Below are 144,179 nucleotides of genomic sequence, written 5' to 3'. Positions count from 1 at the left end.
AGTCCTTGCCCATGCCTATGTCCTGAATGGTATTACCTAGGTTTTCTTCTAGGGTTTGTATGGTTTTAGGTCTTAACATTTAAGTCTTTAATCCATCTTGAATTAATTTTTGCATAAGGTGTAAGGAAGTGATCCAGTTTCAGCTTTCTACATATGGCTAGCCAGTTTTCCCAGCACCATTTATTAAATAGGGAATCCTTTCCCCATTTCTTGTTTTTCTCAGGTTTGTCAAAGATCAAATGGTTGTAGATGTGTGGTATTATTTCTGAGGCCTCTGTTCTGTTCCATTGGTCTATATATCTGTTTTGGTACCAGTACCATGCTGTTTTGGTTACTGTAGGCTTGTAGTATAGTTTGAAGTCAGGTAGTGTGATGCCTCCAGCTTTGCTCTTTTTGCTTAGAGTTGTCTTGGCAATGCGGGCTCTTTTTTGTTTCTATATGAACTTTAAAGAAGTTTTTTCCAATTCTGTGAAGAAAGTCATTGGTAGCTTGATGGGGATGGCATTGAATCTATAAATTACCTTGGGCAGTATGGCCATTTTCATGATATTGATTCTTCCTATCCATGAGCATGGAATGTTCTTCCATTTGCTTGTGTGCTCTTTTATTTCATTGAGCAGTAGTTTGTGGTTCTCCTTGAAGAGGTCCTTCACATCCCTTGTAAGTTGGATTCCTAGGTATTTTATTCTCTTTGAAGCAATTGTGAATGGGAGTTCACTCATGATTTGGCTCTCTGTTTGTCTGTTATTGGTGTATAGGAATGCTTGTGATTTTTGCACATTGATTTTGTATCCTGAGACTTTGCTGAAGTTGCTTATCAGCTTAAGGAGATTTTGGGCTGAGACAATGGGGTTTACTAAATATACAAACATGTCATCTGCAAACAGGGACAATTTGACTTCCTCTTTTCCTAATTGAATACCCTTTATTTCCTTCTCCTGTATGAGTGCCTCGTCCAGAACTTCCAACACTATGTTGAATAGAAGTGGTGAGACAGGGCATCCCTGTCTTGTGCCAGTTTTCAAAGGGAATGCTGCCAGTTTTTGCCCATTCAGCATGATATTGGCTGTGGTTTTGTCATAAATAGCTCTTATTATTTTGAGATATGTCCCATCAATACCTAGTTTATCGAGAGTTTTTAGCATGAAGGGCTGTTGAATTTTGTCGAAGGCCTTTTCTGCATATATTGAGATAATCATGTGGTTTTTGTCTTTGATTCTATTTATATGATGGATTACATTTACCGATTTGCATGTGTTGAACCAGCCTTGCATCCCAAGGATGAAGCCAACTTGATCATGGTGGATAAGCTTTTTGATTTGCTGCTGGATTTGGTTTGCCAGTGTTTTATTGAGGATTTTCACATCGATGTTCATCAGGGATATTGGTCTAAAATTTCCTTTTTTTTGTTGTCTCTGCCAGGCTTTGGTATCAGGATGATGTTGGCCTCATAAAATGAGTTAGGGAGGATTCCTTCTTTTTCTATTGATTGGAATAGTTTCAGAAGGAATGGTACCAGCTCCTCTTTGTACCTCTGGTAGAATTCAGCTGTGAATCCATCTGTTCCTGGACTTTTCTTGGTTGGTAGGCTATTAATTATTGCCTCAATTTCAGATCCTGTTAATGGTCTATTCAGGGATTCAGTTTCTTCCTTGTTTAGTCTTGGGAGGATGTACATATCCAGGAATTTGTCCATTTCTTCCAGATTTTCTAGTTTATTTACGTAGAAGTGTTTATAGTGTTCTCTGATGGTAGTTTGTATTTCTGTGGGATCAGTGGTGATATCCCCTTTATCATTTTTTATTGCATCTATTTGATTCTTCTCTCTTTTCTTCTTTATTAGTCTTGCTAGCAGTCTATCAATTTTGTTGATCTTTTCAAAAAACCAGCTCCTGGATTCATTGATTTTTTGAAGGATTTTTTATGTCTCTATCTCCTTCAGTTGTTCTCTGATCTTAGTTATTTCTTGCCTTCCTTTAGCTTTTGAGTGTGTTTGCTCTTGTTCCTTTAGTTCTTTTAATTGTGATGTTAGGGTGTCAATTTCAGATCTCTCCTGCTTTCTCTTGTGGACATTTCGTGCTATAAATTTCTCTCTACACACTGCTTTAAATGTGTCCCAGAGATTCTGGTATGTTGTATCTTTGTTCTCATCGGTTTCAAAGAACATCTTTATTTCTGCCTTCCTTTCGTTATTTATGCAGTAGTCATTCAGGAGCAGGTTGTTCAGTTTCCATGTAGTTGAGCAGTTTTGAGTGAGTTTCTTTTTTTTTTTTTTTTTTTTTTTTTTGAGACGGAGTCTCGCTGTTGCCCAGGCTGGAGTGCAGTGGCCGGATCTCAGCTCACTGCAGCTCCACCTCCTGGGTTTACGCCATTCTCCTGCCTCAGCCTCCCGAGTAGCTGGGACTACAGGCGCCCGCCACCTCGCCCGGCTAAGTTTTTGTATTTTTTAGTAGAGACAGGGTTTCACCGTGTCAGCCAGGATGGTCTCGATCTCCTGACCTCGTGATCTGCCCGTCTCGGCCTTTCTTAATCCTGAGTTCTAGTTTGAATGCACTGTGGTCTGAGACACAGTTTGTTATAAGTTCTGTTCTTTTACATTTGCTGAGGAGTACTTTACTTCCAACTATGTGGTCAATTTTGGAATAAGTGCAATGTGGTGCTGAGAAGAATGTATATTCTGTTGATTTGGGGTGGAGAGCTCTGTAGATGTCTATTAGGTCCACGTGGTGCAGAGCTGAGTTCAAGTCCTGGATATCCTTGTTAACTTTCTGTCTTGTTGATCTGTCTAATGTTGACAGTCGGGTGTTGAAGTCTCCCATTATTATTGTGTGAGAGTCTAAGTCTCTTTGTAGGTCTCTAAGGACTTGCTTTATGAGTCTGGGTGCTCCTGTATTGGGTGCATATATATTTAGGATAGTTAGCTCTTCTTGTTGAATTAATTCCTTTACCATTATGTAATGGCCTTCTTTGTCTCTTTTGATCTTTGTTGGTTTAAAGTCTGTTTTATCAGAGACTAGGATTGCAACCCCTGCTTTCTTTTGTTTTCCATTTGCTTGGTAGATCTTTCTCCATACTTTATTTTGAGCCTATGTATGTCTCTGCATGTGAAATGGGTCTCCTGAATACAGCACACTGATGGGTCTTGACTATCCAATTTGCCATTCTGTGTCTTTTAATTGGGGCATTTAGCCTGTTTACATTGAAGGTTAATATTGTTATGTGTGAATTTGATCCTGTCATTATGATGTTAGCTGGTTACTTTGCTTGTCAGTTGACACAGTTTCTTCCTAGCATCGATGGTCTTTACAATTTGGCATGTTTTTGCAATGGCTGGTACCGGTTGTTCCTTTCCATGTTTAGTGCTTCCTTCAGGAGCTCTTGTAAAGCAGGCCTGGTGGTGACAAAATCTCTCAGCATTTGCTTGTCTGTAAAGGATTTTATTTGTCCTTCACTTATGAATCTTAGTTTGGCTGGATATGAAATTCTGGGTTGAAAATTCTTTTCTTTAAGAATGTTGAATATTGCCCCCACTCTCTTCTGGCTTGTAGAGTTTCTGCCGAGAGATCCGCTGTTAGTCTGATGGTCTTCCCTTTGTGGGTAACTAGACCTTTGACTCTGGCTGCCCTTAACATTTTTCCCTTCATTTCAACCTTGGTGAATCTCACAATTATGTGTCTTGGGGTTGCTCTTCTCGAGGAGTATCTTTGTGGCATTCTCTGTATTTCCTGAATTTGAATGTTGGCCTGCCTTGCTAGGTTGCGGAAGTTCTCCTGGATGATATCATGCAGAGTGTTTTCCATCTTGGTTCCATTGTCCCCATCACTTTCAGGTACACCAATCAAATGTAGATTTGGTCTTTTCACATAGTCCCATATTTCTTGGAGTATTTGTTCATTTCTTTTTACTCTTTTTTCTCTAAACTTCTCTTCTTGCTTCATTTCATTCATTTGATCTTCAGTCACTGATACCCTTTCTTCAACTTGATAGAATCGACTACTGAAACTTGTGCATGATTCACGTAGTTCTCATGCCATTGTTTTCAGCTCCATCAGGTCACTTAAGGTCTTCTCTACGCTGTTTATTCTAGTTAGCCATTTGTCTGGTCGTTTTTCTAGGTTTCTAGCTTCTTTGAGATGCGTTCTAACATCCTCCTTTAGCTTGGAGAAGTTTGTTGTTACCGATCTTCTGAAACCTACTTCTGTAAACTTGTCAAAGTCATTCTCTGTCCAGCTTTGTTCTGTTGCTGGCGAGGAGCTGTGATCCTTTGGAGGAGAAGAGGTGTTCTGATTTTTAGAATTTTCAGTTTTTCTACTCTGGTTTCTCCCCATCTTTGTAGGTTTTATCTACCTGGTCTTTGATGATGGTGACCTACAGATGGGGTTTTGGTGTGGATGTCCTTTTTGTTGATGTTGATGCTATTCCTTTCTGTTTGTTAGTTTTCCTTCTAACATTCAGGACCCTCAGCTGTAGATCTGTTGGAGTTTGCTGGAGGTCCACTCTAGACTCTTTTGCCTGGGTATCACCAGCCGAAGTGCAGAACAGCAAATATTGTAGAACAGCAAATGTTGCTGCCTGATCCTTTCTCTGGAAGCTTCGTCTCAGAGGGGCACCTGACTGTATGAGGTGTCAGTCAGCCCCTACTGGGAGGTGTCTCCCAGTTAGGCTACTCAGGGGTCAGGGACCCACTTGAGAACGGAATCTGTCCGTTCTCAGATCTCAAACTCTGTGCTGGGATAACCACTACTCTCTTCAAAGCTGTCATACAGGACGTTTAAGTCTGCAGAAGTTTCTGCTGCCTTTTGTTCAGCTATGCCCTGCCCCCAGAGGTGGAGTCTACAGAGGCAGTCAGGCCTCCTTGAGCTGCAGTGGGCTCTGCCCAGTTCGAGCTTCCTGGCTGCTTTGTTTACCTAGTCAAGCCTCAGCAATGGCAGACACCCCTCCTCCAGCCTCACTGCCACCTTGCAGGGCAATCTCGGACTGCTGCGCTAGCACAGAGCAAGGCTCTGTGGGTGTGGGACCTGTGGAGCCAGGCATGGGATATAATTTCCTGGTGTGCCGTTTGCTAAGACTGTTGGAAAAGTGCCATTTTGTTTTTTGTTTTCCTTTTTCTGCTCTTCATTTCTCTGTTTCCTTTTTTCTGGCTTCCAGTGAGTTACTTGAAATTTTTTTTTTTTTTTTGAGACGAAGTCTCGCTCTATCGCCCAGGCTGGAATGCAGTGGCCAGATCTCAGCTCGCTGCAAGCTCCACCTCCCGGGTTCACGCCATTCTCCTGCCTCAGCCTCCCGAGTAGCTAGGACTACAGGTGCCCGCCACCTCGCCCAGCTAGCTTTTTGTATTTTTTTTTAGTAGAGACGGGGTTTCACCATGTTAGCCAGGATGGTCTCAATCTCCTGACCTTGTGATCCGCCCATCTCGGCCTCCCAAAGTGCTGGAATTACAGGCTTGAGCCACCGCGCCTGGCCTGAAAAGTTTTTAGAATTGCATTCTGATTCATCTGTAATAATTTTTAATATATCTCTTTGTATACCATTTTAGTAGTTGCTTTAAGTATTACTTTATATACATAAACAATTTATCATAAAGTCTACTGGTGTTAACCTTTTACCAGTTCAAGTCAAATATAGAAACCTTACCTCCCTTTACTTCCCTTTACCTCCTTCTGTTTATAATTGTCTCAAATATTTCCTTCGCATACATTTAAAATCATATCAGGAAGTGTTATAATTTTTGCATCAATCATCAAACATAATTTAGAAGACTTGATCATTAAATTTTATTTTATTCATCTATGTTTTGCCTATGGAAAGGCTCCAGAACTGGAAGCACTGGTACCTTGAAAAGGAGGAGCATGGCACAGACATGGGCTCCTGAAAACAGGAGCATGAGTTGAAAGTTAAGTTTGTCTAATTAGCAATCAGACACTTAGATTTCCACCCCCACCTTGTGCAGCTTGCCACTATTTCTCATATTATGGGTGTCTGAGGGACAACAGACATAGCTGAAGAAAAGGTGAGACATCTAAGGAAAGCAAGGGTATTATGTAAGAATCTGCACACCAGCAATAACATTCCAGTCACCTCTCTCCCTATGCTCTACTCTGCTCCTGGTTTTTGGCAAACAAGATACTATTCCCAGGCTGAAAACAGAAAGATTCCTTTGATTGCTAACTTAAGCCTAAAACAAAAGGCCTAAATATACTGGCCTCTAGGCATTTTATCTTTGAAAATACTTATAATCTTAGGGTGAATCATACCCAGTCAATATGCACAACCATGCACACACAGAGCTTCCAAACAGCATTGTAGTGACCAACTCTGAAATATGAATGGACAGCCAAGAATCAGCTGGCATTTAAGAACATTTTCTGACGTGAAAGAGGAAAATCAAGGCAAATAACAAGAAAAAAAATTTTGCAAGAATCAGGGACAATGCAGTAAGGGGAAGAGAAGTTAAGAGAGAGAGATTGAGAGAGAGAGAGAGATTGTGATTGCATTCATGAAGAGCAAAACACCAGAAAAGAAAAACATTCAAGAAAGAGCTCCTGAAAATTAAAAAAAAATAATGATAACAAAAATAAAAGATTCAATAACAGGTGGGAGGTAATTTTGAGATGTCTCTTAAAAGAAAATAAAAACCACACACTGAGAAAAAGCATGAAGAGTAGGAGAGACAAAAAAATAAGAGAACCAAATTAGGAGTTTGAACATCCATTAATAAGAGTTCCACAAAGCTGAAGCAGATAAAGTAACAAGGAAGACATTATTTGTATTAGTTCATTATCACACTGTTATAAAGAACTACCTGAGATGACTGTAATTTATGAAGAAAAAAAGATTTAATTGACTGACAGTTCCGCATGGCTTGGGAGGCCTCAGGCAACTTACAATCATGGCAGAAGGCAAAAGGGTAGCAAGCATATATTACCACAGTGAAGCAGGAGAGAGAGAGAGCAAAGAGGGAAGTGGCACACTTTTAAGCCATTAAATCTTATGAGAACTTACTCACTATCACAAGAAGAGCAAACGGGAAATCTGGCCCCATGATCCAATCACCTTGCACCAGGCCCCTACCCTGACATGTGGGGATTACAATTTGACATGAGATTTGTGTGGGAACACAGAGCTAAATCGTATCATTCTGCTTCTGGCCCTCCCAAATCTTATGTCCTCACAACATAATCATGCCTCATCAACAATCCCCCAAAGTCTTAACTCATTCTGGTACTTACCCAAAAGTCCAAGTCCAAAGTCTCTTCTGAGACAAGGCAAGTCCCTTCTGCCTATGAGCCTGTAAAATCAAAACCAAGTTATTTACTTACAACGTATAATTGGGGTACAGGCATTGGGTAGATGTCCCCATTCTGAAAGGGAGAGATTGGCCAAAACAGAGGGGCTGCAGACCCCACCCTAGTCTGAAACCTAACAGGGCAGCCATTAAATCTTAAAGCTCCAAAATCTTCTTTGACTCCATGTCTCTCATCCAGGGCATACTGATGCAAAGGGTGGGCTCCCACAGCCTTGGGCAGCTCTGCCCTGTGGCTTTGGAGGGAACAGCCCCTGTTGCTGCTCTCATGTGCTGGCAATAAGCGCCTGCACCTTTACCAGGTGCACGAGGCAAGTTGTCAGTGAATCTACCATTCTGGGGTCTGGAGGATGATGGCCCTCTTCTCATAGCTCCACTAAGCAGTGGCCCAGTGGGGACTCTGTGTAGGGGCTTCAATTCCACATTTCCCCTCTGCACTGCTCTAACAGAGGCTCTCCATGAGGGTTCTGCCCCTGCAGCAGACTTCTGCCTGGAAATCCAGGCATTTCCATACATCCTCTGAAATCTAGGCAGAGGCTGGTAAGCCTCAACTCTTTACCCCTACACACTTTCAGGCCCAACACCACATGAAAGCCTCTAAGGCTTGGGGCTTGTACCCGCTGAACCAATGGCCTGAGCTGTACCTTGGCTCCTTTAAGCCATGGCTTGAGCTGGAGCTACTGTGATGCAGGGCACCAAGCCCCAAGGCTGCACAGAGCAGCAGTGGGGCCCTAGGCCCAGCCCACTAAACTATTTTTCCCTCCTAGCCCTCTGGGCCTATGATGGGAGGGGCTGCTGCAAGGATCTCTGACATGCCCTGGAGACTTTTTCCTCACTGTCTCAGCTACTAACATTCAGCTCGTTATTACTTATGCAAGTTTCGGAAGCTGGCTTGAATTTCTCCCCCAGAAAATGGGTTTTCCTTTTCTACCACATGGCCAGTCTGCAAATTTTTCAAACTTTTATGCTCTGCTTCCCTTTTAAACGTAAGTTCCAATTTCAGATCATCTCTTTCTTCATGTGTATGAGTGTACACTTTTAGAAAAAGCCAGGTCACTTCTTGAACATTTTTCTGCTTAGAAATTTCTTCCACCAGATACCTTAAATCATCTCTCTCAAGTAAAAAGCTCCACACATCTCTAGAGCAGGGGGAAAATGCCACCAGCATCTTTGCTAAAGCATACCAAGAGTGACCTTTACTCCAGTTCTCAAAAAGTTCTTCATCTCCATCTGAGACCACCTCAGCCTGGATTCATTGTTCCTATCACTATCGGCATTTTGGTCACAACTATTCAACAAGTCTCTAGGGAGTTCCAAACTTTCTCTTATCTTCTTATCTTCTTCTGAGCCCTCCAAACTCTTCCAACTTCTTTCCATTACCCAGTTCCAAAATCACTTCCACATTTTCAGGTATCTTTATACGAATGCCCCACTTCTCTTGGTACCAACTTTCTGTATTTGTTCATTATCGCACTGCTATAAGGAACTACTTGAGACTGGGTAATTTATAAAGAAAAAAGATTTAATTGACTCACAGTTCTGCATGGCTGGGGAGGCCTTATTAAACTTACAATCATGGGGGAAGGTGAAGGGGAAGCAAGCATGTCTTACCACAGAGAAGCAGGAGAGAGAGAGAGCAAAGCGGGAGGTACCACATTTTTAAACCATCAGATCTTGTGAGAACTCACTATCATGAGAATAGCAAGGGGAGAAATCTGCCCCCATGATCCATTGCCTCTCACCAGGTCCCTCCCCTGACCCCTCACACATGGGGATTACAATTGGACATGAGTTTTGGGTGGGTACACAGAGCCAGACCATATCATTATTAAATAACAAATAGTGTGGAATTCAAACTGGAACTGGAGGACAAAGGATCCAAGAGTGCTGACTTTGAGGGAAAAAATGAAACTGATAGATTTTTTTATTTTAATTTTTAAAATTTTTGTGAGTACATAGTAGGTATATACTTATGGGGTATGTGAGATTTTTTGATACAGGTATGCAATATGAAATAAATACATCATGGGGAAAAAGGTATCCATTCCCTAACTCATTTATCCTTTAGGTTATAAACGATCCAATTACACTCTTTAAATTATTTTAAAATGTACAATTATTATTGACTATAGTCACCCTATTGTGCTATCAAATAGTAGGTCTTATTTATTCTTTCCCATTCACAATCTCCATCTCCCCACTATTCCCCCACTATTTTTTCTAGCGTCTGGTAACCATCCTTTTACTATCTATATCCATGAGTTAGTTCTGTTTTGATGTTTAGATTCTTCAAATAAGTGAGAGCATGAGATGTTTGTCTTTCTGTGCCTGGTTTATTTCACTTAACGTAATGATTTCTAGTTCCATCTGTGTTGTGACAAATGACTGGATCTCATTCTTTTTTATGGCTGAATAGTACCTCACTGTGTATATGTAACACATGTTTTTTAACCATTCATCTGTTGATGGACACTTAGGTCGATTCCAAATCTTAGCTATTGTGAATAGTGCTGCAACAAACACAGGAGTGCAGATAACTCTTTGATATACTGATTTCCTTTCTTTTGGGTATATATCCAGCAGTGGGATTGCTGGATCATACGGTAGCCCAATTTTTAGTTTTTTCTTTTTTTTTTTTAATTTTTGAGGAACCTCAAAACTGTTCTCCATAGTGGTTGTACTAATTTACATTCCCATCAACAGTGTACAAGGATTCCCACTACTCCACAGTGTCATCAGCATTTTTTATCACTTGTCTCTTGGATATAAGCTATTTTAACTGGACTGAGATGGCTGAGATGATGTAGTTTTGATTTGGGTTTCTCTGATGGTCAGTGATACTGAGCACCTTTTCTTATGCTTGTTTGCCATTTGTATGTCTTCTATTGAGAAATGCCTACTCAAATATTTTGCCCATTTTTATTTCTTTTTCTTTTTTATTTATTTATTTATTTTTATTATTATACTTTAAGTTCTAGGGTACATGTACATAACGTGCAGGTTTGTTACATATGTATACTTGTGCCATGTTGCTGTGCTGCACCTATCAATTCGTCAGCACCCATCAACTCATCATTTACATCAGGTATAACTCCCAGTGCAATCCCTCCCCCCTCCCTCCTCCCCATAATAGGCCCCGATGTGTGATGTTCCCCTTCCCGAGTCCAAGTGACCTCATTGTTCAGTTCCCACCTATGAGTGAGAACATGCGGTGTTTGGTTTTCTATTCTTGCGATAGTTTGCTGAGAATGATGGTTTCCAGCTGCATCCATGTCCCTACAAAGGACACAAACTCATCCTTTTTTATGGCTGCATAGTATTCCATGGTGTATATGAGCCACATTTTCTTAATCCAGTCTGTCACTGATGGACATTTGGGTTGATTCCAAGTCTTTGCTATTGTGAATAGTGCCGCAATAAACATAATATGTGCATGTGTCTTTATAGCAGCATGATTTATAATCCTTTAGGTATATACCCAGTAATGGGATGGCTGGGTCATATGGTACTTCTAGCTCTAGATCCTTGAGGAATCGCCATACTGTTTTCCATAATGGTTGAACTAGTTTACAATCCCACCAACAGTGTAAAAGTGTTCCTATTTCTCCACATCCTCTTCAGCACTTGTTGTTTCCTGACTTTTTAATGATTGCCATTCTAATTGGTGTGAGATGGTATCTCATTGTGGTTTTGATTTGCATTTCTCTGATGGCCAGTGATGATGAGCATTTTTTCATGTGTGTGTAGGCTGTATGCATGTCTTCTTTGGAGAAATGTCTGTTCATATCCTTTGCCCACTTTTTGATGGGGTTGTTTGTTTTTTTCTTGTAAATTTGTTTGAGTTCTTTGTAGGTTCTGGATATTAGCCCTTTGTCAGATGAGTAGATTGCAAAAATTTTCTCCCATTCTGTAGGTTGCCTGTTCACTCTGATGGTAGTTGCTTTGGCTGTGCAGAAGCTCTTTAGTTTAATTAGATCCCATTTGTCGATTTTGGCTTTTGTTGCCGTTGCTGTAGGTGTTTTAGACATGAAGTCCTTGCCCATGCCTATGTCCTGAATGGTATTACCTAGGTTTTCTTCTAGGGTTTTTATGGTTTTAGGTCTAACATTTAAGTCTCTAATCCATCTTGAATTAATTTTCGTATAAGGAGTAAGGAAAGGATCCAGTTTCAGCTTTCTACTTATGGCTAGCCAATTTTCCCAGCACCATTTATTAAATAGGGAATCCTTTCTCCATTTCTTGTTTTTGTCAAGTTTGTCAAAGATCAGATGGCTGTAGATGTGTGGTATTATTTCTGAGGACTCTGTTCTGTTCCATTGGTCTATATCTCTGTTTTGGTACCAGTACCATGCTGTTTTGGTTACTGTAGGCTTGTAGTATAGTTTGAAGTCAGGTAGCGTGATGCCTCCAGCTTTGTTCTTTTGACTTAGGATTGTCTTGGCAATACGGGCTCTTTTTTGGTTCCATATGAACTTTAAAGCAGTTTTTTTCCAATTCTGTGAAGAAACTCATTGGTAGCTTGATAGGGGTGGCATTGAATCTATAAATTACCTTGGGTAGTATGGCCATTTTCACGATATTGATTCTTCCTATCCATGAGCATGGTATGTTCTTCCATTTGTTTGTGTCCTCTTTTATTTTGTTGAGCAGTGGTTTGTAGTTCTCCTTGAAGAGGTCCTTTACATCCCTTGCAAGTTGGATTCCTAGGTATTTTATTCTCTTTGAAGCAATTGTGAATGGAAGTTCATTCATGATTTGGCTCTCTGTCTATTACTATTTGGCTCTCTGTTTGTCATAAGAATGCTTGTGATTTTTGCACATTAATTTTGTATCCTGAGACTTTGCTGAAGTTGCTTATCAGCTTAAGGAGATTTTGGGCTGAGACGATGGGGTTTTCTAAATATACAATCATGTCATCTGCAAACAGGGACAATTTGACTTCTTCTTTTCCTAACTGAATACCCTTTATTTCTTTCTCTTGCCTGATTGCCCTAGCCAGAACTTCCAACACTATGTTGATTAGGAGTGGTGAGAGAGGGCATCTCTTGCCCATTTTTTATTGGATTATTAGACTCTTTCCTAGAGTTGTTTGAGCTCCTTATATATTCTGATTATTAATCCCTTGTAAGATGAGTGGTTTGCAAATATTTCCTCCCATTCTGTCGGTTGTCTTTTCACTTTGTTTGACTGTATCCTTTGCTGTGCAGTAGCTTTTTAACTTGATGTGACCCCATTTGTCCATTTTTGCTTTGGTTGCCTATGCTTATGTGTTATTATTCAAGAAAGATGTGCCCAGACAAATGTACTAGAGAGTTTTCCCAGGGTTTTCTTGTAGTAATTTCATAGTTTGAGGTCTTAAAGTCTTTAATCCATTTTGATTTGATTCTTGTATATGGTGACAGACAAGGGTCTAGTTTCATTCTTCTGCATGTGGATATTCAATTTTACCAGCACCATTTATTGATGAGACTGTCTTTTCCCCAGTGTGTGTTCTTGGCACCTTTGTGAAAAATGAGTTCACTGTGGATATGTGGATTTTTTTCTGGGATGCTATTCTGTTCCATTTCTGTATGTGTCTGTTTCTATACCTGAACCAGGCTTTTTTGATTACTATAGCTCTGTAGATCATTTGAAGTCAGGTAATGGGATTCCTCCAGTTTTGTCCCTTTTGCTTAGGACAGTTTTGGCTATTCTGGGTCTTTTGTGGTTCCATATCAATTTTAGGATTGCTTTTTCTATTTCTGTAGAAATAGAAATAGAAAATGTTATTGGTATTTTGATAGGGATTGTACTGAATATGTAGATTTCTTTGGGTAGTACAGACATTTTAGCAATACTGATTCTTCCAGTCCAGGAGCATTAAATCGTTTTCCAATTTTGTGTCCTTTTCTGTTTCTTTCATCAATGTTTTGTAGTTTTTGTTATAGATATCTTTCACTTCTTTGTTTAAGTTAATTCCTAGGTATTTAATTTTATGTGTGGCTATTGTATTTTTTTTATTAATTTCTTTTTCACATTGTTCCCTGTTGGCATTTAGAAATGCTACTGATCTTTGTATGTTGCTTTTGTATCTTACAAATTTACTGAATTTATTTAACAGTTTTAATAGTTTTCCTGTGGAATCTTTAGATTTTTCCAAATATTTCATATCATCAGCAAACAAGGATAAGTTGACTTCTTCATTTTCAATTTGGATGCACTTTATAGCTTTCTCTTGTCTGATTGCCCTAGCTAGAACTTCCAGTAGTATGTTGAATAACAGTGGTGACAGTGAATATCCTTGTCATTAGAGTAAAAGGCTTTCAATTTTTTTTTTTTTCCCATTCAGCATGATACAGGCTGTGGGTCTGACACATATGGCTTTTATTATGTTATGAAGTATGTTTCTTCTACACCTAGTTTTTTAAAGGTTTTTACCAGGAAGGAATATTGAATTTTCTCAAAGGCTTTTTCAGCATCAATTGAGATAATCATATGGTTTTCGTCCTTCATTCTGTTAATATGATGTATCACACTGACTGATTTGCATAGTTGAACCATCCTGGCATCCCAGGGATAAATCCCACTTGGTCATGATAATGATCTTTCTAATGTATTGTTAAATTTGGTTTGCTAGTATTTTGTTGAGGATTTTTGCATCAACATTCGTCAGAGATATTGGCCTGTAGTAGTTTTCTTTTTTGACAGTCTTTTTCTGGTTTTGGAATCAGGATAATACTGGCCTCATACAATGAATTTGAAAGTATTCCCTTCTCTATTTTTCAAAATAGTTTCTTTTCTTTTCTTCTTTTATTTTTTCTTTTTCTTTTTTTTCTTTTCTTTTCTTTCTTTTTTTCTTTTTTTTTTTTTTTAACAGAGCCTCACTCTGTTACCTCAGGCTGGAGTACAGTGGCACAATCTCAGCTCACTGCAACCTCCACCTCCCAGGTTCAAGTGATTCTCATGCCTCAGCCTCCTGAGTAGCTGGGATTACAGGTGTGTGCCACTACACCCAGCTACTTTTTTGTGTGTGATTTTTTTTTTTTTAAGTAGGGTATGGTTTATATACTTTTTGCTGGGCCACAGTGGATTTGTACCAAGTCAAGTGTATTCCTTAACCCAGTCTTCCCTAGGGCCACTGTTGTGTGTGATTTTTAATAGATACAGGATTTTACCATGTTGGCCAGGCTCATCTCGAATTCCTGACCTCAGGTGATCCACCTGCCTCAGCCTTCCAAAGTGTTGGGATTACCGGTATAAGCCACAGCACCCAGTCTCGGAATAGTTTGAGTAGGATTGGTATTAATTCTTCTCTAAATGTTTGGTAGAATTTAGCAGTGAAGCCATCAGTTCCTGGGCTTTTCTTTAGTGGGAGACTTTTTATTTTTTTATCACAGCTTCAATCTCCTTACTTCTTGTTGGTCTGTTCAGGTTTTGGATTTCTTCCCAGTTCAGTATTGGTAGATTGTATGTTTCTAGGAATTTATCAATGTCTTCTAGATTTTCCAATTTATCAGCATATAGTAGCCACTAATGATCCTTTGATTTTCTGCAGTATCAGTTGTAATGTCTCCTTTTTCATTTCTGATTTTATTTATTTGGATCTTCTCTTTTTTTTTCTTAGTCTGGTTAAAGGTTTGCCTTTTTTTTTTTTTTTAACTTTTTGAAAAACCAACTTTTGGTGTCATTGATCTTTTTTATTTATTTTTTTTAATTGAGTTTCATTTATTTCTGCTCTGATCTTTATTCTTTTTCTACTAATTTTGGGTTTGGTTTGCTCTTGCTTTTCTAGTTCTTTAAGATGCATGATTAGATTGTTCAGTTGAAGCTTTCTTCTTCTTTTTTTTTTATAAAGACACGCATAGCTATAAAATTCCTTCTTAGTATTGCTTTTGCTGTATCCCATAGGTTTTACTATGTTGTGTGTCCATTATCATTCTTTCAAGAAGAAACTGATAGATTAGCTATGTGTCCAACTTTTATATTAAGAGGATGTTTAGAGAGCTAATAAATGTTTAGAAATAAGTTATCAATAAGAACATAGCAAGGCAAGTAAGCAAAATAAAATTAGATGATTTTCAGGAGGAGAAAGTTGTATAAGAAAGAAGATGCAGTTATACTACACTATATTGCTTTGCTATCGAAGCAATATAGTGTACTACATTGCTATATTTATGCTGGCATATTAATATAACATTCAATATATATTTGACTCAAATGTGACATGATTTGAGAAAAATGCAGTAAGAGAAATTAGAAGAGTGTATGGGACTGGGTAAGGGGTTAGTATAAATATCCATTTTCCATGGTAGAATGTCATGTCAATAGATAATGTCTGAAATAGGAAAGGCAAGAAATAGCAGTACAAGTGTGTTATTCAAAACATAGAGTTTAAAACCAGAAAAATTAGCTAAAAGAGTTGAAAGTGAATGCCTGTGGGGAATGTGAATCACAGCATGGGGAGGGGTAGAAAAGAGGCCTGTGAACTTCCTCACGAGCTTTGTAGTACTATTTTACTTTAACTATATGATGTGTTATTTTGGGTAAAATTAATTTGAAAATAACAATGCACTCAAAAAATAGGAGCAATACAAAATGGTACTTACCCAAAATTAACTCTCTCCCTCTTCTCCTAAGTCTAAGGTGACACATTCTCTTTAGTTGTAAACATTCTAGTGTATATTCTTCCCAAGATTTTTCTCTGCACACAAAAATATACATCTAAGAAAAACAGCAGCTGGCCGGGCGCGGTGCCTCAAGCCTGTAATCCCAGCACTTTGGGAGGCCCCAGATGCAGATCAATGAGGTCAGGAGATCGAGATCCTGGCTGGGCCAGTGAAACCCTCGCCTCTACTAAAAAAAATACAAAACTCGCCGGGCGAGGTGGCTGGCGCCTGTAGTCCCAGCTACCGGGAGGCTGAGGCAGGAGAGCCATGGAACCTGGGAGGCGAGCTTGCAGTGAGCTGAGATCCCAAGCACCGCGACTCCAGCCTGGCGACAGGAGCTGCAGACCCGCCTCCAAAAAAAAAAAAAAAAAAAAAAAAAAAAAAAAAAAAGAAGAAAAGAAAAGAAAAACAGCAGCTTAGGGGTAAGTAGTTATGATGGTTAATTCTGTCTGTCACCTTAGCTAGGTCACGATACCCAGAAATTTGGTTCAAACAGTATTCTAGATGTTTCAGTAAGGGTATTTTTTGGATAGAATTAACATTTAAATCAGTAGACTTTGAGTAAAGAAGATTGCCCTACCTAACATAGATAAACCTCATCCAATCAGTTGAAGGCCTCAAGAGAAAGCAGTTCCCCAGTGAAGAGGGAATTCTGCCTCCAGGCTGTCTTAGAACTCAGATAGTAACTCTTCTCTGAGTCTCCAGTCTGCCAGTAGACTCTGCAGATTTTGGACTTGCCAGCCGTATCATGTAAGTCAATATCTTAAAATAAATCTCTCTTAATGTACACACACACACACACACACACACACACCCTATTGGTTCTGTTTCTCTGGAGAACTCTAATACAGTAGTGTTTAAGGACATACGGAGAAGGGACTTGAAGGCTGGGAGGAATGAGTCTGAAACAAGAAATCTGGGATATTCTCTAAAGTCTTTCAAGAATGGAACGATCTACTAGTTAGATATTTTCCGTGATTGGAGTACAGAAAATTTGCATAGTAAGGCTCATAATATGAGGCACATTTGTGGAAATATTTGAATTTTAATAGTAATTTGAGAGATGACATACTGGTAGCTATGTTACACTAGTGCAGCTGTAATTCTTTCAGTCGAGCCAAAGATTTAAAAAAAATGAGAAGCTGAAATAATAGAAATATTTCAAGTCAGACAAACTTGCTTTCAAACCCCTGAGGACAGAGTTGGTTTCAAAGCCCTACTCTGTCTTGAGTTTGCTGTGTTGTCTTGAACCAGTTATTTCCGTAATCTTGTGTTGCCATATTTATAAAAATTGGGGCCAGGTGCGGTGGCTCATGCCTGTAATCCCAACACTTTGGGAGACCGAGGCAGGCAGTTTGAGACCAACATGACCAACATGACGAAACCCCATCTCTACTAAAAATACAAAAATTAGTAGGGCATGGTGGTGCGTGCCTGTAATCCCAGCTACTAAGGAGGCTAAGGCAGGAGACTGGCTTGAACCAGGGAGGCAGATGTTGCAGTGAGCCAAGATCGCACCATTGCATTCCAGCTTGGGTGACAGATCGAGACTACATCGCAAAAAAAAAAAAAAAGGTATAATTGTACCTCTCTCATATGGTTATGGAGGTAATTAAAGAAGAGGATGTATATGAATGTAAAACCCACATTAAGGAGGGCAAGAAGTCGTGAAAAAGTAATGAATATTAGTTGCTTCCAAGGAGCAGTTTAAAGGACACCAAGTCCTAAGTGACTTCCTGACAGGGAGAGCTTAATATCCCTCTCATGGTCGCAGAGGAGAGGTGGGGGGAAAAGGAGAGAGAAGAAGGAAAAGGGCAGAGAAAGAACACTGACCACCCGAAAATAATGCACTGTCATTTTGAAAGAAAATGTAGATGGAGTGTTCAAGTTAGTGAGGCAGAGACCTCAGGAACAAAAGGGGATTATACTTACTTGTTACATTTGTCACTTGTCATTGTATGTGCAATGAGGTTAAATTTTTATTAAGATTTTAATAGCCAGCAGCAGAATTTCTGTTAGGAAAAAAACTGTCTTTATTTGAAAATAACTTGATTGGTTACTCCTTCCCAACTTGGAGCAGAGCCTGGATGTCAGCAGTAAACAAGACATCAGAGAAAGGGGAAGCTGTCAGATGAAAGGAGGAATTTCTTGTGCGTTTGTTTGCTTTTTCTCCCTCTGGATAAAAGAAGCAAAAATGAGTAATGGTCAGAGAAAAGGAGGGAAGGAGAGAAGCCAGCAAGGTAGAAAAAAAGCCTGGAAGGAGGGACGTGACTCATCAGTGAACCCTCAGATAGTAGAGTAGCTAACAAATGCAATGCCTCATACATTGGAGTTTTGTTAGATGTCACTGCTAAGATGCTAAGATGGGCTCTCATTTGTGCATAGGTACTTTTATTCTCAGGGGCATATATTTTAAAGACCCCAGAACAGAAGGTGTTGTCCCATAAAGTCGCAAGGAACCTACCAGTTTTCAATGAATTCGCTTTTTCAATCTGATTTCTTTTTTTTTTTTTTCATTATTATACTTTAAGTTCTGGGATACATGTGCAGAACATGCAGGTTTGTTATATAAATATACACGTGCCATGGTGGTTTGCTGCAACCATCAACCCATCATCTACATTAGGTATTTCTCCTAATGCTCTCCCTGCCCTGGCCCCCTACCACGCAACAGGCCCCAGTGTGTGATGTTCCCCTCCCTGTGCCCACATGTTTTCATTGTTCAGCTCCCACTTATGAGTGAGAACATGCAGTGTTTGGTTTTCTGTTCCTGTGTTAGTTTGCTGAGAATGATGGTTTCCAGCTTCAACCATGTCCCTGCAAAGGGCGTAAACTCATTCTTTTTATGGCTGCATAGTATTCCATGGTGTATATGTGCCACATTTACTTTATCCAGTCTAACATTGATGGGCATTTGTTTCGTTTCCAAGTCTTTGCTATTGAAAATAGTGCTGCAACAAACATACATGTGCATGTGTCTTTATAGTAGAATGCTTTACAATCCTTTGGGTATATACCCAGTAATGGGATTACTGGGTTAAATGGTATTTCTGGTTCCAGATCCTTGAGGAATTGCCACACTCTCTTCCACAATGGTTGAATTAATTTACACTCCCACCGACAGTGTAAAAGCGTTCCTGTTTCTCCACATCCTCTCCAGCATCTACTGTTTGCTGACTTTGTAATGATCGCCATTCTAACTGGCATGAGATGGTATCTCATTCTGGTTTTGATTTGCATTTCTCAAATGACCAGTGATCATGAGCTTTTTTTTCATGTTTGTTGGCCGCATAAATGTCTTCCTTTGAGAAGTGTCTGTTCATATCCTTTGTCCACTTTTTGATGGGTTTTTTTTTCTTGTAAATTTGTTTAAGTTCCTTGTAGATTCTGGATACTAGCCATTTTTCACATTGCAAAAATTTTCTCCCATTCTATAGGTTGCCTGTTCACTCTGATGATAGTTTCTGTTGCTGTGCAGAAGCTCTTTAATTTAATAAGATCCCATTTGTCAATTTGGGTTTTTGTTGCCATTGCTTTTGGTGTTTTACTCATGAAGTCTTTGTCCATGCCTATGTCCTGAATGGTATTGCCTAGGTTTTCTTCTAGGGTTTTTATGGTTTTAGGTCTTACATTTAAATCTTTAGTTCATCTTGAGTTAGTTTTTGTATAAGGTGTAAGGAAGGGGTCCAGTTTCAGTTTTCTGCATATGGCTAGCCAGTTTTCCCAGCACCATTTATTAAATAGGGAATCTTTTCCCCATTGCTTTTGTCAGGTTTGTCAAAAAACAGATGGTTGTAGATGTGTGGTGTTATTCCTGAGGCCTCTGTTCTGTTCCATTGGTCTATATATCTATTTTGGTACCAGTACCATGCTGTTTTAGTTAATGTAGCCTTGTAGCATAATTTGAAGTCAGGTAGAGTGATGCTTCCAGCTTTGTTCTTTTTGCTTAGAATTGTCTTGGCTATACGGGCTCTTTTTTGGTTCCATATGAACTTTAAAGTAGTTTTTTCCAATTCTGTGAAGAAAAGTCAGTGGTAGCTTGGTGGGAATAGCATGAATTTATAAATTCCTTTTGGCAGTATGGCCATTTTCATGATATTGATTCTTCCTAACTATGAGCATGGAATGTTTTTCCATTTGTTTATGTCCTCTCTTATTTCCTTGGGCAGTGGTTTGTAGTTCTCCTGGAAGAAGTCCTTCACATCCCTTGTAAGTTGGATTCCTAGGTATTTTATTCTCTTTGTAGCAACTGTAAATGGGAGTTCACTCATGATTTGGTTCTCTGTTTGTCTATTATAGGTGTGTAGGAATTATTATGATTTTTGCACATTGATTTTGTATCCTGAGAGTTTGCTAAAGTTGCTTACCAGCTTAAGGAGTTTTGGTGCTGAGACGATGGGGTTTTCTAAATACACAATCATGTCATCTGCAAACAGAGATAATTTGACTTCCTCCTTTCCTATTAGAATACCCTTTATTTCCTTCTCTTGCCTGATTGTCCTGCCCAGAACTCCCCATACTATGCTGAACAGGAGTGGTGAGAGAAGGCATCCTTATCTTGTGCTGGTTTTCAAAGGCAATGCTTCCAGCTCTTGCCAATTCAGTAAGATATTGGCTGTGGATTTGTGAAAAGTAGCTCATTATTTTGAGATATGTTCCATCAATACCTAGTTTACTGAGAGTTTTTAGTATGAAAGGCTGTTGAATTTTGTCGAAGGCCTTTTCTTCATCTATTGAGACAATTGTGTGTTTTTTTTTTTTTTCCTCGGTTCTGTTTATGTGATGGATTACATTTATCACCAGCCTGGCATCCCAGGGATGAAGCTGACTTGATCGTGGTGGATAAGCTTTTTAACGTGCTGCTGGATTCGGTTTGCCATTGTTTTATTGAGGATTTTCGCATCAATGTTCATCAGAGATATTGGCCTGAAATTCTCTCTTTTTTGTGTGTCTCTGCCAGGTTTTGGTATCAGGATGATGCTTGCCTTATAAAATAAGTTAGGGAGGAGAGCCTCTTTTTCTATTGGTTGGAATCGTTTCAGAAGGAATGGTACCAGCTTCTCTTTGTACCTCTGGTAGAATTTGGCTGTGAATCCATTTCATCCTGGGCTTTTTTTTTAGTTGACAGGCTATTAATTACTGCCTCAATTTCAGAACTTGTTATTGGTCTATTCAGGGATTTGACTTCTTCTGGTGTAGTCTTGGGAGGGTGCATGTGTCCAGGAATTTATCTATTTCTTCTAGATTTTCTAGTTTATTTGCATAGAGGTGTTTATAGTATTCTCTGATGGTGGTTTGTATTTCTGTGGGATAAGTGGTGATAACCCCTTTATCATTTTTTATTGTGTCTATTTGATTCTTCTCTCTTTTCTTATTTATTAGTCTAGTGAATGGTCTATCTATTTTGTTAATCTTTTCAAAAAGCCAGCTCCTGGATTCACAGATTTTTTGAAGGATTTTTCGTGTCTCTGTTGCCTTCAGTTCTGCTCTGATCTCAGTTATTTCTTTGCTTCTGCCAGCTTTAGAATTTGTTTGCTCTTGCTTCTCTAGTTCTTTTACTTGTGATATTAGGGTGTCAATTTTAGATCTTTCCTGCTTTCTCTTGTGGGAATTTAGTACTATAAATTTCCCTCTAAACACTGCTTTTGCTGTGTCCCAGAGATTCTTGTACATTGTGTCTTTTTTCTCATTGGTTTGAAAGAATTTATTTATCTCTGCCTTAGTTTTGTTATTTACCCAATAGCCATTCAGGAGAAGGTTTTTTAGTTCCCACGTAGTTGTGTGGTTTTGAGTGAGTTTCTTAACCCTAAGTTCTAATTTGATTGCACTGTCTGAGAGACTGTTATAATTTCCATTCTTTTTTATTTGCTGAGGAGTGTTTTACTTCCAATTATGTGGTCAATTTTATAATAAATGTGATGTGGTGCTGAGAAGAATGTATATTCTGTGGATTTGGGGTGGACAGTTCTGTAGACGTCTATTAGGTGCACTTGGTCAAGAGATGAGTTCAAGTTCTGAATATCCTTGTTAATTTTCAGTCTCATCAATCTGTCTAATATTGACAGTGGGGTGTTGAAGTCTCCCACTATTATTATGTGGGAGTCTAAGTCTCTTTATAGGTCTCTAAGAACTTGCTTTATGAATCTGGGTGCTCCTGTATTGGGTGCATATATATTTAGGATAGTTAGCTATTTTTGTTGCATTGATCCCTTTACCATTGTGTAATACCCTTCTTTGTCTTTTTAAATCTTTGTTGGTTAGAAGTCGGTTTCATCACAAACTAGGATTGCTTTTTTTTGGTTTGTTTTCCATTTGCTTGGTAAATCTTCCTCCACCCCTTTATTTTTAGCCTGTGAGTGCCTTTGTATGTAAGATGGGCCTCCTGAATACAACACACTGATGGGTCTTTACTCTTTATCCAATTTGCCAGTCTGTGCCTTTTAATTGGGGCATTTAAGCCAATTACATTTAAGGTTAATATTGTTATGTGTGAATTTGATCCTGTCATTATAATGTTAGCTGGTTATTTTGCTCGTTAGTTGATTCAGTTTCTTCATAGTGTCAATGATCTTTCCATTTTGGTTTGTTTTTGCAATGGCTGGTACCGGTTTTTCCTTTCCATGTTTAGTGCTTCCTTCAGGAGCTCTTGTAAGGCAGGCCTGGTGGTGACAAAATCCCTCAGCAGTTGCTTGTCTGTAAAGGATTTTATTTCTCCTTCACTTGTGAAGCTTAGTTTGGCTGGATATGAAATTCTGGGTTGAAACTTCTTTTCTTTAAGAATGTTGAATATTGGCCCCCACTCTCTTCTGGCTTGTAGGGTTTCTGCAGAGAGATCTGCTGTTAGTCTGATGGTCTTCCCTTTGTGGGTAACTAGACCTTTCTCTCTGGCGGCCATTAACATTTTTTTCCTTCTTTCAACTTTGGTGATCTGACAATGATGTGTCTTGGAGATGCTCTTCTCAAGGAGTATCTTTGTCGTATTCTCTGTATTTCCTGAATCTGAATGTTGGCCTGTCTTGCCAGGTTGAAGAAGTTTTCCTGGATAATATCCTGAAGTGTGTTTTCCACCTTGGTTCCATTCTCTCCATGACTTTCAAGTACACCAATCAACCGTAGGTTTGGTCTTTTCACATAGTCGCATATGTCTTGGAGGCTTTGTTCCTTCCTTTTCATTCTTTTTTTCTCTAATCTTGTCTTCACACTTTATTTCATTTAGTTGGTCATCAATCTCTGATATCCTTTTTTCTGCTTGTTTGATTTGGCTATTGATAATTGTGTATGTTTCACAAAGTTCTTGTGCTGTGTTTTTCAGCTACATTGGGTCATTTGTGTTCTTCTCTAAACTGGTTATTCTAGTTAGCAATTCCTCTAACCTTTTATCAAGGTTCTTAACTTCCTTGCGTTGGGTTAGAACATGCTCCTTTAGCTCGGAGGAGTTTGCTATAACCCATCTTCTGAAGCCTACTTCTGTCAATTCATCAAACCCATTCTCCATCCAGTTTTGTTCCTTTGCTTGTGAGGAGTTGTGATCCTTTGGAAGAGAAGAGGCATTCTGGTTTTTGGAATTTTCAGTCTTTTTGCACTGGTTTTTCCTCATCTTCTTGGATTTATTTACCTTTGGTCTTTGCTGTTGGTGACCTTCAGATGAAGTTTTGTGTTGTTATCCTTTTTGTTGAAGTTGATGCTATTGCTTTCTGTTTGTTAGTTTTCCTTCTAACAGTCAGGCCCCTCTTCTGCAGGTGTGCTGGAGTTCACTGGAGGTCCACTCCAGACCCTGTTTGCCTGGGTATCAGCAGCAGAGGCTGCAGAACAGCAAAGATTGCTGCCCACTCCTTCCTCTGGAAGCTACGTCCCAGAGGGGCACCCACCAGATGCCAGCCAGAGTTCTCCTGTATAAGGTGTCTGTTGATCTCTGCTGGGAGGTGTCTCCCAGTCAGGAGGCACAGTGATCACGGACCCACTTGAGGAGGCAGTCTGTCCCTTACCACAGCTCGAGCACTGTGCTGGGAGATCTGCTGCTCCCTTCAGAGTTGGCAGGCAAAAATGTTTAAGTATCCTGAAGCTGTGCCCACAGCCCCACTTCCCCCAGGTGCTCTGTCCCAGGGAGATGGGAGTTTTTTCTATAAGACCCTGACTGAGGCTTCTGCCTTTCTTTCAGAGATGCCCTGCCCAGAGAGGAGAAATCTAGAGAGGCAGCCTGGCTACAGCAGCTTTGTGGCATTGCAGTGGGCTCCACCAAGTCCAAACTTCCAGGGGACGTTGTTTACATTGTGAGGGGAAAACCACCTACTCGAGCCTCATTAATGGCAGATGTCCTTCCCTCCACCAAGCTTGAATGTCCCAGGTCTACTTCAGACTGCTGTGCTGCCAGTGAGAATTTCAAGACAGTAGATCTTACCGTGTTGGCCTCCGTGGGGGTGGGATCCGCTGAGCACGACCACTTGGCTCCCTGGCTTCAGCCCCCTTTCCAAGGGAGTGAACAGTTCTCTCTTGCTGGCATTCTAGGTGCCACTTGGATATGAAAAAAAAAAAAAAAAAATCATGCAGCTAGCTTGGTGTCTGCCCAAACAGTCCCCCAGTTTTGTGCTTGAAACCCAGGGCCCTGGTGATATAGGTACCTGAGGGAATCTCCTGGTCTGTGGGTTGTGAAGACATGAGAAAAGCATAGTGTCTGGGCCAGAATGCACCGTTCCTCATGGCACAGTCCCTCATGGCTTCGCTTGGCTAGGGGAGGGAGTTCCCTACACCTTGTGCTTCCTGGGTGAGGTGACACCCCACCCTGCTTCTGCTTGCCATCTGTGGGCTGCACCCACTGTCTAACCAGTCCCAATGAGATGAAGTGGGTACTTCAGTTGGAAATACAGAAATCACCCACCTTTTGCGTTGGTCTCGCTGGGAGCTACAGACCGGAGCTGTTCCTATTCTGCCATCTTGCCCAGGAATCCAATCTGATTTCTTACTCCTTCTCAACACACATATTTTCCTAAAACTATATTTAAGCACATAATTTACCAAATGCACTTTTTCATATCACCCATGTTATTACCACTGTCTTCTTCCATCTTCTGTTCCCCGATTCCTATAAAGGTTCAGCTCAATGGCCCCTTCTTCCAGGAAGCCTTCTTGATTATTCCAGCTTAGAGCTATCTCCTCGCCACCCTAATGTCTTTAGGATATATATATATATATATAAAACTAATTTGATTTCTCATTCCTATCTTTTCATATGTATATATGTTAGGGAAGGTGCTTGTAAGTTTAGTAAAAGTAACTGAAAACATCATTGAGTTCCATTGCTTAATGTTATAGAGAAAAATGACAAGGAAGCTGCCTGAGCTTTTCCACTTTTCGGCTATGTTTTAAGCAGAATTATATCTAATAATAAAATCTGGTTAATTCCCATTTCTTTGAGTTTTTAATAATTTTGTGGCACAATGCTTTGGCTAATGCTTGAAAATGGATCTTCATCATAAGCCCGGGCTACAAAACATTTAATTTGGGGTGCATAGGACTCAGGCTCTACTAGTGTGTAGAGCACACCCATTGTGCTTATTTATCAAATGCTCAGTGAATTATCTCTTTACAGAAACTCCCGATTAGCACTAAGCATAGTTTCCTAGGCACAACGTATTTTTGACTGAGGGTTTTTAATCAACATCGAATCCCTTTACACACATGGAATCAATCAAATTATTTTGTTGATCTTTCTATAAATGTAAAAATGGAATTTTGGAGCCATAAAGCTGTCTCCACAAACACTTTTTGTACTTTTTCTTGGTTACTTTTTGTTTCATATCACTTAAGAATTCAGAGTGACCATGGCATGCTGTGCTCTGTATGGGACAAATTTTTGCTTCATTTCATTGATTGAGCATTGTATTTGGGTAGCACTAAACAGCAATATTATAGTGCACTACTTGGGAGAAACATTTTTTTTGGCTAACTCCATGAAAAATCACTGAAAATTACAACTACAGAAATTTACAAAAAGAAAAAGAATAAAGCTATGAAAATGGAACACCAGTGTTTTATGGCATATGAAATGCCCTCTCACACAAAGCACGTAAATGTTTAACCAGCAAGAGGCATCCTTTTAGAAGGCTGTGACTATAGCAGGTATGCTATAGTGGTTGTTACCAAATAAAAAGCAGTGGTTGTTACCAAATAAAAATGATGACTTTCTTTTTTTGTGTGCCCCATCTCAGGATGTGGAGAAGAAAAATGAACAACAGATGTCTGTAGAGAAACTATTTCTATGGACCTGTTCTTGTCTGTTACTCTGGGAAAAATACCTCTACTGTTGAAAAGCACTGTATGGCCACGATCCACATCTTGACCAGTTGTTTCAACCATTTGTATGCATAAAAATTATATTGGACATTTAGTAAAATGCACATTCCTGGGTCACTTTGCAATAATTTCTTTTAGAGATTTGGAGCAGAGCCCAGGTGCCTGGATATTAACTATCACTAAAATGATGTGTTCTTGGACCACACTTTAAGAAACACTGCTTTGGCTCTTGTACAACATAGACTCTACATTGTCTAGGATAGGAAATAGAAGTAATGATGAGTTGCCCCCAATACTGTTTAGGACCTGAACCAATCTGTATTCTATGGCAGTTTATCATGTCTGAAGCAACATGCTGAACTGGTGTAGGAAGGATTTCTTTTTCTTTTTCTGTGTTTTTTTTTTTTTTTTTGCTTTGTTTTTTTGTTTTTGAGATAGAGTCTCATTCTGTCGCCCAGGCTGGAGTGCAGTGGCACTATCTCAGCTCACTGCAACCTCCGTCTCCTGGGTTTAAGTGATTCTCCTGCCTCACCCTCCCGAGTATCTGGGACTACAGGTGCGTGCTACCACGCCCAGCTAATTTTTTGTATTTTAGTGGATACGGGGTTTCATCGTGTTAGCCAGAATGGTCTCGATCTCCTGACCTCATGATCCACCTGCCTTGGCCTCCCAAAGTGCTGGGATTACAGGCGTGAGGCGCCACGGCCAGCCAGGAAGGATTTCAAATGCAAAAATTTCCAGGAACGAAGGTTCAATATAAGAACAGCTTACAAACAGCAGTTGGTTCGGTACAGGAATGTTTGATATTTAGTTTCAAGGTCTATGGCCAATTTTATAACTATTAAAACAGCAAAACACTGCAGCACTATATTTTCAGTGATTCAATTGTGTGCCCAAGCAAGTTTCTCTTTAATTAAATGTGCAGCATTTGAAGCAAATTGAGAAAGTATGACTAGGCAGGTTGTTGCAGACATTGAGTCTTTACAAAAACTATTACTTTCTTTTTTTGGCATAGTTCTATTCATTTGACAGGTTTGTGTTATAGAATTGGGACACAATTCTAGTAGCGTCCTTACCAAGATAGTGTGGCTTATGTTTCTCTTCACCATGATGTTGTAACAAAAGGCCACTGGCTTTGCAGTTAAAAGGTCCTGAACTTGAATCCTGGTCTCTTTAGCTTTGTAAACTTGGACAAATCACTTAGTCTTATTATGTCTCCCTCACTGGAATTTTCAGAGAATCATGAAATCACACATGGCAATGACCAGGTACAGTAACAGTGAGTTCTCTCCTTTTTCTGCTCTTACTGTTTTCCTTAGTGATAATTCCTTTCTTGATTGATATAGCAAGTTACCTGAACTAAAAGACGTAGGGTCATTTTTAAAAATCCACCTCCTTCTTCATATTTCTTATCCAATTAGTTACCAAGTATATCAACTTTGCTCCTAAAACGCTGACTGACTGCTATCTGCTCTATGAGGCCTCTAACCGTGATGTGTCCTTTAACTAGAACGTCCATCCTCTATTCCTCTACAGGGAAGGCAGCGATGTTTCATGCTCTGAGTGTCACAAAGCCTTTGATTATTCAGTGCAGCAGAGTCTTCCCCAGGGTAACAAGCAAGCTGAATGACAGTGCCACAGTCGAGACTATGCCCCGGTGCACCTTGGTTATTCCCTGTGGTTGTGTTCCTTCATCTGGATCACTGCTGTAGGAGTTACAGAGCGACCTTTTAATAAGAGCTCCCAGTAGAGTCCTAAAGAGTTACCATCTTTAATGTATATAATCAATACTTACCCCTTCCCTCTTATGCTGCTCCTAAGGCCACCTGTGCAAAAGGAAAAAATAAAAAATAAAAGCCCACTGTCAGCTTACTCCTCGGGTAAGATAAACAAATCACTCCTTTTACAGACACTATGAGCTATAAGCCACATTGTTTCAACTTGACTGAAAGGAGTTTTGTATGAATTTGTTTTAATTAAGGGAATCAAGATACAAAAAAATAGCTATGTTAATCAGAAATGTGGATGCTTGGAAAAAAGGAATCAAGAGATATTTTCAGAGAAAAAAATTTCTCTAAAAGTAGAAAAAAAGAATGATGTATGTAAGAATGAATAATATCTCAAAAGATTTATCTTAAAGTGTAACTATCCTACCTTTTTACCTTGGTTCTTCCAAATCATTTCTGAAAGCTAAACAACAGAGACTACACATTAGAAAACCAGTAAACGTTTACTAAATGATTTTCAGAAATTAATGTATCTGTTGTACATGTTGAAGCTAAATAGATATTAAAGAGTACAGTTATACAAAATATAATCATCCAAAAAGGAGTGATGTCAATTATTGACAGCACAGTTATAAAACCAGCAGGGGCAAAGTTAGATCTAGTAGGAAAAGAAAACTAGCCTGCTTGAGGCCCTGGGACAGGTTCATTGTATATGGCCCAGGAAATCTGCCCTCCGAAAGGATAAACACATTTAGGACTTCCTGGAGAGTAACAGATTTATTGAAACATTTGCTGAATACAAGGCAGTTTGATGAGGTTATGACAAGAGTGCATTTTAGGATTCAAGGAGAGTCATGTTCCTTCTGCAACTTCATGACAATGAGGCATATGACAATTTACTTGACTACTCTAATCTCCCATTTTTTGTGGGTTTTTAAAAAAAGTTTACATATGGTTGGAAATATTTATGCCACTTCTGCTTCCACTAAATAAATAAGCTAGCTTATTTATTAAATAATAAATAAATAAATAAGCTAGCTATGACAAAGTGGAATCGTTTCAGTTAATCAAGAGATTAAAGCAAGAGAAAGAACTGGATTGGTCAGATTGTCTAGGAAATAGGGTTTCTTTTCTGAAAACGAAGACTTGAAGGAGCTGTTTGATACTTTGTTTTTTTTTTACAATCATTATCTCATTCAATCCTTATAGCAACTCTACAAAATAGTACTATTGACATTTGCATCTTACAGATGAAAAATTTAGACCAGAGAGTTAAGCAATGTTCCCAAGGTTAAACAGCTGGTGTGGGTCCGAGAGCCCAAAGCTCTGCCATGCTACATGCCCAGTCTTGTTATCAAGTTTCCTCTCAGCAAATTCTGTTTGCTTCTCATGAACTAGAAACAAACAAACAAACAAACAAACAACTACCAAAAATCTTGTTAAAAGCTTGAAGGCAACTACCAAATCATTCATCCTCTCTACAGAGGATGAAATTAAAGATTTAATTAATACAATTAAGTGGATTATACTGTAAAAAAAAATAAGGATAAAGGAATCAAATGATTAGATGAAAATGACAGGGATGGCCAGTGTTCTTGAGGTCTAAAACAAAGTTTTCCTATTAATGAAAAAAGGAATTCAAACTGTACAGATGGCCCAAGATAATGTGAATCCAAGACCTGGTTTACATATCTTTTAATTTTAAACTTGTAAAAGTCTTCGTGTATTTTATATCTATAACCTCAAAGAAATAGCAACAATACTAAATGTAGAAACAATTTGATGCAAAACATTGCCTCTGTATATTTCTTGATGTCACATTTTAAGATATGAGTTCACACTTTTGTAGTCAAAAGTCCTCTTCCTCTCTCCCACAGGAAATTATGCCAGGGAGTGGGAGACACCTGGCTGGCCAGGCAGAGGATCCAGAAGGGAAGGAGGGAGGACACAGAGGGAGAGGGAAAGAAAATTCTTAGGCTGGGCTGAGTTGAGAACAGTCAGAAACAACCCACAAAATGACTTCAGAAGCGGTGGAAACAGTGTGCTTAGGTAAACCTTTAGGTGATAGGCTCTGGAGAATTTTAGTTTACCAGAAGAAATAGACCTGAAAGCCCCAAGTCCCTGGACACAGAAGTAGGAAAATCTCTCTCAAATATGCTTTGTTAGCATCATTTGTTACAGGCATAAAAATGTATGTCATCAAGTTAGACAATGAATATAGAAAAATGACAACCCTGTCTCCAAGGAGCCTATTTGTAGCATAGGATGAGATAAATACAATATTTCAGCAGTCCCTAGCTATGGAGGGTCTGCTGGGTTTACAGGGAGTGGAAGCAGAAAAGTATGGACATGGAGGAGAAGGTTGACTCTGCAAGCATCTGACAGCTCCCTTCTCCTTGGTGAAGGCAGCTTCATGTGAAGTGAGGCACCCCAGGTCCAGGGGAGGTGGGAGCTCCACCTGCTGCAGCAGCCATGGCCTATGGGTTCTCAGGGCTACTCTGGAGGTTAATCAGAGAATGTCAAAGCAACCACATTTTAACAGAAGGAATATGGCAGTTGGGAAGTTTCCAAGCAATCAGTCCTCCTTTATTTGAACTAGAGGAAGAAATTTTGGGGACTGAGGCACAAAATAACTACTAATACACATTCTGACTGGCTCCCAAGACTGATGGTCTAAGGAAATAATATCTGTTACATATGAGTATAGATAAGTCTTTAATACCAAATAACTACTAACTATTTATTGAGCTACTACAAAGTAAGACAATATGTAGGACCCTGGAGATGCAATGAAGAGTAAGAAGCTTCAGTCCTTGAGCTCATGTGCTTCAGAAGCCCAGGCAGGGAAGACAATCAGATAGTCACACAAATGAGGAAGTACCCTAATGACCGACTGAAGTCATTTCTATTAAGGAAAAAGCCTGGTTATAACATATAACAAAGGACATTGGTTAAGCAATGTTCCCAAGGTTAAACAGCTGTGAACTAGGTGGGTTGATGAAGTTGAGGAGCTTTCTCATTTTAAAATCTTTCATAGTGTTACAATAGTGTGTAACTAAACTATCAACATTGAAAGTTATCCAAGAAATAATCCATCCAATGTAGTAGATAACCTAGAGATTTTTACATTATGGAACGAAAAAAAATATGCTTTGGATAGATTTGTTCAGAATAGCATTGCTATTTAGACCAGCCTCTAACAAGCAGTATTTGGTAAAATCTTATTATTGTAGTTTTCAAATAGTACATGTTGTTATGTTATGAAACCAAGGTTGCTTAGCTATTTCCAATTGTAGTGACCAGTTGTGGCATGGAATACTTTATTAGTTCTCTCACAAATCTCCAATGGGGAAAGCTAATATTGTTAATTTCATGACCACTGAGAGAAATTTTACAAATTGCAAAACACTACAGCTCAAAAAGAATAACTGTGTATTAATGAAAGAAGTAAAACTGATTTTAAAAATGAAAAAAATATAATTTCCACATTGAACATGCTTTAATCTTTGAGAAAAGTTAAAATTTGATAATACTTAAAGAGATTATCAAATACTGCTATAAAAATGTCAAGGAACTATAAGCATATTTTCTCATAATAAAACATTCAAAGACACTGAAGAAAATAAAACTGATTAAAATAAAAAGGGGAGGGGGACACCCAAGATGGCCGAATAGAAACAGCTCCAGCCTCCAGCTCCCAGTGTGAGCCACAAAAAAGACGGGTGATTTCTGCATTTTCAATTGAGGAACCGGGTTCATCTCACTGGGGTGTGCCGGACACTTGGTGCTGGTCAGTAGGTGCAGCCCAACCAGCGAGAGCTGAAGCAGGGCGAGGCGTCATCTCACCTGGGAAGTGCAAGGGGGAAGGGAATTCCTATTCCTAGCCAAGGGAAACTGAGACACACAACACCTGGAAAAATCGGGTAACTCCCACGCTAATACTGCACTTTACCAAGGGTCTTAGCAAACGGCACACCAGGAGATTATATCCCATGCCTAGCCCAGAGGGTCTCACGCCCACGGAGCCTCCCTCATTGCTAGCACAGCAGTCTGAGATCTAACTGCAAGGTGGCAGTGAGGTTGGGGGAGGGGCGCCCACCATTGCTGAGGATTAAGTAGGTAAACAAAGCTGCAGGGAAGCTCAAACTGGGTGGAGCCCACCGCAACTCAAGGAGGCCTGCCTGCCTCTGTAGACTCCACCTTTGGGGACAGGGCATAGATAAACAAAAAGCAGCAGAAACCTATGCAGATGTCAATGTCCCTGTCTGACCGCTTTGAAGAGAGCAGTGGTTCTCCCAGCATGGAGGTTGAGATCTGAGAATGGACAGACTGCCTGCTCAAGTGGGTCCCTGACCCCTTAGTAGCCTAACTGGGAGACATCCCCCACTAGATGCATACTGACACCTCACACCTCACACGGCTGGGTACACCTCTGAGGCAAAGCTTCCAGAGCAAGAATCAGACAGCAACACTTGCTGTTCAGCAATATTCTATCTTCTGCAGCCTCTGCTGCTGATACCCAGGCAAACAGGGTCTGGCATGGACCTCAAGCAAACTCCAACAGACCTGTAGCTGAGGGTCCTGACTGTTAGAAGGAAAACTAACAAACAGAAAGGACACCCACACCAAAATCCCATCAGTACGTCACCATCATCAAAGACCAAAGGCAGATAAAACCACAAAGATGGGGAAAAAGCAGCGCAGAAAAGCTGAAAATTCAAAAACTCAGAGTGCATCTCCCCCTCCAAAGGAACACAACTCATCGCCAGCAACGGAACAAAGCTGGACAGAGAATGACTTTGACGAGCTGAAAGAAGAAGGCTTCAGTCGATCAAACTTCTCAGGGCTAAAGGAAGAACTATGTACCCAGCACAAAGAAACTAAAAACCTTGAAAAAAGAATGGAAGAATGGATAACTAGAATAACCAATGCAAAGAAGTTCATAAACGAACTGATAGAGATGAAAACAATGACACGAGAACTACGTGACAAATGCACAAGCTTAAGTAACCAACTCGATCAACTGGAAGAAAGAGTATCAGTGAGTGAAGATCAAATGAATGAAATGAAGTGAGAAGAGAAGTGTAGAGAAAAAAGAGTAAAAAGAAATGAACAAAGCCTCCAAGAAATATGGGATTATGTGAAAAGACCAAATCTACATCTGATTGGTGTGCCTAAAAGTGATGGGGAGAATGGAATCAAGTAGGAAAACCCTCTGCAGGATATTATCCAGAAGAACTTCCCCAACCTAGCAAGGCAGGCCAACATTCAAATTCAGGAAATATAGAGAACACCACAAAGATACTCCTCCAGAAGAGCAACTCCAAGACACAAAATTGTCAGATTCACCAAGGTTGAAATGAAGGAAAAAATGTTAAGAGCAGCCAGAGTCAAAGGTCTAGTTATCCACAAAGGGAAGACCATCGGACTAACAGCGGAGCTCTCAGCAGAAACTCTACAAGCCAGAAGAGAGTGGGGGCCAATATTCAACATTCTTAAAGAAAAGAATTTTCAACCCAGAATTTCATATCTAGCCAAACTAAGTTTCATAAGTGAAGGACAAATAAAATCCTTTACAGACAAGCAAATGCTTAGAGATTTTGTCTCCACCAGTCCTGCTTTACAAGAGCTCCTGAAGGAAGCACTAAACATGGAAAGGAACAACCAGTACCAGCCATTGCAAAAGCACGCGAAAATGTAAAGACCATCAATGCTACGAAGAAACTGCATCAACTAATGAGAAAATAACCAGCTGATATCATGACAGGATCGAGTTCACACATAACAATATTAACCTTAAATGTAAATGGACTAAATGGTCCAATTAAAAGACACAGACTGGCAAATAGGATAAACAGTCAAGACCCATCAGTGTGCTGTATTCAGGAGACCCATCTCATATGCAGAGACACACATAGGCTCAAAATAAAGGGATGGAGGAAGATCTACCAACCAAATGGAAAACAGAAAAAGGCAGGGGTTGCAATCCTAGTCTCTGATAAAACAGACTTTAAACCAACAAAGATCAAAAGAGACAAAGAAGGCCATTACATAATAGTAAAGGGATCAATTCAACAAGAAGAGCTAAGTATCCTAAATATATATGCACCCAATACAGGAGCACCAAGATTCATAAAGCAAGTCCTTAGAGACTTACAAAGAGACTGAGACTCCCATACAATAATAATGGGAGACTTTAACACTCCACTGTCAACATTAGACAGATCAACGAGACAGAAAGTTAACAAGGATATCCAGGAATTGAACTCAACTCTGCACCAAGCAGACCTAATAGACATCTACAGAACTCTCCACCCCAAATCAACAGAATATACATTCTTCTCAGCACCACATTGCACTTATTGCAAAATTGACCACATAGTTGGAAGTAAAGCACTCCTCAGCAAATGTAAAAGAACAGAAATTATGATGAACTGTCTCTCAGACCACAGTGCAATCACACTAGAACTCAGGACTAAGAAACTCAATCAAAACCACTGAACTACATGGAAACTGAACAACCTGCTCCTGAATGACTACAGGGTACATAATGAAATGAAGGCAGAAATAAAGATGTTCTTTGAAACCAATAAGAACAAAGATACAACATACCAGAATCTCTGGGACACATTTAAAGCAGTGTGTAGAGGGAAATTTATAGCACGAAATGTCCACAAGAGAAAGCAGGACAGATCTAAAATTGACACCCTAACATCACAATTAAAAGAACTAGAGAAGCAAGAGCAAACACATCTAAAAGCTAGCAGAAGCCAAGAAATAACTAAGATCAGAGCAGAACTGAAGGCAACAGAGACACGAAAAATCCTTCAAAAAATCAATGAATCCAGGAGCTCGTTTTTTGAAAAGGTCAACAAAATTGATAGCCCACTGGCAAGACTAATAAAGAAGAAAAGAGAGAAGAATCAAATATACGTAATAAAAAATGATAAAGGGGATATCACCACCGACCCCACAGAAATACAAACTACCATCAGAGAATACTATAAACACCTCTATGCAAATAAAGTAAAAAACCTAGAAGAAATGGATAATTTCCTGGACACATATACTCTCCCAAGACTAAACCAGGAAGACGTTGAATCCCTGAATAGACCAATAGTAGGCTCTGAAATTGAGGCAATAATCAACAGCCTACCAACCAAAAAAAAGTCCAGGACCAGATGGATTCACAGCCGAATTCTACCAGAGGTATAAGGAGGAGCTGGTACCATTCCTTCTGAAACTATTCCGATCAATAGAAAAAGAGGGAATCCTCCCTAACTCATTTTATGAGCCCAACATCATCCTGATACCAAAGCCTGGCAGAGACACAATAAAAAAACGATAATTTTAGACCAATATCCCTGATGAACATCGATGCAAAAATCCTCAATAAAATACGGACAAACTAAATCCAGCAGCACATCAAAAAGCTTATCCACCATGATCAAGTGGGCTTCAACCCTGGGATGCAAGGCTGGTTCAACATATGCAAATCAATAACGTAATCCAGCATATAAACAGAACCAAAGACAAAAACCACATGATTATCTCAAGAGATGCAGAAAAGGCCTTTGACAAAATTCAACAGCCCTACATGCTAAAAACTCTCAATAAATTTAGTATTAATGGAACGAATCTCAAAAAAATAAGAGCTATTTATGACAAACCCACAGCCAATATCATACTGAATGGGCAAAAACTGGAACTATTCCCTTTGAAAACTGGCACAAGACAAGGATGCCCTCTCTCACCACTCCTATTCAACATAGTGTTGGAAGTTCTGGCTAGGGCAATCAGGCAAGAGAAAGAAATAAAGGGTATTCAGTTAGGAAAAGAAGTCGTCAAATTGCCCCTGTTTGCAGATGACATGATTGTATATTTAGAAAACCCCATCATCTCAGCCCAAAATCTCCTTAAGCTGATAAGAAACTTCAGCAGTGTCTCAGGATACAAAATTAATGTGCAAAAATCACAAGCATTCTTATACACCAGTAACAGACAGAGAACCAAATCATGAATGAACTCCCATTCACAATTGCTTCAAAGAGAATAAAATACCTAGGAATCAAACTTACAAGGGATCTGAAGGACCTCTTCAAGGAGAACTACAAACCACTGCTCAGTGAAATAAAAGAGGACACAAACGAATGGAAGAACATACCATGCTCATGGATAGGAAGAATCAATATCGTGAAAATGGCCACACTGCCCAAGGTAATTTATAGATTCAATGCCATCCCCATTAAACTACCAATGAGTTTCTTCACAGAATTGGAAAAAACTGTTTTAAAGTTCATATGGAACCAAAAAAGAGCCCGCATTGCCAAGACAATCCTGAGCCAAAAGAACAAAGCTGGAGGCATCACGCTACCTGACTTCAAACTATACTACAAGGCTACAGTAACCAAAACAGCATGGTACTGGTACCAAAACAGATATATAGACCAATGGAACAGAACAGAGCCCTCAGAAATAATACCACATATCTACAGCCATCTGATCTTTGACAAACCTGAGAAAAACAAGAAATGGGGAAAGGATTCCCTATTTAATAAATGGTGCTGGGAGGCTAGCCATAAGTAGAAAGCTGAAACTGGATCCCTTCCTTATCCTTATACAAAAATTAATTCAAGATGGATTAGAGACTTAAATGTTAGACCTAAAACCGTAAAAACCTTAGAAGAAAACCTAGGTAATACCATTCAGGACATAGGCATGGGCAAGGACTTCATGTCTAAAACACCTACAGCAACAGCAACAAAAGCCAGAACTGACAAATGGGATCTAATTAAACTAAAGAGCTTCTGCACACAAAAGAAACTACCATCAGAGTGAACAGGCAACCTACAGAATGGGAGAAAATTTTTGCAATCTACTCATCTGACAAAGGGCTAATATCCAGAACCTACAAAGAACTCAAACAAATTTACAAGAAAACAAAACAAAACAAAACATCAGAAGTGGGCAAAGGATATGAACAGATATTTCTGAAAAAAAGACATTCATACAGCCAACAAACACATGAAAAAATGCTCATCATCACTCGCCATCAGAGAAATACAAATCAAAACCACAATGAGATACCATCTCACACCAGTTAGAATGGCAATCATTAAAAAGTCAGGAAACAACAGGTGCTGGAGAGGATGTGGAGAACACTTTTACACTGTTGGTGGGACTGTAAACTAGTTCAACCACTGTGGAAAACAGTATGGCGATTCCTCAAGGATCTAGAAGTAGAAATACCATTTGACCTAGCCATCCTATTACTAGGTATATACCCAAAGGATTATAAATCGTGCTGCTATAAAGACACATGCACACATATGTTTATTGCGGCACTATTCACAATAGCAAAGACTTGGAATCAACCCAAATGTCCATCAGTGACAGACTGGATTAAGAAAATGTGGCACATATACACCATGGAATACTATGCAGCCATAAAGAAGGATGAGTTCATGTCCTTTGTAGGGACATGGATGCAGCTGGAAACCATCATTCTCAGCAAACTATTGCAAGAACAGAAAACCAAACACTGCATGTTCTCACTCGTAGGTGGGAATTGAACAATGAGATCACTTGGACACAGGAAGGGGAACATCACACACTGGGGCCTATTGTGGGGAGGGGGAAGGGTGAAGGGATTGCATTAGGAGGTATACCTAATGTAAATGACAAGTTAACGGGTACAGCAAACCAACATGGCACATGTATACATATGTAACAAACCTGCATGTTGCGCACATGTACCCTAGAACTTAAAGTATAATACATAAATAAAAAAAAGAAAAAAATACAAAAAAAAAAAAAATAGTGTATCTGGCGCCTGTAATCCCTGCTACTTGGGGGGCTGAGGCAGAAGAATCGCTTGAACTGGGGAGGCAGAGTTTGCAGTGAGCCAAGATTGTGCCACTGCATGCTAGCCTGGGCAAGAGCCAGACTGTCTCTAAAAAAAAAAAAAAAGGAAAATAAAATAAAATAAAATAAAATGAAATAAAATAAAAAGGGAACTGCTGGTTGGAAACAAAAATCAAGTAACAGTTTTTGTATTTTAAGCTATTGCAATAATAATTGAAATTTTCTCTCAGGTCAATTTATGTGAAGTTAAAATACTTCTATATTTAGCTCCATCTTTATCCTTTAAGAATGGAATAATCATTGCGTTAAGGAGATAATAACTTTAAGAAATTTTCCCCAGTTGCCTATGGATATTTTTTCAATACATTTCCAAGTTCTTAATATATTTCTATCAATTTTGGAAAGATTTTGCCAAGAAAAGTCTGCAATATTTAGAACAGTATCATTGCCAACTCTGGCTAAATGTCCTTAAGCAAGTTGTGGATTTCAAACAATGCAACACACCGCAGCCAGGAAATGATGATCTAAATGTTTTCAGTTCTAGTGCCCACTGAATTTCTTTTCTTTATCCTCCCGATCACAGTATACAAGCCATCAGCAGTAAATCTTGATCTTCCTGTTAGTGGCTGAGCTTACAAAGACACAGAAGACATCTTGAGAGCTTGAATGAAAAGATTTGGATGATTATTATTTTGGCAAAAATGAAAATGTTGGGCTCACGTTTGCAGCATGTCACAAAACACCTATAACTTAGAACTCAATGATATATTGGAATATCAGGTGCTCTGTCAGGATTGCACATATGGCTTGGGAATGTCTCATCTAAAGCATTTCTACTTGAAGTCTGACCCCAGCATCAGCAGTTAAAAATACAGATTTGTGACCCTCACCTGCTGAATTAGTATCTCTGAGAGGGGCCTCAGGGATCTCTGTTTTAACAAGGTGTCCAGGTGATTCTTAGTCTCACTTAAGCGCTAGAACTTCTGGTTTAAAGGACTTCTGGGTGCCGGGTTACAAGACTTGCCATGGACAATCAGATTGTTCCCCCATAACAGCAACATAGACATCACCTGGAAACTTTTGAGAAACACAGACTTTTCTGCCCTAGCCCTACGGAGTCGGTCTACATTTTAGGAAGGTCCCTATGGGATTTCAAGTCCAAGTTGGAAACTGAAAGGGCGCTGATCGCCTGTTTTCCGAGGGAGTGTTCCCCCTGAGGCCTCTCCTCTCCAGCAGTAGCTAGAGTGCTCTGGGCCTCTCTCCCCTCTCCCATACCAAAATCCTCATTTACCCAACGATGTGTTTCAGGCAGGCGCAGGGACAGGAAGTGATTTGTATGAGCTAGTAAGTTTTAGTGTATAGTTACTGGTAAAATTCAATGTGCTTTGAATTCCTACAACACTGGCATTAAAAGAAAAGATTTTTGGAGATGACTCTCTCTCTCTCTATATATAAATACATTGCTTCTATAAAAAGGCTTTATTTTTTATCTTATGAGGCTTTTCTTAAATTAATACAATAATTGTACATATTTATGGGGTACAGTGATATTTTGATACACGTACACAAAGTATAATGATCAGAGTAAATTAATTAGCATATCCATCGCTTCAATCATTTATCATTGTTAGGAGTATCCAAAGTCCCCTTTTCCAGCTATTTGAAAATATACAATAAATATTGTTAACTATAGTCACTCAAGAATGCTATGAAACACTACACTAGAACTGATTCTCTTATCTAGCTGTAATATTTTATGTCTGTTAAGCAACCTCTCCCTAACATCCCTTCTCTCCTGCCCTTCCCAGCCTCTAGTAACCACTATTCTACCCTCTCCTACCTTTATGAGATCATGTTTTTAGATTACATGAGTGAAAATGTGTATTTCTTATGGCTAAATAGTACTGCGTTGTGTATATACATTATATCCATTCACCTACTGATGGACCCTTAGGATGATTCCATTATCTTGGCTACTGCTGCAACATGGGAGTGCAGGTATCTCTTTGATATACTGATTTATTTTCTTTCGGATAAATACCCAAAAGTAGGATTGCTGGATCTTATGGTAGTTCTATTTTTAGTTTTTCTGAGGAATCTCTGGACTGTTTTCCAGAATGGCTGTACTACTTTACATTCCCATCAATAGTGTGGGAGTGTTTCCCTTCCTCTAAATCCTCGCCAGCATCCATTGTTTTTCGCTGGTCTGAAAACAGCCATTATAACCAGGGTAAGAAAATATCTCATTATGGTTTTGATTTGCATTTCCCTGAAGATTAGTGATTTGGGGCAGTTTTTCATATAGTTATTGGCTATTTGTCTTCTTTTTGGAAAAATGTCTAGTGAGATCACCTGCCCATTTTTAAACTGGATTTTTTTGTGTGTCATTTTTCCTTGAATGACTCTCTAATGTGAGATTCTAGGCACAGTGAGAAACTGGTGGAGTAACTCAAGGTTTGGGGGGGCTAGAAGTTTTTTGTATTCTACAAATCAGGCATGAATAGGTTGACTCCTTTCTTTTATAAACAAGAAATGATTGCACAAATAATTCACCTCCACTGGCCGGTCACCTAGATTTTCTTCAACTATCTGATAACCCCAGACCAGTATGAGCCCAGTATTCTTGGTGGTCGGTCTAGCCAGTAACACTGCAGTGGTTTCAAGAGACCAAAAATTAAATATACACCTAGGGGTTGGGGTGATTTTGAAAGTCCTATACACATTGGCACTTTACAGCACCCTGAAAAGTCCTGGAATCAAATACTCCTGCCTCCTCCAACCACCCTATGCCCAAATCTGGAGATCCCGGTTTCCAAATATTATGATTATAGGATGGAGATGGTGGCATGGTTTTTAAAGTTTTTTAGCCAATTATAATACACAATTTTAGGCAATTCTGATAATTACTGATCAGTTGTGTTACTGTTCATGAAGTTTTCATGCATAATTCAATGGTGACTATACTGTTATTACTTGAATAAGACATATAATAGAAGTTTTCTTTTATACATATGAAATGCTACCATTTTATACCTCAATCTGATGCATGCATGATTTGTTATAACACAAGTTCTGCATCTAAATATAGGTCCAAGCATGCAAAATAAACAGCAATTGTAATTTTGGTATTACCTTGTATTTTGCTAGTAACTGTTTAAAAAAGTAAACCATTTAAAATGAAAATACAAGCTGAGGATGGCTACATTTATTAAGCATTTCTTCATCAAAATTTACTGAACACTAACTATGCACTAAATACTACAGCAAAGAGCTAGCTGGGATTTGGACAATCATTGATCTTTACCTAAAATTTAAAGTTTGAAAATCTGACTAGGTACTTCTACTTTGATTTTTATAATTTAACTGAAACACTGGTAAACAAACTAAGCATGAAGCCTAGCTTCTTGAATTACAATTGTTTACAATGTACCTCAATGATATGAGTAAGCCCTTCTAAAGTTGAGATTGTAGCAAGTTTTTACAATATGGACAATAAAGGAGAAACAATTTTTTCCCATTGTATTTATGATAAAAACAATATTGCCACATAAAGAGGAAATTAAATTTACCCATAGTTCCTTTTTTTCTAGGTATTCTCTTAATCTTTATTTTCTAACCATTTTAGAAAGGTTATTCTCTAACCTTTTTTCAATGTATTCTTAACCTTTATTCACAACATACTTTTTACATAGTTGTAAGCATGTATTCATACAATTTGGAGGAAATCACTACTTACGGGGTAATATAAAGGGTTTATGCAGACTTCTCTTTAAGGAAAGTATACAGTGTAAAACTTACACCATAATCCTCATAGACTTAAGAGTTTCAACTATCAGACCTAATTACAACTTCCCTTCCTTCCTTTCTCCACTTGAGTAAATGAACTAATAGGAGGCTTTCATTAGTTCGAGTGCACTGTCCCTAAAATACATGTAAAATATTATCTTCTTGCTTAGCATTATCTTTATGCAATCATCATAAAATCCTAAAATTATGAATGCAGATTCTCAAATCTGCATAAAACAGTTTAAAGTTATCAAATGTCTTTTCCACAAGTAATTTTAGTACTTTTTCCTGTATACACTTTGCTTTTTAAATTTTCTGGTATAAACATCCCCATAGTAACTTAACCAAATATCTCATTGTTCTTATTCCTCTCTTGTTGAATAAGGAAGGCAAACAGACTTCTTCAAAGGACATCCGCATCTAAGTACACTACAAACACCAAAGGAGGGGTAGCATTATCTAGGTAGAATCGAGTCTGCAATTAAAGAAGTACGAGCCTGGTTCCACCGTACATCGACTGTGACTGATCTTGGGCCTATCATTTTGGCCCCATGCAATTCAGGTTAAGTCTACTGTAAAAGGAAGATCTTACTGGCACTCCAATTCTTTGTAGATATGATGGCAAAAAAGCAAGAATATTCATAAGCATTTCAAAATCCTCAGATGAAAGACACTGGATTTTTTAAACAGAAGATTTCGTTTGTTATTAAAATTCATTAGAATAACTACCACTTAGTACTAACTTGTCCTACTAAAACATCTCTGTATCATTCTGGTTAAAAATTATAAATGAGTTTACCTTTCCAATATGTTTCAAGAATTGTCTGGAGAGCATGCGAATCTATTTTCATTTAGTGACACACTGACATCTAGTGGAGATTTATGGTGTGCTAAAGGATATCACACACCCCAAAATAACCACAGTTCTGATGGGGCAAAGAAAAAGCACCTTTTGTTTTTTATGCAAGGCATCAAGAAAAAGATCTTTAAAAGATTAAAGAAATGTATATTTCTTGTATACTTAAGTTTTGCTTGTTCAATTAGAAACACTGGCCAATTCACAAAACATAAAATAAAAACATGGAATATTAGAGGTGGGAGTGGTGAAAAACTGTTTCATGTTGTAGCTTGAGAGATCCCAAAAAATATCTCACTAATTCAGAATTTAAAGGAGCAACATGTAATTATGTGCTCACTTCCTCTTTACTTTTTATAGTGAATGCAGGCAAGGGTGGAGGGAAGAAAGGAAGGAAGGGGAGCAGGGGAGAAATGAGGAAAGGGCACGTGGGAAGCAAGCCTTCCAGGATTTCCACTACATCCCTTGAATTAACTTCTGCATCTCCTTGTGGTTAGAATTTTATTAATTCCAGAAGGAAAGCTCCTTTAAGCAAATATATGTGTAAGCTATTTGGCATGTCACTAAGCATTTATCTAAACCTGCTCATTTAATATACTGTATTTACTTTGGAATAAAAATATAAAACAAAATGTTTCTATTACCCTGGGCTTTCCCAATGCTTAGCACCATCAGTAAAAGCATGGCTTTTGTGTTACCTTTCTGTCCTTCCACAGGTAACAAGAAATAAATGCTAAGTGGCCCCAGGAGGAAGTCAATTTAACATCTGCATATTTTATTTAACATGTAATTATTTAAATTAGGTCAGATTAACAATTATTCATTGGAAAATTATCACAATCATATCATATCTGTACAGTTAAATCTAAAACTGTGTCTCCTCCTCCCCCTTTAGTGAACCTGGGAAGGACTCGGAGTGCAGATGGTATATTTGATATACATCAGCCTATTTCCTTGTTTTCTATTGAACTTCAACCACTGGATGGAACTTCTTTACACCACTGTTTAATTGCTTCATTATTCCAGTCAACAGGCAAAGCTGAAGAGGAGGAATTCTGGAAGCTGGAATAAAGAATTTATATTTAAACTGCTGTGTGCTTAGCCTCTGCTTCTGGAAGACCTTTCCACCACACCTCTTCTGAAAAGAAAAAAAAAAAAAAAGGAAAAGTGAAAACATCTTACTGTTGGCCTGGAGGAAACATGGAACTAAAAGAAATCCTCAAGAACTAGGAAATATGTGATTTTTCTCTTGACAAGAATGTGTATGACGTTGCTCCTGCCACACCCAGAATGCTTCTAAATTCTTTAATTCACTCTTTCAATGATGTCTGGAAATAAGAATCATCATCCAGAAATGGTTAGACCAGCTCTCAAGTGGAAAATCATATATATATATACACACATATATATATACACATTCTTTTTGAAATAGGGTCTTGCTCTGTCATCTAGGCTGGATACAGTGGTATGATCATGGCTCACTGCAGGCTCGACCTCCTGGGCTCAAGCAATCTTCCTGCCTCAGCCTCCCAAGTAGCTTGACTATAGGTGTGGTCACTATGCTTGGCTAATTTTTCAATTTTTTTTTGTAGAGATAAAGGTCTTGCTATGTTCCCCAGGCTGGTCTTGAACTCCTGGCCTCAAGCGATCCTCCTGCTTAGTCTCCCAAAGTGTTGGGATTACAGGCACGGGCCACCACACCTGGCCCTAAAATAATCTTAAGGCAGCTATGTTACTTAATTATAACCAAATGTCCTTAAATACATATGTATCCATTGATGGTGTTGTTAAATTTGTAAAAAGAAATATACTCACTTATTTCCTTCTCAGCAATTAACAAACTTCAATCTTCAGAGCCCAGAGACAAAAACAAACAAACAAAAAAAACAACAAAAAAAGATGCGACACAACCTATTAGCACAAGCAAAAACAACGTTCTAACAGTGAAGCTTCATGCTGCACTCCAATGTACAATTACCCATACAATTAAAATTTTTTTTTTTTTACTGCTTTAAAAAAGTCTTTCAGACACTTTACACTGCCCATTGTTTTACCACTACGTAAATTTTCCTTTCACTACATTTCTGCAGTGTTGTTCATTGTTTTTAGTTCAATTACATAGTTGAGAAAACTCAGGCCCAGAGAAGTAAACAAGAATTCCTTGCTACAGAGCAAGACAGCGAATAAGGCATGTGAAAGCTTACTCTATTATAGGCTGGTGGTTGCATTAATTAAACTATTCTGGCTCTGGAATTCAGTATTCTCAAGACCCAGAAGTCAGATTTAAAATATCAATTATTATTGAAGTGTTTTACTCACTAAGAAACTATTGCGATAAATCAATGACCAATAATTACTCCAAAGATATAACTAACATTTAAAAGTTGTGATCTCCACATTCATTTCTTTCAAGAGAAAGTGTCAAAATGTGTTAGGCCACAACCCTTGGTAATTAGTTTTTATATATGTGTAATATAGATTTTATTGGATATGTTCTACAGATAGTGATTTTAAAGATTTCCCAGCAGGATCCCAGCTTTGGAACTAAGGCTGTTGTCCCTACAGTGCATTAGCAGCAGATTCCAGTGATTCTGAGAGAATTCACAAATTGTTTGGGGGGAAGGGGGCATGCGTGTTTGTGTATCCTCCTAAATAGATCTTCTAGTTCCATTTTCCCAGGACATGCTGCCATGTCCTAGACAGGAAATGAGTCCTCCAATGATTCTAAGAAGAGGTGGTTATTCAAAGATCAGTCCATGGGCAGGTTACATAAAATGAATCCAGAGATGTGGTCAGAGTACTTGTGCACAATATATTTAATCTTGGAAAAAGCATTTACAGTAATATTATAGAATCAATATCAATATTCCCACCACCAGAATCAACCACTTTTTGTGATATTGACTTCCCTGGAAATGTTAAGAAAATAGAGACAAGTCTGACTTACAGAATCTGAGGAAACTTTATTGATCTCTTTATCCTTCCAGCATTATGAGAGCAGGCAATACAATGTTTTAACCCAACCAAGCTCAAAGGAGTAAACCTTTTTCCCAAATCATAAATGGGCTGGATGTTTCCTCCACATTATAATAAGCTCTCCTAAATCAACCTTCATTCACCTCCATGACAATAATAACCCACAACTCAGTGCAGGATGGGGATGCTTTTGCTGTTTCTCTTCAGAGGTCCTCACCGGAGTGTTCTTATCTTCTTGTGGGCTTCTGGCATCCTATGATATTTAACACTCAGTGCCTCCCCAGTGATAACCACATGGTTACATAAATCCTTCTTTGAAATTACACAAAGAGAAAAAATACATTTCTAGCTAATGACTAAGAAGTCTCTAACAAGCTGCAAGTCAAAAGAAATACAAATGATTTCTAATTTTAGTTAATACATAGGATTTCAGAGATGCTATTCTCTAAGTACAGACTTCGGAGATACTATTCATGGCAATATTCCAGTCAGGCCTTAAATAAGAAAATGCTGTTTTAGTAAGGTGCCTGAGGAGAAGTATTAACAACATGAAACAGGAAAGGTGATCAACATGAGATTTAACATTCTCTAGTCTCTTAAACTCACTTCACTGAAAAGCCTTCCCTCTGAGCTTAACTAACATTAGCCTGTTAACTTTAAATCTGGAAAGTTTGGGCCCATGTTTAAATGTGGCCAAACAGGTGACCCTTGAAGAACAACACAGGGGGGTGACCCCACACAGTGGAAAATCCCACATATAACTTTTGATTTCTCAAAAGTAGTAGCCTACAGTGGTCCAGGAGTTTTACTGATAACAAAGTAGGGTAACACATAAATAGACTAATATCTACATATATTTTATGCATTCATGATGTAACTATTTTTAAATAGTTTGCAAGTTTTTTCAAATTGTTATAAATTTCCAAAAGTTTTCTGATACATTTATTGAAAAAAAAATCTGCATATTAAGTGGACCTGTGCAGTTCAAACCCGTGTTGTTCAAGGGTCAAATGCACTTGTAAATCTTACTGGAAACATATCACTATAATAAAAATAAAAACATGTGGCACCATATGTCAAACTGATATACAGTATTTATCCCAATCATGTACTTGCTTACACCTGTAGTGTCATTTTTTGAAGGTGCTACATATAGCTAGCATGTAAGCTAAAACACTTCCAATACTCAAATTCAGCAAAACAACAACAACAAAAAACCCTCAAAAAAGTATAAAGTTGTCCACTCATCAGTGAATTATTTTGAACTGAACAGAAGGCTCAATTTCAGCACTGCCAAATGCTCTTAGGCACAGAAGCAATGCACCATCTGTCTTGAAGCACCAAGTATATCCATTCACATTTAAAATACTGGTGTGCCTAGCCAAGTATCTTGAGCAATCCATTTTCTGATACTTGATTGAAACTTAACATGGCTAGCAACAAGGTTACATGCATCAATACTTTCAACTGCTAGTAGTAAAATTATAAAAACGTCAAAGCATCAAAGAGTTGTAGTCCTATGAGCAGAAAATCTTGAAGAAGAGTCAGTGAATTAAGGAAATGTTCTCAATGAGTCACTATCGCTTTCTCTGAGGAAATATTTTTCCGTGATACATGGAACTGCTGCCACTGTTAAGAGTGACTCTGATATTTCATTAGGAAATGAGTGTATCCGAAGCTGCCATTGAAATAGATGCTGCTTCATCCAGGGAGTACACTGATATGATGACAGAAAGGCTTCTGTGGAGTGTGGAGTTTATTCAGTAAACAACAGGCAGCCGCTGAAGTTGGAGCAGGGACTGTCCTGGTAAAGAGTTTACTCTGGGAAGATTAATGTAATAGTGGTGTGAAGAATGGGTTGGTGTTGTTTGGATGAATAAGAGAATAACTTTTAAAAGGTTCCTTTAGATAAGGAATAACCAAGGGCCTGAATGAGACAGCAGGAGTGGAAGGAAGAGAACAGAATCAAGACATGATTTCCTTCAGAAATAAGAAAAAAAGAAAGCAACTACCAGTCTAAATGTGAAATATTCTAAAGCAAGCTTGTCCTACCTGCAGCCCATGATGGCTTTAAATGCAGCCTAACACAAATTCGTAAACTTTCTTACAACATTGTGAGATTTACGCATGGGCGATTTATTTAGCTCATCAGCTACCGTTACAGTGTTAGTGTACTTAATGTGTGGCCCCAGACAATTATTCTTCCAATGTGGCCCAGGGATGCCAAAAGATTAGACACCCCTGTTCTAAAGAATATTATTGTAATCAGCTTATGAAAGTGAAGAGTCATATCCTATTTGTTTTTCAGATAAAAACTATAGTTGGGCTTAAAGGTGCAATAATCACAGCGGAAGTATTGTTCAGAAAGACCCAATCAGGAAGAAAAAAAAGAAAAGTTTCACTTCTAAGTATTTATTAACTCTTAACTCTTGGCTTTCTAAGTTAAGTAGTTGAGCCAATTAAAATTCCAACCTCTTTGCTGACTAGTTTTTCAGAGAAAATAAGCAAAAAAGGCCGCACTTCTTACATATCAATCTTGGGAGGCAAGAAGTCAGGACAATAGCAGGGAAAGGTAAGCAGAATAAAAGGTATGAGCCTTGGTCACAAGTTGTGACTGCCCTATAGATTTTTTGGAAATGAAACCTATCTTCAAATTCCCTACTTCCTGAGTGAGGTACAGTCCAAAGGGACAGAAGGCTTGTAACTGAGTCTTGCCATGGGACCAATGGTGGAAGGGAGGATCACAGAAATTGGTGTCACTATGTCCTTCTCTGACCACCATATCCATAAAATAGAACTGGGGTAAAGAATACTCAGTTTTCTAAAGTCATTTTTCCTCTAGCAAACTCAGAGACATCATCTGCCACATTATCCACTGAGGCTTTTCCAAAGCTCTGTGTAACTCACCCTGGACATCCCTCTTCCTGACTAGACTATGATGACCTCCTTGGGAAACACAGCATAACTATTTTTTGTGTCCAGCATTTCAAGCAGTATTAACTTTCAGCAAATAATCGAATTTCTCTAGTTAAAATTGGTGTCAATGTAGATTCTTCAGTGATTTCAGGAAAATCATTTGAATGAAACAAAAATTAAGATGCTAAAGATTCAAACAACTGCTAAACTATGCCTGATGAAAAAGAGGGGTCATTCGAGCTAATATGGACGTTTTAACTGCATGTTCGTTAACATGCTAACTATGAAATGAACGAAAAGGTTAATCCAGATAGACAACTCAATCATTCATTTTTACACTTGACCAGGAATGACTATAGTTACTCTGCTGGACATTAATGGGTCACACAGATAAATGAACTGTGGTCTCCCCATTCTCACTTTCAGTCAGTAACATCTCTTTTCATGGAGGAGGAAAAGCTACCAAAGGACTTCCTATTAACCACATCTACCCTCCAGTCTCACCTATGCCCGTGTCCTCTGCAAACTCACAACAAGGGCCAAACACCTCGCTTGTGCTAGATCCTATCCCCTCTTGCTTATCTAGGGGAACTCAAGAATTTGGTGAACGACAATGCTGCTGTAAGTGCTGGATGCCGCACTTCACAAAGAGCTTCTACTCTAGTCAGGGAGAAAGACAGATTTCCAGGGTAGTGTGCATAGAGCTTTGAAAACATCCCGAATAAATGATGTAGCAGGTAACTTTTTCAAGGACACTGCTCCTCCTCCCCTACACCATCCACTTCCTCCTCTCTAATCTTTCCTATCAATATACAAACATGTTGTAATTTCTCCCATCTTAAAGAAATTCCAACTACTCCCCACTTCTCTATTTCACTGCAAAATTGTCAGGAGTCTCCAAGTTCTCTATTCCTTGTTACTTTCTTCAATCAAGCTTTGATTTCATTGCTCCAACAAAATTGCCTATAAAAGTCACCAGTGTCTATGACTAATGGCTAGGGTCCTTATCTCATTTGGCTTATCGGTAGTCTTCCCACCTCCTTGAAACTTCTCAATTCCTTTTCAGGTTCTCACACTCTCCTGATTTTCCTTTCACTTCTTGAGTGTTCCTTCCTGGATTCCTTTGCTGACTCATCTCTCCTCAGCCTCCTAATGCTGGGAGTGCCTAGGCTTCTTTCTTCTCTAGCAGCACTCATTCCCTTGAATGAGTGATCATAGGTCTCACAGCTATAAATACCAGCTACACACTCATGTGTCACAAACATACATCCCTGGCCCAGAACTCCTGAATTCCAAATTTGTATATCCAGTCTTGCACTTCCATTTGGATGTTTAATAGGCATTTCAAACTTAACCCGTTAAAAACTAAGCTCATAATCTTTCTCCCTATCCTGCTTCACCCTCGAGTTTTTCACCTTGGTTAATGACTATAGCCTACTAGTTTGCTCAGGCCCTACACTGTAACTCCTTTTTCACACTACATATTCAATCTCTCAGCAAATCTTCTTAGCTCTATTTTTAACCAGAATCTGACCTTTTCTTACTACTTACACTACCACTAGCCAGGTTGAAGTCACTGGTATCTCTCACCTGGATTACTGCATTAGTCTCCTAACTGGTCCCCCTGCTCCCAATTCCTTAGCCCCACAGCAAATTTTTTCCCTGACTGATCAGAGATTCTAATAAATCATGTCCTGTTGCTCTTTGGCTAAAAACAGCTTCCAAAATACCAGCCAAACTACTTAAAATGAAATACAAGACCCTATGTGATCTGCCCACCTGTCATCATCTTGACCTAGTGTCCTATTCCTCTCCTAGATGCTCACCTGCTCCAGCCCTCCTAAGCACTTGCTACTTTTTGAACGCATTGGGCATGCTCTTGCCACAAGATTTCTTCAGTTGGTATTTCCTCTGCCTGTAAGACTCTTTCCCTATGTGGCTTATTCCTCACCATCTTTAGCTTTTTTTTTTTTTTTTGAGACGGAGTCTCACTTTGTCGCCCAGGCTGGAGTGCAGTGGCGCGATCTCGGCTCACTGCAAGCTCTGCCTCCTGGGTTCATGCCATTCTCTTGCCTCAGCCTCCTGAGTAGCTTGGACTATAGGCGCCTGCCACCATGCCCGGCTAATTTTTTGTATTTTTAGTAGAGATGGGGTTTCACTGTGTTAGCCAGGATGGTCTGGATCTCCTGACCTCGTGATCTGCCTGCCTCAGTCTCCCAAAGCGCTGGGATTACAGGCGTGAGCCACCGCGCCCAGCCCCATCTTCAGCTCTTGACTCATCTTTTAGGTGAGGTCTTCCCCAACTACCCTTGTTGTAGCTGTAATTCAACCTCCCCTTTCTTTCTCCCTCGCTGCACACACTATTTCCCTTGCTTTTCTCCACAACACTTACCATCTAACATACATATATGTGTGTGTCTGTGTGAGAATGTGTGCGTGTGTGTATGCATACACACACACACACACACACATATATATATACTTTAACATTTTTTTGGTCTGTCTCCTAGCAACTGAAAGTAAACTCCATAAGGGCAGGAATTTTTGTTTTATTCACTGTTAATCCTAAGTATCCAAACCAATATTCAGTGGACACAACTAATAACTTACTGAGTGAAATAAATTGGATCCCTTATTTCTAGGGGCTCGTAATTGAGATGATATACATACACAAGTAAAATATTATATATGTCCTTAAAAAAAAAATGAACTATGGAAGAAAAAACATGGTCTCTCATGCATATTTAAAATGACCTTCACCATTTGAGAGTTGTGTGATTACAGCAAGAGTGTAGCAGAGGGCTAAAAAGTGCTCTTCAAACCATGATAAAGGAAGTCAGGTAAGGGGTGCCAGTGAAAGCCCTATAGTGTTATCCCCTCCTACCCTTTATCTCATAAATTATGACTCTTCTTCATCACTTTGTAGATGAAAACTTGAAATGCTCATATGAAGACTTAACTACCCCAATCTCAATCACTAGAGAATCCCTGACTTTCCTTACACACCTGGGCCCCTAACTGTCAGGACTTCTCAGTACCACACACCTCTCGGCAACTCATTCCTCCACAGATTTACCTTTTCCCTCTCTTGGACTGAGGTGGGAGCAGCCAACACATCTGAGTTTGCTAAGCTAACAAGAAATATTCATGGTGTGAGATAAAATAGAAGTTGCTGAAATTATACTTCTGAAACTAGGGCGCTTCTTACCCAGGTAACTTTCAATTCAACCTACTGGCAAAGAAAGAACATGGGGCAATACAGAAAAAAAATGACCCTGTAACTCTTCATCGTCCTCCATTTCCCTTTTCTCACTGAAGTGAAAAACACACACGACATACAGAAAACAAAAAGACTTGAATAATATTTCAATAAATGACCTCCAACACTCCAGAATACTCCGTTCCACATTACCAAATGGTATACTAGTTCCCTTTCCCTAAAATATTTATCTTAAAAGATTTTCTCAAAGGCCATCCGTTTTCATTTCTTCTATTAGATTTCCCTAAAATACTGCAAGCAGATACATGTATTTAGTTGTTTTCTTTTTACCAATAAAAAAGGATAGGAGAAATATCAATTAAGAAGACAGTAATGATAATAAGAAATTATGTAAACTTTGTAGGACAGAAAGTATTCTGGTGAATTTAAGGAAGTTTAAAATTACAAGATTAACTCTCTCTCTATTTTAAACACATTGTCATTAAGTACGTTATATGAATAACCCATTGCTATTTCCCACATTTCAATTTAACAGTTTCAATGTAACAATTTAAATATATGTAGCACCAACCACATACAAAACACTGAATCAACATGGAGAATTAAAGGAGACACGACAGATATGCTTCACATGGTCTCTGGATAACCTTATGGAGAAGACTTACACCCATGATATTATCATTCACTCAACAAACATATATCATGTTACATATTGGGCTAGATACTGAAATAAGGAGACACGGGGCATAGATATTATCCTCCAAAAGCTCATTATCCAGAAATATGGATATGGAATAAAATTGCATAAAATGCCAAAACACATGCTAGAAACATGGGTTACTAAGTGTAGTTTAAGAATTATTTTAAAAGCATCAAATAGTATTAAGCGTATTTAATATATATAGAGTAAAACAATATTATACTAATATTTTCATTGCTAAATCATCAGGAACATCTGTTCAGTTTCTCATTCAATAAAAATGGATATACATTAGCAAAGATGTGTTCTCTGCTAAAAAGAGGGAAAAGTCTATCTGGACAGGTAAATGATAAACTGTTTAAGGATGTGAAAATGTATTCATCTCTGTATGTACCACAGTGACAGAAAGAACCTTGTAATTAGCAAACACATAAAATTTGTAGAGCAAATAAACTCAGAGTGAAGATCAGCTAAGGAGTTATATAGCATAACCACCTTTCATCTCCCCCAATCCCTTCCAAAGAGAAAAAAGAAAAAGGAAAAATTCTTGGCTTTAGGGCACACATTGTTGAGGAAGGCACCTAGCTTCTTGTTGGCACTTGGAAATATGCATATGCTTGACTTCCTTTTGTTATTTCTGATGTTTCTGAAGAAGGCATCTCAGAGAAACAGACCAACAGGTACATGACAGTAGTATAACAGAAAGGTTTCCATCGAAGGAGCTGGACTTGAGATAAACTTGAGGGATTTAGAGATTGGAGGATTTGGAGGAAAAAAATGCTTTTAGTGACCTGTGTTTGGAGGACTTGCGTAATTGGCTTTAGCTTCACCAGATTTCAACAAGGTAACCTATAGATATGAAGAGTTAATGTGAACTTAAATTTCCATAAACATATGTCAATGATAATACCTACATTCGTCAAAAATTCCTTTTGCTATGCATTGTTCTGTTTACTTCAAAATATATCCAGGACTAGGTGCCAAAGCTCTGCTGCCTAATCATGGTTGAATCACTCTTTCTCATGTATAAATTAACAATGAAGATGATTAAAGACTATTTATACTGTACTTGTGCCTGAATCTGGGTAATCTATTGCTTATTTTTTTCTTTTCAAAACTTAGCTTTTCAATATATGGTCTTATTGACATATTGGATGCTGCCATTTGAAAATCACCTTGGGCTTCCTGTTACACGAATAACCAGAACCACAGAAGTTGAGAGCCCGGCAAGGCGTAAACTGAAGTAAGAGAGATACTGCTGGAGTTCCAAGGATATTCCCTTAAGAGAACTGCTTATGAGTTTAGGAGAACTCATAAGAGAGTCAGGGAGAAAAAGAAGAAAGTGAGGCTAGTGTGTGTATGCCTTAGATATGATAGGCATACATCTTACAGGATCACTCCTCATTTCTAATTTAACAAGATTGATTCTGTTTGACAAAGACAAAGGCTTTCACATTACCTATTGCTGTCAGCAATGCAGTTATAAACGCCACTCCCAGTCATTCATTTTATAGCCATTTTGAAAGGACTATCATTTTACTCTGTAGAAACATCCCATTACACATTGCAGATACACATTTAAATCACTGAAGAACTTTACAAGAAAAAGTTGACAAACTAGTTAGAAAAATTTTGTTTCATTTCAAATAATGAGTATCTACTAGAATGTAACTATAATTTTTACTTGGCTATTACTTGAGAAAATTTAGTATTTAAATATGAAACAAATGAATGTATTCGTATACGTTATTTACCTAAAATAAAGACCACTAACTGTAATATAAGTAGATAATGCTTATGTAGAACCATTATCTCACTCTCTTAAGACAATTTATAAACACTTGAGAAAAATAACTGACGTTTCACATCATGCCATAATTCCGTCCAAAGACCTCAATGTAAATGTTAACAAAAATGTGTTAACGTGGTGCACACATATCACTATAACGTAGGTTACTATCTAAAGTCACAGGACTGAAATGGACTGAAATCTTACCATACAGTCACATTCTTATATTGTTGTAAGAACACTTAGACAAGTTAGTGGGGCATACTCCAAGTTCTTTACGTATCAGAAAACATCACCTTAAAATTTCTTATTACAAAGGGTGGCATACACATAGGTCAAATTTTAAGCATCACATGAATTTCATTCCTGTGATTAATTAAAATTTACTCATTTTTTAAAAAGGCAATGTCTACATAACTAAAATTTCTGTTTTGAAAAAGGTATTCCATTAAATGCTTGCTTTATTTATCAACACAAATTTTCTGATGTGGTTATGCAATATATGGTTAAATAAATTTGAAATAACATTGTTTATCTCATTTCCCAAATTGATAAAGGAATATCAGTGATGTTGAAAAGTATTTCTATGACAAATATCTAAGGGAGAATACAAACCTACCTAACTCATATTCACTGCAAACAGCAGTTATATTTTATAAGGTTCCATTTGAGACTAAAATAAAATATTGAAACAAAGATTTGCTAAAATGAAATACTGTATAATTTCCATAAGCTATAATCTATGAATATCTACTTTTATAGGGAACAGTTATAACTTGTGTATGTGTACATACATATATGTGTGTGTGCGCGCACGTGTTCAATATAAAGTTGTGACGTTATAAACAAAAACTCTTTGCCTAGTGGGAAAGCATGAAGGTGCAGGGGGAGAGGAAGTATCGTATTGGCTGTGTAATATAGAGCAAGTTATTTAAACTTGTCTATGTACACTGTCAACTAAGGATCATCAGTGTCTGCTCTCCTAAAGCTCTTTAGGTGTCTCAAATGAGATAAGGCACATCAGTGACTGAACAGTGCCCTGGCATGCAGTGGCTCTCATGTCATAGATTGATCTATTCATTAGAACACCAAGATACTACTAGTCCACTTCAGAGAGTAGCCTGTTCTCTAAAAGAAAAAGCAGGATAAGCACAACAAAATTTACAAGATTAAATTTACTGAGTTTGAGGGTGAATAGAGAAGAGGGAAATTATCTAATCGACTCTTCTGTCTCATATATAAACAAACTAAAACTCAAAGAGTTAAAGTGTCTTATTTAAGGCCACAGTGGTAGTTTGTGGAAGAGCTGCAAATATTTTAAGTAACCAATTCCCTCCACTTTATCCCAAACCAGTATGGACACAGCCAACAAGTAAGCAAAATAGGTTGGCAGTGGTAACTAGGCTTACAGTAACTAAAAGAAGTCTAATCATAGCATCCCCAAATATCTTAACATTCAGTATGATTTAAGTTTTTCTAGCACCAAGAGACAAGTTTATTACTCTAAGACGTAGAATATACAATTTGGGCAGTGGAGGAAAAACTACTTTCTACAGCTCACCCATGGTTGATAAAAACCCTTACAACTTAAAAACCGGTCTCCACTTTCATCACATTGACTTGGATTCCATTATAAACTATTAGTTAGGTTTTCACAGAGGTAAAGTCTGAATTCTTCAAAATAGTCCCTTGGTATGGTGTTCCTCTGTAATAACGTTGGGGGGTAGGGAGTTCAAGTGAAAAACAGATATGTACGTGTAATTTTAATTTTACTTTGCTATAAGACTTCTACTGACAAATAGGAGTCTGCTACTCTAGTGACACACACAACTACACGTTTTACTTTATCTTGAAGCATTTTTCATGTTAATATTTTCACTCTACACATTTTTAAGATGATACTTCATTTCCATATTGAGGACTGGAGAAGACACCTGCCCCATAAACCACAACCTTGAGATGATTACCTTAGTCATAGGGAAACAAAACAAAACAAACCACACACAATGATACTCTGTTTAGCAAATCTAAATATTGCAAAGTAATTCTAACTTTCAAGAAATCTAGCACTTCACAATTACAACTAGGAAGAAGAAATTTAACCTTCTAAAAACCTTACAATTTGGCATTTTACCAATTGAGAAATATCACATTGTACACTAACACAGTTCTAGTCTACCTTCAAGGCAGACAAAGATTTCTGTGTTCACCTGTGCCTCTGGCTGTATTTGCTGGCCACCTGCCATAGTAAGAATGGTAATACACACCACGAAAATTCAAGACCAGGATTAGAAGTAAAAAGTACACTAGCTACCACATCAAAGTTACCATCTAACAATACTGCCCAATGCTGAACAAAAATCACCAATCTGGAAGCAACATGTTCCATAAGATATTACCAGACGCATTTTGACTTAAGCATATTACCAAAATACAGCTTTATGTGTTTGAGACTAATGGGTTAAAATCCACTTTTGATTATTTACGGTCATTCTTTCAATAACAAAGGAAAAAATCTCTACACATTTAATAGGACTTTAAATGTTTTCAATTTAAGAATTGGTTTATTTGTGCTAGTCTTTAGTAATCTTCATAGACGCATTTTTATTTCATCAACAATCATCTCAGACACACCTTCTAACAAGACTGACGTAAAATATTACGACAGGAAACTATGCCTTCAGGAGCATGTTTATTGTGTTTGAGATGATACATCAGGTGCTCGCTGAGCTACAAAGGGTAAAAGGAAATCCTCTCATTACAAACTGACAAAGGTAAAAGGTAAAACATTTTTCACAACAGCATGAACCACATACTCAGAAATAGATCTGGGTTTAATACAAATGACATAATTCCTAGTCATCTACAGCTACTTTTATAACTTCATACAGATAATGAATTAGGCTAAAATGCACTATAATATTTGGTAGACTTCAGGACCAGTATCCTTAGTACATCACAAAATACATTTTGATATCCCAAAGAAGCAAGACTTGCAAGTAGGCGTTTTAAACATAACTAATCTACAGCTACAAAGTTCTACTCTTGATAGCATTTACCTTTTTGGGGAGTCTCCCAGGCTCCAAAGGATAAAAGCAGAGTAGAATCAGTATAACATATACACAGAAGTCCGTATTGTAAAGGCTATAAAGATTTGCAGCACAGTGAGAAGATGCCTTCTGCTCCTTCACACTGCATACAAATTATGTGAATTATGTTGCGTATCTCTTGGTCCACTGTCTGGCTATCCTGTCGTGTTCTGCTCTGTTGGTCAAATACTGAGTGGCTATGCTTCCAACCAGAGGATCCGCTGGAAAAGTGGAAAGAACATTAAAAGCTATTTTGTGGTATCTTCTTCAAGGTATAGTTCTAATATTCTATTAAAAAGAAATGCTTACTTTTCCGCAGTATCTTCACATATAATAGCTAGATTTTCAAAAGAAAAAATTTAAAGTAACATGATCATATGTATATTTTAATATTCAAGTTAGGAAAGCCCCCTTCAGCAAAACAACAACAACAACAACAAATTTTGAGCTATATACAAAAATAGTTAGATTTGACTTTTATGAAAGATACAGGTCTTTAATATACAAAAACTATTTTATAATTTTGGCCTTTCATTCAACAATGGAAGTATACTAGGAGGTTATATTTCTGCTTATGAATAGTTCAAAAATGGCAATTTTTAAGTAAAACCCCAGTCTTACGATACTATGCTATTTCAAATACAATGCTTCCTTCATTCTGTGCCTGATATGACTCTAATCACTATCTATATTTCCACTTGAAATCTTATTTGTCATTTTGTTTTAAGTAGAATTCTGAACTAGAGAGTGAACCTGATATAAATTTTTATTTTGATGTTTAAAAAGAAAAAAATATGTACATATGGTACAATATTTGAACTGTACCAAACCATAGCCAGTAAAGAAAACTCTCTTCCTTCCTGACTCCAACTACTCAGAAGTTTCTTTCCCTGGCAAACAACTGTTACCCATTTACAACACTACTTTCCAGAGTTCTTACATGCATTGACAAGCATTTAGAATATTATGTTGTATATATGTATTTTTTCCAGTGCCTTTTATACTTAATATATCTTGAAGATATTTCCCTATGAGTTCATATAGAGTTGTCACATTCTTTTAAAAAGTTACATCAATCAATGGGCATTGAGGTTGTTTCCAATACTCTAATAATAATGATACCACAATGAATAGCCATCTGTCTCTATCTATTGTATATGTATCTCGGCCAAGCACAAGGTAACAACAGTAACAGTTTTCAGTGACTTATCAAATATTTAGAAAAAGTAAGTCAACTTAAAAAAAAAGTCACATAGCAAAACAAAATGTGTGAAATTTCAGGTCTAAACATCATTTTATCAAGTCAGCTACTCAAGTTTCTGAAGTTCACATGTGGCAGGCATTTTTTAAAGTTATGAATTATACGCAAATGATTTTATCTCTGAGTTTATATAATCATAATCTAGTTCAATTCTCATTGGCTATCATTTTAATATTCATTACTACTACACCTAATATAACTAATTAATTCAAAAAGGAAGGGAGAACAAGAAGCCCTCTATTATTAAAGTAGTTGCTTAAAAGCATATCGCAGAATGGAAGGAGCAGGAAAAGGAGGCACTGGTTTCAGAGACATTGGTTTACTCTTGGTAGAAGTCGTCTGTGCATCTAAACAGTTTTAAAAGTAAAGATTCCATTAGTGATGGTGACAAAATAATTATAGAGTGGTATGCCATTAACAAATTAAATGAAGGTATTGAGAAACTTCTGGCCTAGTCTACTTCAAATGGCACTGGTAATTTCCTTACAAACTATTTTACGGAGATCTTCCTATGAATAACATTTACCTCTCAATCTATATTTAAAGCTAACTAAAAAAAAAAAAAAAAAAAAAAAAAGCACTGGTTTTTGTGTTAATAAAGATTTGCTTACCAGGGTTGCAGTCTGTCAAAAGGGAACAAATAGACAGCAAAACTTTTGAAATAGTCAAAGCGGGACTCCAGTTGTCTTTAAGGATGTCCAGACAGATGACTCCCTGACTGTTGATGTTGCAGTGATAAATTCTGGTGCGGAAAGTAACCTAAGCACAGTCACATTAAAAACAGAAGGAAAATGAATGCTATATTACCAACCAAAACACTAGAAAAAGATGAAGGGTAATATATCATAGAAGATACTAAATTATCTGACTGGAGCTAACCTTAGATTAGGTTTAATAACAGAATTAAATGGTTTTGACTCAGTTGAAATCTTTATTTTTACCCTGTATAGAAAGAACTAAAGTAAGGAATTGATCAGTTATACTTAAATAACTGATACAGTAATTCTATCTATGTGTGTGGGTACGTGTGTTTGCATCATATACAACTGTGTGTGCACACACACATACAGAAAGACAAAGTGAGGAAGAGAAATATTTTGGTGCCAAAGGTAAGAGGAACTGATGAAGATTTTTTTTAAAACATAAAAGTTACATCAGTTTCTTAGTAGAAAAGATCAGTACCAATTCAGCTAATTTCCTACCAAACGTTAGAAAATACTGGAGGATTTAGAAGAAGGTTGGTAAAATCATTTACACTACCACCTTTCTGTTTCTTAGCCTTTTATTTCTACAGCTGGTTCACTGTCTTGTTAGACTAAAATATTAAAATAAAATAAACAAGGTTTTTAGCTACTGGATAAAGGAAACTAATATATCCCTGAAATGTGTGAGAGAAGAAGATAAATCATAAGAACAAACACTGCCAAGTCTCAAAACAATCACAAACACTAATTGGATAGTTAATTCATAATTGGAGTTGCTGAGAAAAAAAAACAATTTCTGATCATTTGAAACTAGCAGTGTACTGTGGGCACAAAAGTGGAATCTGGGAAAAAAATATTAAATGCTCTCAAAAGTGTCTTTCTGAAAAGAATGCATGATGGGGAGGGGGTGGGGGAGCACCACACTAGTTTAGTGGGGGAGGAAGAGAGAATGCCCTTCCAGAACTGCTCTGACCAATACAGCATATACTAGCTACATGTGCATATACAGCTCTTAAACTGTGGCAAAGTGAATTGAAACAAACTAAAAGTGTTGTAAAATAAATACCAGATTTCAAAGAGTTAGTACCAAAAAGAAAATGTATAAGATTTCATTAACAATACTCTTACATTGATTACATGTTGAAATGACAATATTCTGAATATGTTGGGTTAACTAATATAGTATTAAAATTCTGGTTTTTACGTTTTATGTGGCTAGTAGGACATTTAAAATTATACATGTGATTTTACTATATTTCCATTAATGCTGTTCTAGAATATAGAAATAATTTATGTTCAGATCACTGACATTACTACTCAATACACATGTGATTTACAAACATATTTTCAGTTATAACTACTGAACAGAGTAGCATTCATGAACGGATTTCTATTAAATATTTATTATCCTTCAAGAAGTTCAACATTTTTTCCAAACTTCAAAAAGATTTAGCATTGTAGAGAAATAATTGTTCCAAATACCAAGATCATACCAGAAATCATTTTTCACTTGTCCAACTACAGATCTTAATAATGGTTAATACTGTATATCTTAGCAACAGAGCGAACTAACACTAAAGAATTAGAAATTTGATATATTGCAATTTCAGCAAAAAACTAACATGCTAAATTTATAATCATTATATTAATCAAAATTATTGGCAAATCATATACAGTACTATATACTGTGAAATTCTTTTATTAGTCAATTTCCATTTTCCATTAAAAGGTGTCAGAAAAACTTAAGAGTCTTTTTCTTCAATTAATTTTCCCCATATGCAAAAATAAGTTCAAGATCTTACATTCTGATGGGACCACACGGTTAAAGCACTTTAAACACTAACAGCTGTAACTGAGAGTAAACGGTGTCTGCGGTTTGGGGTAAATACCACTAGATGGAACTCTTGCTACCTTGTTAGATGATTCACTACTGAGAAATAACCCTCTTTTATTCACAAAATAAATCTGTTTATGTGCACATACACACAGGCTACATAAATTTTAAATGGTATAAATTGCAACATAAACTTTATAAAGTATAGAGAACAAAAGTTACCATGTTGGAAAGAAAAACATTTCACCGTAGGTAAGGGCTATGGACTTGAAAATATACTTTCCTCTAGTATGTCAGACATCTCTGTAACAAAAGCATAATAATGCTCATACTTAATTCCAGTGGTTTTTACCTGCTGACTTGACCATCGTAGAAACAGAAGTTACGGGAGGGAGCCATTCAAGTAACTGTTATGTTTAAGCTTTGCAAAGTTGACGGTCATTACAAGGCACAACTCACCCCGTTCTCTGTTATCCATCTAATTCATACTTCAAATGAACTCAGAGCCAACAAAACTGAGGCATTCCGTTTCCATTACTACATCATACCCACAGAAGGTACAAAATGAGTTTACTAAATATTATTCATTTCCCTCTTCTTGGCTATGAAGTTTTTGCTTATCTATAAAGATAAGGTATTCAGCACAAAATTCACATTATTAAACACTTATTTCTGGAAGCTGTCAGTTTTACTTTTTATCCTAATAAATATCTTCACTAATACCTTAATAGTTAATTAAGGTATTATTAATTAAGGTATTAATGAAGGTTCATAGGATATTTTCTCTCATAAGCATACAATTTATCTGCTTTACTGAGGTGCAAGGTATAGTTTTATTTACAATTAAGAATTAAACTCTTTCTGCTTATTACAAATTATTTGTGAAAGGAGTCAATTACTTCCAGTTTTAAAATTCTTGATTACATGAAAATTTCCATATCAATCCATGAAAAGCAATGAAATAAAAATAATTGCATCAATACACGTTTAAGTTTTAGAATAACCAATTAAATTTAGAGAAGGAGGATTAAATATTAAAGAATGCACTTCTAGCTTCTTACCTTTGGTGGCTTAAATGGATAATCTGATGAAAATGTGATATCCAGAAAAAACACACCACCTTCATATACAGAACCCGGTGGACCAAGTATAGTTGATCTCCATTCATAAATGTTATCTCCTTTAGGCCCAGCACTATTTAAAAGAAATTAAAAATCAGTATGTACATATATTAGCAATTCATGTTAATATCCTAAAACCAGGGAAGTGTTAAAGGTAAATTAGCAATCTAGAGCAATAAGAAGTGAAATAAGTATAAAAGAAATAAGCCCCAATGTGTTTGCATGTGCATGTGTGTAAGAACTTATTTGGAAATATTACAAACTTACAGAGGAAATGCAAGAAAAGTACAAAGAAAATCGGCATAACTTTACCCAGTCTCCATTAGCATTCTGCTTTGCCCCATTTGCTCCTCTCTCCCCGTAACACACACCCCTCTAAACCTGCAAGCATGCATACAGACACGCTTTTTTCTCAGTCATTTGAAAGTTGCACACTTTATGGCCTTTTCCCCATAAACACTTCAGCGTGCATTTCCTAAAAATAATCTCCTATAAATCACAATACAGTTACAATTTCAGTAAATACATGAATACAATTCTTTAAACTGCAATTTGTATTATAATGTTGTCAACTGATTCTGTAATATCCTTTTAAAAAATTAATTTTTCTCCGGATGCAGGACCCAGTCTTGGAACCATGTATTTCCTGTGTCTTTATTCTCCTTTAATATGGGTCCTTTCCGCCTTTCTTTAACTTTTGTAACATTAACATTTTTTGCAGAATCTAGTCGTCTTTTTTAAAAAATGCTCATCATTTTGAGCTTTCCATGTTTCCTCATGATTTGACTCATGTAATGCATTTCTGGCTCAAATAGTATGTGATGTGTCCTTCTCATGGTATCACATTTGGAGGCACACAACATCTACCTGTACCTCATTGATGTTAAGTTTCATCATCCAGACATAGTGCTATCCAATTTTCCTACTGTTTAGTTACCATTTTTTCCCTGAAACCAATAAGCAATCTTTGGACAGACACTTTAAGACCAGGCAAATATCCTGCTTCTCATCAAAATTTCTTCCCAATATTAAGCATCCATTTGTGATTGCTATGGTTTGATCTGTCCCTGCTAAAACTCATGTTAAAATCTGACCCCCAAATGTGGCAATGTTGGGAAGTGTCTGGGTCACAGGGGTAGATCCCTCATGAATAAATTAATGCCCTCCCTTAGGGGTGAGTCCTCACTCTAGCAAAAATGAATTAGTTCCCAAGAGAACTCACTGTTAAAAAGAGTGGCTTTCCTTGGTTTCTCTTTCTTCCTTCCTCTCTTGCTTTGTGATCTCTTTGCATTTGATGGTTGCCTTTCCACTGCAAGCTGAAGCAGCCTGAGGCCCTCACCAGATGCAGATGCCCCTCAGGTGAACCAAATAAACCTCTTTTCCTTATAACCTACTCAGTCTCAGGTATTCTGTTACAGTAATAAAATCATGATTTTCCAATTCTAGAACTTTCTCTACACTTAACAGTTACCCCATGAGCCCTTTCTACTGCCTGTACGTATGTACAGAAGTAAGTATTATTGGTATGGTCTCATTTTTTCCCAATGCTTTGTAAGTCATTACTGCCTTTAATTATTTTGATGCCCAAATTACCGCAGGCTTGGCCAATGGAGAACTCTTTCAAAATGACTCCTATATCCTTGCAACACGTTAGCATTTTTTTTTTTTTTTTTAAAGCATTTCCTTCCTTTGGCATAAGGAATCCCATCCTTGGAATCAGCCATTTTTCCAAAGAGCCAGGGTTCCTTTCAATGGGCATGTTGTCAGAAAAACCAAGATCTGAGTCCTAGGTGCTACTAAGGTGCTACTAAGTCTCAGTTACATTTTGGTGCATTGTGCTTAACACCATTACTTTATAAAATACAAAGGAGAGATAGTTCAAATAAAATCTAAACTCATAATTACTTGTTGGTAAGACGACTCATATGCCTTAAACTCTCCTCAAATATATTTTACTGCCAGTTGGTAGAAGAGCTTGGATTCCCACACCAAATTCTTAGTTCTTAAATGTGCTCTCTTCCCACTTATCATGCTGTTTGCCATAGGACAAAGTGTACATTTAATTACAGGACAAAGTGTACATTTAACTACTACAGCAGGATAGTAAATAACTTTTCCTATTGTCTCGGAGTAGACTAAGCAGAGAATCTATGGTAGTGTGATTACTTTGCTGTACCCAAAGATACCTAGCTTAGGGCAAGTGAGGGCTAAAATCCAGTCCTAAAATCCAAGTAGTTTTGGCTACCTGTCTGGAGTTAGGGGTCTCTTTTCATTCTCATAGATGTACCATCTGTTAGACAAAACATGGGGCAAGATGGGAAGGCGTCAGGAAGGGACATGAGCAGCTGCAGGGCTGAGTCCACTGTAATTTAAACAAACCATATTAGAGGCTAACAGCTGATTGACACTCTCTCTGCCTCTTTCACTGTCTTGAATCATCCATTTTTCCTTCTCTGGTGAGTGATGCCAACAAGAATCCAACAATGCCATTTCTCCCAACTTTATTATTATTCTTTTAAATCTCTATTTCTCTATCCCTTCCAGCTTCCATCTCAATCATCTTTCCTTTACAGCAAAACTCCTTGGAAATCTTATCTACACTTGCTATCTTCAGTTTCTCTCCTCTGTTGTCACTTGAACTCATTCCAAACAGGCATTTCCTCCCATTGCTCCACTGAAACAGCTCTTATCCAAGGTCACCAGTGACCTCATCACTACACCCAATGATCATATCTCAGTCTTCATATTGATTGGTCCAGCAACATTTGACACAGCCAATCACATCATCCTTGATACACTTTCTCTTTAATTCCCAGAATAACATACTTTGTTAGTTTTCCTACATTTCCTGGCCCCTCCTTCTCACTCTCTATTCCTATTCCTTATCTCCCTAAACTTTAAATATTGCCAGTCCTCCAGAGCTAAGACCTTACACCTCATTTCTTTTCTACCTACCTGTACTGTTTTGGTTATCTTATGCAGTTTTATGGCTCCCAATAGCACCAATATGCTCTTAACTTCCACATCTGTAACTGCAGCCTAGATTGTTTTTACTCTGCAAGACTATGTCAAGAGAAGACGACAGGCAACAGTCTTCAAGAAATTATTTGCAAAAGAACTATTATCAAAAATATACAATGAACCATTAAAACTCAAGAAAATGAACAACCTGATTATAAAACGGGCAAAATACCTGAACAGATACCTCACACCAAAGATAAACAGATGGCAAGTAAGCATATGAAAAACTGTTCAACCTAATGTCATTAGGGAATTTCAAGTTAAAACAAGAAAAACATACCACGACACAACTATCAGAATGGCTGAAATCCAAAACACTAACAACAAATGCTGACGAAAATGTGGAGTAACAGGAACTCTCATCCGTTGCTAGTGGAGAATACAAAATGGTACAGGAAATGCAAAATATTTAGATTCATTTTTACGCATCTGGATGTCCACTTTGGAAGACAGTTTGACAATTTTCTTATAAACATAAACATATCTTACCATAAGATCCAGCAATCACACTCCTGGGTATTTACTCAAATGACTGAAAACTTATGTCCACTCAAAATCCTGCATGCAGATGTGAATAGCAGTTTGATTCGTAACTGTCAAATCTTGAAGGTGATCAAGATGTACTTCAGTAGCTGAATGGATATATAAACTGTGGTACCTCCAGACAACAAAATATTATTCAGTGCTAAAAAGAAATGAGCTATCAAGCCATGAAAAGACATGGATGAAACTTAAATGCGTATTACTAAGGAAGAGAACCCAATATGAAAAGGCTACATACTGTATGACTCCATCTATATGACATTCTGGAGGCAAAACTACAGAAACAGTAAAAATATCAGTGGTTGCCAGGGGTTAGTGGCGTGTAAGGGATGAAGAGGCACAGCACGGAGGATCTTTAAAGTAGTGAAACTATTCAGTATGGTATGACATGGTGGATATCTCATTATGTATGTGTAACAATCCATAAAATGTACAACATCAAGAGTGAACCGCGATGAAAACTAGGGACTCTGCATGATTTTATTGATTGGAATGTAACAACTATACCATTGTAGTGTGGGACAATAATAGCAGGGGTGATTGCGTGTCTGTGCAGGGGCAGAGAGACAAGGGGTTTTCACTCAATTTTGCTATGAACCTAAAACTCCCCAGAAAAAGCTATTAATTTAAAAAATACAAATAAAGTTTAGAACAAGCAAATATTTATATATTAAAATAAGAAGTCTGTGTTTCTCTAAGTACTGGTTTATAAAAAGATTTACTAACTTTTATAAATGAGTATGTTCCAAAAATTTGTTTTGAAATCAGGTATTTTGGAACTTGAAACACATTTTGACCACAGAACTAAAGGTGGTTTAAATCCTGGTCCACAAAATTTATTTAAACTATTTCTTCCATAACATTAAATAAGGTACTGTGTATCTGCAGTGAAAAATACTGGAAAGTATTGATATATAGTTAGACATTTAAAAAATACATAACCCAGAGTGTCTTTAAATTGATCACTCTGGCTCTCAAAGTTCATGTAGTTGGCAGGTATTCACTCTGGCCTCTGATCTTTTCCTACTCTTTCAAACATATGTTTATAAACCAAGGAGAAAAGATGTAAAAATAAGGAAATTCTGGTCACAAAAGAATGAGAGGAAAAGAAAAAGATTATTCCTGGAGACTTAAAGGGTGCTGAAATGACTAAGAAATGACTAAGAAGGAACAGCACTGTAAAAGCAACGGCGAGGTGTCCTGTGCACAGAGAGGCACATGGAAAGCCCACCAATAGGCCAGATAAAAGGGAGGTAAGGATAAAAGAAAACCAAGGTAGAAAAGTGACCAGCAAGCATTTCACAGCAGATAGGAAAATGGAAACTCTCCTGGAAAGCAGAGGCAGAAGCAGCAGAACAAAGAAAATAAAACAAGGAATCTACCCCTGGCCTTAAGAGTGGGCATACCTTTTAGCAAAAGTGATTAAGAACTAGGTCTTGATATGATTAGAAACTACAAACTGGGAGGTAAGCAGGAAAGGAGTATTTCTGTGGCTATTACTAGACAATAAAAAGGACTAGCCAATGTTGGTGGTGTTAAATTAATGTGTGAAAGTCAGGTATTCTCAATGATAACTGCACTGTTAACTTTCAGCACTCAACCATTTCCAGATATTCTTAAAATTCAAAATTTCTGAAAAGCAATAAGCATATACCTTAAACAAGTTAATAAAGATATTTAAATGCCACACAGACTCTAGCAAACTTGTCCAATCTGCCTTATTTTGCTGTTATTGTTGTTTTGTTTTATGCTTTTAGCAGCCTAAAGCCATGGTTGTTTTTTTTTTTTTTTTGAGATGGAGTCTCACTCTGTCACCCAGGCTGGAGTGCAATGGTGTGATCTCAGCTCACTGCAAGCTCCGCCTCCCGGGTTCACGCCATTCTCCTGCCTCAGCCTCCCGAGTAGCTGGGACTACAGGAGCCCGCCGCCTCGCCCGGCTAGTTTTTTGTATTTTTTAGTAGAGACGGGGTTTCACCGTGTTAGCCAGTATGGTCTCGATCTCCTGACCTCGTGATCTGCCTGTCTCGGCCTCCCAAAGTGCTGGGATTACAGGCTTGAGCCACCGCGCCCAGCCAAGCCATGGTTTTTAGTTTCTGTCTCTAGTGATGAAAGAAAAAGAGGATGAGGACGGGGCTTTACTGGCCTAACCGGAAACAGAAACTTCAAGAACCTATGACTGTATTCTTTCTCCTGGACAACCCCGTGAAGTATTTTAATTAATTCTTGACATTACCAACATCCTAACTAAATGGGAGAATTAGTTACACCTTAATGACTGTAATTTAAGCATTACATTTTCTTATAGGATGTGGCTGTGTCAGCCACCTTTCTTTTCTCAACCTTAACAACTAGATAAGATTCACTCAGATTAATAATATGGCTAATGAAAGGAGGCATTTCAGCACCATGATTCAGTCATAATTAAGTTAAATCACGTAACTTTTACATTGTGCCAAACTATATGGAAATACTTCAGTGATTCAGAAACGTATCTAGTGTCTGCAGGTTCTATACAAAATAATTTTATTTGGAAAATGTATTTTTGACTTAAAAACAGAGATACAAAATTTTAGGTATGATGCCATACTGCATAAAAAAGAAGCAGTCTAGAAAACATAGAGAATAGTAATTATAAAACCAGCTCATGTATTCACTATAAATACATATTTAAAAAGAAATTACATACAAAAGGTTACTCCATTAGGTTGGACTAAGTATTTTAATAGTCATAAGAATTTGCACACATATTCTACTGCAAAAGTATACTTTAGAACTGGTATACTTAAAATGTGTAATATTGAAAATTAAAATCAATCACTATTAATATCACCAAAATAAGCAATAACTGTTCCTAATGTTGATATGACTTTTCCCACAATGAGGTTATCAAGTTAGCATCTCAGTATGAGTAATGGGAGTAGGGGAGATTAGAAAGAAGGGCCCTTAAACTAGACCAATCTTTAGAAAAGACTGGAATGAGTTACATAATTAAGATTATAAATAAGTTCATTTATAAGTAAGTTCATTACAAACATCTGTAGGTCAGTAAAACACATTTCAGGGATTAAGGTGTGACTCAATAAGCAGACCTGAGTTCTAAGAAGACTATTAATACGAAGATATCCAACTTAGCATTGTTTAAAATAATGAAAAAACTGCATAAAACCATTATGTCTACCAATAAGGAAACAGATAATTACACAGCAATTAAAATGAATGACCTACATTTTCCAGCAAGAGATAGATCTCAAAAATAATGCTCAGTGAAAAAAGTTAAGTTGTAGGATTAAACACGTAATTGAATACCATTTATTCACATTTAAAAAAAAAAAACATTTAAAAAATCCCACATATTGTTTATGAATGCATACATACACACACAGTGAAAGTATGAAAACATATATAGAAATCATGGACCAAAAATACAGAACAGTTATTGCCTCTGGGCAGGAAGGAAAAAGAATGAGACTGGGAAGAAAGTATGAAGAAACTTCAACTATATATAGTTTTACTTCCTTTAAAAAATATGTTCAAGCTAGAATATATGAAAGGATTATTGGATTATTACTCAAGTCTTACCTACTACTGTACGTTGAAACAAAAAAAGAAGTTTCAAAGCACACCAGAGCTCTATTTTACTATTAACATAACTCAAGAAAGAAATAACATTTTATGGAGTGCCCACTCTATGCCAAGTGCTTTGTATCACATCTAACTCGATAGTAGTAATCCTGTTCAAGTATTTTTTATCACAATTTCATAGATGAGAAAACGAGCCAGAAAGGTTAAGTGACTTGCTTAGGGTCATATATGCAGTATATGCAGAGCTAAGATTCTCTTCTAAAATGTCTTCATCACAAATTTTAAAGCAATAAATCCATACAAATGTTTTTAATTACCCAGCGCCTGCCAAAAATTAAAGGTAAACAGATTCAGAAATAAAGGTATCTAATCATGTACTAAAGGTGATTCTGTAATGGCTTCTACTCTATAGACTTTTAAATGCTTCATATAATTTGGATTATTAATCCTTTGTTCCATCTCTGTTTTAAGTGTCCAAGAGCTCCTCTCAAACTTTAGGAGTATATTTCTGAAGAGAATCCTGTTGAACAAAACAGCAGGTGACAAGATGAGTTTTAGAGCCTTTTTATGTTTAGCGCTTAGAATGTGGGGATGGGAGGAAAAACAAAATGATATAAAATTCAAGTTTTGAAAGAGTACAAGAAAATCCACAAGGTATCACCTTCGAAACAAATATGGTCATTTGCATTAAAAATCTACACTAGCATGTAACCCTTGCCTGAAACACCTTCAATAACTGTTCAGAAAATAGTGATCGGAGTACTGCCTTGCAAAGAAGTGGATTCTTTTCCTAAAATTTGTATTAAGCAGATTCTGATTCATAAGTTTTTGAACCATCCCTTATCAGCTTCACATCTTTTACATAAATTACTACAAATGCTTGTGTAACTTCTTGGCCCTTTTGTAAATTACTGTGATGCTTGCAAGTATGATTTTTGAAACCTAGTCTTCGTTTCATATATTGAGCGTATGGCAAATAAATGTATTTTTTCTTTCTGTCCAGCCCTAACAACCTTATCACATGGTCTACAGAATAGTAGTATTTTCATAGTCTCTTCTTTAAAGGAATTAGATTGAACACAAAAATAAAATGGCTGGGTGTGCGTGCTATATACATACATATAAATTCAGTCTGCAAAACCATCTTCATTAAAGAATTAATAACTATTTCTAGCAGAAGTAAAAAAAAATACTTATGGCATCGCCTAAAGGCTTCTATCTGCACAGATAATGCAATAATGCTTTACTGATCTAGTAATTACCATACAGTCTTTCGTCAAAACTGCTACTATAAAGCTTGCGCTTTGTGTATCTTAAGGCCTATTATGACATTCATCATCCGAATGCAGTCAAATCTATTGTGTATAATCAGAAGAAACGCTTTGTAAGAGAAGAATTCTGGTACAGGTATTTTTCATTGCAAAGTACTGTACACTTATATAAACATAGGTGAAAATATTTCTAAAAGTAAAACCATACACAAGGTGAAATAATTAAAAACACACACACACATCCAAGTCCAGTCAGTTAAACAACATTGTAAATAACTACTATGGACCAAGCACTGGGATGCCAGAATAAACTGTGGGTATGGTGAAATTAAACATCAACATCTGTAAGTATATTGTCTTTCACTAATACTGTGGTCACAATTTCACACTTAAATCCCTTGCTTTTTATATTCACATTGATTGTGGTGTATAATATCCGACTTAGCTAAAACACCTACACTCAAAAAGCTGCTCTGTCCAGAAGATCCTTGACTTCTCTGCTAATGATGACATAAAGATACATTTATCCTGTAAAGCTTCTCTACTACCTCAGCTGAAATCTCCAGAAATCTCAACCCACCACTCTTTCTTCTCCTAATCGCCTCTATTCCCTCTCTCAGCTGAGTTCTATCTTCACTGCCCAAGAGAGGGAGAAAAGGTAATCTTAGCAATAAGTTGTTCATTTTAACAACCTTATCAAGGTGGTTGGGGCTTAGGAATATCCTTAGGATGCAGAACAAATTTAATTATATGAAGTACATCAAATGCTAAATGGGCATGTGTGAACTAGACAGAGAATATAGGTGGCTTTTGTAATGTTTTTCTAAAGGAAAGTCACATCTCTATATTGCTTTCCAAACTTCAAAAGCTGTTTATAAGTGAACAGTTATTATTCCTGAGTGTTTTAGAAAGAATTATATTTATTTAGGTTGAAAGCATTTAGGAGTTCACAATTAGGGAAAGCTATAATACAGACAATTAGGGTGAGGGGAGAGAAATAATATAGAAAAATAATTCTACTAACTAACAGGGCAGACCTAGGTATGTGCTAGCAGTTCCAATGATTTTATCTTCCTACTCCTCTTCCCAAGAATGACCTCTTTTTGGTAAATGTGTGAATTCTTATGTAATCTCTATTACAACCAACCAGGAAATGGTATTGCTTATTAATCCATACTGTACCTTGTGAACCTATGAATTTGCTTTGAAATAAAAAAAAGTATTTAAGCTTTAACAATATACAAAATATAGTACTTGATAGATTCAATAAAGGAAACAAATTCATTCATTCATCAAGGAGTTACCGAGTGTCTACGATTTGGGGCTAGGAATCTGTACAAGGAATACACAATGGAGATTTCAGCCTAGCTGAGGATATAGATCTTAATCAAATAAACTCACACACACAAAAAAAAAAAAACAAAAAAAAAAACCATAAAACAGAAAATGCTACAAAGGCAAGATATTCTTTGTTGAATGCCAGGGAAATGTTAGAGAGGTAAGGGAAGAATCAGAGGAAGCAATACTTAGATTACTTCAAATACCCCAGTGGGGGCTAATCAGGAGAAGGTGAAAGGAAAGGGCTGGGAAAGAGGAATTCATAGCATATGCAAATGCCCTGAGGCTATTAGGAACAAGTAGCGGGGTCTGGAAGGACAATGTGGCAGAAGTGAAGGGAACATGGGAAGTACAATGAAACAGGACCTGACAAGGGAAGCTGTAACCAACATCTAGGCAGGACCTTGTAATGCTACATGAAAGATACTTGTCTTTATATTAAAAGCAATAGACAGCTATCAAAAGATTTTAAGCAACAAAGGGGGAGTGTTAAACTAATATGGACATTTTGCAAAGCCGCCTCAGGTTGCTCTGTGGAAAATGGCTTGGAAGAGGCCTGGAGGGGTTGTGGGTGGACCACTGCAGTAATGTGGGTGAAAGATGATGACAGGCTAGACTAAGGTGGTACCAGAGACAAAGAGGAGAGACTTGAGAGTTACTTAGGAGGAAAAAAAAAAAAAAAATCAACCAGACTTACGTTTTGAAATAGGGCAAGTGAGGAAAAGGGGGGTAGTATCAAGAATAGCTTATGGTTTTCAGACTGTATGACTGAGATAATGTATGTGCCATTAACTAAGATATGGACGTTGAAAAAAAGTTGGTTTTGGACACACTGGGACTAAGAAGTTTATGAGATATCCAAAAGATAAATATGTCAAAGAGACAGACAAATAAGATAAAGGGGGCCGGGCGCGGTGGCTCAAGCCTGTAATCCCAGCACTTTGGGAGGCCGAGACGGGCGGATCACGAGGTCAGGAGATTGAGACCATCCTGGCTAACACGGTGAAACCCCATCTCTACTAAAAAATACAAAAAACTAGCCGGGCGAGGTGGCGGGCGCCTGTAGTCCCAGCTACTCGGGAGGCTGAGGCAGGAGAATGGCATAAACCCGGGAGGCGGAGCTTGCAGTGAGCTGAGATCCGGCCACTGCACTCCAGCCCGGGCGACAGAGCAAGACTTCGTCCAAAAAAAAAAAAAAAAAAAAAAGATAAAGGGGACTGGTCCTATAGATATAAATTTGTGAGACTTTGATACACAGGTCCTTAATGTCCTGCAGGTGGGATGCACCAGACTAGGTAAAGAGTACAGAGTAAGAAGGCGAGATGATGCCTGAGATGAGACCACCACACCTAAGTCCCAATAACACATGTCAGACCTGTGACAGGTGTATAAAAGAGGGACAAAAAAGTAAATGGAAACAAAGCAGAGGAGAGATTAATTACATGAAGAAATATGGAAAGAAGCTGGGCTTGAAAAGTGTGTTAGAAACTAAAGAAGACGTCATCTAGTCATGTGGGGATCATACCAATAAACTGCAAAAACTATCTGCATGTGTATGCTGGCATTATGAACTAATTCTTTCTGTAAAAATACAGAAGGAAATACTAACAGTGGTTACCTCTAAGAAGGATGTGGTGCTCTGGAATGAAAAGGAAACCCAATTTTCACTGTATACTCTTTCCATTCTGAATAGTTTTCTGTGTTAAGTTTCAATTTGAAAAATAAGAGGGACCGGGGCCCAGTAAGTCAAAACTGGGGCTATGACTGAAGCACTAAGAGTGTTGTAAAAGCACTACAGAAGAAAGTCTAAACCAGAAAGGATTTTAGGTAGGCAGAGTAATTTCTATAATATGCTTTCTTATCAAACCCCAAACTGGCGATCTCTGACAACAGAGATTTTCCAATTCTGAAAAATCAGATTAATAAGAGCTTTTAGAAATCTTGGCTAAGATTACTTACCCTTCTTGGGTATCTTCCCTCCCCCATTCTTTGCATACTGTACAGTTTAAGGGCTCATCCAAAATTGAAGCCATTTTACCAATATATTGTAAATCTGAATTACAACTTAACCATATATGACAGATCATCTTGTTTTCATTTTCTGCCTTTAACTCTAAGACAGGCTATGATTAGGTAAAATACAACTAACAGTTGATAAATGTGTCAAGCTTTAGTCCAGTTTATCATGAGGTTTAAACTAAGCACAGACTCCAAAAGTACCTGTTTGTCCATTAGTTTTTTTCTGTATGTTTTGCAGTTTGATATACGAGGGCAGGTATGGAAATGTATCTGCCACCAGGAAGTATTTGTGTTTTGTGCTACATTTTTGTTCAAAGTCTTAATGCCTACACAGAATCCCTGACCTGCAAAAGACTCAAAATTCAATAAATGTATTTCCTGCTTATCTTTGCCTTTATGGAAGATCTTTTTCCTTGGTGGACAATGTAATTACAAAGCTTCATAACATAGTTGGCACATATGTGAGGTACTCAGTGTTACTGATTCACTCTTCTAACATCTACTGATTACCTACTATGTACCAGGCACTAATGGGTACTGAAAATACAGTGATGAACAGAACATACTAGGTCCTTGCCCTCACAGTGATTATGCAAATACTGAACACAAAATTATTCACACAAAATAATGCTGGATAAATACAAAGTCACTTAAATAAGCAGACTATATTCCAAAGAGTGTACAAAAAATAGTACTTAAAAAATTGATGGTCTTTTTTTTTTCCTGTCCCAACATATCCAAGGATATGTCTATATTCCCATCAGTTAACACTGGCTCACTAAAGTAATAAGGGAAGTGGGCGGGAGGGAACAGTGTGGAGAAAATCTCCCAGGTTATTCTAATAAGCAACCTTCTTAAGAGGTACTAAGTTAACTGATGTGGTTACTACATCTAAAACCATGGATCCCAACCTTGGCTGCCAAATGTGATCACCCGTGGAGTTTAAAAACTTACCCAATACCAGCTCCTACCCCTAAGAGATTCTGATGTATTAGTCTGGGGCTTGGTCTGAGCTTACAGAGGCTTAAAAACTCCTCAGGTGATAAAATGCTCAGCCATGACTCAAAACTGGAGACGAGGAGAGCAGATATGCAGAAAGAATGGGAAAAAACAGAATGGAAACAAGAAAGTATTCCAATCCTCAGATATGACATAATTGCCTGGGCTCTGTAACTGTTACTCCTATTGTGCAGAAAGATGTAAGAAGCTATTATAACTTCTGCCAAAACTCATTAACATCTTTAGATTGTGGTGAATTTATTAAGGTAATAGTTGGGCTCAGCCAGGGGCACGCCAGCCTCCTTGGAAAACTTCCCCATCGCCACCTCAAAAAGCTGTAATGATCATCAGCATAATGTAACAGCTTTTTAAAACTGATCAAATGAGAAAATGTCTCTATAATCTTCTTTCTCATACACAGCACAAGTAATTTTGCCTACACATTTGTCTTTAAAAAGTAGATTATGACAGTTTAAGATTCTCAGCTCTTGCTGCTGTATGCTTTCTTGCCATTTCCCTCCCTTTCTTTCTGCTTATAAAGCAGCAGACTTAAAAGCGTAAACACAAGGTATGCTATTAGAGAAAGGTAAAATCTTACTTTAGTATCCTATGTAAACATTTAGTAAGTTCTCTGACTTTAAATTCTAACATTTAAAAAATTCTACATAGTATGAAAATAAAATGTATTATTATTATTAATTCTAGAACATTAACCAGTGCACCACTGACATTATATGACTACTATGCCATAAAATACTCCTAGAACTGAACAGTTACTGGAGAGTACAGTAAGCTAAATCAGAAACTAGTGAGCAATTAAGACTTTTGAACATAGTGGTTAACATAAGAACCATTCACAGGGACTTTAGGAATTACGTTATCTATAAGCATACAAAATAGCAAAAGGTACATTAAGAAGATCTATACACTAATCTAGCGACATAAAAAATTATATCGGTATAATAGTGGAATTATGTCACAAATCTTGAAATTACAAAAAGCAGTTTCTACACAGTAAGTTAAAACTGAATCTTCCTTAGATAAAGCCTTACAGAAAACACAATCTCCTACTAAAGTAAACCTGCACATTCTGTCACTTCTAGTATTCTCCATTACCATTAAACATTCTTTTTTTCCACTTCTATCCCTTATGATTGGGGTTTGCCCTGAAGTTGTCTTTGGCATCCTTCTTGCTATACACAGTGCCATAGATAATACAAACTATATATATTTATCGCTTAGAGATTTCATCCTGTTTTATATAAACTACATATAATCAGTTTCTAAATCTTTAGTAGCAGCACTGTGTATTTTGCAATATTCACTTTTTAAGTACTTATTGTACATTATACTTTTCCGACCAACCATCACCTCAAACTCAACAAAATCAAAATTATCTTTAATATAAAACCTGGCCCTACCAAAGACCAGAAATTGTAGTACTTGGGAAAAATGTGGAGGGATAGTCATGCTCAAATACCACTAGATCGGAGGAGAAATACAGCTTTTTAAAAATTCTTAGCCACATGTATCAAGAGTCATTTGATCAAGTAATCCCACATCCAAGAAGCTATCCTAGGACAAAAGACAGAGATGTGAATAAAAGTTTTTGTATAAGGAGGCTCAAAGCAAAATAACAATAGGGAAACTCAAAATAGCTTAAATGTCCAACTAAATCATAATGGTTAAATCACAGTTCTCAATCAATCATGATGTAGGCACTCAAAAAAAATTCAAGATTTTGAAGACTGTTAGATGACATGGAGAAATGTTCATGACAGATTAAGAGGGAAGAGTAGATCACAAAACTATATATACACAGCAGTAATCGTATTGTGTAAACAATTTGTGTATGTGTATACAATATGTCTACGTGTATTTCCTTTTATATCCTCATTTCCACTTGCTTTCCAGTTTAAATTAGGATAGATATCACCATAATGTTTATAGTCAACAGTACTAGGGTCTGCTGAGATGACTCTCCACACATGTGGACAATCTGGTTGACTGGCATCACCACCATTCCTGACTCTTGAATTTATATGCTACTGGTAAGCATTCATTTTCTTATATTTATTTACATGTAAGTATTTAGTAAAAAGCAGAACATACGATGGATACAATGAAAAAATGTGTTCAGGTTAACTTGTGGCATCATGTTGGAACTCAAAAAGTTTCAGGTCTTGGAGCATTTCAGATTTCAGATCAGAGATGCTCAACCTGTTATACTTCTATTAAAAACAATTTTTTTAAATGGCACTTTCATTTATTTTTCCAGTTGTGCAGGCATAAAACTTGACTTTTAAGCTTCCTTGCTCACCAGACATCCTGAAGGTTCTTCTGAATAATCTTTCTTATTACAATAGACAGGAAGCAGTAAATTGTATTGAAAAGGCTTGGAAATCACACAAGATCTAAAATCTGGTTGCATTTACCAGATGTGTGACGTCCAAATTACTCATTTTTTCTCCATCTGCATGTGATGGCACCTGCCTTTGGAGTTATAGTGAAGTTGACAGCTCCTACTATTATGTAATTTTCTTTATCACTACTTCCAACCCAGATACTTAGCACATTCGACCTGGGACTCAAATATGGATGTTTAGAATTGACAGGTCTTTAGATGTCATTTACTATGGGTCCCTGGTTTGACAAATGAGGAAAGTGAGGTCAGGTGCTTGCTCAAGGCTCCAGAGCTAATACGTGGCAGAACCTGAATTCTAACCTGTTCCATGACTTCCAGTTTCGCACTCTTTCACAGGCATCCTTGGAAAACTTCTCAGGACTTTGCTCATGCCATTCTTTCCTACCTCCCTGATGACTACTGACTCTTTCAATATTCTTTATCTGAATTCAATTAATAAATAGAAGGCCTTCCCTAATTCCAAAAGGGACTTCTCCCTCTTTTGAACTCTAGTACAGATTGCTGTTTGGCTTTTTGACTAGGTCACATTGACGGAGGGCTAACCAGAAGAGCACAGCCGCTTAAAGTTAAATTAGAAAACATCAAACATGTAAATAGCCCCTGAAGGCACAGAATATTAACTGATGTTTCACAATACCCTTGAATTAACAAGGAAAGACTGAGCAACACTCAGCACATATTCTCTGATTCCTAAGACAGGCAAATTTTCAAACATCTGGAAAGCTTAGAACGACTGATGGGCATAAGGTAGACTTAAAAGATGTGACAATTAAATGCAATGTGATATCCTGAAACAAAAAGGACATTAGCCAAAAAAACTGGTATAAAGCCAGGAGTTTAGTTAATATTAACTTGCCAATATTAATTTCTTAGTTTTGACAAATGTAGAAGGCTCCACAATTATATCTTCATTTCCACTTGCTTTCCAGTCTATGGTGATAGGTATCACCATAATGTTTACAGTCAACAGTACTAGGCTCTGCTGAGATGACTCTCCACACCTGATGGCAAGGATGAGGTGTTTTGACTCACACTACACTGTTCTTCCAGACCACGCTGCCTCCTGACAGTGGTTTGGCTGTCATTCAATTCACCTAGCGAAAGTACTGGCCAAAAACATAATTCCTATTTGACAAAAGCTTATTACCACAGTTTCTGTGAGCAGTGTGCCACATCATGCCTGTAATCCCAGAACTTTGGGAGGCTGAGGCAGGTGGATCATGAGGTCAGGAGTTTGAGACCAGCCTGGTCAATATGGTGAAACCCCATCTCTACTAAAAATACAAAAATTAGCCGGGCATGCTGGTGCGTGTCTGTAATCCCAGCTACTGGGGAGGCTGAGGCAGGAGAATTGCTTGAACTTGGGAAGTGGAGGTTGCAGTGAGTCGAAGTTGTGCCACTGTACTCTAGCATGCGCGACAAAGAGAGACTCCATCTCAAAAAAAAAAAAAAAATCCTTACGTTGCACACTGCTCACAGAAAACCCTGACATCCATTTTAACAATTAAAATAGATCTATACTGATCATCTATATAAAAAGTAGTACGTTACGTTCTAAGTTTCTATTACTGTTAGATGCCCCTGCGAGGAGAGGTAAAGGGCTGTTGCGTCAGTGCGCATGATCTTGGCTCACTGCAGCCTCCGCCTCCCGGGTTCAAGCAATTCTCCTGCCTCAGCCCCTCGAGTAGCTGGGACTGCAAGCATGTGCTGCCACGCCCGGCTAATTTTTGTATTTTTGGTAGACAGGGTTTCATCATGTTGGCCAGGATGGTTTTGATCTCCTGACCTCGTGATCCGCCCGCCTTGGCCGCCCAAAGTGTTGGGATTACAGGCGTGAGCCACTGCACTCGGCACTGAAGCATTTCTTTAGAGAAAAGGAATTGTGTTGAAGCATCAGAAGGGAGCTCTAAGAGTCTACTTACGAAACTTCAAGTCTTCTGCTCTTCTAAGGTAAAAACTAGCTCATTTACTGCACAGTCTAACTCTCTGGATCTAACAATATGACAGTAAGGAGAACGATTTTATACAAATTCCGGAAACTGTTAAATGACATTTTAAACTATGATTATTTTGAATACCACAGCTACTAAAAAGTGATTTTGTCATCAGACTAAACTGTTTTTCCAGTATTTTTTACCTATGATCCATGTGAAATTGCTATAATTTGTAGTATACCTTATAGTATTTGTATTTATACATATACCTTATAGTATATATGTATAGTAAAATACATACACCTTATAGTATATGTACTTCACCTATGTTCCATCTGAAATCCTGTACTTTGTAGTATACCTTATAGTAAATAGAAATTACATTTCATTCTAACATTACATGTTTAGATGTTATAGTTCTTTTATATATCCCAAAGCAGCCAGCATAACGCTTGCCACATAACAGTTGCTCAATAAATGCTTGCTGACTGTCAACCACGGAAAACTGCACTGTGGCACAAAAATGATTCTTTATAAAAAAAATTTTCCTATCCACTAATATTTATTTTATGTACATCATAAGCCAGGCACTCTAGTAGGGATAAAAGGAATAAATGCCATCTAATTGAATTTATTGTTATGAAGAGGCTAAATGCAATACAGTGTAACATGTGCAGAACTAGAGACAGGTCAATGTCCCGTGGAAGGACGAAGAAGGATATATCAAAATTGCTTAAATGGGTAAATCAGAAAGTTCTATGAATATATGACTAAAAAGCTATCTTCCATTTACCCACTAAGAACACCACAAACATATTTTCCTCCCCAATTTAAGTATATACATTTTTAGAAATGTCAAGGAAACAGTCAAATGGCCACTTCAAATACTTATTAGTTTAGCTACAGATATTAAAAATCACCCCATATAGTAAATTATACAGTCAGCCCTCTGTACCTATGGGTTCTACATACACAAATTCAACCAACCACAAACAGAAAATATGCAGAAAAAAACTAATAAGAAATAATACAAATAAAAAGCCAATACAGTTTAACAACTATTTACATAGAATTTATATTGTATTTGGTATTATAAGTAATCTAAAGATTATTGAAAGTATACCAGAAGATACATATAGGTTATATGCAAAACGTATGCCATTTTATACAAGGGACTTGAGTATTTTGAGGATTTTGGTATCTGTGGGAGTCCCAGAACCAATCCCCCAAGGATATCACGGGATGACATTTTATGAAAATTTTATTCAACTCCTAGACATCAGTGTCTTTGTCATTACTAAATTATTGAGATGAATTTTTTGACTTTGCAATTGACACTATTAGAAATTTTATCATGACCAAACTTAGCATTTGTACACTTGTTTTTTTTTGTAGAGATGGGAGTCTTGCCATGTTGCTCAGGATGGTCTCAAACTCCTGAGTTCAAGCAATCTGCCCACCTCGAAATCCCAAGTGTTGAGATTACAGGCGTGAGCCACCACACTAGTCCTTGTCTTCTCTATAATCACGTTTTATGAAAATTTTATTCAATTCCTAGACATCAGTGTCTTTGTCATTACTAAGTTATTGAGATGAATTTTTTTTTGACTCTGGAATTGACACTATTAGAAATTTTATCATAGCCACAATTAGCATTTGTACACTTATTTATTTTATTTTTATTTTTATTTGTAGAGATGGGAGTCTCATCAGGTCGCCCAGACTGGTGGCTGGCCTCAAACTCCTAAGTTCAAGCAATCCTCCCACCTCGGCCTCCCAAAGTGTTGGGATTACAGGTGTGAGCCACCACACCCGTCCCTGTAGTACACTCTTAAGACAATGTTTTTACATTTGACACCTGGGCAACCACAGGCATTCTAGTTATAAGTTGCCCTCCCAGCTGCTCTAGGAGCCAGAATGCTCATCTGCACCCACTTTTTAATTTAAAAGTATATTCATTACATTTTCAATGTAACCATTTATTGTATTTTTCAAATGCTTTTAATCAGCTTTGTTGAAGTATATTTACAATAAAATTCACCATTCTGAAATAAACACTGGTACGACAAATGTATACAGTCCTGTAACATCACTATAACCATGATATAGAACATTTCCACCACCCCAAAAATGTCTCCTCATCTTCCTCTGAAGTCAATGTCCTCTGTCCCTATTCCCTACCCCTCGTAACCACTGATCTGCTTTCTGTTAGTATAGTTTGGCCTTTGTTAGAATGCTGTTATTGGAGAAACATACAGAGCATAGACTTTTATTACTGGATTCTTTTATACAGCATAATGCTTTTAGACTTATACATGGTGAGTGTTTATGTCTATCAATAGTTCATTCTATTATATGGATATAGCACCCAATTGCTCAGATGATAGACACCAGGTTGTTTGCAGTTTTTCACTATTATAACCAGAACTACATAAACATTCAAGTACATCTTTGTGTGAACATGTCTTCATTGCTCTTGAGTAAATGTCTAGAAGTGGTACTACTGGTTACTGGTTTCCCAAAGCTGTCATATCAAAATATCACAAACTAGATGGTTTAAAACAATAGAAATTTATTTTCTCACAATTCTAGAGGCTAAAAGTATGAAATCAAGGTGTCAGTAGAGCCATGCTCTCCTGAATCATCTAGGAGAGTCGTTAGAAAAGAACATTTCATGTTTTTTCCTTAGCTTCTGCCATTGCCGGGAATCCTTGGAAGTCCTTGATTTGCAGCTGTATGAAAACAATCTCTTCCTCTGTCATTATGTGGCATTCTCTGTAAGTCTCTGTCTTCACAAGGCCATCTTTCCTCTGTTATCTCTCTTAAGAACACAAATCCTTCTGGATTAAGAACTCCCTACTCCAGTATGACCCCATCTCTAACTATTTACCCTGCAATGACTCTATTTCCAAAAAAAAAAAAAAAAGGTCACATTCTGAGTGCTGGAGGTTAGGACTTAAACATACCATTTTGCAGGACATAATTCAACCAGTATCACTGAGTCACATGTAATAAGTGTATGTTTATAATAAGAAACTGCAAAACTGTTATCCAAAGTGGTAGTACCATTTTGCCTTCTCAATGGTAATGTATGAGAGTTTCAACTGCTACATATCCTTCCTAAAACTGTTTTTTAAAAATTATTTTAACCCTTCTAGTCAGTATGTAGTTGTATCTCATCATGGTTTTAATTAGCATTTTTCTATGTGTAAGCACCACTGTTATTCATACAGCTTCATCAGTAACATGTCTATTCAAATCTTTTGTCTATTTTAAGTTGGTTTGTCTATTAAGATATAAGACTTATATGTTAAGACTTGCATGTTCTGGATAGAAGTCTTCTATCAGACAGAGGTTTTGAAATTATTTTCTCCCTTTCTGTGACTTGCCTTTTCATTTTCTCAACAGTGTCTTTTACTTTAAGTTCCATTTGTCAATTATTTTATTTCTTGCTTTTGTCCTAAGAAATTTTTACTTAATCCAAGGGCACAAAAGTTTGCTCTTGTTATATTCTAGAAGTTATAGCTTTAGCTCCTACATTTAGGTCAATGACCCATTTTGAATTATTTTTTGTACAGTCATGTGTCACTTAATGTTTAACAACAAGAATATGATCTCAGAAATGTGTCTTTCGGGGATTTTGTCATTTTTCAAACATCATAGTGTATTTACACAAACCTAGATGGTATAGCCTACTACACACTTAGGTTACATAGTATAGCCTATTGCTCCCAGGCTACAAACTCATACAGCATATTATTCTACAGAATACTGTAGGCAACTGTAAAACAATGTTATTTATCTAAACACAGGAAAGGTACAGTAAAAATTATATTTAAAAAAGTGGTACACTTGTATTGGGCAGTTACCACGATGGAGCTTTCAGGACTGGAAGTTGCTCTGGGTGAGTCAGGGGTGAGTAGTAAAGGCACAGGATATATCTGTGCACTACTGCAGGCTTTATAAACACTTAGACTATACTAAATTTATGCAAAAATACTTTTCTTCCACTACAATAAATTAACTTTAGCTTACTATAACTTTTATTTTTTGTTTAGAGACAAGATCTGACTTTGTCACTCAGGCCAGAGTGCAGTGGTATAATCATAGTTCACTGTAATCTTGAACTCCTGGGCTCAAGTGGTCCTCCCACCTCAGCCTCCCAAGCACCTGGGACCACAGGCATATGCCACCATGCCTGGCTAATTTTTAAATTTTTGGTAAAGATGGAGTCTTGCTATATTACCCAGGCTAGCCTCAAACTTCGGCCTCAAGTGATCCTCCCCCCCTCAACCTCCTGAAAGTGCTGGCATTACAGGTGTGAGCCTGGCTGTAACTTTTTTACTATGTCAACATTAAATTAAATTTTTTAACTTTCTGACTCTTTTGTAATAACACTGAACTTAAAACACAAACACATTGTATAGCTGTACAAAAATATTTTCCTTTGTATTTGTCTATAAGTTTTTTCTTTTTTATTATACTTTAAGTTCTAGGGTACATGTGCACAACGTGCAGGTTTGTTACATATGTATACATGTGCCATGTTGGTGTACTGCACCCATTAACTCGTCATTTACACAAGGTTTATCTCCTAATGCTATCCCTCCCTCCTCCCCACCCCACCCCACGACAGGCCCTGGTTTGTCATGTTCCCCTTCCTGTGTCCAAGTGTTCTCATTGTTCAATTCCCACCTATGAGTGAGAATATGCGGTGTTTGGCTTTCTGTCCTTGTGATAGTTTGCTCAGAATGATGGTTTTCAGCTTCATCTATGTCCCTACAAAGGACATGTACCACATTTAAGCTTTTTTATTTTTAGAATTTATTTTACTTTTTAAAACTTTTTTTGTAAAAACTAAGACACAAACACACACATTAGCCTAGGCTCACACAGGATCAGGAGCATATATATCACTACTGTCTTCCACTGCCACATGTTGTTCCACTGTAGGGTCCTCATCAACAATAACATATACAGAGAGCTGTCGCCTCCTAGGATAACAACGCCTTCTCCTGCAATACCTCCTGAAAGAACTGCCTGAGGCTATTTCACAGTTAACTTAAAAAAAAAATAAGTAGAAGGAGTATACTCTAAAATAACAATAAAAAGTACAGTAAATACATAAACCAGGAACATAGTCATTTTATCAAGTATGTATTATACGTAATTGTACGTGCTATACCTTTATATGACCAGCAGCACAAGTTTGTTTCCACCAGCATGCACTGTTTGACAATGCTACGATGACTACAAGCTCAATTAGGTGACAGGAATTTTTCAGCTCTATCATAATCTTCTGGAACCACCATCATGTATGTGGTCTGTCGTTGATCAAAATGTCATTATACAATGCATAACATATGGATGATGTGAGGTAACAATCAAGGTTCAATACAGTAAGTCTTCACTTACAATTGTTGACAGGTTTTTGGAAACTGCAATTTTATGTGAAATGACATATACTGAAACCAATTTAACCACAGGCTAATTGACATAAACAAGATTCAAGTTCCTATGTCATATTTCTGGTCACAACAACATCACCAAAATTTACTAAAGACCAAAATATTTCTAATATCAAGCATTGAAATAAATGTATAGCTATACATCCAGTTAAGAAAGCTTAATAAAAAAAGAAATAAGAGTATTGTTTACCCCCTTATTGCAGTTCAGGGTAGACGGTGGCTGAAGAGTTCCAGCAGCCCAGGGCACATGGTGTGAACCATTCCTGGACAGGATGCCCCTGCCTCACAGGGCACACTTTCACATACCCCCCACACCCACTCACTCAGGTGGGGACAATTTAGACACACCAGTTTCCTTAACGTGCACATCTCTGAAATGTGGGAGGGAACCAGAATACACAGAGATAGCCCACGCAGACATGGGGGAAGATGCGAACTCCACACAATGGCCCCTGCCAGGAATCAGTTTTTTCCTCATGAACGTTATAACCACAACATAATGTTGAATGAAACATTATTCAAGGACCTGCTGTATTTTGTGTACAGACACTCAGTTATTCTAACACTTTCTGTCAAAATCCTTTCCCTACTGAATTACCTTGGCATTTCTACTGAAAATCAACTGACCATTTACGTGTGGATCTACTTCTGGGCTCCTTATTCTGTTTCACTGATACATATGCCCATCCTATGCCAATACCACACTATTCTGATTACTGTATGTTTACCTAGTATGTCAGAATCAAGTAGTATGAGTCCTCCAACTTCGTTCTTTCTTCGCAAAAATTAGAATGTACAAGATGTTGCCTGCTGTGAGCCAAGTCCTTCATTCTGTCCATTTCAATAAGGAATTTGATATTTCAAACATACCACTCAAGAAATCAGGATTGACTCCACTGTTTGAAGAATGTACTGTGCTGACATCACTTACCACATTGGAGGCTTACTTTACACCTATAGAGTTCAACACCAAACAAAATAAATCTTAAATTCTAAGACAGCTGACCATTAAATTATGAGTAAAACTTATCATCAGCTTCTGTTACCTATTATGTGACCTTCCTCTGTCCCTGTGGTAAAAACCCTTGGGAACAATCAAGTACGACTATATATCAGGGATGTCCACACTAAAAGAAGAATTGTCTTGGGCCACACATAAAATACACTAACATTAACGACACCTGATGAGCTTTAAAAAAATTGCAAAAAAAAGAAATTGCAAAAAATCTTATAATGTTTCAACAAAGTTTCTGAATCTGTGTTGGGCTACAAAGCCATCCTGGGACGCATGTGGCCTGCAGGCCATGGGTTGAACAAGCTTGCTATATATTATTACTGATATATTACTATATACTATTACTAATAAGTTTAGCATTACATGTTTTTTACATGTTTACTAACATATATATATAATATTACTAAGAGTAATATATAATACATCTACTAAGAGTAATATATATCATTAGTAAGAGTGGTATCAGCAATAATTATTACTATTTAAAAAGTAATTCATATTTTTTATAAATACATTTTAAAATAAAAATAAAGAAAATGGTAATTATTTCCAGGACAACAACAAAATCTATGTCTAAGTTCAAAAGGAAAAATCAGCAGCTGACAGAACTACTGCAACTATCAAAAGAATAGTTCAGAAGAAGGAATATACATCTAAAGCCCTACATCATGCAAATCATAGTATAACAGGGGTAGGTTTTACTTTGTATATTTCACTTTTTACAGTTCAAAATGTTGTTATCCCTTATATAGAACACATACAAATATTAAAACAAGAGTTATTTTGCTATAATGTACATTAATTTTAAAATATGAATACTAACCATAAAGCACCTAAGTGATCCCAACAGTTTACAAATTACTTGTATATTATATATATAATGTAGCTTTTCCAAGGTGGATTTTGTCATTTATCTAAATAGAATTACCTAAAATATTAGTTGTCCTTCCCCTCTCTCTAATAGTTCCTAAATTAAAAGTATCAAACTAATTCTCCCTGATGTTGCTATTTCATATTCTTCAAATATGTTAACTTTTTATATTCTTCAAATTTTTCAAATTCTAATTTTTTCTATTACTCGAATCATTTCACCTGTTAAAAGCCACATTTGTTCTTGGAAACTTCTGTTCTTTAGAAACTTTAATATAAATAGAAATGAAAATAAATATAAATGAAATAAAATTCAATGTATACACTAAACATTAAGCTGGGAATAAAATGGTATTGTGATATGCTAGTTCCAGGAAATTTCAGATAGTGTTTGATAATCCTAAATTAAAGCACTTGCCCATAAATTTCAGTGGTTCTGAATCAGCTGGGAATAAGGAGGCATATTTAAAAATTACATTTTTTCAGCTTTGTTTTCTTTGCATGTCCAAATTACAGTGGTAACATTTATTTTTTCAAAGAGATTGTAAATTTTTCTTACTTAGAAGAAAAGAAATATCAAGTTTAAAAAATCTAGAGTTAAGAATAAGGAAATGGGTCAAATGAGACACTGACAAATGAGAAAGTCCTAAGATATAAAGATATTCAAAACTAGTAAACAACTCAAATGTTTCTTTGAAACTTCATTATCTTATCTACACTATCTACTACAGAGGTTCCTTTAAATAGGGGCCATTTGAGTAAGTTAGTCAAATAATTTTGTAACCCATGTATATAAAAGGATAATATACATTTTTATCAGATAGCAGAAGCTGGCTCTCCAGAGGAAAAAATATCACCGATTAAAAACTAATGTTGAATACAGGTTATTTTATGCAATTGCTACCAGGTGAATAAGACCATATTTTATTTTACTTTTCCTTTGAAATAATGATGTTCACTTTAGCTTTCGTAACATACTACTTTAACAAAAAAAGTTAATTTTGCCTCTAAACCCAAGGAAAGCTAGGCATAAAATTTGTTCAAAGGGAGACTAGCAACTTTTGCTTCTTCAGAGAATAAAAACCTCAGCAGAGTGATTATCCAGGTTTTGGTTTCTAGATTTTGCTAACGGAGCACCTCCCTGAAGCTGCTTTTCCATTGCAGAATACTGTTAGATTGTAAGAACAGGCTACATGGCATTTCCAAATGGCATTTGTGAGCCGGGCAAACTTTTGAGTTAAACAGAAGCAACTGGCATTTTAAAAGTCACTAGTCTGGAAACATTTAAATCAGGAAAGGAGTTGATTAAAATTAAACTATTTCACAATCATTGTCTTATAGGAGACTGAGTTAAGATTATTAACTTACGACTTCTTTTTAAGTAAGCACAGTAAAGGTGCAGAACCACTAAGGATACAGAAATAGTGTATATCCTCCAAGAATGGGTGTAAAGAAGGAATGGAATTATGAGCAAAACAAAACAAAATACCAAAACTGATAAGCAAAAAGTCCTCAATCAAAAAGGCAAGGCAAGGAGGAGGGGCGCAGAAAGAGAAAAACAGAAAGTAGTAATAAGAAAATGGTAGTAACACACCCCTATCATAATGAATACAAATGAACCAAACTCTTTAAAAACACACAGAGTAATGTGGTATTTTAAAATGACAAAAAAACAAAAGCGGTAAAAATAAATGCTACTGAAACATCGTAAGCTTGCTCTGCATAATAAAATAGCCTCAAGGTATAGTAATACAGCAAAGATTATACAGCAATATATAAATAAAAAGTAATACAGCAAACACATTTCTACATATCTTGTTTTGTTTTTGATAACCAGAGGGAAAAAATGAAGATACAGAATATCTGAACCACACAATAAATGAACATGATTTAATGGAAACATAGAGAAGCCTATATGTAACAATCAGAGAAGAGGTATTTTTCTCAAGCATACTGGACATATGTATAAAATCTAACAATACATTAGGTCCAAAAGCAATTCTCAACACATTTTTTAAAAACTTAGGATGAGGGGCCACAGAATCAGTACTTAGAGGTAAATGTACAGCTTTATTGCTTGTATTACAGAAGAAAAGCTAAAAATTAAGAATCCAATCTAAAAAACTACAAAAAGAACAGCAAAATTAGCTCAAGTAAATAGAAAAGGTAACAAAGGTAACAGTATAAACCAGCGAAACACAACACAAATACAAAATAGTGTCAATAAAGACTGAAAGTTTTTTTACAATTTTTGGGTCAAGACTAATAAAACATACAAACCTTGTGACAAGACTGAGAGAAGACAGAAACAACAGACATGAAAAAAACAAATGCTCTAATTCCTGGAAAAATTTAACCTACTAAAAGGAACAGACTACGTGAATATTGGTTATACAATATAGAGATGGACTGGTAGTTAATTTCCACCTTTCCCCCTCATCTTATCCCAAATACAAAACCACCAGGTACAAATAGTTTTTACAGGAGACTTCTATGAAATTTCAAGTGAGACCATTCCACTCTTAAAACTCTTCTGAGAAACAAAAATAAAAAATAAAAAAATACATATATTTTTTCTCTGAGGCCAGTATTAAAAACAGGCTAATTAGGTGTAAGAAAAAAAGAAGCCAATCTTAAATCATGAACATACATGTAAGATTCTTAGTAACAAATCACATCCAAGAGTGTTCATATTGAAAAAGGATAATATATATTACCAAATTGGAAATGCAAAGTTAGCCTGGCATTAGAAAAATACACACATTCAATTCATCATATTAACAGATTAAAGCAAAACCATATGATTATTACTTTAGTAGATAAAGTATTCATTACAACTTAATGCCCAATGAAGATTTTACATAAGGCCACCACCACCACCAAAGAGAACCAAAGTGCTTTCATGGAAAAATAGAGGAGCTGAGTGCGGTGGCTCATGCCTGTAATTCCAGCACTTTGGGAGGCCCAGGCAGGTAGATCATGAGGTCAAGGGACCAATACCAACCTGGCCAAGATGATGAAACCCGGTCTCTACTAAAAATACAAAAATGAGCCAGGCATGGTGGTGGGCGCCTGTAGTCCCGGCTACTCGGGAGTCTGAGGCAGGGGAATCACTTGAACCCTGGAGGTGGAGGTTGCAGTGAGCCGAGATTGAGCTACTGCACTCCAACCTGGCGACAGAGCAAGACTCTGTCTCAAAAAAAAAAAAAAGTGACTGAATTAATTGATAAAAAGTACCTCTTCAAACACCCTCACCAAACATCAATATTAAAGATGACAAGTTTATACCGCTCCATTTAAAATATGAAACAAGAAAGCCAACCAAAAAAATAAGTGGGCCACCAAAAAAAAAAAAAAAAAAAAAAAAAAAAAAAAAAAAAAAAAAAAAAAGTAGACTGTCTACATATAAAAATCAAAGAATGTATAAGCAAATTATTAGAATTAAAAAGCATTTATACAAGGTTGCTAGATATGACAAAAATTAATTTAAAAACTTGTTTTTAGATAAAATCTACAATAGCATCAAAAATATTAAATACCTAGAAATAAATCTAGCAAAAGATGTACAATATTTGTATACAGAAAATTACAAAGCAAAATCAGAATTAAAGAAATCCTAAATAAATGAGGGTGATATGGTATGTTCATGGAAAAGGAAATTCATCATTTTTAAGAATTCCACTTCTAATTTCTCAAATTCAATAAAATTCTAATGAAAACCACAAGAATACTTTTCCAAGGAATTTGATAAGCTGATTCTCATTTTATATGAATGAGTCAGGCAGCTCCTAATGAAAATACAGAAACTTGTCCTACTGGATATCAAGACTCTTTAGAATTATAGTAATTAAAACTATATCATATATTATTTGTACAGAGATAGACAACTTGATGAATAGAACAGAAGAGCCCAACACAGAACCAGGCAAAAAGAATCATGAAATGACAGATGGCACTCTAGCCACTGGACCATTCGATAAAGTTACTAAAACAAATAGTTATCCATATGGAGAAAAATGAGACTGGACTACCACCTTACCCTTTTCAAAGAATCAATTCCAAATAAATTTGAAACACGAAGGGTAAGCCTTTGAAAAAAAAAAATATAAAGATATTATCCTCGAGACCTTGGGACAAAGAATAATTTCTTCACCGTGATACAAAAAGTGCTAATCATATAAGAGACTGATAAATTTAACTACCATTTAAATTCAGTTTTCACTAATATACCACAGAAGAGCCAAGTCATTAACAGAGAGAAGATTTTGCAACATATAAACAAAAGGCATCTGTATCCACAATACATAAGAACTCCTAATAAAACAAAATTGGGGGCGGGGGGACAAATAACAAAAACAGGCAGTTCACAGAAATGGGAATGAAGACAAACATTAAAAAAAAAGTTCAACCTCACTATTAGGAAAATGCTAATTAAAACCATGATGAAATACTAGTTGTATACTCATAGATTAGGAACAATCAAGAAGTCTGAAGATTGTCAGAGTTGATAAACCTGTAGTGCAAAGAGAACTACTGCACTTTGCTGGCAGAAATGTCTACCAGTGTATCACCAATTTGGCATTATCTTGCATGGCTGAATATGCACATACTCTGTGAGACTCATCTATTCCACTCTTAGATATACAATGAAAGAATTTACTCACATATACTAGAACACATGTTCAGTAATCTTCACAGTACAATTGTTCATAATGACAAAAAACAAAATAAACATGGAACACCCAATACACCCTACTACAATGAATCCGAGTATATCCACATAATAAAATCGTATACAGCAATGAAATTTAACTATAGCTACATGCCAAGACTCAAATAAATCTTGGAACATTTAAGAGAAAAAAGTATAATTACATTATAATATAATTTTAATATAATAAAATTACATTAATATGTAATTACATTATGTCATGTATAATGTTCAAAATTAAATATATACTATTTAGTAATACATTCAGAAACCATTATTTTAATAAGAAGTAAAGAAATGAATGAAAAATCTTAAAATAATGATCACATCTGGGTGAAGGGAAAAAGAGTGACTGAATAGGGACAGACAACATACAGAGATTCAATGAAACCATCTAGTTTTCAAGCTAGGTGAGAAATCATCAGTATTGTGTTACTGTTATGCTTCAAAAAATGTTACATGTATTCTTTTCTACACATTATGCAGTACATGATTGATGATAAGGATATACTTTTTCTGTACAATCAAATGACTAGGAAAGTAGAGTTATGGCAATGTTAGAGTGACAGCAAATAAAGCTTAGCTGGACTATATTCAGTTTCAATACCTGATTTTAAAAATGACACTAGGAGAGAATTTGGGCTTTTCTGTTACTCTCAAAGATCTTTAAAAGATACAACATGTTGCAGCACTCTTGCTTCTCACAATTACATACTGTTTTATTAAGGACCTTCAAATTAAAAAAAAAAAGAAAAACACAAAATTTTTAGTCTCCACAATGAAAAAAACTACCCATAAATAATTATATTAAGTTAAATCTCAAGAATTAAATAACTTTACAGCTAAGAATTATATTCCTGGGATCTTTTTATTTAATGGGTCAAATAGTTCCTATTTCAAATTTATTTAGCATTTTTAATTATGGTTAACTATGTCTCTCATTTAAAACAAGAGGTTTGGATGACCATGATGAAGCTACCAAGTCTCTTATACAGAAAAGCAAAAAGTAGGATATTGTAACTATAACACTTTCCCACACTTGTTGCAGTCCATCTTTTAGTCAAAAATCTAATTTATGCACATACGCATACGCACACACATAAATATACACACATATACATGTTACAAATCCGAAATTCACGTAAGTTATAAAACAGAGACTCTCTATTTAAACGGCTGTACACCACATTTAAACACAGGTACAGATAATCTAAGAAACTGAGTAAATTTTTAATAAAGATTATTAAGAACATTCCTAATAGTAGGGTAAGTTAGAATAAAGTTAAGATACTTTGTGCAATTCTCTGCACAAATATTTTTTACTAATTTTTTACTAATAATTGCCTTCATGAAGAGACATTTCTAGCTGAATAGTAAAATCTACATAACAAAATTTTAAATGCAAATTGCCTGAGTAACTGGTTATCAATCAATCTTTATAATAACCACAGAAATTACACAAAATATTATATGATCAATAATAAAAGTTGGACATGAATATCAATCATTAATACAAGTTTACTGATGATATATGTTCAGTAGATCTAATATTGCCATTGGCATGTGTAAAATTAAGTATAAGTATAACCATATTGACTGACACAAAAGTTGTATTTAGGCAGTCCAGTTGAGGTAATGAAATCTACCTGAAGTAATGGTGGAACAAATCTCATACACGAAAGGGCCAGAGTCAAATATTTAAACTAACGGCATTAGTGAAACTTTAATCTCCAGCTAATCCCCATTATATATGGTTTTCGCTCCTCTCTCACTTTGTTTCCTCAGTCTTTGGAAAGCATGTATCAACGATTTAAATAAAAAAAAATAGTTGAAAGATCTAAGAACCAGCTGACAGAAAATACAATACACAGAGGTGTCTCTGCTCTACCTTCAGACAAACAAGATAGAGAAACCAGCAGGAATCAAAATGGTCTATGAGAGACTGCAGTTATTTTTTAAGGGAATGGAACTGAAAGAGTTACCCAGACTTCATTCATTATCTTCTGAAATTGAAACAAAAAATCAGATTACAAGAAAATGCCATGACAATCTACAGAATATGTAATCTATAGTTGCTATACTAAACAATCTGTATTTCTATTTCTATGAGAATATCTAAAGTATTAGCTTTAATCACTCTTTTCAAAATTTAACTCAATCTTCCAAAGGGTTTCAGTGTTGTTTCAGCTTTTCCTGCTGTTTTAATTAAAACTATTTAAGTATTCATTATCCCAACACAGTAGTTTCTACAGCAAAAGCTTCCCCAGATATAGTCATTGTATTAAGCGCTCTGCTGACCCTGTCAATGAGATCAAATTGCTTCTTGGTATTATTCAAAATTTACCATATTTTTTGAATGACATTAAGAAAATATTTTTACACTTTTTAAACAAAATGTGATTACATGTTTATGTGTAAATTTCCATAAATCCACTGCCTGCTCTTCAGAAAATTGCTTCCATATAAAATAGAACTATCTTAGAGAGTTTTAAAACCAAAAAAGAAAGAGCTGTACATTGACAGTAGAATTGTTCTTATAGAAGACTTGGTATTAACTCAGATTTCTCTTTTTTCTCTTTGAAGACTAACAAATGGTCACTAAAATGTTTCTTCACAGATAATATATGTAGATGTGACTGTAGAAGATTAACAGCCAACGATATGATTCAAATACAAAATTAATAATGGTCTTATATTTCCCTCATTTCTGAGACAAGTCCAGTAACACAGGACAATGGTCATTTAAATGTAGAAAAAAATTAACGTGGTATTTAACAACTATTAACAACTTAGACAACTCTTCTAAAAGAATACCCTTAAATACCATATATCCCAGGCAAATATACCTGTTTACACAATAAATATGAAAAGGAAGTATCAAAATTCTCTTACCTAACAAAGCTAAATGCATTTTAACATGAACTGTCAAGGAAAAAAATTGGTAATATCTTCAATGACAAAATCAAGGTTATGACACTGTGAAAATTGCATTTATTTGCATAGTGGTAATAAAAATAAAAGCATTTCTAGAAAGCCAGACACCCCACTGTCTTACATGTTACGAGCAAGGTTTCTGTGGTCTATTTAAGACAGTAGGCTAGTGGATATGATTAGGAATTCAAGCATAATTGTGCAAAGTAGTCTGGTTTCTGGACAAATGCCAAGACCCACGCTAATTCTAAACTGTACTTCAAACCACTCGTGCCCCTAGAAATTATTTGGTATTTTTTCTTCTTGAGAATACTTCCAACTTTCGTCCCAGAACGTATCTCCATATGAGTAACTAAAGCCACATGAAAGGCTTACAGTGAATTCTAAAAACCTTTATTAACAACTTTTTAAATTGTCTGTCCTGTCAGAGATCCTTTATAACTATTCTACTTTTATCAATAGAGCTGATGTGAAGCAATATGACAATACACCAGAAAATTCTACCTCTGAAATTGCTACATCTGAATTACTACAGTTCAAGCAATACTACCTAAGTTAAAAAAAAAAAAAAAATCCTTATTTCATTTCTGTGATGCTGGAGATCACAAATTTGGTTTTCATAGTGTAGTTTTTCATTTATAGAGTGGTTACATCAATACCTTTATAAAAATAGATTACTCAAGGATAGCATCTAGATGATGAGCATATAGGTAGTCACTAAAATTTTCAGTTTTATTGTATGTTTACACATTTTCATGATAAAATGTTAGAGAAAAATAGATTACTGTAACACTGATTCATATCTACACAGCACATCACCATTACATCTTTATAATCATATATATTAAAAGTCAAGTTTGAAAACACATTTAAAAAACATTCAAAGTCTAATGTATAGTTCTGTTACAATTTTAATTTATTGGAGCAATACCTAATCTGGTTATTGCTTGTTTACTCCATGATGACTGGAACTCAGTTTCCAAAATACTTGACTGAATTTTCCTTCCTTTTTGAAAATGTTTCTAGATTATATTTTTTGCAAAAGGTGAGTGGATAATAGGATGGTAGAATGCTAGGATGAAGTCTTACTTTTTTGTAATCTGTCTGGCTTTAACATAATTCATAGCTCACTTTAAGAGTTAATCTTACATGAAGTGTCAATCATTTTCTGAGAAGAGTCAGTCAAGAGGCTAATCTTGGAACATGACAAATGAAGATATTAATGAACTTTTTAACAAATCCTTTGGGGACTCAAAGCTAAAGTCTTAAAATGAACTTTTGGCTCATTCATAATGAAGGACTGAACATACATGTTTACCTGACCTACGACGACAGTATCAATAGGAAAAAAATGACTAACCATATTAATAACAAACATGAGTGCTAGGAGAGGTTACAAATGCAAGAAATATAAAACACAGGTATTCCCATTGCTTTATCACTCGTGACAGTAAGGAGTGGGGAAAAATAGTCTACTTAAATTAAGGATAATAATAATAGTAGTAATGATTACAGCTAACATTTATCGAGCAGCAACTTATGTGGTGGGCACTGGTTGATCCACTTTCCATGTATCAATTCATTTAACGCTCACACCAATATTATGAGGCAGACATTTTATCATCATCATTTAAAAGAAATCAACACACAAAGAATTTAAGTAATGAACCTAAAGCCATACATCCAGTAAGTGATGGTACCAGGATAGAGTCCACGCTCTCAACCCCTTTGCTATGTTGGATGCCCCCAATTTTTATGCCCAGAAATATTTCAAGGTTGTCAGAGTAGAGTTACTTAAACAGCACAGCTACTGTTGTATCAAGCAGCTGTGTTAAAGAAGGTAAGGGATGCCTCACACTGGCCAAATTCCTCCATCTTCTTGTGCCACAAAGCAATTCATGATTCCTTTAAGTAGCAGACTCCTTATCATCAAATGAAAGTTGAAAGCATTAAGTATTTGCACAAATATCATTGATAACAAAGTTTTTGTGGCAATATATATTGAGAAATTAGAAGACAAAAAGATGTTCTATTTACTATGAAAGATTAAGAAATTCAAGATAAAAGTAACTAAATCAAATTTTAACAACTGAAATACGAACTTAATCCAATTCATTTTCTCACTATTCAGCATACACTTAATTCTCATTATTTGGGGATTTTGTGTCTGTGAATTCATCTACTCCCTAAAATACAGAGATGGTTCCTGATGTTTCTACTTAATGTTTTTTAGATGTTACGATGGGTTTATTGGGGTATAGCCCCACTGCAAGTCAAGGAACTCCTCACAACTTACTCATGATGGGGTTATGGTTTCTACTGAATGCATGTGATTTCTACTAAATGTATATTGCTTTCCCACCATCATAAAAAACATTCAGTGAAACCACTGTTGGTCTGGGACTATCTGGTTTATTACCAGCATTAAATGTATTTTTGACTTCCAGTAGGGCTTATCAGGACATAGCCCCATTGTAAGTTGAAGGACATCTGGTATTTGCAAACCAAAAATCAATATTAGGAGCTTTTGTAGTCATTTGCAGACAATACGCAGAGTGGAGAAAAATTTGAGTCCAGCTGAGGTTGAACAAGGCAGCACTCTGCCTTCTGTTCCAGCTCTCATTCTGTAAACCTGTGTGTATGTGTGTTTTTGGAGCCTACTTGGTACCATGCTTTTTGCATTATTGTGCTTTTTGTTAGTAATTTCGTTGTTTGAAGTGGTGCCCAACATAATGCTGAAGTGTTATCTAGTGTTTCTAAGTGCAAGAAGGCTGTGACACGCTTTACTGAGAAAATACATGTTAGATAAGCTTCCTTTAAGCTTATAGTTGCTGTTGGCCATGAGTTAAATGTTAATGAATCAACAATATACATTTAAAAGATGTTTTTCAACAGAAACATAAAATGGTTATGTATTAATTTTTAACAAAAATGTTCTAACTAGAAGATCAAAAAAGATAATCCTTTATCTCCCCTAGGAGTAATGGTTCAGTATTCACTAATTCAGTGTTTGACAACTTTATGGAACATAACACCACTGAGAATAATGAGAATCAACTGTGTTTATTTTTCTGTTTGATATATCTTCCTGAATTAGACACAGCTAGCAACAATACTAATCTTATTTTCAAGAGTCTAATGAAAAGATTAAATTTCCTATAAAATAACTATTAACATTCATAAAAAATGGTAGTCTGACTCCTAAACTTACAGTATGTTTGCCATAACAGTATTAATCATAGGACATCAAAGTTTAACGTTCCATTTACGTTTCAATATTACTGTTAATGCTATCTTATTACATCTGTACTGCATTTTACGATTTCCAAAATGTTACATACATTATTATTTTACCTTCACAAAAGCTGTAAGGCAGAGCAGTTTTTAACCTTAACAGTAAAAAACTGACCAAAAGGGAAAAATTTGTGGTTTCACATATAAGGAAGACTAAGGTCAAGGATTCTGGGGACTTTTACTCTAAACTTTTAGATGCATTTAAAAATCACTTAAGAAAGCAAAACCCAGAAATATTTTCCAACCTACATATCATCCTTGAAAAAGGTAAAATAAAAACAAACAGAAAGCTAGTCTGCAAAAGTATTAAGAAATTCACTGGTCAAAAACTGCTAAATTACTTTATATGGTTCCATGACCACAGACACTAATAGATATAGTATATTTAAAAGAAAAGTGGGAGGGGAGGGGAGAGGGAGGGAAGGGAGGAAGGAGACAGGAGTACATTTAAAATAAAAGTTGTAAAGAAAGAAAAAAAAAAGAAAAGGGGAGAGAGAGGAGAGGGAGGGGAAGAGAGAGAAAGAAAGAAAGACAGACAGAGAGAGAGAGGAAGGGAGAGAGAGAGGAAGGGGGGGGGGGGGGGGAGGGAGGGAGGGAGGAAGGAAGGAGAAAAGAAAAGAAAAGAGAAGAAAAAAGAAAAGAGAAAAAAGAAAAAAGAAGAGAAAAGGAGAAACATCGTAATGGGGAAGTTATATGGACAATCAATTTGTAAAGCTCGCATAAAGACAGAAAAATGTAACTTAAATGAATACATGCCTTCACAAGGGAAAACAATAGTCCATTAGGATTAGTATCTTATTTGTCAGCAAAAATATCACAATCCTGACTAATCTCATGTTTTGTAGTCACAACTACGTTAATACATGTGAAAGTCCACAAAGACTGGTATATTGCTGTAGCAATTATCCTATTTCTGTAAACCACCTTTCCCTTAAATAATTACTACTTTTCACATATAATAGTGTACGATATCATTGACAAAGTGTGTAATAACCCTTTCATTAGTTTCAAATGCATACACAAATATTGAAACATGTCCAACTAAAATATTACAAAACAGGAAGGATAAAAATTCCCCTTTTCTATCCCCTACCATTTCCTAACTCTAAAAACTTAATAAATAATTTAATCCATCCAGTCATCTACAACCATATCACTAGATTTACCCGTGTCAGGGAAATCCAGAAATAGTGAGGTGAATTTAAAGTTGTCTACTTCTTATGACTACTTTATTTTTTTTCTTACGCATTACATATGAAACCCATTTTAACCATTTACCTTCCTTCCCTTAGCTCTATATGAAGACTAGTTTAGGCATTCCCTCTGAATCCACACTATGGCTTTTATTTGAACTTAGACACAAGAAACAAAGAACTATTTGATAACATTTGCTCAGCAGATGGAAAAGTGGTAGTGGTATTATTGAAATGACTATGAAGTAAAAATAAAGGAAATAATTCTAGTTTTATTACATTATTATTAAAGATCAAAATCTTTTCATCAACTGTGACAGGTTGAATTGTAGGCCCCTAAAAGATAATGTTGAAGTCCTAACCCCCAGTATCTCAAAATGTGAGCATATCTGGAAACAGTCACTGCAGATATAATTAGTGAAGATGAGGTTATACTGGAGTATGGTGGCCCTTAATCCTTACGGCTTATGTCCTTACAAGACGAGAAGAGAGACAGAGATACTCAGGAAGAAGGCAGTCATATGACAATGGAGGTAGAGTGACATCAAAAACACAACCTAATGGAGGCAAGGAAGGATGCTCCCCCTACAGATTTCAGAGGGAGCGTGGCCCTGTTCACACCTTACACTGGAGAACTAGCCTCTAGATTTGTGAGATAATAAATCGATGTTCAAAGTCACCCAATTTGTAGTACTTGGGTATGGCAGCCCTAGGAAACTAATACATCAACCTTCCCACAAAAACGGATAGGAAATACAAATAGTCAAACTCATAGATGCAGAGAGCAGAACACTAGTTGTCAGGGGTTGAGGTACAGGGAAATGGGGAGATATTGGTCAAAAGGTACACAATTCTAGATATGCAAGTTGAGTAAGTTCTGGAGAGCTAATGTACAACAATGTGTCTAGAGTTAACAATATTGTATCACACACTCGAAATTTGCTGAGAAAGTAGATCTTAAATGTTCTCACCACAAAAAAAGGAAAAAAAAAAGAAAAGAAAATGGTAAGTATGTAAGGTGAAGGCTACGTTAACTAGCTTGATTATGGTGATTATTTCACAATATACATATATCAAAATATAGATACCAAAATATCAAGCTGTATACCTTAACTATATACAATACTTAAATTTGTCAATTATCTCAATAAAGCTCATATTTTTTATGTTTAAAAAAACTAACAGTAAGTGACTTTTAAAAAAAAGTCACTGGTACATTGTGTCCCCAATGAAAATAATTTTGGAGATAATTACAAATGAAGCTCCCATCTCCTAAGAGTTTTCTAGTTTCTATTATTCCTTCAAAATGCAAAATGAAAATAAAATATATGCTGTGGTTTCTCTAGTAGCAAGATGAAATAACCGCTAAGTTAAAAATGACACTGAACACTGAATTTTGAAAGTTTAAAAGTTTATATTATAGGTAGAAAAAAGATTAATGCAAAGTTAATATGCTTCCTAGTGACATTTATGGGCAGCACATTTTGAGCACTGGCTGAACATCTTCCAATGATTTAATGTCTATTAACTAAGAATTTCAGGGACCCATATTCTCATAAATTTTAGAGCTAGGCCGGGCGCGGCGGTTCATGCCTGTAATCCCAGCACTTTGGGAGGCCGAGGCAGGTGGATCCTTTGAGGTGAGGAATTCGAGACCAGCCCGGTCAACATGGTGAAGCCCCATCTCTACTAAAAATACAAAATCAGCCAGGTGTGGTGGCGCATGCCTGTAGTCCCAGCTACGAGACTGAGGCACGAGAATCGCTTGAACCTGGGAGGCAGAGGTGGGCAGTGAGTGGAGATCACACCACTGCCCTCCAGCCTGGGTAACAAGAGCAAAACTCCATCTCATTATACATATTTATTATTACACTACGGCCATTTGTTAAGATGTTACCAACTGTATGAAATCAAAGATGAAGAGTCCTAGTGGACTGGGAAAGTGTAAGGAAGAAGCCCTAACTCCTTCAATTAAAATGACTTCCTTCAAGCTCTTCAGAATCAGCTTACTAATGAAAAAACAAAACAAAACAAAACAAAAAACAGAAATTGAAACAAAATGCAGGGAGATCAGCAAATAAAAACGGCACACAGTTTTACTACTATACTCCCGAGTCCTCGGGCACAAAAGTTAATCAACAGATTAACTGCACTGAAAGGTAGATAGGTATCTGCACCCAGATAGATATACTACGCAATCCTAGGTCAAATATATATGTATACACAGATAAAAATATTATCTTCCTAGGTCAAATATATATGTATATACAGATAAAAATATTAACCACATGTGTAAACATAGGTGCTTATATGTGTGGATGTGTATTTATGTATACAGGTATATCACTAGAATGCATTCCTCCAAGGTGGACAGAATCTCTAAATATAAGTAGTGTTCTTTATATTTTATTGGCATAAATTGCTATTAGAGTATAACTGTTTTTATTACACATTCAAGATTATTCATTTTAGAAGACAGCCAGTAAAGTACCAAGAAGAGCAAAGAAAATGAAAGTCCCACAGGCATAAACAAAGCCAAAGCACAATCACTGTAGCAGTCCCATAACGTAGAGCTAGGTAAAAACTACAACGAAAACAAAATTAGGGTGATCTTCTAGGTAGAAAGAAAGAGCAAAAAGTAAAGACACTGTAAAAAGAAATACAGACAAAAGTGAGTCACACTCAGAAGACTGAGCTGGAAGATGATGGGTGACGTGAAGCTGGGATTCCTTTAACCAAAAAATCCTGTAGCAACAGGGCTCTCGTCAATCACTTCCTTTAAGAAAGCATCTTAAACCCCCTATCCTGTAGTTAGCAGATCCCCCTGTTTTAGTTCGGAGCTGAAAGACAAGGGAAGCCTAAAGCATACTAGATCTATTACTTAAACAAATTAGGAAGAAAAACAAAAACAAAAACAAACAAAAAACCTTTTATGCTGTTGTTAAATAAGCAACATGTGACACTTCTATATTAAAAAAAAAAAAAAAAAAAAAAAAAATGGATCAAGGAAGAGTCCATAGTAGGAAGGCACAGATGAATCCAGTCTAGAAAAAGCTACATTTCCCAAAAGGATGGTGTGCATATTACTGCATTTCCATGAAGTGACTTTAGACAGTACACATACATGCTGTCTTCCCTTGGAGAAAAGTTCTCAGAATTGTCACATTCACAGTCCAGTTTCAGAAGAAAAAGTGTGGGCTTAATCCAGGAGGGATCATGCTTGGTTCCCCCTCTCTCATGCTCCTAACTCAAAACTTACCATTCCAACCTCAGATGCACCCATCTCTAAGGCTTCATTTTTGAGCCCCCTTTACTGGTCCTACTCTAAACTCGTCCCACTGGGCCTGTCAGGACCTCAGCCTTCACCTGCACACATCTATTTCCAGGAGTCCTGATCACTGTATCCCACTTTAATGTAAACTTCCAGCCCCTGTGATTCCTCCACATTTCCCAATCCCTATGTCCTTCCTTCAGACTTTAACCTTCTCCTCACTTCCAGGGAATGTACTATCCTCAGTCTCAGGCCCTTCTATAACCCAGGTTCCATTCCTGGCCCAATTCTGTCTCCACCTCCAGTTTTCTCTTTTAAATCAAATCCAGGTGCTTCTCACTCTCCCTACTCTGTCTGTGATATAAGGTTCTTAATTAGATGGGATCAAATTACCAGTTTCAAGCACAATTCTTTGAACAATTATGGCATTTCCAGGCTTTGGTTTCTAACTCAAAGAGATTCCCTCTCTCTGGGCCCTTGGTCCTTCCTACCTTTCATATATATCCACTCTGCTGCCCCTCAGAGGAAAAAGAAAGAGTTCCTTACCTTTTCAGACTTTCATACCAATTTTTTGTTAAGTTTTGTTCTTATTTATCAAGCAGTTTCCTTCTGAAATATATTTAAGTAAAATATACGAATACACATTTAAAGAAAAATATGGAGTAAATCATAGTAGTCGTGACACTGATAGGGCAACAGTTGTTAAAGTTGTACAAAAGTAAGGTGTGGGAGACACTGTTGCTGTGCAACAAGCATCAGTTTGGGGGTCAATAAGCTTGAGCTGGAATTCTACCTTCATTACTTACAAGCCGGGTAACTGTCAAGTTATCTAGGCTAAACCGTAAAATGAGTCTGACATAGGCAGTCTTATAGGGTGTTACATGTTAAATAAGAAATATTAAGAAAATGACATGACCTGCCACATAGTTGGTGCCCAATAAATTTGAGTTTTTTTTATAGCTCTGACTCCAACCCTGTCATTTTATTAATAGAGACAAAAAGGTATTAGCCAAGCATGGTAGCTCATGCCTGTAATCCCAACACTTTGGGAGGCCAAGGAAGGAGGATCGCTTGAGCCCAGGAGATCAAGACCAGCCTGCACAACACAGTGAGATTCTGTCTCTACTAAAAATTAAAAAAAAAAAAAAAAAAAAATTTAAAACCCAAAAAGGTATAAAGAAGGTAAAGGTTAGTGTCTTGCCCAGACTCACAAAGTGAAATCAGTGGCAGATTTAGAGTTAAAACTCAGTTATCTGAAACCGGGCCCACTACATTGTTCACTAGCATTTATTTCAAGTTCTGCCATATGAATGCCAGAAGTAGCATGTGGTTATCTTTCTAAAATTTCCTATAACTTTATAAAGCTAGTTGAATTGAACAAATTTTAATCTTCATTGCTAATTACTCTGGTCTCATTCTCATTGCTCTAACATGCTCCATGCTATTATGTAACAGAAACAACACTTGCTGGTAAGAAGAGTACCCAATTTCTAGTTTGGGCACTTGCAGTATAGTTAGCTGTAAATTATTGAACTAGTGACTTAAGTTTTGTGGGTATTATCTCTAGTATATGGAACAAGTACCATGTGATCGTTTTAGTGATTATACTCCAGTCCAGGCTTCTGTGCATTCTTTTAAGATTTTCTGTTATCATTTGGCTTTGACGGAATTTGTGGTATTTATTTTTTAAATGTCAATTATTTCCTAGGGACTTCCTAAAACCAATTAACTTGCTTTTATTCCATTCTTATCTGTTATTATAAAAACTTTAAAGTAAAAAATAGTGTTACCTTTATCATATAATGAAAACTGTTCATTTTCCAAGAATTCTGACATTGTCTTTTAATACTGCATTTCCCCCAGATTATACTTTATCATTTATTTCACCACTTAGTCTTTTTAATAAGTAAAATCTTTTTGTTTTTGTTAGTCTTTACTGCAAAAATCATTAAGTACTATCATCTATCCCTACTTTGTCTCAATAAACACTGTAGTTACTAACAAAATGTTCTAGATGTATTGAAATTAAAAAAAAAGTCACCAATTTAGTTCACAAAGAACACATATAAGCTACGTGATAAAGCCCTCATTTTAAAATGTCCTTATGTGACTATATGTAGGCTTAATACATTGGGCCATAAATGCTGTTTCAATTTTTAAATATGTTTTTGCATGTCTTGAATTTTATACTAAATTCACATGTACAGGATTTTACCCTTTTTGCTCTCTCCCCGATCCTTACCATAAGCATATAAAGGTGTTGAACTCCTTCCATCTTAAAAGGGAAAAAAATACTAAGAAAAAAGCAACTTTTTACTTTGTTTTTCTTTGCAGCTATTGACCTCAGTCTCTAATGCCTCTTTGACCAACATCTTAAGGGCTGCCTCATCAGGCATCACCATTCTCTTCCTTCCCACTCACTTTTCACACCATTCTAAATCGACTTCACTTCCACTTCAATAATACAGTGGGAAATTATAGTTAATAACTTACTGTATATTTCAAAGTAGCTAGAAGACAAGATCTGTAATGTTACCAACATAAATGTTTGAGGAGACAGATATCCCAACTATCCCCATTTGATGATTACACATCATATAAAGGTATCAAACATTACACGTACCCCAAAAATATGTACAGCTGTATCAATAAACATTTTAAAAATAATAAAACAACTCTGCTGAAGTCACCTCCAAGAGACAAAAATTAATAAAGATTATCCAGTCTTCAACTTACCTGGCACACCTATCAAACACTTTCTACCTCAGGTTTGCATGACACACAACCTCTTTGTTTTCTTCCAATTTCTCAGGTCAGTTCTTCTCAGCCTTGCTTGCTCGTGTAGCCTTCTCTAATCAATCATTAAAAGTTGACATTTCTCAAAGCTATTTTCCCCTATTTTCATCCTCTCAGTCTACACTCACCTAAGTGAACTTTATTCATATATACTGCCATCTATACAACTACAATTCTCAAATAATTTCCAACCCAGGCTGCTTCTGTGAGTTGTATCAGAATGTATGTAGCCAACTAGCAACATTCCATTTCCACTGAATATCCCTCAAGTAACTCAAACTCACTTTGCTCAGAAATGAATTTAAAATGTTCCCCCACCCACCACAACCACAACCACTGAAAACAAAAACTAAAACTTACATCTTCACACCCTCCAGGATTTCGTATCTCTGAATATGGCACTGCATTCATTTAATACTCATGTCAGAAACATGGGGATCATCCCTGACATACCCATCTCCTTCACCATCCACATCTTTTCAGTCAATAGATGCTATCCACCCTTCGGCACATCTTTTGTATTATCTACTTCTTACTACCTCCACTTCCACTACCATCAAATCCTTCCTAGACTACTAGAAGCATGTTACTGATCTCCCAGCATCTGCTCTTGCTCTCCCTTCTGTGGCAAAATGTATTTTCCAAAAATGACCACATCAATACTATTGGTCCAAATGCTCTTCCAGAACCTGGCCATTCCCCATTAAGAAGCATGGTCTATTTCTGCTCCCTTTGAATTTGGGTGGAACTTTCTGATTACCTCCACCAAAAGCAGCAGAAGTGATGCTGTATGAATTCCAGGCTAGGTCAAAAAAAAGTGATGAGGATTTCATCTGCTGCACACACATACACACACATGAGCTCCCTCTCTTCTTCCCACTTCCCCTGCTTCAGAATATTTGCTCTTGAAATCCAGCCATCAGATTTATAGAAGTCCAGGTTACATGGAAATGTCATCCCTCCCTCCCTCAGGTCACTTACTCTAGAGGAAGTTAACTGCCCTTTTATGAGAACACTTAAGCAGCCTACGGGTAGGCCAACAAGTCAAGAAACTAAGACGACTGCCAACAGCCAGTGAGGCACTGAGACCTTCTGTCAACAGCTTTTTATGTGAGTGAGCCACCTGAAAATAGATCTTCCAATCTCATCAAGTCTTCAGACAGCTACAGCCTGCTGATACCTTAACCGCAATTTCATGGAAGACCCTGAACCAGAATCACCCAGCTAGCAGCTACTCCTCTCCCAAACTCTTGTCTTACAGAAAGTATGAGATAATAATGTTTTCATTTAAAGCCACTAAATTGTGGAGTAATTTGTTAAGTAGCAACGTATAACACAACTCCTATGGTTCACTATCATAAACACTCAGTATTTTTCCTTTGTTGCGCTTAATATATTTGCAATTTTAAAAAAAGTAACGTAGCCAGCCAAGGTGGTGCATGACTGTAGTCCCATCTACTCGGGAAGCTGAGGTGGGAGGATTGCTTGAGTCCAGGAATTCAAGGCCAGCCTGGGCAACATAATTAGACTCCCATGTAAAAAATAAAAATTAATATGCATGTCTTCCTAATCCCTTGTTAGGAAGGAGTATATGGGAATGGACAAGGCCTGACTTTGTCCACTGGTATATTCTAAATACCAAGCAATGTCTAACACATAGTAGGGGCTCCATGTATATTCAATATGAGAAATACCAATACTTAGTATCTCTAAATTCATGCCTATACATGTGTTAGATAATAAAACTTTAATGTGTGATGCCACCAAATGGTTTAACAACGTAATTCAGAACCTAGATTGTAATTACAACTAAATATCTATATAACAACAACTAGGGATATGGGATATATGCATATTTTGAACTATTAGTTTACAAAAAATATACTGCACTCATTTTACTCAGTCAGATACTACAAACCAGCTTCACAGACAACAAAGAGATTACTTTGTGGGCATTATGTTAAACCTCTTGTGTGCTTATGTGACAATGTGTGGCTGTCAAATAAATGACTTAAAATCAATTACACTCACAAACCGGAATCCAGGAGTGACCTCATGTATGTGTGTGTGTGTGTGTGTACACCCACCTACCCACACACATCCCTTGATATTTTTTAATTTAAAGAGCTATTAAAGTACCTAAAATACAAAGCAAACTATCTAGAAAATAATGTAAACAAGACAGCACTGATTCGAATGACAACTGTAACTGATCAATACCCCGTCAACTGCATAAGACAAACTATTTGCGTGTTATATTTGCAAATTTACAGTATATACTAGTACATGTACATTTTGTTATACATGTAGATTTACTGAAGCTAATCAGTGTTACTAATCTAGTAAGTGTTGGCACAAGAAAGGAACATGCATACTATTAAAAAATGTCATCACAAGTGACAAAAATCTGGAGTTGCTGACCCATCATATTGCCCTCTCTCAAAAGAAAACATCAATTAACATGTTTCCTTCCTGCCTAATAACTGAGCCCTCTACCTTGCGGTAGAGCAAAGCGGAGCTACGCTTCCACATAAAATGATGGTTTAATTCTGAGACGCTAAAGTGACAGGAAAATATGACGCGCATTATGGAGTCCATTTTGCCTAATAACCCTCACTCAGGAAATTTTAAAACAAATAAAAATCACTATTCATAAAGTGAAATTAAATAACCGGAAAAAAAATGTTACAGTCCATCCTTATCATTTGCTCTTCCTAAAATCAGTTAAAAGGAGGACACATGGTTCATTCATTTTAAAAGCCAAAATAAAAACAATAAATAATGATATGATCCAATTTCTGTAACACTACTTGCCAGAGGACCTCAATGATTAAATTGTTACAGCTCACACAAGGCTGGCATTAAGCTGGAAGTTAAAAAATAGAAAGGCATTACCTAGCAACTAACAGTTAAAATGGCACTTCTATACCATCATTCCTGTGCAGCCAGTGCAATATTTTTCTTAAAATTTTTCTGGCTTAGTTTTGATGTAGGTGCACTGGGAAGAGTACTGGACTTGTTATATGGGTTGAATGTTTGTCCCCTCCAAAACTCAGGCTGAGATTTGACTGACACTGTGACAGTGTTAGGAAGTACAACCTCTAAGAGGTAATTGGGTTGCGGGGGCTCTACCCTAGAGTGAGTTCATTATAATAGACTGAGTTTGGCCCCCTTTTGCTCTTGTGTGCAGTATCTCTATCTCTCCCTACCTCCTTATCACCCCCATTTTCTCCCCATCTCCTATCTCTCTTGAACTTTGCCATGGGATAAGCAGCATCCTAGAAAGAAGGTCCTGCAAGTACCCTGATATTGGATTTTCTAGTCTCCAAAATAATGAGTCAAATAATTTTGTCCCTTATAAATTACTGTCTCAGGTATTCCGTTACAACAACACAAAATAGATTAAGACAGGACTGAAGCCTAGAAATCTGAATTTTTGTTCTGGCTCTAATTAAAAAAAAAAAAAAGTCAATACCTTGTGCTCAAGTCACCTAGTCTCTCTTTAATTTTATTACGTGAAGGGCTTATATTAAGTCTGTGAAAGCTCTGGCTGTTGTATGATGCGAAGTTGAAGTTGGCAAGTCTTCAGCAGGAAGTTTTAATTCAAGACACTCACTAGTAAAGAAATCAGTAGGTTCATTTTTGCAAAGAGATACTCAAAGCACATACAAAAGTCTGAGGCAGATTTGAATGTTGCCAATAAACACATCCACGCAAAATGTAAAAAAAAAGAGAATATAACAAAAACAACCAACAGGAGGTAAATATTTTCAACATTCGATAACATCAGACATCTTCTTAGCAAAGATTTTTGTACCTAAATTGATTGTATTAGTCACAGGCTGTTTTAGTTATTTTCAAGTCCCACCAGAAAACACTGTTTATACAAATGTAGAAAAAGTAAAGTATAAGATGACATTTGGAAAAATTCTGCTAGCTACTATTTTCCTTTTATATCTACCTGTGAAACTCAGATCTTCTTTCTTATATTAGAAAACACAGATTCAGGAGGATAGGCAGAATCTAGAAATATGCAAATATCCCTTTGATTTCCCTGATTTCTTCTACAGCTAAGAATATCAACAACTACTCTTCAGAGTATGAGACTGACGTGTTGCCGGCTGCAATAAGAGCACATCCTGTACACCCACTACTCTTTACCCAGCTAAAGTGACCACCTCAAAAAAAAATCCTTCCCAAAAAAAAAAATCTGTATTGAAAACACAGAATACGACTGACAAGAAATAGTATCATAGTAACATATTAACCCCGTAACGAGCTGACACACCTGAAATTAAGCCTACTGATTTATCTGAATGAAAAAGAACAATATAGAGAACCACAATTAATAATATAAAATAATAAAGCCTACTACAAATATATATTTTCCAATTATTACACCTTTATGTAAGGAGAAATAGTATGTGGTGGACTTTCATCTTACTTTGCTTCTGGTTAGTAAAACATTACTGTAATCAAGAATAGGTAAAAATTGCATGTGACCAGAATCTGTTTACACTTGCAACCACATATCTGGGTAGCATAAGACAAAGCTGAAATAGCATTTAAAATATGAAAATACAAGTATGTTTGAGAAGAATAAATGAAGAGTAAAAAAAGTATTTAAAAAATTGGAAAATCTAGCTTATCAAGAAAAATAGGCTATACATTAAAAATAGAAAAAGCATTTACAAAGTATATAGCTAAGTGCCAGTGTACTTTATTAATACCACCTTGCATTCTAGTTATCAACAAATCCATAAAATAGTACATTTTACATTTCATAAAGGAATTAGCCTTAGCTTGTACTTTACAGTATGGGAGTCAGAAGAAACTGTCACAATTATCACTTAAGAAATCAGAAAAACAAACACTAAAATAAAGAAAATCGTATGTTCACTGACCTCAAGTAGTGTTTATTTTGGTGTATACTGAAATACATTTGGCTATTTGAATGAAAAAGAACTATATAGAGAATCACAATTCATAATATAAAATAATAAAGCCTAGTACAAATATATATTTTCCAATTATTACACCATTATGGTAGGAGAAAAAGTATGTGATGGACTTTCATCTTACTTTGTTTCTGGTTAGTAAAACATTACTGTAATCAAGAATGGGTAAAAACTGCTTTTTATTTTGGTGTACACACCAAAACAAACAAAAATGGTAAGATAATTTAATAATTCAAAGTTTGTTTTATAGATAAATAGTATAAAAGGCCACTTATTTTCAGTTATTCGTTTTATACTGTGTCCAATCTCTTAGCATCAAAAATATTACAGGCTTGGGGAAAAACATCACTCTAGCATTACATTAACAATTACTAAGGAAGAAAATCTGGGACTAGATAGAACATTCTAAAGGAGAAGGACAAGTGACAAAATGTAGAAGACCTGGCTAGAAGAAATAACTACTTCCGTTACCTTTTAATGATTTTATACAAATGGTATCTGTTTATGTTGTTTTAGAATAACCATCCTTAGCGCTGCCATAATATTTAATGCCTCACGATCCAATGATGTTTCATTCAACTAAGTTTACATTCCCATGAAAAATAAAACAAATTATAGCCTAGTGTGATAAAGAAAAAAGCACATACTGCAAGACTGACGTTGTCAAAGACTGCAAGGGAGAATCATGGTCACTGTCTACAAAATTATTTCAAGCTTAGCTGTAAAGAAATTAAACCATCACTCTCAATAACTGTTTAATGTTTGCTTGTGCGATACAGACCTGACTTAAGCACACCCAGTGCTCTCTGACCTGCTTTAAGCATTCCCACTGACACTCCCTTTAGCCCAAAGCCACTAAGGAATTCCTCCATCCTCCTCTCACCACTAGAGACTCCGCCACAGCCAGGCCTAATTCCTGTCTCTGCTAGAACCTGGGGCTGCCCCTACTGCTGCCCCGAGAATGGCTTGGAACAGGGAAACCTCCCCTTACCCAATCAGGACAGCCATATATATCCAGTTGGACCTCAGCCAGAACTAGAAATGCACAAACGAAGCGTCTATGACCACTTTAAGAACAACTTACAAGACTAGTGCAGTGTGGCAGTAAAAAGCATGAACTCTGGAGCCAGACTGCCTGATTTCAAATCTTGCTTCCACCTTTCACCAACCATGTGATCCTAGGAAGAACTTCTCTCTGTACCTCAGTCTTCTCACCTCAAAATGAGGATAACATTCATAAGGCTGCTTTGAGACTTAGATTATCGCCTGCCACATAGTAATTGGTCAATAAATATTAGCAGAATTATTTGCACAGCTTCCAATCAAATCTCATGCAGAAGAAACAAAACACCATAAGCAAAATAACATATGCGTGATTGGCATACCCATATTTGTCTACACTGCAGAGATCCCATGTCACAACTGGTTATTTTATCACCAAGGCCAAAGTTCAAACTGATTAAATCTCAATACTTTTCAAGTCCTACTTTTTTAAAGCCAGATTAAAACCACAATTCAGAATACAAAGTACTGTATTTGTTTGGCTTTAGCTTCAGTGGATGCTTGCAGAATAAGGATTAACAAACTTCTCCTGTAGAAACCTTCCTTGATAAGGGTTCAAGACTTCATTAAATAAGTTAGCTACTAGCCACAAGTGGCTATTTATACATTTAAAATAATTAAAACTGAATAAAGTCAGTTTCTTATTCACACTAGCCATATTTGAAGTGCTCAATTCCCACATGTGGCAGATATCAAGCCCTTCTACCATTGTGGAAAGTTCTCCTGTCCAGCACTAGTGTAGACAGAAACCTGCAGCAGCACTTCTGGCTCTACTGGCCTCCATTCACTGTTGGGCCCCCTCGACAGCAGTGGCAGAAAGAATACACTGACGCACTGCCCCTTCCAGGATGGTAAAGCTGGAGACCAAAGTTCAACCAATGGAAGGTCAAAAAGGACCAATTAATTCCAGCTCCAATTTGCATCTCATTAGGGAACAATGTTCTATAGCTATCTGCCCAGGTATTTCCAAGCATAAAGAAAGAAAAAACAATAATCAATTATACTTACTTCCCAGTTTTATTTATTTCCACTTCCTCTTCTTTTCCCGAGTCCAGTCTACTCTCATATTTATAAAACGATGGAAGTACTCACAAGGTCTGATTATCAATAGGGAGCAACAGTGTAGGGCTAAGTAACTGCATGGAAAACACGCTAGCCATCTTTCTCCCCAGGCCATACCACCTACTGTACAGATGAGGGAAAAGGATAAGGAAGCAAGCTATCTTAATTAGGCTCAAAAATTCTAAAAACCTGAAGGATCACTTCTTTCTTTCCGTTTACTCAAACGGGTGGTGGGCATTAGCATCTTATCTATCCAAATTATAATTCCATAGTTATGAAATCACTAATAAAGTCACCACATACTGGAAAAAAATATGATTAAATTTGGGTCAAAGGAGTTGGAAGAACTTTGAAGGACTGGGGGATGAAAGAGACCTGAGACTGAATGGTTCAAAATATTACCTGTTCAGAGATGCCTCAAGCTAAATTATTTGTTTCCTAACATTTCCAATGCAGTATCTTGCTATAAAGATTAGATTGTTAGGTATTATAAATTCTGTATGGCTTTTAAAGTAATTTTACTCTAAGAAATTGCAAGTGTTTAAGTAATTTTAGTAGTATCTTACTTTAAAAACTGGTCTTTCAAAAATCAGTCTTCTCTAAAGTATCATAGGATCCAAAGGGTTTCTAACTAGATTTACTATTTGCAAAACACAAATGTTTGGAGGTTGGGTTGCTTTATGATGAAAAGACCCAGAGAGGGTTGTCAAATTTAGCAAATAAAAATACAGAAAAAATCGCTGTGAATTCTTTCTTACAACTACATATGAATCTGTATCAAAATCAAACGTTTAAAGAAAAACAAAAACTACTCAGTTAAATTTGAATTTCAGTTAAACAAGAAATATTTAGCATGTTCCTAATATTTAATATGCACATAAGTATGCTCCATGTACATTTGGGACATACTTATAAAAATTACTGTTTACTTGAAATTCAATTTTAATTAGGTATCTTGTATTTTATCTGGCCATCCTAGATCCAGAAGTAGTATCCTTTGTGGAATCTGGAAAGGCAAAAGGTGGAAGGCAACAAAATCTGAAATCACAAACAATATGAACAGAATGCATATACACTGAACAGGGAGGTGTGCCTTTACTTTAAAACAAGTGAAAGTATGTCTATTTAAGCAAACTCTACGGCCTTAAATCTAATGCTAGCTAAAGGGAATCTTGACAGGGGAATTTTTTCTGTACTACTTGTGCTCAATTCTAGCTCTCACTCTTTGTTCATTTTATCCTGGTGACATGAATTCTGATCCCACAGACTTTTGCCTCCTTATCCTCTCCAGTTCTGCCTTGCTGTCAAGAGTAAGGGACTCTGGAAATGCCTCCCAATTCTATTCCTGCAGAAGGACTAGGCTTGGACCTCCTCTGTTCCAGCTATGACAGCCTCCCAGCCCTCAGCCCATAAACTGGTGTTTACATCAGTAGCTCTTGGCTTAGCTATAATTATACACATGAGCCAAAATCTGGGCTACAGCCTCTTGTAAGAAATTGCCAGAAGCAGTTCAAGACTACCAGCTGAGCTTTAACCAACACATAAACCTGTGTTTGGTAAAGTCATTTAAAAAAACTAACTAATCTGACCCTTTATAAACATCCTTGCCATTTCACAACTGAAACAAATATAACTTCAGATTCATAAAAATACTAAATACATAGATACACAGAAGATTAAAGCTATAAATGTAGGTCTGTTAAATAGAAAAAATATGTAACTATATAACCATAACAAATTATTCAATAGATAACAGGAAATTATAAACCAGAGGAATCAAACCCAAATGTCAGTAAGGTGCCACACAGGTAATGTAAATTAGTTGAGTGACCATCATAATAGAAAGAGGTAAGGACTATGGGGAAACAGATAATGCCTATCACTCCAAAAAGATACATACTAATTTTGCTACTCAGCTTCATTTACTTAACTTGTGGTAACCCAGTTCATCTTTGCACCCTTTCTAATAGTCTATATGCTTCCAATGGAATTAATGCCATTCCTATCTTGGGGATAGAGCAGTGGCCTAGGCATGAACCATATGTATATAATATACCCAACTGGAATTAATGAAATGCATTAGACTTCTGATGAAAAAACTGGGGCCAAGATTCACGCTATTTCACACTGCATCTCAATCTGAAGAACGTAGCTGGGAGGTACTACCAGTTATCTTATGATCACAAGGAGTAAGTCTGTCTAAACATGGAGTCAACTAATAGGAAGGAGAGCAAGCAAATGGAAAGGTAAATTAGATGCTGACAGCATGTCGAATGTCAAATCTACTCTGACTTTATCAGTTATGTCAACCAACAAATTCATGTTTTACTTAAGCCAGTTTGGTTTGAGTTGTATGCCGTTGCAACCAAATGAGTTCCGATACAGGTATTCAAAGTCAATTTTTAAAAGTAACTTACACACACACAGTGCTGAGTTTGTCTTATATGCTGACAGTATGCAAGCATATGCAAACGTAAGTTTTGGGTTTTACTTAAAATCCTTTCAAAATATTTTCTTTGTAAGACATTGTCTGAAGATTTATCATACAAACACTAGCCTTCAAAAATCACATTTGGCAAAAGGCCAAGAAACAATAAAGGCCTTGGTTGTCACCTACTACATAATATATATATATTGCCTTTTTTCACAATATAGGAGGCTATGATGCCTTAGCTTCCTTAAAAAGAAACATGCTGTAAGCACGTGCAAAGGACACATACATAAACTGACAAGTATTCCTGATATTAAACATATTTAGTCCCAAATCAAAAGTTACTTAACACAATTTTTTTTTTTTTTTTTTTTGAGACGGAGTCTCGCTCTTTCGCCAGGCTGGGGTGTAGTGGCACAATCTCGGCTCACTGCAACTTCCGCCTCCACGGTTCAAGTGATTCTCCTGCCTCAGGCTCCCGAGTAGCTGGGACTACAGGCGTGTGCCACCAGGTCCAGCTAATTTTTGTATTTTTAGTAGAGACAGAGTTTTACCATGCTGGCCAGAATAGTCTCGATCTCTTGACCTTGTGATCCGCCTGCCTTGGCCTCCCAAAGTGCTGGGATTACAGGCACAAGACACCACACTCGGCTGTATTGTTTCTTAAGCTATTGCTAATAAGGTAGTTAACTTTTTGTGTACAAATAAGAAATTTAAAATATTAGCATTATGTTATCAAGTTTTACAACTAAAACTACTACACACTACACCATTGGTTTCAACTCTAAAAATTATAATTTCTGAAAGTTGCTCTGAGTCAATTAATTTCAAACTCTGTACAATACAGAGGAAAGTGAAGAGAAAAGCAAAGTATTATGCTGTACTGATTAATTTAACTTCACAGTAGTAGATATTTCTTAACTCTCCACTCCAGGCTCGCAAAGACCTTCCCGAATGCACATTCACACCTGATGCAGGCAGTGTGATGAAGAGCATGATCTTTAGTCAGACAGACCTAAGTTTGAATCCTGCTTCCATCATTTATTAGTATGTCTTTAGTTATATAATTTCTGAAGGATTTATTCTTCTCATTTCTAAAAAGATAACATCTTCCTGGGAGAATGCAGAAATATCAACAATACATGTAAATTACCTAGAATAGTACCTACCACACTCAACAAGTAATGTCTTGAAACCATATTCAAATGGGCATATATAGCTGCAATTAAGTGATACTTGTAACAATTCATCACATAAGGAAAAAGTAAATGGCAATGAAAATGTCCATGGCTAGAAGTCTTAGAAAATACAGTCTGGTTCCACAGTGTACTATGTGCAAACAAATAAATTATGTTTTATAAAGTTTTACAATATTCAACTTCAGTGTTCAAAGCCAGCAAACTGACTTATGACATTCGGGTACTGAGTAAAATCACAATCCAAATATCCAGAAACTCCATCTTAATTTATATCAAATCATAATTAGATTGTTTTTAACTCTTGAGACAGCGTCATCCCTCCTGGAAGTTCTTCAAAAGTAGACATAAATAATTTGACTTAAAGTTATTTACAAAGTACTTCTAGAAATGTCTCAAGTGACAATACCACATTTGCTCATTAGAGGTCATCTGAAACATGAGTACTGCTAATGGCAAGATTGCCTATAATGTGATAAAGCAGTTATAAATACATTATTAGCTCATGTTTGCTTAACGCTGTTAATATAAAAAAAATTAAACTCATAACAAATAACATTTCATCTCAGAACACCAATGAAAATATATTTAGGCTAATATAAGCTCCTTACTAAATAAACTCCATCTGGGAATACTAATTAAGCTACATATATTCTACTTCCTGTCACAAAAGTGATGTTCAGGACATATACTCCATTCTCAAAAGGAACAGAGAGACTCTCTCAAAACTAAAAGCACACATGTACTACACAAGATACCAATAACAAAGACATGGGCAGAGAGATGTGTTTCAAAACAAAAGTCTTTAAAAAGAAGCCTGCATTTTTGTACAGGATGTTGAGTTTTCTTTCAGACTTTTCACATCTAATTACCTTTAGCCAAGAAGGGTTGTCCAGCTTTTTACAAACTGGGGTGTGCCCCAGTTCCTGAAATCTATGCACAATAAAAAGATGTAAGAGGCAATAAAAGATAATCCATGATAAGTGGAAGAACACAGAGCAACAATTGTAAATCTCTGCTGTCTAATACAGTAGTCACTAGCTACCTGTGGCTATTCTAAGCCCTTAAAAGGTGGTGTATATTTTAACACCAGATTTCAAAAACATTGTACAAAAAAATTATAAAATATCTCCTAAATTTTTATATTACATTAAAATTAGTAATTTTTCATATTTGAGTGTAAAAAACTTAAAATTCATTTCCTTTGTTTCAATTTCTAATGTGGCTACTAGAAAACTGAAAATTACATATCTGGTATACATTACATTTTCATTGGAAAGCACTGTTGTAAATCATGGCAATTAAATCTATGAATTTAGAGGATTTTCTTCATTTGTAATCATTCCTAAGTTTGTCTTTAAAAAAAGTATTGTGAATTGATAGGTATCCGCCAGTTTAAATATTCTGTATGTACTTTATCCTTCCATACATTTTCATACAACCTCTTGGGATGCCTTACCTACCGCAGTGAGCAACAAAAAATAAACATATTAATGGATAATATAGATTAAACATGAAATTAGATCAAAAGGCATTATATTAATTGTATACTAGTACTTTTATCATGCAGACAACAAGCTATATGATTTTCAGTAAAATAGAAATCCATTAAAACAAATTCATTCCAAGATGTGATCGGTAGGCCAGCCATTAAGTCAACCTCATCCCTACTATTTCATTTGCCAGCAAATGCTAGGTGTGGAAGGCCGTATGTATTTCTAGCTAATGCCAACTAGGCTTCTATGATACTGTACTGTCTGCTGCTTAGGATAGTCAAGCCCTTCAATCTCCATATGCAACAGGTGGAAAACTACAACTTCTTTGCAAATTTCTATTATTAAAGCAAATACATGTAAAAATACATTTCTTTTCATCAACAAGTATTTAATAGTAAAGACAGTCTTGCCATTTTAGAGGATTAAATAATAAAATTTAAAATCCCCTCATCCATACTTGAAAACAGTATATTAACAGATATGAAAGCTGAATTGCATTCAGCCTGTTTTCTTTCTCTCCGCCCTCCCCAGTTTGTTAGTTACCCAAGTCTCTTTAACCACCACAACTCAAGTTATATGCTAATCTGTCACCTTCTAAATCCCAGCTCCTCTTTTCAATACCCTGTAAAGATTTCCTATGGCCCTTACATGTCAGAATCCTTATCTTCGGTTTTGACAGGCCTCTTAGGTCATTTCAGGCTCCTAATCTCCTTTATTTTTTTCTTCACCTTTCTGCCTATTCCTTCTCTTGTGCTTAAGCAAACCTACTTATCTGGTGCTGTATCAATTGACTCCTTTTCCAAATTGTCTCTTTTGTTGTATCTCCACGTCTTGATGTCCCAACATCTACATTCACAGTTGGGGGGTGGGGGGTGGGGGGTGGAGGACTTCTGGGACTCAAGGCAAAACATAATTGTATGTTTCTTTTCCCCAGCCGTTTAAGAAGCTAGAAAATTCTACTTTGGAAATCCCAGCTCTCAACTTTCTGGAGGCTACTGTGTATTTCTCTCCCACCTCTCTTTCCTGAATAAGTGACGTATTTTACCTCATTTCATTTCTTCACTCTAATTTACATTAAATGTAGTAATTCATGTTTATAAAACACTAGAGCTTGAAAGGAACTCTGGAGTCCAGAAAACCAAAAATTCTTAAGCATTCTTCTGAAGTGGTGGTTCAAAACTTCCAACAGGTTTTTGAAAGAGTCCAAGTAATGCAATCGTCCCAAGTTGTTTCCAATTTTTGCCTCTTTAAGAGTCAGTGTGTCATATTCTCCATCCCATCATTGTAAATCTTAATGTTTTTATTACTGATATGAGTTAACGATGCATAACATATATTCTTCGTAATGCTGATGCAAATATTTTAAACACATCAAATACTAATGTGTTTAAAATTCTGTTCTTTTTCAAAGCCCAAGAATTCTTACTTTACACAACAGAGTTTCAATCAATGCCTTCATGATTTTGCTTATGAATTTAAAAAGTTATTCTCACTTTGGAAGGCCGAGGTCGGTGGATCACGAGGTCAGGAGACGGAGACCATCTTGGCTAAGACGGTGAAACTCCGTCTCTACTAAAAATACAAAAAATTAACTGGGTATGGTGGTGAGCGCCTGTAGTCCCAGCTACTCAGGAGGCTGAGGCAGGAGAATGGCATGGACCCGGGAGGCAGAGCTTGCAGTGAGCTGAGATTGAGCCACTGTACTCCAGCCTGGGCAACACAGCAAGACTCCGTCTCAAAAAAAAAAAAAAAAAGTTTTTCTTTAAGGTCTAATCCTGGCCACGACACTATACAACTCCATGGATACCATTTATACTATACTTACTCTGTGCTGTGTTATGCTGAATACAGAGTACAGTGTGAATGGTACATCCTGGAGTTGTACAGCGTTAACATTTTAGATTCAACCAGTAATATATATGCCTATTTGCAAAGTTTTTCAATAGCTTAATCCTTTACAACATATAAGATTTTCATCCATCTAGAGCTTATATTATAAAAGTTGTGATTAACAATTTTTAAAATCACTATTCACATATTCCTGTCACTTAATAATCTTAACCCCGTGTTTTAGAAAGCTATTTAATAGATTTTTTAAGAGGTGTTTGTTTTATAATATACTGAGTCTTATTCTGAACATCTAGTGAACAAAACTTCAAAACTATATATATGTATATATCTAATACGTCTAGAAATTGGGTTAAATGCCAAGAACAAAAATTGCAACAGGCTGCTGAAAACACAAAACGATTATCAAACTGTATTAGTACTTTATTCTGTATCACTGGTCAGTGCTATTTGTGGGCCAGAACCACTTTCAAAAATATATCTTTGTATTATAATTGGTTCTAATACTTCATTTTTCAAAATGTTCTTTCATAAACATGCCTGTTTATTTGTCCATACAACTGCTTTTTATATCATTATATGTAACATATACCAGTTACATAATATCTAAAACACTTAAGAACAATGAAACAGGATTATTCACATTTCTGAGAATCAGAGGCGATAACCTGCTCAAGCTTTTACAGTTACTCAATTGTAAAGCCAGGACTTGAACTTCCATTTGTCTAACTCCAAAGCCCTTTATCTGCGTCATGTGGATGTCCCGGATGTACAAGATCTGTTTTTTATTTTGGCTTTTTCTTTTTTTGGGGGGGAGGGGGGCGGTGGGGAGGGTGCCTATAAAGAAAAAAACAGAAAATAAGTATGGCAAGGATGTGGACAAATTGGAACCCTAATATGCTGTTGGGAAAGTAAAATAGTACAGCTTTTGTGAAAAGCAGTTCAATGTTTCCTCACAGAGAAATTATCATATGACACAGCAATTCCACTCCTAGGAATATACAGTGAAGAAATAAAAACACGTATTCGAAGAAATGTGTGTTCGTGAATCCTTCATAGCAACACTATTCACAGCACCCAAAAGGTGGAAACAACCCAAAGGCTCACAACTGCTGAAGAGACAAAATTTACCAAATCCTTTTTTGGGTATTGTGGTATTTCTTGAAATGTTCAGTTTTTCTTCTTTAGCCTACTGTGGTGTGTCAGAGTACTGGGAACTGCCACTCTTCACGGTCTTGTAATACCCTTCGTGGACAGGTATTATTCTTATCATAATAAATAAATTTGACCTTTTATAATTTTAATATTTTTGTTCATCAGTAAGATTAGATAACTGTCATTCAGCAGTACTGGTGTTACGCTTGGGGATGCTTATGACGTTTGCTTCAAAACAAGTTTGAGGTAGCCTCCCGTCTTGTCTTATGCTCTAGAGTAAGACACACGGGACATTTATACCACTTACACATTTAAAATATCTTATAGAGAAAAGTAATTTAATAAACATTAAAAGTATAAATTAAAAAAAGTTCTTTTACAAACAACCTAGTTAATTAATGTTTTCAAATGAATCATCTGTTAGTTATCTGAAGGAACTGTTGTTGAAGATTTTTTTGTTTTACTCCTTTTCGGATAAAAACATACCTGTTGCTTTCAGCTCCTCCAAAGTTGCATCTTATTATGTTCCAATTTACTTCTACTTTCAGCTGTTTGCACTACAATTTGATGCTTTCTTGGTCTCTGTAACTACAGACACGCTCACACACAGGGCCTTAATATTCTTGTATAGACTCCTCCCCCCAACATTATTACCAACGGTTATTTTGCATTATGACGTAGGTAAATTACACGGGGTGCTTAGATTAAGAAATGACTAGCCATTAAAATCAAGTAGGAAACATGATCGTAATTGTTCTTCCATAGCTTCATAGAGGATAAATGAATTTCATCATCTTCCCCCTGCCCCTTCCCAACTCTCCTTATCCTTACTAAGCCCACTCTCCTTATCCCTACTAAGACCACTGGCCTCAGTACCAGACACAGAGTACTGCTTCTCACATTACTACCTGAATCCTTAGAAGTGCCTTCTTAAAATGCACATTGTCAGGCCACCCTTGGCCCACTAAATAAGAATCTCTGATTTGGGTAATTGCTAATTATAAGAATCTCCTGATTCACCAAGTCCAACCAGAGCGCCACCAATTTATAGCATGAGGGTAAGGTGAACCTACAATTTATCACACAAACTCGGGTATTTCTAAAAGTGAAAGGAAATCCTATTAATATTTTTGTCAAGACAATAGATGTAAACCAAGGCGTATGGTCAAACACTGTTGCTGCTGTGCTCTACACTTTGAGAATCTGGCAAGTTTTAGAACTACTTTCAACTAAGTTAATTAAAATTATTCTCATAGCGCTACAGCATTTTACTGACATGAAAATGTAAAGAAACGTAAGAGGTATACCCAGTCCTAGCGCCCGGTTCAGCTGGGAGGAAAGGGCACATGACAAGTGGCAGTACCAGTGAATTAAATATTAGTAGTACAAATGTCTTCCAAAAGAGACATGTGCAGGAAAGATGCAAAATTTGAAATAGACTTTAAAAGATCACTACCACTTGAAGGATGAAAGCCATTCTAGGCAACGAGAGATGTAAACAAAGATGCAGAATCTAGAAAACCCAAGTTTTACTCAGGTAGTAGGAAACAATACTTTTGCTACAACATAAGACTTTTCTACATAATGGGAAAAAAAATAAAGATAAGATAAAAATAAAGATCAATTAAGAGAGCTAAATGCAGGTAATTTTGATAGACAACCACTGGGACTCTGAGGGAAATCCATCACCAAAAAGCAGCTATGATACAATGTGGCATGAGAGCCTAGGGGAGATGAGAAGGGATAAACGACACAAGGGTGAAAAAAGAATATATATCACATACATGAAGAAATATTAAATACTAAAGGAGGGTGGGAGAAAGAAGAGACATTTCAAGTACATCAGAAAAGATGAAACTAAAGAGAACATGGGCATATAAAACAAAAAAGACACAGAATAAGTCATATGAAAAAATACTAACAGCTAATATTTCCAAATGACCTTTCTAAAATAAAATGAAAGAGGAAAAGCCAGATAACAAAAAGATGAAAGAAATACAAGACACAAAACTGGACAAAAAATTAATACAGATAGATAGATAAATGGGATAGTAAGTAGAGAAAGATGAAACAATTAAATGAGCTTAAAAAAACTCTTAGAAAAAGAAAGAGGTTAAATAATTGAAGAGAGATTAGAAATAAGAGTTAAAAAAAAGTGTAGTTTGAAGCAATGGGGTAAACAGAAATCCTTTTAAGAACAAAAGTTTTCCTGTAAATGAAAAAAAAGAATTCATTAATAATAAAAAGATCAAAGGGATACACAGAGTCACATATTTATAAGAGCCGTGTGTGTGTGCGTACGTACACATTAAGCTCATGCACAAAGTTCAAATGTACTATGAGAGTTCAGAATTGCGGGGAGGTGTAAAAAGTAAAAAACTAGAGGAAGAATTTTTTTTTTCCACGTATTAGACAATTACATATGCAGTAAAAATCACACAAACTTAGTCGAGATACATTTTATGTAAGAAACACAACTATTACAAATTATTATATATTACTCAAAGTAATGCTATATAAAATTAGTTTCTTACAGCATTATGATTTGCTATCACTGCAATGTGGAATCTAGACCAGTAATTTGCAAGTGCAAGTGATAGCCCCTCCCCTCCAAGATATCTGGAAATGGGGGGAAGAGGCAGGTTTTGGTGGCCAGAACATAGCATTTAGTTAGTAGAGTCCGAGGATGTTCAATGTCTTCCAAGTCAAAGCACAATCCAGTCAAAAATAACTAAGATGCCCCTGACGAGAAACACTAAACAGACAAAGGAGGCTGCTTCTTGTATATTAACAACAGAGTTAATTTTTAAGTTCAATTATTGTGACAAATTAATTTGATTCTGATAAAGGTTTGCCTTCTACCTTAATCTACCCCCTCAGTTTAATTCAAAACTTAAAGCAGATCTATAGTTTTAATAAAGATATCTCAGTTCTCCTAATGCCAAGACTTAATTATCTCTGACAACTGACAAGGAAGTGGCTAGGAGAATGTCATGTTTGAAACAACAGCTTAAATAAGTATTCAGTTTTCAAAATAATAGCTAGAGCAATGGTTAAGTTGAATGTATACACTTGCATTGTTACACACCAAATAGGTCCATATGACTTTTACCCTCTAAGGTTTCCTAGAGCAAAGCAATTTAAGCTGAAGTTATTTTTAATTAAGAAATTCTATAAAGATAATAGCAATAAACTGAAGTACTACAATGGGTTGAAACACAATTATGAGTTGGCAATCATTCTGAAAAGGATACTAGGACACCAACTCGTTATTTTGAAAAAGAAGAAAAAACTGGTAAGGGAAAAAAACATTAAGCACATATCATACCTTTAGTATGCAACTTGCATGACTTGGTAACCAAATAGGAGATGAGAATAAGTTTCTGTTTAGAACTGTATTCCAATGGCTGCTAACATCACAAAACAACAACCAGATCTTAGGTGCCTTTTGATACAAAAGCACATCAGGAGTTTTGTTTTGTTAAAACAAAACAAACAAAAAGTAGTAGTAGTTAGAAGAAAAAGAAATCCAGCCTGAATTTGATCAAGCCTCTTGATCTAACTCCCAAACATACAAGAAACACTAAGGATGAAGAAAGATATTAAACTACACCACAGAAATCCAATAAGCGAAACAGACTCTAAGAAACTCAGCCCGGTTTCTTCAATAAACAAATTGCAAAAATGAAGAAAACACTGAGGAGAACCTTATAGATTAGAAAATAAAAAAAGAAAAACCCTGAGTATAACTTATGATGCCCCAAAAACTTAACTACTAATAGCCTATTCTTGACCTGAAGCCTTACCGATAACAAAAACATTTTGTATGTTACATGTATTATATACTGTACTCTTACAGTAAAATAAGCAAAGGAAAATCATGAGAGAGATAAAATACATTTACAGTACTATACTGTATTTATCAATATTGTAAGCTCATCTGAAACAGCAGACACCTACAGCTGCAGATTTCAACCTACAGTACATGACAAGCAATTCAACTTTTTCTTGTAAAGTCATGACTCTTCTCTGCCTCTTGGAAGCATTTCCAGCATCACTAGCGCCACTTCACATGGGTCCCATGGTGTTATTCAAGGTTTACAGTATTGCACTAAACACAGTAAAATACACACAAGAACCAGGAGAAATCACTTTTTACTGCAATACCCAATTTACTGGAGTGATGAACTGCTTATACAGAAATGATCAGCATCACATAGTTTTAAGCAGATACTTGCAACACTAGAGCTCACTGCAACAGCAACAGGAGGTGGCTACAAAATTACTGCGGTAATACAGTATGTACTATAGTTAATTTTATGCAGTTATGATTTAATATTTACATTTGTTTACGTTTCTCTTGACTCCAAATGGCACCATGTATGATCTGTAAATGTCTATGTAAGTTTTGATAAATTCTAACTTTTTATAATAGATTTGTGTATTACTTCACAGTAGTAAATGATAAAACAGACTAGTATCCACATGTGTTTTGTGGATTCATGACAAGCTTAACCTTTTCTTAATATTTTCACTATTTCTAGGCCACACCATTCATCTGTAAGTTTTTTCAAATTGTAAATCTCTAAATATTTTTCCAATACATTTATTGAAAAAAAGTTATGTATAAATGAATGCACTCGTTCAAATCCATGTTGTTCAAAGGTCAACTGGACTTTACTTGTATCCTCATTCAAATAACTGTGGGGAAGGAAGGACAACACCCATTTGTAAACCTAAACAATGACTGATTACGGAGCTACTGAAAATTTGTAGGCATGCTGATGTCACAATGGTTAAGTTAAAAGGAGTCTTATCTTTTGAAAGTGCATAGTGAAATACTTGCATATTTTAAGATACAGATGAAATGATGTCTGAGACTTGTTTTAATGTAATAATGGGAGAGTGAAATGGATGGGGGCATAGATGAAGCCAGATTAGCCATGATTAGGTAACTACTGAAACTGGATAAAGGTTATATTTATGGAGGTTCATCATACCAGCCTGTTTACTTTTGTGTATGTTTCAAGTTCTCCAAAATTAAGAAACCTCAGCAGAAGGGAAAAGTGGTAATTGCAACATGCTTATTTTAGGGTTTTCAAAAGAACAAAATGAGTATTTGGCATCTTCTAATGGAAATGGGGATAGTAAGCATCTGGGAAGATGAGAAAAATGTCTTTTAAAATTTAACAAGGACACTGGTGTAAATATAAAATGAATAAAAATTAAAGGCACACTAGTTAAAACTGCCATTGAATTCCACAGATATACATGCCTCTGAGTTTGTGTTCAAAGCCTTCAAATGCCAGGTTTCTTCTCATTGTGATACCAGGTAAATTTAGTACAAGCATATATATTCCAAATCTAACAAATGACACCAATACCCTAAGAAACAAGCATGAGGCAAGAATAAATCATAAAGCCAATGCCTTATGCTACCCTCTACATTTTGTTATTGCTACTGTTTAAATTGAGAAGGCTACAGAAAGAAATAGGAAGCCATAAAAAATATGTAGCCACAATCTTCTGAGATCGATTCTCTTTGGGACCCTGAATAAATGGATTCTTGACCTACTAAAATTTAATGTGAAAAAATGATCCATTTGTAAAGGACCTATAAGACTGTAAATGGTAAAACTAACTACAAATAACCACCCTCAGAAAGGGAACAAACAGTGTTTATAAAAAGTGAGATGCATGGATGTAAAGGGAGGATCATGATGATGATTTATAAGTGAAGGAAAATAAAATAAAGTAACAAAACTCATGTTTCCCTAGGCCTTTCATTCAGACCAAAAGATGTGGAACTATACTCCCAAAAGCAATTTTGGACTAGAGATGTCTTTATTTTTCCCCAGACAAGCTGGAAGTTAAACAGAATGACTGAGTATATTTGCTCTGGAACATTAAAGCAGCAAAAAACTTTGAAATGGCATAACTAGTCCAAAAGCTTCCAAAAAAGACAGACTACACCGTAGTTCCTTTCAAAGCTTCATTTGTTGTGAATAACCATAAAATTAAAACAGTTATTATACACATCAAGGACCAAAAACAAGGAACTGGGATGTTTAAAAACTGAATGACCCTAAGCTGATCCTCACTATTGGTATTACTTTATCACCACCTACTGACAGGCACATCCAAAATAGATGCAATAAACAAGCTTTTGTTATTTCTCTATACACCCTTAAAAAACCGATAGAATGTCAACAGAGAGAAAAATCTCAAGGCTTTAGAATGTAACTTTACTACTGCATTTAGACAAGATGCAAGGCATGTATTTGCTTAATAAAATTCAATAATGTCATCAATTTAAAATGAAATATATAAATGTGGTAGATCACCCTGAGAACATTAGTTCTGTTTTATAAAGTGGACCAGCCACTCTTCCAAAGAGACTCACTGGAAAAAGCAAATCCCAGCCTGATCAACATGGTGAAACCCTGTCTCTACTAAAAAAATACACAATTAGTCGGGTGTGGTGGCACATGCCTATAGTCCCAGCTACCCGGGAGGCTGAGGCAGGAGAACTGCTTGAACCTGGGAGGCAGAGGTTGCAGCCAGCTGACATTGTGCCATTTCACTCCAGTCTGGGTGACAGAGCGAGACTCTGTCTCCAAAAAGAAAAAAAAGTTAGCCGGGCATGGTGGGGTGCACCTGTAGTCCCAGCTACTCAGGAGGCTGAGGTGGGAAGACAGCTTGAGGCTGGGAGGCAGAGGTTACGCTGGGCCAAGATCATGCTGCACTCCAGCCTGAGTGACAGAGTGAGACCCTGTCTCAAAAAAAAAAAAAAAAAAAAAAGAAAGAAAGAAAGAAAAGAGAAAAAGCAAATCCCCATACTAATGATCACAAGTTTACATAAATTTAAAAGTACAAATTCATAAGTTTAGGAGAAACAGTTTAAATAAACTATGAAATATATAAAACAAGACAAAATTAAGAGGAACCTAATAAAAAAATCCAAATTTCTGCAAAAAAAAATCAGAGCTGGTATCAATATTAAAAGATAACACATGCTCACATTACTGAGATATCAGCTTTAAAAATCCCTTAAAATCCTACATGATTGCAGTTCTTCCTCATAAAACACAAAAATTCTTATCTGCAGAGAGAATTTTTCCAATTTCAAAGCAATTCATAAACATGGAATGTTTCACAACACCCCAGAGAAAAAAGTAAAGGTAGATTTAAAAGTTACTCCTCTGCCTGTAAGAAAGCCATACATAAAGAACTACAAGGCTGCAAACAGATTTACCTTTTCCATTATGATCATATTCAATCCCTGACAGTCTTCCTACAAAGAAAGAGAACAAGACAAGACAGCTGACCACTTGGGGAATACTACCTGAAAAGAAAATGCTTCTGAATGATAATTTTTAAAAGATAAATGTAGGAAGGGCCTAGCATCTCCAAGCCAAAGAAGGAAACCCTCTTCTTTCTCCAATTCACCATCTGGACTTTATTTGCCAGATTCTAAAGCCTGACAGGAACAGTATTTTGGATCCTTTGAGAAATAAGCAAATGAAAGGGATATACTTACACTAAGCATGTACTTATAGATCTATATGAACTCTGCTTTTACAAGATTTTTCAAACGGCACTGTACAAAACCAAAAATGCTTTCATTTCAAGTCAAAAACTAGGTTTTTGCCCTGGATCTGTCATATATACATACACACTGCATGACATTTGGCAATTTTCTCATCACTCACATTCAGTTTTGAAATTTAAACGGAATAATAATATTTACTTCATAGAGTTGTTTTAGGATTTAAAACAAAATATTGTATTATTAGGTTACTATACTGTGGAACCTAGCACAGTGCCAAGCTGGTACTCAATTACTTCCTCTTTAAGCTTTTGAAGCGAGAGTGAAAGTCACTTATTCATAGAGATAGAGAGAGAGAGAGAGAGAGAGAGAAAGAGAGAGAATGTGTGTCTACTTTGTGGCACGGAAATTGATTTCTCACCAAGTATCTGTACACTTCTACACATTTTTCAGCTACTTTGCAGTTACTCTACACGGATGACTAATTCATGCCTTACTTCCAGACCAAAGCACTTGAAAGTTGCCACATGACCCTCCAGGTGTCTTGCCTGGACACATGTTCCAAATGTCAGAGCTACAAGATACATAGATACAAGTCAACACAGAGAAGAGCTACCCAAGATAGTCTCTGGACCCACAGTGGACTTCACATGAGTGAGAAATAAATCTTTATATGTTGAGCCACTGAGCCTTCTAGTTTTGTTTGTAATCACAACACAACCAGCAAAATTTAATGTCTCCTTTTATAGTCTAATTGGACTTAATGCAAGGCAAAATACATACATAAGTATTAAGTATTACTTAATACTTGTGTTTAAGTATTAAAGATTACCTTCCTTTCTGTGTAATATTGTGCATCTAGAATGAATGGAATGATTTAAAGACAGTATTTGAAAGCAATGTGAAAAAACAACCCAATATACAAAGAACAACTTAAACACAAGTGGACACTGATAGTTTCACCTTAAGAGAAAAGAACTCTTAAGCATACAAGTTGCAAAACAAAAAACCCAATAAACCAAAAATAACAACTGAGAAACCAAAATCAGCTATTAGGAAACAGGTAAAAAAGAAAGCAAAGCAAATAAAAACACCCTTTCATCATGAGTAGTAAGTAATTTCAGTCATGGTCATGTAACAGAAGTAGCAAAGCAGTCCCTATTTATCCGTGCAGTTCCACTTCCCACAGTTCCCGTTACTCTAGGTCAACCACAATCCAAAAATATTAAATGGAAAAATTCCAGAAATAATTCTTAAGTTTTAAATCGCACCTCATTCTAAGCAGCATGATGAAATCTCACATTGCCCTGTTCCATCCCACTTGGACTTGAATCATACTTTTGTCCAGTTTACCCACACTGCATATGCTCTAGTCCAGAAGTGTCCAATCTTTTGGTTTCCCTGGGCCACAGTAGAAGAAGAACTCTCTTGGGCCACATAAAATACACTAACAACAGCTGATGAGCTTAAAAAAAAAAAAAAAAGAGAGAGAAAGAAAAAAAAAATCTCATAATGTTTTAAGAAAGTTTATGAATTTGTGTCAGACCACTTTCAAAGATGTCCTAGCCACCATGTGGCCCAAGGGCTGCAGGTAGAACAAGCTTTCTCTAGTCACTTAGTAGTGGTCTTGACTATCAGACTCCACTATTAGAATTGGTTATAGACTACTGCAGTGCTTATTTTCAAATAACCTTCATTTTACTTAACAATGACTACTATGTCAACTTTCAGGCATCCACAGAGGAGTCTTGAAATGTATTCCCCACAGATAAGAGGGAACTACTGTATAGGGCCATTAACTGCTTATCTACAATTCTAGTATCTCAAAATTCTGGAAAAAAAAAAACGAAGTTTTAATAAGGTTGTTACAAAATAATTTGGTAGCAACCCTAAATCTGAACTGACTTGAAACTATTTGTAGCTTCTATTTATCCCACCTGTATGAATATTAACACATTTTTGGTGTGGAAACAGTAATGCAGATAAACAGTAATGCTGTGGAACAGATTACATAAAGTACCACAAACACATCATATTACCTTTCTAAAACATGAAAATTTCTGCATTCTGAAACACATCCGGCCCCAAGGGTTTGAAATAAAGGATTGGGAACTTGTAAAAATGGAAGTAACTTGTGTATTGTCGTAATGATGAAAATAAAACCCAAATGAGGAGCACAAATTTCTAACCTGCGTGTAACTCAATGTCAAACTGAATTTTGATGACTGTCCAATGTTATTTCTCCATGATGTTATTTTAATACTCCTAGTAGAATAGACATAACCAGCCTAAAGCTAGATCATGCAGGGATATAATTAACTGGCACAAGACCTAAAAGAAATAAAAATACTGCTGTAAGCATTTCTGGCCTCAGAAGACCATAATTTAGCAGGTACTCAAGGTAGCCATTCCTGTGGTTTCGCATAAAAAATAATACACGCGTATGTCAAATAATGTAAGATATGTGTAAACTATGCACAGAAGTAGCAGGAAGTGAAGAACCAGCTGAGGAGCGTGTAGGTGAATATATTAAGGAGGCATCACTAATAAGACAGGAAAACAGTCAAAAGCAAACTACTCAAACATTCAAGAGGCAAAGTACAGGAACAAATATCTATAGGAGGGTCTCTCAACTTCAGCACTAGACATTTTGGCCCAGATAATCCTTTATTGTGGGGGGTCTGTCCTATGTATTATAGGGTATTCAGCAGTATCCCTGACTTCTACCTACTAATGTCAGTGGTAGCCCCCTTCTCCCTCAGTTATGAAAAGCAAAAAATATCTCCAGGCATTACCAATTGTCACCTAGACTGGGGGGGCTGGGGAAGGGCAGGACAAAAATTGCCTCAGTTGAGAACCACTGATGCAAAGGCAAAAAAAAGATTAAAAGTTTGAAGATATTTCAGCTTCCAGATTCCAATTAAAATGCCCAAATATACTTACCTGTCAAAATTGGTATGTGGAAAAAAAAAAATCACTTTCTATTTCTCTAGATTTACAAGTGATTTTATTATGTTTTCATCTCATATTGATAGGGAAGAAGAGACTGAAAGGTCAAGTTCTTCATTCTCAATCTGAATGTCCTTACACTCTATGCAAGACTTGTTGATTTTCCTGAAAATTAAACATAGCCATAGTTGCTGTTACAGCAACACATTTAAGGAAAGAATAAAGTACTAATTGGTTATGAGAGGAATATGATTTGCAGCATGTAGCTGCAAAGTAAACACATAACTTTTCTAAAAGCACACACTGTTTTACCCACCTTCTAATTACATTATCTGCATTGAACTTAATAGATCCTTAACAAAAATGTGAAGTTTAGAGGGAAGAATATTATTTTCACTTGGTCACTCCTTTGGAAAATGTTTCTAGTCACACAGGGTACTAAGCATTTTTGCTACACTGGCATGTATGGAGGAAATAACTAGGCCTACTGTGAGTATCAATTGCCTCTCATAAGCAAAAACAGTAGCTAGGTAAACTTTGAATAGGTTATTAAATATTAAATATCATAATTATGAAAAAGGTAAAGAACATATAGGATATTTAATAAATTTTCTCTGAAGTCATTGTTTTGCCTGGAATTGCTATTTCTATGTCAATTTGAGAGACTTCAATTTATTTATTAACAGACCTTCACATGCAAAGCACCATGTGAAGGAAGGAAGAGATACAAAAATGAATAAGACAATCTCTGCCTTCAAGGAACACTCACTCTTGCAGAAGGTAGATAAGTATTATAATACAGCATGAAAAAAGTACTTTATTACAGTTGTGTTGAAAAAAACTACTGGCTTATTGAGAAATAAAACATCAATTTGCTTTGATCATAAATCATTTAAAATTATCACTAACACCCAAGTCCTCAGAAAAATCCTCACGACTTTTGAGGTCTACACTGATGCCAAAATGAATTTATCAACAATAAAACTAATAATATAAAGTACCTGTAGATGACCACGGCACAGTGGGATGAAAAATACTTTGTCAGAGTAGTTCTATATTTATCTGTTTTACAGTTGAGCTTCCAATTAAGATTTAATTTTTATAAAAAGGGGCTTCCAGGATCTTTTTTTTGAAGAGTTGAAAATAAAAGGACTAGATAACCAATGAGATACAATCTTGTAGCAAACACCAAAACAAAAACAATCAAATGTATTAAGAAAAAGTGATCTATCTATATGTGTGTGAGAGTTTACAACCAAGTACTCTACAATCAACCAACAAAGCTAATATAGGGATCACACGTTATTTCAATTATTACCTGCTTTCATATGCCAATTAGAAAAAAGCTTTCAAAATTTCTCCTTAGTTCACAGACAAGGAAAGAATGCTATGGAGTTAGGTAATGCAGGTAACAGCAATCCAGAATGTGAATTTTAGAACTGCTGATATAATCCCATTCACAGTAAAATCACAAATTCTTATATTTTAAAAGGGGAAAACACAATCATTACTCTTATCTAAAAATTGTTTATTATACTTTACTGGACAATCATAATATTCTCTATTGAATTAAATATCATTGACCTTACGTATGTTCCTTTAAAAGGGATGCAGTATTTGTTCATCTATGCCTGAAGCTTTTAGGTTTATTTTCTTTTTTACACAAGTTTCTAGGAACTACTTTTACTGATAATAAAAAACAAATTGCTTGTTATGTACTTGTACTCAATAATCTGGTGATGAATTAAGATAAAATTATATAAGACATCAATGCACTGGAGAAAATGCCAGCAACAGTGAGAGCACACCACTACACTGTGTCTCCCATTTTTATCTTGCTGTGGCCACTTTACTGACTCCATTTACACTGCTACAAAACTTAAACATATTAATTCGTTTAATCCTCACAATAACCCTATTATAAAGGGGGGGTATTAATTTAATCCCCACTTTACAACTGAGAAGAACAGAAATATTCCAAAATGTATCTAAGGTAACACAGCAAGTTAGTGGCAGAGCATGGATCTCAACCCAGACAGTCTTGCTCCAGTACCAGCACTTTTCAAACCTACTTACATAAGCAATTCACCAGGAATCTTGTTAAATTCAAATTCTGGGTTGGGGGTTGGGGGAAGCAAGAGTCTGCATTTCTAACAAACTCATCTGTGACGCAGATGCTGACAGTCTGCAGGTCACTCTTTTAAGTAGCAAAGTTCTAGTCTACCCTAGAAAATGATGGAAAGTGGTAGCAACCCTCAGAAGAAAGTAGAAATTATCCTCAGACAATTAGACTAATGAGGAAGCTAGAGATTACCAACTACTGGTTTAGAAACAACTGCTTCTTTTATGATTTCATTATTTTTTTATTTTTAAAGAAGAAAGTCAACAAAATTACCTCATCTCAGGTTTTGCTAGTCAGTATATTCATACTATAAACTTGAAACTGTAATACATATCCCCCAATATGGCCTTTCCCACATCAATAAACTATTTATTAATACAAATACCCCCGAATATCTTCAGAATAGATTCACTCTGAACATACTGATGAGTATTTTAAGAGTGTTTATTTGTGCTTCTTCCTATATGGAAAGAAATTAAGGGTTAAGTTAGAAATCAAGTACCTTTCTAAACTTTTGCTGTTCGCACAAGTGGTGACTAGGAGAGGACAAGGACACCCTCTGGGAAACAGATGGAAAGTAAATGTCTTAATAACACATCACTAAACAATTCTAGTCAATAATTCTCTCTAAATACAAATAGGGAAATGCCCATAACACAATTTCCCTTGACTCTCATTGATGTATCAATTATTTATACTCTATGTAAACAGCATAAACTGAAACCAATAAATAATATATCCCTATGTTTAGTACACTATGGTCCATGGCCCTCCAATACCTAAAACCTAAAATAACATCAAATCACTGGAAATAACGTCATTATCAAACTTTTACATTATCAGGAAAAGAAATATCAATGCTATCAAAATATACTAAAACATGTATAAAGCCATACACAATACTAACATCACCCTGGGTGTGTATGTACTAGACGTAACTATATACTAATTAAACAGTATTTCATTAATTAAAAAATAGGAAGGGATTTTAGAGAAATCATCCCAGTCTGAATAATTTTTGTTTTGCTGAGTTTTCTTGTATTTCATTCAACTTTTTCCTGAATGTACACAGATATACTTTACATTTCTTCCCCGAGGAAGAATTAAAGCTGTCACGTACTTTGACAAACTTGTAAAAATCGTATTCAAGACTGTAATGGAATTCTGATTAAATAACTACACATGAAAGCCAAATGTATTAGGTTTCATAGATCTCAGGCAATATGAATTCACATATTCTAGAATTTATGGATATAGATCCATTTTTAATTACAGCATAAATTAATAAATTTAAACTGTACAATCACCGTAAAGCTAAAATTCTCATTTACGCACTTGTGAATTAAAAGAACATAACACCACAGTCTGTCACAGATCTGACACAAAGGCAAAAATATAATACAAATTCAGGCTTCTTACTTGTCAAAATTCTAAAACACCTTTACTGAATACTCAGTATTCCAATTCCCACTCAAGGACAAAAAGTAGGTCTTCTTCCACCCAAAAGAATTTGAAGACAAACAAAGTATCTGGATATTTTACATGTGAGGCATATGGAAAAACACTGCCTCCAATAATAAGCAACAACTTATCCTGGTTCCCTACTAAGACATATTTTATGTCTGTTTTTCACATACCACAGCCACACATAAACTCATCTATTAAAAGAACTTGAGAACTAAAAGATGTCATTTGCAATAGGTGAGAGTCATCACAGGTTGTGACAAGGGAAAGCAGGGATGAGGTGTTCCATGTTATTGTTCACAGAAAACCCAAAGTTTTGATGTTTCACTAGTCTAATCACTAAATGAGGAAGCATTATTTCAAGGACTTAAATGAAATCTGGTATATAAAGAGAAAGACAAGTGAAACCACCTATCTCGTGGAAAGATTCTACTCCCTCTAAAATAATCCTCAGTGACCTTGAGGAAACATTCCCAAGTTAAACATGTAAAGCAGATTTCTCTGGTAACTGCAACAGCAGGCTATTGCTCTGAGGGCACTCAACACATGTCTACTAGGCTTTCTAGATTTATGCATATACATTAGTTTCTTCCATTTGCAGAAAATCAACAGAAACCTTTAAAAATGTTTGACCTTACATGCAATTTTAAAACATTTAAGAGTTCTGAATTGATAGATCTTTACATTTTTCATAATGGGAAATATCAGAACACACTCTGCAAGTTAAGTGATTCTTCCAGCGAGCAAATTTAACTTGACCTCCCTAAATGGCTACAGATTTGACACACCATTTAGAAGGCTGGAGGGAAAATACTTTGATTTGCTTGTTCTCTAAAGCAGCACTGTTCAATAGAAATATAATGCAAGTCACATATGTAATTTTAAATATTCCAATAACCATATTAAAATAGTAAAAAATTGAAATTCATTTTAATAACATTTTATATAGCCAAATACATCCAAAATATTATTTTAACATGCAATAAACATATTTTTTAAGTCAATGCAATATTATACATTCTTTTGTTGTACTAAGTTTTCAAAATCCAACGTGTATAAATTTTACCCTTATACCACATCTCATTTTGGACTAGCCACAACCGAAGAGGTCAACAGCCACATGTGGCAAGTGGTGACGTTACTGGACAGCACAGCTCTTAAGTAATACTTTGAGATCTCACATACCACTATCTCCTTAAAATTAGTTTACATTCATGTTTCCTGTTTGAACTGAAATTACAAATACAAGCAAACTGTTCATTCAATGGATAAATCAGGATCAAATCACCTTATCTGAGGATCCAGTTAACATACACAGTAAGAAGCAATTGGATAATACCCTATTATATATCACAAGTAGACTTCAGAGATAGGGTCTATCATCCCAAGTGAATACAACTTGTAACAGAAATACAGGTTAAACACGAAAACATTTTCCTATCACACCATAAAACTGCCTTATTTCTTGCAGCCGTTTGCATTATTGGGCACATATCTCTTCACAAATTACCTACAACATTGTTTTCTATGTGTGTTCAATTTTGTAAGCCATATAGTCATTTAAAAAAGAATAGAGCGCTATACAAATGAAATGAAAAAAATTATTGGAGAAAAAATACTCAACCAGATACTTTTAATGTATCTTATACCAACCAATAATCTTAAATTCATCTACCTGAGTTCCACTGAAATGAATTCCCACAATTCCAATTCATTTACTGCTTTTTATACACATATTCCAACTACCAAAATTACTAAAAATTTCCTCAAGCCATCCGGACATTGGCTTAACACGTAAATAATTCCAACAATGCATTCTGTAGAAAACGAGGACTAAAACCATTAGCTTAGCCCATAAAATTTATCCTTAAGGCTAGTAACTGAATAAATCAAACAGAACCAACTATATGCTTGTTTACTGCATTTACATTTTGTAACACCACATTCAGCAATTTCTAAATAGGGAAGGTCAGTACAGATTGCACACAAGCAGTAACTTTAAAGCTGAGCAAAATTTTAGAAGTTTCTTCAGTATACTTCTGAATAAACACCCTCTACAGAAATACATCAGAACAAAAATCAGCACCATTCATAAGAATCTCAGAAGCACAAAATCAGTATATTCATAAATCCACAAAGTATACTTATGCTAAAAAGTATTTTTCTCCCAATTTTATCTAGTTCACCTTCTACAATTTTTGTTTAATGCACTTGCAAAGCTGTAAAGAAGCAAACGTTGTCTCCTCTGCTGCACACATATCCAGACAATACATCAATCTCTTGATATTTTTCCACAATTTGAAACCAAAACAACAAAATTCATTTCTTACCTGCAATTAGGAGGAGGATCAAGGGTTATTTCAGCTAGCTCCTTCTGAATTCTGTTAGTGAAATGAGAAGAGACAAAAAGGATTTGAGATAGTCTACAGAATAACCAGGGAATTACACTGCCCTCTACCACCATGCAGTTAAATGCAAGGCTGGCTCTGCCTTCAGTAATGCTAACATGGCTGCTTCCTCTTTGTTCTCAGAGGCATAACCCAAATCCCTTAACAGAAACTTTGCAGCTTTTTTTCTCACTTGCTGCTGCAAATAAGTAAGTCATTTACACTTGATTTGAGAAATACTCATCCACTAGTACTCAGTAAAGAATATAATATCTATTTCAAAACACTTTTTACCAAAGAAATTCTCTTTTCAAGCTTATATGCAAATGAGACAAAAAGGGAGGAGGGAAAGCACTGGAATATTTGACAAGGACTTCGAGTGACTTTTACTGAGGTAAAAATTAACAGGCTACTGCAAGAGCACATTAACAGTTCTGACAATATTTTATCTGTCAAAAAAAAGTTTAAAATTTACAAATATCTTTACTGGTGAAAAACTTTCGAAGACTACCTGACATTCTAATTTACCCATTTCTGTTTTCCCTGATCGTAGGCACAGCACTTAAATTTAGTAAATATTGACAGAAAGAGAAAATACATAGGCCTGAGTTAAGGGGGAGAAAAGCAGTTCTCTGATTTGATTCAAATTTAAGATGCTTTCAAAACTTTAGACGTGTCTAATATGTTCCGCATCAACACTATACCAAATTGAGAAGGATTTTAAATTATGTCAAAGACTGCTGCCATTCAAAAATATTCTCAAGTTATTAATACATCATTACTGAGACAATAAAGGTGAAAATCCATAGAAAAATATGAGTATTTATGAATCACCACGGAATGTAGTATTTGATCAGTTTTTACATTTTTTTCTTTAGTTGTGATCAATAAAAATTAACAAAATGTCAACATTGGCTAATGCTGTAGAGATTATACATTTTATGTATAAATACTAGAGTTTGTGGATGTTCCACTACTACTACCACTGACAGAGTCTCATTGACAGAATCTTTTCTTCTCTATCAGAAAATATAAATCAATAGGAAACAAATGATCTTCCACTTACATCCAATTAAATATGTTTCTCCTGCTGTTGAGTATTAACTTGTCAAGCACATCCACAAGTTTCAGAGTGAAGAGGTCCAAGGACAATGAAAGTTTTCTATCACCAGTGACACCTCAAATTGTAAAGGGCTACTTTTCAGTTTGATTTGCCCTCACAAGCACAGGGAGGGATAATCATAATTTAATCACGATAGTTACCTGTGATACATGATTTAAAGTCATGTTTTGTAAAACTGTAAGCAGATTTGCAGCACGATTTTAAATCTGCTTTCAAACATAGCAAAGGCCTGAATTTGCAATTTTCTAGCAAATATCATTTCTGATCATTAAGTTTCATGAAGAGAGGCCCTGCTAATCTCTGGAAGTGTCAATTTCATTAAAGAAGATTATGACTCATAAAAGGAAACATCCCCAAAGTACCATCTAATTTGGGTTCACCAAATTTTCCTTGCCAACTCCTTAAACAATCTGTCAGAATGTTAGTCTAATCTCTACTCAAGGACACTCTTAACTGAAGTTACCGAAGTACAGAATAAGTTTGCTTAAAAGCATAATTCTAGCAAGGTTGCATACATACCACCTAAAGAATGACAACTCATTCAAGTACAAATAAACTGATAATGAAGTAAATATTTCTGAACTATTGCTATTGATGTAAAACCAACAAAAGCGTCCAACCACCTGGAAGACAACCTGACAAAGTGTGCTGGATCCTTCTTTTACACATTACCTTTTAGCACTAGTGGATAACTTAGCAGTGGTTTTGCTAGAGAGTTTGGTGTTTTTCTTCTGCTGGGCGGCAGAAGGTTTTCTTTCCTCTTGTTCTTCAGGCTCTGGAGCGGCTGGGTCTCGCTGGTCCGCATCTGAACTGCCACTGCTGGTGCTGGGGCTCTCATCATCGGACCTTTGCCTATCACTGGACATCTTGGTGAAGTTATCTCTTGGAAAACTTTTAAAGAGAACAGGGGAGGATGGGGAGAAAATGTTAAATCTAGGAAATAAACCAACAGCATTTTCTTCTATTCATCTAATATCGTAATGTAATGAAAAAGCTTCAAAAGTGTTCACACTTATTTCATCATACAACAAGGGTTACAGGGGAGGTGATGTGTCACACAACGCCAGCGTTCAGGGATTTGCCCAACTCAAGTTAGAAAACCCACTCACATTTTTTTCCATCTCTTGGACAATCTATCAATTGTCTACTTTCTCAGAAGGCATGAAACAGATTTGCCAAGGAACTTAGGCAACAAGCATTAATAACATATGACATACTGTAAATAACAGATCTCGCTGAAAAAATGTTTAAAAGTCACTAATAACGTCTAAATATTTACACACTGACATTGGTCAAAGCTACCAAATTCCCTTTCCGAGAGGAAAACACACCCTGTTAATCGCCCATATGCTTATTTAAGGTGGCGATTCCTTCTCAGTGCACGTAAAGGCTTTAAACACAACACTTGGAAATTTAAAAATCAACTAACGAGCTCCTCTAGCTGTTTCCACCGCCAGCAGCGAAGATTCATCCGGCCAAGACCTAGCTGCCACCCTGGGAAAAGCAGAATTCAAACTGCACCTTCTGCAAAGCTCCCAATGCCACCAAGGTTCCTCGCTCAATTTTTACATCACGGACCGACATTTTGTCCAAAATAACGAAAAAAATAAGAAACCCAGAGGAAAAACAAACAAACAAACAAAGCCCCAAGAAGTGCAACAAATTTCCGCGCCCGCGGAGGCGAGCCGCGGCCGGCGGCGGCGGCCACGCAGCTCCGCGGCCCTTTGTGGGGAGGGCCGCGCGGGGGCCGCGGGCAGCGCTCGCCGCGCCGGGCGCCAAGTGATGCGAGCAGCCCGGCCGGCCCCGCCGCGGCTCGCGGACACTGGCGGCGCGGGCGCCCGGCGCGAACAGCTGCCTGCTCGCCCCTCCCCACCGCAGCTGCCGCCGTTCGGCCGCCCCCAGCACGCGGCCCCCGGCCCTCCGCCTTACTCGGCCAGTTCAGTCTGCTCTGCTCGCGCGCCGCTACGGTGTGGGAGGGAGAGAAAACCCTTCCTACAGCCGAGCCGGGAAGGGGAGGGAAAAAGAAGCCGAGGAGGCTCTGGCCGGGGAGTGTGGAACATTGAAAGTCGGAGGGGGTTGTGCAGTGCCGGGCTCCGGCCGGAGGCTGGCGCCGCCCAGCGCCTTCGGAAAAAAGGGGGGGTGGGAGCTCGGCTGGGCGAGGGCGCGAGCTCCCGGCGAGGCGGAGGGGACGCGGGAGACCCCCGCGCGCTGTGGCCTCCCGCCGCCGCCGCCCGGCTCGGCTCCTCCCGGCCGCGCAGTCAGCAAGTTCCGAGGCGAACGCGGGGGGAGGGGCGGGCGCGGCGGCGGCGCGCGTGCTCGCTGCTTGCCTGGCGGAGGGGCGCGCGCCGCCGGCGCCCGGCGGGCGCGAGCTGTTCCCGCGCGCTCCCGCGCGCGCTCCCCGCACCTCCCCTCACCCGGGGGGTGCACGCGTCCGCCCGCGCGCGGCCAGGACAAAGAGCGCGGCGGGGACCTGGCGGGCTGGCCCCTGCCGCCCTTGGCCGCGGAGCCTGTGCCAGAGAAGGCGGGGGCGCGGGCACCGTATCGTGGGGCCGCTGTGCCGCGGGGTGGCTTCCGGCCTGGGCCCGCCTCCGGGCGGAGGCTGCCCATTGGGCTACCCGCGTCCCCAGGGCTAGTTCCATCCCGTCCGCCTGCGTGGGGGACGTCGTGGCTCCCGGGGCCCCAGTACCTGGGAAAGGGCCCTGGGCGCGTGGTTGGGAGTCCCCCGCCGCCCCGGGAGACGGGAGACTAATGGGTGTTGTTGGCGAGGCCAGGCACGCAGGCGGAGAAGAGCTGCCACTTGCCCCTCGTGTAAGCTGGAGGAAGGGACAAGGTGGGGTCCTGGGCATTGAAGAGAGTAGAATATATTTGTTGATTAGGGGACCAACCTCTATTTATTTTTGGCTCACAGCTTGCAACTGTCGCTGCCAAAAGAGACTGTCCTTCGGATGCTTTGAAACCTTAAAAATCCAAAACAGTGTTTAAAATGTCCCGCTCAACATTCTTAAAAGTGAAGGAGAAGAGTTTGGGGTTGTGGGGTGGCGATGAGAGCTAAATACATGACACTTTTCTGCGGGACTCTTCTGTCTTGCACGAGGTGCCAGTTCTGGAAAGAAGTCCTGAGTGATGGTGGGTCAGAATGTCCACCCAGAAAAGCTTTAGGTGGAGATAGTGACAGTTTTGTTTGTTCTACCATTCTTTATGCAGTCTCCAGGTGGACTGTTCGGTTTTTACCCCGGGGCACAAAGTAGCCAGAATACAAAAACTTCCTGTTTGCAGCCCAGACCTTCTCCAGCTACTGAGAACTTGTTCCGGTGATGGAGCCTCAAAGGAATTTGTGGATTCTTCTCCCACAAGTGTCCAGGGGCAGGGGTGCTGTGAGAATGTGCAGTTCACAGAGGGAGTGAGAATGGCAGAGTCAAAACATGTACCAGAGTTAAGGGAAAGACGAAAAGACTGTGTGAGCCAACTATTTGCTTATTATTTCTCCTAATAGAAAACTTTTGGTAAAAGCTTGATAACAACTCTAAAGAATAAGTTACATTTACGTAATTTTCCAAAGACACAGTCATTCAGTTAACTTTATTGAGGGCTCTATGTTGCTAGGTGCTGGACACACTCATTCAATTGCTGTGTGACTAAAGCCAGGTCTCTACTCTGTGCTAAGAGCTCCTCATCCAGAAGGGGAACAGTTCATTAAAGTTCACTAGATTCATAAGCAGTAAGGATATTCCACTCAGAATGAACAGATAGAATAACTCATGCCTCAAAAAAGAGCATGGTCGGTCTGTGGACGAGCATTTTGATTTGGCTGGGTCAAAGAGTGCTTGTGGGAAAAGCTTGTTAGTGAAAATAAACGCAGAATTTTCCCCCAGCTTTACACGATGTGATGTTACAGCAAAAGCCAGACAATTTGGAGTTCAAGCTTTGCTTTGTTTGGAATGGGGAGATATAAAAGGAAAGCTGTATGCTAAACATGGGTTCTTTTAGGAAATTTAAGAACACAGAAATAGCCTGAAGGCCCAAAGGCCAGTTGCTGATAGGATTTAGTGGGGTGAGGAGCTTAGGGGAGAAAGATATTTAGTTGTGTTTGGTAACGTCTTCAGAAATAGTATTGGGTTGAAAAGCAAGGTAAGTGTATTCTAATCCTCATTCTACTAAGTTCATATGACCTTGGGCAAGTTAAGTTATTTCAATTACTCTTATGTAAAAGGAGATTGTATCAAAGGTTCTAAACCCTCTTCTACTCAAAAATTCCATGATTCCAAGATTTTTTGGTGAGTTTGAAGTCATGGAGTTTAACTTAACTTTCACCCAACAGAATATTCAGGATCTACTAACTGCTTGGGAAACTGGAGTGAAACATGGGTCATGCTCTTAACCAAGCTCGATTGTGTAGTGGGGCAGCCAGAAACGTAGCCTGCAGAATGAGAAGTGCTATATTAAAGAAGTGAATGAGAATAGAGCATTCTTAATCATCAATTAATTAATAATGGAACTATTAATTCAGGTTGGAGTTGTGGGGCGTGAGGTAAACGTCAAAGAAGGAAACATTAGATTAGTCCTGGAGAGAGCACTAGGGCTAGTGATAATGTAGATAATATAGGTAATACTCTTGGCAAAATACCTGGAACTTGGGTGTTCAACAAATAATACCTATTGTTAAAGTCACCATAAAGATAATAAATGGTTCCATGAGGTTAGGGGCAGTAGTGCCCTGCCCCCACAATGTGAGGTGCCTGGCTCCCTTCATTCAGCTGACTCAAGGGGTTGCTCAAATGATTTCAACTCACAGCTCCTCTCCCAGATGACATGGCATCAGCTCCACCAGACGTAACTTGTAAGGTACAAATTGCTTCTAATGTTTAGTTCTTCCTCACGTGACAACCTGTTTTGTAATTATTTTCTCTCTCTCTCTTGTTTTTGCTATGTCAGTCCTTGAAATTAGGGTTCATGTTTCACGGGCACTCTTGGGAGCATATAAATTTGACCTAATGCAATTATTTCATAAAATATATAATAAAAAGGGCCCTTTTCCCATAAGGTCCCTCAGAATAGTTTCACAAGCAGACACCAGCTACCACAAAAAAGATTGTTTCTTCTCAGTCTCTTTTCTTTTCTCTTGTTGGTGTGGGGTCCTGCCAGCCTCTCACTCACAGCCTTGAGAAGGGCAGTAGTAGGAGGGAAGATGCCGAATCCAATTGCAGTATTACAATGATTATCTCTTATCCCCTTATCCACCAAATGTTGTGACAAAAAGAGGCCTGCCTAAGGGCAAATAAGTCAGACCCCAGAATCCTTTGCACCTCCGTAGTTTGGGAGATGCTTTTCCTTTCAATGAGTCTCTGTTATCTGTGTACATAATTGTGAGTATGTGTAACTAAGAATTTCACAGGATCTCTCACTGAATTACCTGAGAAGTTTCTTAATTGAATGATTATGTAAGCTGGGGTATAGACCTCAACTCATCCACCATGACCAACAGCATCCCTCACACATAGAAGATGTAGAATACATATGAATTTATTTTGTTGATTTTAAGGTGCTTTGTTTCCTTCCAGTCAATAACTTTTCTGAGTGTCCCTTCAGTTTTACTGGCTGTTTCTGATGCTTTCCAGTTACTTGTATCCTCAGTCCTCTGGCTAAGCAGTTTTCTCTTTCTACCCATAAACACTGGATTGGTTTACTAGGAAGGTATTTCTTGGCTCAGCCTTAGTTTACACAGCCTTGTTTGTCATTGTTAGTCCCAGTGTCTTTGGACCGCCAGAATCCAAGTGCACCCAGTGACATCTGGGTGCACTTCCACTGCATCCTGAGGGGAAAACCTGCTGTGTGCTACACCAAGGGCTGAGCCCTGGAGTTCGAAAGGTGCATAAGCCTTGGTTTGACGTCAGATAACTCAGTGATTATTTTCTGTATTTCTCTTTTGAGATAACTCTAAGGGAAGGTATATACCCAGAAAGGCTTATGTCATGGTAAGGAGCCTGTACACGTGAAACAAAACCATGAGCTCCTTAGTATGTCAAAAGGCATTACAGAAAAATTTTTAAAGAAATATTTAACATTATAACAAAAATTTAGCCTTGCTAGTTATCCAGAAAGGAAAGTTGAAATGAAATATCTACCAAAATAGCAAAAACAATTTTTAGTTGTTATAATAATTCCTGGAAAATTGGTTTTAAAAAAAAAATCCCTTTGCCCATTTCTAGTAGCAATGAAAATTGGTACATGTTTCAAAAAGCAATTTGGAAGTTTTTTTCAGGAGCATTAAATGTTGCCATACCCTTTGACCAGATTTCTCCATTTCAAGAAATGTACTTTAAGGAAACATTCTAAAAGTGAGAAAAATGATATTGAAAAATTGGAAATGTCCAACAATATGCAAATGATTACACATACTGATTCACCCACATAATTAAATTTGCCATTATTAAAATAACAGTTGTGCAAAGCAAGCTAAAATACAAAAACAGATTATGATAAAATACACTTAAGGTATAAGTTTGTCTATTTTAGTCACTGAAATCAGAGCCTGCCTCAATACCTCTCAAGGTACCGAGCACAAAGTAAATCCTCTATAAATATTTGTTGAATTAATATGCATTGTATTTTTACAAT

At 36.8% G+C, this 144,179-nt stretch overlaps 1 protein-coding gene and 3 long non-coding RNA genes across 5 annotated transcripts; all 4 read right to left on the bottom strand.

The window, feature by feature from the left end:
- Nucleotides 1-23,880: 23,880 nt before the first annotated feature.
- On the bottom strand, nt 23,881-31,860 carry LOC103876362. The gene is made up of 5 exons (XR_002516181.2): nt 30,424-31,860; nt 28,393-28,428; nt 28,034-28,064; nt 24,824-24,937; nt 23,881-24,459 (listed from the first exon to the last, which is right to left on the bottom strand). It is a non-coding gene; the product is annotated as an uncharacterized LOC103876362 (long non-coding RNA).
- An 11,365-nt stretch (nt 31,861-43,225) lies between these two features.
- LOC103876363 lies at nt 43,226-50,381 on the bottom strand. The gene is made up of 2 exons (XR_635570.4): nt 44,287-50,381; nt 43,226-43,609 (listed from the first exon to the last, which is right to left on the bottom strand). It is a non-coding gene; the product is annotated as an uncharacterized LOC103876363 (long non-coding RNA).
- A 6,364-nt stretch (nt 50,382-56,745) lies between these two features.
- Nucleotides 56,746-139,440, bottom strand: UBE2E3 (ubiquitin conjugating enzyme E2 E3). Of its 2 annotated transcripts, none has more exons than XM_009182552.3 (6): nt 139,086-139,440; nt 138,237-138,455; nt 136,385-136,435; nt 62,022-62,154; nt 59,034-59,181; nt 56,746-57,382 (listed from the first exon to the last, which is right to left on the bottom strand). In XM_009182552.3, exons 2-6 carry the CDS (start codon nt 138,428-138,430, stop codon nt 57,285-57,287), a joined length of 624 nt encoding a protein of 207 aa, XP_009180816.1. In that variant the 5' UTR covers nt 138,431-138,455; nt 139,086-139,440; the 3' UTR covers nt 56,746-57,284. The 2 variants fall into 2 exon arrangements, with proteins under 2 accessions (XP_009180816.1, XP_003907728.1); XM_003907679.3 differs by having other exon boundaries at nt 138,994-139,342.
- On the bottom strand, nt 103,090-106,212 carry LOC108581348. Its single transcript, XR_001893425.3, has 2 exons — nt 105,523-106,212; nt 103,090-104,817 (listed from the first exon to the last, which is right to left on the bottom strand). It is a non-coding gene; the product is annotated as an uncharacterized LOC108581348 (long non-coding RNA).
- Nucleotides 139,441-144,179: the final 4,739 nt, after the last annotated feature.

Source organism: Papio anubis, chromosome 10 (genome assembly GCF_008728515.1).
Source record: "Papio anubis isolate 15944 chromosome 10, Panubis1.0, whole genome shotgun sequence".
NCBI classification, from domain to species: Eukaryota; Metazoa; Chordata; class Mammalia; order Primates; family Cercopithecidae; genus Papio; species Papio anubis.
Note: the sequence above shows the minus strand (reverse complement) of the source record. Positions and strands in the feature narration are given on the sequence as shown.

What these genes read in the sequence shown, in the direction of transcription:
- UBE2E3 (XM_009182552.3), bottom strand. Translation starts at nt 138,430, where the DNA reads ATGTCCAGTGATAGGCAAAGGTCCGATGATGAGAGCCCCAGCACCAGC. An exon ending in TTATCCACTAGTGCTAAAAG is followed by an intron (nt 136,436 to 138,236) that starts GTAATGTGTAAA and finishes TTTCACTAACAG; the next exon opens with AATTCAGAAGGAGCTAGCTG. An exon ending in ATCCATTTAAGCCACCAAAG is followed by an intron (nt 59,182 to 62,021) that starts GTAAGAAGCTAG and finishes GACTGTGCTTAG; the next exon opens with GTTACTTTCCGCACCAGAAT.